Source organism: Tachysurus fulvidraco, chromosome 23 (assembly GCF_022655615.1).
Source record: "Tachysurus fulvidraco isolate hzauxx_2018 chromosome 23, HZAU_PFXX_2.0, whole genome shotgun sequence".
Classification (NCBI taxonomy): domain Eukaryota; kingdom Metazoa; phylum Chordata; class Actinopteri; order Siluriformes; family Bagridae; genus Tachysurus; species Tachysurus fulvidraco.
The window spans coordinates 10,208,165-10,352,343 of NC_062540.1; the positions used below are offsets into that span (position 1 = coordinate 10,208,165).

General features: G+C 38.6%; 6 protein-coding genes, 1 long non-coding RNA gene and 1 pseudogene across 8 annotated transcripts; 1 reads left to right on the forward strand and 7 right to left on the reverse strand.

Annotated features, from left to right (window-relative positions):
• Positions 1-129: 129 nt before the first annotated feature.
• LOC113641941 (kinesin-like protein KIF3B) lies at positions 130-12,990 on the reverse strand. The gene is made up of 9 exons (XM_027145140.2): positions 12,823-12,990; positions 10,358-11,878; positions 10,091-10,192; positions 9,747-9,869; positions 9,338-9,456; positions 8,625-8,741; positions 5,267-5,372; positions 4,167-4,348; positions 130-2,101 (listed from the first exon to the last, which is right to left on the reverse strand). Exons 2-9 carry the CDS (start codon positions 11,783-11,785, stop codon positions 1,996-1,998), a joined length of 2,283 nt encoding a protein of 760 aa, XP_027000941.2. The 5' UTR covers positions 11,786-11,878; positions 12,823-12,990; the 3' UTR covers positions 130-1,995.
• A 12,411-nt stretch (positions 12,991-25,401) lies between these two features.
• LOC113641874 lies at positions 25,402-29,426 on the reverse strand (annotated as a pseudogene).
• A 6,622-nt stretch (positions 29,427-36,048) lies between these two features.
• LOC113641872 (kinesin-like protein KIF3B) lies at positions 36,049-44,104 on the reverse strand. Its single transcript, XM_027144957.2, has 9 exons — positions 43,901-44,104; positions 41,738-43,237; positions 41,468-41,569; positions 41,028-41,150; positions 40,386-40,504; positions 39,782-39,898; positions 39,285-39,390; positions 38,153-38,334; positions 36,049-36,277 (listed from the first exon to the last, which is right to left on the reverse strand). The coding sequence occupies exons 2-9, from the start codon at positions 43,142-43,144 to the stop codon at positions 36,172-36,174; spliced, it is 2,262 nt and encodes a 753-aa protein (XP_027000758.1). The 5' UTR covers positions 43,145-43,237; positions 43,901-44,104; the 3' UTR covers positions 36,049-36,171.
• A 1,481-nt stretch (positions 44,105-45,585) lies between these two features.
• pofut1 (protein O-fucosyltransferase 1) lies at positions 45,586-51,247 on the reverse strand. The gene is made up of 7 exons (XM_027144959.2): positions 51,039-51,247; positions 50,771-50,892; positions 49,499-49,681; positions 48,862-48,974; positions 48,560-48,752; positions 47,344-47,586; positions 45,586-46,336 (listed from the first exon to the last, which is right to left on the reverse strand). Exons 1-7 carry the CDS (start codon positions 51,175-51,177, stop codon positions 46,142-46,144), a joined length of 1,188 nt encoding a protein of 395 aa, XP_027000760.1. The 5' UTR covers positions 51,178-51,247; the 3' UTR covers positions 45,586-46,141.
• A 12,307-nt stretch (positions 51,248-63,554) lies between these two features.
• LOC125140060 lies at positions 63,555-67,958 on the reverse strand. The gene is made up of 2 exons (XR_007139298.1): positions 67,252-67,958; positions 63,555-65,033 (listed from the first exon to the last, which is right to left on the reverse strand). It is a non-coding gene; the product is annotated as an uncharacterized LOC125140060 (long non-coding RNA).
• On the forward strand, positions 66,153-105,765 carry plagl2 (pleiomorphic adenoma gene-like 2). The gene is made up of 4 exons (XM_027144818.2): positions 66,153-66,342; positions 101,083-101,196; positions 101,310-101,741; positions 102,118-105,765. Exons 3-4 carry the CDS (start codon positions 101,446-101,448, stop codon positions 103,571-103,573), a joined length of 1,752 nt encoding a protein of 583 aa, XP_027000619.1. The 5' UTR covers positions 66,153-66,342; positions 101,083-101,196; positions 101,310-101,445; the 3' UTR covers positions 103,574-105,765.
• A 4,429-nt stretch (positions 105,766-110,194) lies between these two features.
• On the reverse strand, positions 110,195-128,745 carry tm9sf4 (transmembrane 9 superfamily protein member 4). Its single transcript, XM_027144816.2, has 18 exons — positions 128,594-128,745; positions 126,863-126,973; positions 125,486-125,585; positions 125,197-125,365; positions 121,130-121,274; positions 118,162-118,285; positions 117,781-117,899; positions 117,590-117,701; positions 116,038-116,108; positions 115,753-115,885; positions 115,569-115,650; positions 115,351-115,426; positions 114,050-114,133; positions 113,777-113,952; positions 113,524-113,587; positions 111,971-112,090; positions 111,602-111,691; positions 110,195-111,022 (listed from the first exon to the last, which is right to left on the reverse strand). The coding sequence occupies exons 1-18, from the start codon at positions 128,624-128,626 to the stop codon at positions 110,873-110,875; spliced, it is 1,959 nt and encodes a 652-aa protein (XP_027000617.1). The 5' UTR covers positions 128,627-128,745; the 3' UTR covers positions 110,195-110,872.
• Positions 128,746-129,868: 1,123 nt separating this feature from the next.
• Positions 129,869-143,652, reverse strand: hck (HCK proto-oncogene, Src family tyrosine kinase). Of its 2 annotated transcripts, none has more exons than XM_027144998.2 (13): positions 143,458-143,652; positions 139,081-139,209; positions 136,433-136,472; positions 135,894-135,990; positions 135,697-135,792; positions 134,917-135,020; positions 134,647-134,796; positions 133,842-133,994; positions 133,574-133,756; positions 133,406-133,482; positions 132,725-132,878; positions 132,421-132,552; positions 129,869-131,201 (listed from the first exon to the last, which is right to left on the reverse strand). In XM_027144998.2, exons 2-13 carry the CDS (start codon positions 139,198-139,200, stop codon positions 130,999-131,001), a joined length of 1,509 nt encoding a protein of 502 aa, XP_027000799.1. In that variant the 5' UTR covers positions 139,201-139,209; positions 143,458-143,652; the 3' UTR covers positions 129,869-130,998. The 2 variants fall into 2 exon arrangements, with proteins under 2 accessions (XP_027000799.1, XP_027000798.1); XM_027144997.2 differs by having other exon boundaries at positions 139,075-139,209.
• Between the last annotated feature and the right edge of the window lie 527 nt (positions 143,653-144,179).

Consider the following 144,179-nt stretch of genomic DNA (forward strand, 5'->3'; position numbering starts at 1 on the left):
TGTTTATGCAAAGCCACTTAATATGTTCTCAGTTAATATTAAAAAAATGTTTATAAATCCAAAATATATCAACATTAAGATTATAATTTCCTAAAAAAAAAAAAAAAAAAAAAAGCCAGCAGGCAAATGTATATAAAATCATTGTATATAATTTTTGGGAAATGGTTTTATGGTCAGGAATGAAATATAAAGTCAAAGCTGGGTTCTGGTTTAAGTATTGGTTTATATGACTGAATTCAACAACCATTACATAGAGGGTGTGCATGTGCTTTTTAAAAAAAAAAAAAAAACCAAAAAAAAAACATTTATTTTCTACATGATTTAAACAAAATGCCTGACGTGTTGATTTTTTTAAATCAAGGTAACAACACAACACAGCTTTGAGAAACTAAACACTGTCACACGTTAAGATTTGAACTTAATTCTGAAGAAGTCACAGGAACAAGTTAACATGAAATAGTCTCTTAAAAATCATTAATGCAAAAATATATTTGTACACAACATTAAATAATACAAATGGAAAAAAAATACATTCTATGCTCATGAACACAAAAGGTAACAGTACGATAAGTTAGTATTGTAAATGTTGCTATATGACTATTAATCACTTTATTGTAACAGTACAGAAGAGAATTATGTACTGACATTTCTACATACACAAACTCCGTACACGGGTTTAATGAAACCCTACAGTAGCAGCAAGCAATTGTGTCACCCTTAGTGGTAGGGCAGAGGTTGGGGAAAAGGAGCATATTACAGTTTTTTAGTGTTACTGAAACAAAAGTCATGTTTAAAGATTCTCCCAAAATCACATATTTATCAGAGTGCTATGTGGATGCTGCCTGCAAAAGCAGAAAAATGTGTTCTTTGTTTCAAATGTTTTAACAACAGTGTTTTTTAAAGGGTGAAGTAACAGGAACTGACCATCTCCAGATGCTTTGAAAGGAAAAGCACAGTGATATTCCAAAACAACTGTGATAGTGCAAACATACACTCCTTGGTCACTGCATGGGTGCTTAAATTTAAATTGAATTTAAAGCTTTCTGTTTATTCCAAGGGACAGTCTGACCAAATGGTTGACTAAATGTCTTCTTTTTCTGTATAAAAAGGGAAGGTAAGGCACCTTGGAACCCTGATTATTCAGTATGTGTTGACCTGGTAACTTCCCCACTCCAGTCCTTCCAACCTGGGTGACTCGAACAGAACAGCATTACAACTCTAATTAATGTCAGTCCAATCCAGACCTACTCTCTGACCCCTCCTCTCCTCACAGCTATGGTTCCTAGTGCTAAAAGGAAAGGAAGGATGGATGCTGGAAACTGGATCTGGAATGTAGTGTGCTCTCTCACTCAGCAAATAACACTACGGTGCATATTTGGAGGCAAACTGAAAAAACGCCTCCGCACACCCAGTGTAATCCTCAAGTGAACCATTCAATTTGTTAAATCTACAATAATAATAAAAAAAATTACATACTTAGCTAGATAGAACCTAACATGTACATGCAATTGATTCCTTGCCAACTGTGGTCCAAATTACTGTCACTGCACTATAGGTACAGTAAGAGGATGCATCGGTTATCAGCAAGACTAGATACTAAAAGCAATTTTTATGTTCTGAATAAGAGAGCAACATGCCTCTGAATATAAATGTCAAAGTCAGCTCACTTATCCTGTTCAGGAAAGCTCATGGGCCTTTTTATATTATATTATTTAATCCCATTTATAATTGCACATGTTTAAAACCAGTCAGCAGCAGAACCAGAGCATTAAAGTAGTACTAAAAATGTTTCCCAGGGGTGGGACAGGAAAACAAAAAAGAAGAGTGAGGAGAGGAAATCTTGGTCTGCTTACCCAATAATACATTTAGGGGTACATTTTATAACCTGGAGATTTTATTAACAACAACCTTCAGCATATCATTTCAGACCATGGGCATAACACACATTCTAGTCTGTCTAGACGGATCTGGATAAAGAATGAGTATTTAGAGGTGTTACTTGGGCACAAGGCCACGAGACTGGGGGTAGAGTGGGGGTCCTGAGCTGGAGAGGCTGTGAGCTGACATGGAGGTGTTCACTTTCTTTCCTGTTTTGGGACGGCTGAGAAAGAAGGAATCAGAACAGGAGAACAAAAACAGACAAGTTTACAATGTGCAATAAAGATATATAGACACATACACCTGTATTGAGGGAGATCAGTAAAGAATAAATTAACTCGCTAACAACTGTGGTGAGCTGACAAGCATATCAAAATCATATTTGGTTGTAGTTTCAAGGGCACAAACACACTGAAGCTAGAAAATGAAAGATTAGAGGGAAAGAAAGAAAAAAGAAAAAATACTTTACTTTAAATGTATGGGTCAATGAGTCTGTACTCTCTGATAGCCTGACAGTCTTTTTTTGTAGTTGACAGGAGTGGAACTTTATGTGGTCGTCTTCTGTAGCACATCTACCTCAAGCTTTCATGAGACTTTTCTGCTCGCCACAATTGTAAACAGTTACTTGAGTTTGAGTTATAAGCTTCCTGCCAGCTCAATCTAGTCAGGCTTGTCGTAATATATCTCTTAAAAAGCAAGGTTTTCTTTCTGCAGAACTGACACTCGTAAGATGTGTTTTTCTTTATTGTACCCATCCGAGTGAGCTCTAAACACCGTTGTGTCTTAAAATCAAAGTATACATTATGTATCTCTCTATCTGCATCTATCTATGTGTACAGTTGCAATCAGAAATATTCAACACCACAAGATTTTAAAAATGAATCAATGACAGTTTTTTCAAAGAGAAATATTCTGCTTTGGATGGATTCTTTATGATTTAAGTGATACATAAAATAAAAACAGAAAACGCACAATGTAAAGCTTTTTGACCATTTTTATGGCCTAAAGTAGAGTTATGTGTGGAACATAATTAAGCCTTTGGGAACTTAGAAATGATCAATCATTTGTTTCAGCTGTGACGCATATATATATATATATATATATATATATATATATATATATATATATATATATATATATATATATATATAAACCCTACCAATGAAGGTATTCAAGGTGAGTTTCAATCATGAGAAAGACAAAGGGGCTTACACAAAAGTTGACGGAGGAGATTATTTCATCACACCTAAAGGGCCTTTTGTATAATATTATTATTATTATTAAGAAGAAGAAGAAGAATCATCATCATCATCATCCAAGATAGACCACTGGGAGCATTATAAGGAAGATTACATATTATGGAAGAGCTGCAAACCTGCCTGGCTGTGGCAGAAAACCCAAATTCAACTAAAGGCCTGTGCCAACTAAGTCAGGACAACTAAGAAAAAACCCTGTGTGACTGCAAGACACTTACAGGATGATCTGATGAAGGCTGGTACAAGTGCTTCAGTGGAATAAGACTGAATAAACAAGTACTTAATGACTTAATGGAAAGACTCTAATACGCACTCCACTCAGGAACATCAACATTTGGTTAAGACAAGACAGTTCTATGGACTGCTTAAATCAGGTCATGATACCAGGCACACCTCCAAGTCAACCAAAGCTTGGTTGAGGAAAAAAAAATCCAGGAACATCCTTGTCAGTCACCAGATTTAAATTTTTGGTGGGATTTAACTTTACAGTTCAAATGAAAAATTTAACTCTCAAGTCAACTTCTGTTGTTAAAATAACAAAAGTCAATAAATACTTTTTGTTATTTAATGAAGTTTTGTCATTTATTGTCATTATCATTCAACATCACAATAATGTCTTTTGAGGTTAATATTTTTGATTGTCATTTGAGAGAGAGAGAGAGAGAGAGAGAGAGAGAGAGAGAGATACTGTCATTGTTTCTTAAGATGAATCATTTGCTAGAGCTCTTATGTTGGTTACTGAATCTGGAATTGAAAACTTTATTATTCCAAGCCTAAGCATTTTTTTGTTAGTCTAATCAGACATTGAAAAGTGACACAAAATGCCTATTGACCCCCTTTAGAGGAACACAGTTGATGTTTCTTATAACTTGCTTGAACTGAGCACAATGGGAATCAGAGTCATCGTGATGTCTGTCAGATACACTCATTGTGTCAGACAGGACTACATAAAGTCACAACTCAGAAACAGGGGGCATTGTAGACAAAGGAAAAAAGTAAAAATGAAAGAATGCACTATGAAGGGGTTCTCACCTTGTTTTTGGTTTCTTGATGAATCCAGCTTGGCCCAAGGTCGAAGCATCTACTTGAATGTCATCCTCTTCCCTCAATGCATCTTCTAATGCAGCTGCCACCTTTGGTGCAATCATGGGTTCCTCATACTCTTTAGTGGTGCGTGTAGGCAAGTCAAGTTCCAGCATCAGGATATTCTCAGCCTAAGAAATAGGGTAGGGGAGTAATTAGAAAGGTTCTGAATAAAAAAAGGAGGTTTCTTATTTATTCCTTATTGAAAAAGAATCTAACAATTAGATGCCAATGTCTCTTTCATCTCAAAAGTATCTCTCTTAATGTTACTACTAGTAAGTAAATTATTGAAGTACAACATTTTCACACATCTGACCTTGCTGTGTGCTTGACCTTGTTTGGATCACTTGCAAAATCTAATAGTTTTATCTGCTGGTTACAATGATAAAGCTACATGCACTGATCAGCCATAGTATTAAAACCACATTAATATTGTGTAGGTCCCAAAATAGCTCTCACCAATGGTACAGCTCAGATGCTCACATGCATTTGTAAGTGCTTTTGACAAAAGACAGGTGGCAGCATGCGCACTCTGACCCATCTATAGATACTTAGATCCATACACCACAAGCTGGGATGCACTGTGTTTGTTTTGACACCTTTCTATCTTAGAACACTTTAACATTTATCAATTTGTGCTAAAGTGACACTTCGGTGGGATCGGAATAGAGAGGCTAGCTTTTGCAGATCAAATGCAACAGTCTTTGGTGCCCATGACCACTTTTGGGAGGTACTAACAACTGCATACTGGGAGATGCTCTGACCAGTTCATCTAGCTCTTAATCGTACCCTCATAAAAGTCACTCAGACCTTAACAATTAATTTGTTATGCATCAAAGTTTATAGTCAAATTACCTTGCTAGCCTATTTACAGCATTTGTCCATAAATAATCCATTATAATCCATAATATTCAACTTTTAATCCATTACATGATTGTTGTCTCAAACATTTATACTGTTGCCTTTTAAAATGATTCATTTGCTATGTTATCCAATTGCGACATTCCTATTGCCAGCACTATTTATGGAGTATACTGGTATAGACGCACCCTATATCTGGGTTCAGGGCGCATCACCATGGCCATGCATGCATGTTGACTCAGCGGCCTCCTGTACCCGACTGCAGACACTGGTCTTCTCATCATCTGCTGGTCACTGATCAATGCATGGACAGATAGATGGGAAGAGAGAAAGAGAGAAATACAGAGAGACAGTTCTTGTCATTACTTGACAACGGCTATTACAATGGCTATTATTGCCATTCAAAATGCTTTTAATGCTCAAGTCAAGTCAAGAAGCTTTTATTTTCATTTCAACCATCTATAGCTGTTGCAGTACACAGTGAAATGAGAAAACGTTTCTTCAGGACCATGGTGCCACATAGAACAAAGACAAGGCTAAGGACTCCTTACTTGCCACCTAGTGCAAATAGTGCAGGACAAGACCAACAAGACAGTGCGAGACAAAAGACAGTACAAACAAAAAATGACAAGACAATACACAAAAGACAATAAACAGAAACAGCACAGTCCTGTGTAAATACTGTATGTTCAGACAATATTACATGCACAGAAATACTGGAATGAACAGTGTTATAGCAGCAGTTATCAGATATTGTAAAGGATTGTGCAAAACAGCAATCAACTGAAATGTCAGACAATGTGCAAACAGAAAAAGTGCATGTAAAAAGATTAATGGATATATATTGGAAGTGTGTTTATTTAGTGTAGGTCTGTGCAGTCCATACAGTTGATGTGCGTGTGTGTGTTGTGCTCAGTACAGTTCAGTTATTAAGGAGTCTAATGGCTTGTGGGACACAGTCTGGCCGTGAGGGCCCGAATGCTTCGGTACCTTTTTCCAGACGGCAGTAGGGTGAAGAGTGTGTGTGAGTGGAGAGAGACTCCAGTGATTTTCTTAGCTGTCCTCACTATCCGCTGCAGGGTCTCGCAATCCGAGATGGTGAAGTTCCCAAACCAAACAGTGATGCAGCTGCTCAGAATGCTCTCAATGGCCCCACTGTTAAAAGTAGTCAGGATGATTGAGGGAGATGTGTCTTTCTGAGCCTTCGTAAGAAGTAGAGACACTGCTGGGCTTTCGTGGTGATGGAGCTGGTGTTGAGTGACCAGGTGAAGTTAGATCCGCTAGACGAACACCAAGAAATTTGGTGCTCCTCTACAGATGATCCGTCGATGTTCAACGGAGAGTTGTCTCTCTGTGCTCTCTGCATGTCAACAACCATCTCTTTGGTTTTATCAATATTCAGAGAAAGTTGTTGGCTCTGCACCAGGTAGTTAGCTGTTGCACCTCCTCTCTGTATTCTGACTCGTCGCTCTTGCTGAGGAGACCCAACACAGTCGTGTTATCTGCGAACTTGATAATATGATTCGAACTGCGCATTGCTGCACAGTTGTGAGTCAGCAAAGTGAACAGCAGTGGACTGAGCACTCAGCCCTGGGGGTCTCCAGTGCTCAGTGTGGTGGTGCTGGAGATGTTCAGTCCCAGCAGTCTCAGCTTCCCAATCAGGTGCTGAGGGATGATAGTATTGAATGCTGAACTAAAGTCTATGGACAGCATTCGTACATAGGTGTCTTTATTTTCCAGGTGGGTGAGGGTTAAATGAAGGGCCGTGGCAATGGCATCATCCGTGGAGCGGTTTGGACGATATGCAAACTGTAGGGGGCCCAGTAAGGGTGGAAATTGGGTCTTGATGTGCCTCATGACAAGTTTCTCGAAGCACTTCATTACGATGGGTGAGTGCGACGGGATGATAGGCATGACACTGTAAGCAGGGTGCTTAGAAAATGCGCAGAAGAGCTAGCGGATGTCTTTACTGATATCTTCAAAATTTCCCTGAACAGCGCCGTTGTTTCTACGTGCCTCAAGACAACCACCATTGTCCAACCACTCATTTCTTTGGGACGGGGACAATGGTGGTTGTCTTGAGGCACGTAGAAACAACGGCGCTGTTCAGGGAAATGTACAAGATGTCAGTAAAGACATCTGCTAGCTGTTCTGCGCATTTTCTAAGCACCCTGCTAGGAATGTTGTCTGGTCCAGCAGCCTTCTGTGGGTTAACTCTGCAGAGTACCTAGTCATCAGGGGGAGGGATGGTCTTCCTTGCTGTTACATTGTTCTGCACCTCAAACCGAGTGTAGAAGTCATTCAGTGCATCTGGGAGGGAGGCATCACAATCACAGGAAGGTGAAGCGGTCTTGTAGTTCGTGATCGCTTGTATGCCCTGCAACATGCGCCGGGTGTCTCCACTGTCCTGGAAGTGGCTATGGATTGTCTGGGCGTGTGCGTGCTTTGCCACTCTGATGGCTCGGGACAGTTTGGCCCTTGCTGTCCCCTGATCTGAAGGCTAGGTCTCTAGTCTTCAGCAGCACACACACTTTAGCAGTTGCCCACGGCTTCTGGTTGAAGTGTGTGGTGATGGACTTGGAGACGGTTATGTCATCAATGCACTTGCCGATGTAGCTGGACACTGATGCCGTGTACTCCTCCAAGTTAATGATGTCGCCGTTGGTTGCAGCCTCGCTGAAGATGTTCCAGTCAATGCACTCAAAGCTGTCCTGAAGAGCAGAGGTGGCTCCTGCTGGCCAGGGTTTCACCTGCTTCAGAACCGGTTTAGAGCGTCTGACGAGTGGTTTGTATGCTGGAATTAGAGATAACAGATGTGGTCTGAGTAGCCGAAGTGGGGGTGGGGCTCCGCACGATACGCGCCGGGAACGTTTGTGTAAACAAGATCCAGCGTGTTTTCACCTCTCGTAGCAAAGTTCCACATGCAGATGAAATTTAGGGAGCTCTGACATGAGATTTGCATAATTGAAAACAAAGACGCAGCAGTTTCTAAACTCTTGCCGTGTAGTGAGTTCTAGTCGAATGTAGTTCAGTTTATTGTCCAGGGAACAAACATTGGAGAGTAGAATGTATGGGAGAGCCGGCCAGCTAGGGTTTGTTTTTAGCGTAGCACGGACACCCGCTCGCTTACCGCGCTTCCATTTCCTCGCACACCACTTTTGGCGTCCCCTCTCCTGGTCTCCGGTATCAGGTGACGCCAGGGACTGGAGGCCTGGTCTCCACAGTATGCCGAGATCGCGAAGCCTTTCCAATACATCATCGCGCAGGTTGGTTGTTGCCCGATTTCCGTATTCTATTAGTTCCTGGTGGTTGTATACATGAACACCGCTGTCTCTGGTGTCCATGCTATAACTATTGCTAATGTGTGTAATTTTATTACATATAGATTTGTTATTCTTAAACCCTATTCTTGAAAACATGCAAATATATGTCTTAAATTGAGAATGAGAACAGTTCTCATGAAAACAACCAAAATGCACAGTAAAATTTAATCAAATAAAGACCTGTCCTAACACAGCTACTGTTCACACACACGCATTTACATACTCTTGAACACGGGTAATGGGTTTCATTTTCCAGATGTCATCCTCCTCATCAAAGGTCGCTCTCGAAATAATCTTATTCTTCTCCTCCAACGGAATGAAATTCTCGATGATCAAATGCCTGGTAAGAACAAACCAGAGGTCAAAGATCAATATGAGCCTTCGGGAACAAGCAGTTCTTAGTGTTAATGAACTAAAATTTAGTTATTTCAAGCTCCTACTTTCAGACAGTCTGCTTCACCACAAAGATATATTAATTCCATAGAACCACCTTCACAATGTTTTCTATGAAATATCCACCTCTAGTTTATACCAAGACATGCACACACATTCAACAACACCATAATAGGGAAGAATATAAGATTCGTAGGTGCTTCCACTCCTGATGCATGCAAGTGGACAAGATGCCCCATGATAAGAGCATAACTGATCAGCAATACATTCTATATTTCACATTTTTAGAACAGAATGAGCAGCTCTGTTTTCTTCTGTCTTGCAAAAAAATAGGCTTGAAAAATAACAGATAAAAATTCCCCTAGAATAATATAAGTCCAAAATTAATGCAAGTTCTACCAGGAGCTAATTTCTGATAGTGTTTCTGATAACATATTTTACTCCTGTAGGTAATAATTAATTAAAATAAGGTTATGCTGTTATATTATTAATTAAAAAGTTATGCTGTAAGGAAGAGACAGAAATATGTAAACGCCTTCATACTTCAGTTTGAGTTCTCTGGTTAATTCGTTCTGTGTCTGCTCCAACTCTTGCCTCTCTTTAATATGTACCTCCTGGACATCATGGATCTCTGCCTTCACAGCTTGTAGCTTTGCAAAGAGCTGAGCAAGATAAAGAATGCGGATCAATTCAAGAACTAAATGTGTGCTTACAGATAAAAATACATTTCTCAGGTTTAGTCATGGATAAAAGTGGAAGCAGAAATGTTTCTGGATACAACTTCCAATTAAATTAATGAATGAAAAATTAATTTGCAATTAAACCTGTACGCAGCATTATCCATGCTGTCAAAATTAGAATCTTAATAGCTGTGCCTCTGATATGTTAGCAGCACGGTTGTGTGTGGCACTGGGATAAGTGTATCAGGGTTTCACGAGATACTGCCTTATACCTTTTTTAGTTTCTTGGTCTTTATATCAACTTCCTGTTGCAGCGAGCTGTATGTCTCCTTCAGCTCAAGGGTCTCTTCATCGCGACACTCCACCTCTTGTTGCATCTCTCGTTCACGCCTTTTCTACTCAAATGTACAAGAAATCCCCCAAAAAATAGGTATACAAATGCCATAAACCAATATGTACTGAATGTTATTTTTTTAGAATCATGGTGTACATACAACTATTGATAGAGAAGAAACTAAGAATTCATTAATTATAATATACAAATAAATATTACTTATATTATACACATATATAAACACAAAGGAAGGTTTATTACAAACATATGGTAGATTTTTACCTGTTCTGCAATTTCCTGCCTTTTCTGGTCCAGAATTCTCTGCTGCTCATTAGTGTGGTCAACAATGTTTTTCCCTCCAACCAACAGCTTGCTTTCCATAGCCTTAGGGTAAGAGTAAAATGAGAGAAAAATGTTACAACTCTAAAACTACAGGTTCTTTAGTGACTGATGCTTCTGCCAAAGAGGCAGAAACGCCTATAGAAAACTCTTATTTTAAGAATTTTATTTTATTTAATATTAGGGCCACGGCTAGCCCTTTGAAGTTACCTTGACTTTGGCTGCAAGCATCTCAGATGCCTCCTTTTCCCGATGGAGATCATTCATCTTCTTCTCCTTCTCCAACAGCAGTCGCTGTTTCTCCTCTGCCACCAGACTATGGTCCTCCATAATGGCTTTCTTCTCCTTTTCTAGGTTCTCCTGCTGCTCCCGCCAATAATCATCTATGTTCTTATCCCCACCCGCCCCTTCCTCCTCCTCCTCATCATCATCCTCATCATCTTCGTCTTTCACATCATCATCCAGTTCCTCTCCTCCCTCCCCAAGTCTCCTCTTCTGCCTTTTCTTCTTTTTCCCTGATCGTTTCTCCAACTGCTGCTTCAGACGAGCGATTTCCTCCTGAAACTCCCTTAGAAGGGCGTCCTTGGGGTCTTCGTTGATGCGGGGTTTGTTTTTGATGTTTTTGGCACGGTTTGAGTAGCGTAGTGTAGTTAGAGTCTCCTCTACATTGTATGAGGCTGGTCCAATGTTAGCCACCATGACAGTGCGGGCATTGCCTCCCAGCGAGTCCTGTAGCAGACGCGTGAGCTTGGAATCTCTGTACGGAATGTGGGAGCTTTTGCCATCCACTAATGCAGAAATGACATTACCCAAAGCAGACAGGGAGAGGTTGATTTTGGTGGCCTCCTTTAGTCTTTCTCCTTGAGCACCTGTTTTTGCCTGCCTTTCACTTCCTGCCAGGTCAACCAAATTGAGTTTTCCAACACGGATGTGGTTCTCCCCATCTAGACCCAACTCACTACACTCAATAGTGATGACAAATATGGCATGAGAACGGGAACTATGCTCATTCATGTTGGTTGAGCCAACTGAACGGTTTTGGTTACCTACATTCATAACATGCTCAATCTCCCGGTCACTTTTAGTGACAAATGAAGAAAGGTCTTTGACATAAACACCTGTGTCAGGTCTCTCTTTCAGCTCCAGGCGACGAGACTGGTCCTTGGCTAGCAGGTCCCTGACCTCCTCTTGGTAAATCTCCAGGTATGATGCCCTGACCAGATATTGCTGGTTCTGTGATCGGGAGATATGTGTAAAAATGTGCTCAAAGGAGTTGGGAATGACTCCTCTTTTTTCTGGGTCACTGCGTACTCCTTCCATTGTATATGTTTTTCCTGTACCTGTTTGTCCATAAGCAAAGATGGTGCCATTGAATCCCAACAACACTGACTCCACCAGTGGTCTGAAAGTCTCATCATAGAGGTCAACCTGCTTTGAATTCCAGTCATAGACCGAGTCAAAAGTAAAAACTTTGGGGTGTTCATGAGTGGACCCACTTCTTGGATTACGCACTACAATCTGACCTAGCTTTACATCTACAGTCACGACTCTCTCAAAGTTTGCAGCACGCTCTTTTTCATTCATCGGGCGACACCGCACAACAACCTTCACAGACTCCGAGCTCTTGCTTCTAGACATAATTGCGCCTACTTTTACCTTCCTGGTGTTGCTGGCATTGATGTATTTGCTTGCAGTATTACTTCACAGTGATGGCACTTTCAGTATCATAACCTGCAATGAGAACAACAATTGCTTGAATACTTATAACATATAATGTATCCTCAAACAAGTTAAAATGCAGCAGGCTACTCACACAGACAACCTTATAGTGAAGACTAGTGTTGCCAAATCCTAAATCTCAAAAAATCTTTATTATATAGATATAGATTTGACTTAAACAACTTTAGAAATGTAGGTTATATAGCATCTTTTTAAAAACACCATAAACTTAAAAATACTGTTAAAAACTGTTTCAAAACCTATTAAAGGTCATGAGGTGTCTAAAAAATCTGACAAAACTGACTAAATTCACCAAATTGGCATCAACACTGATTACATTACGAACCCAGCCTTGACTGAAATCCTACAAATCCTAACAATTAAGCTAATGTGCCTGTAGACCTTTTAGAGACCATTTTAGTTGATTTCATATGAATGATGGCAATATAACGAAATATGGCAATAAACCCTAATATATTTCTGATTCGGTCATAATAACCAGTATGAATGCAAATGTAATATTTTACGTATAAAGCATGTTGCTGTTAATTTTTACTCAATAAACTCAAACTCTCCTATTTATATAGCATATTTAGCTAACATAGCTAGAGCAGGCTTTAGCTCGAGTCTAACACTTTATAAAGGGTTTTCTTGTACTCGCTATGGTTGTTTACATTTCCGAGGTGACGATTAATCACGCACAAGCTGTGCACTTCTTGAGCCAGCTAAAAAAAAAAATTCATAACGGTTTTGCAAATGTAGGTAACTAACAAGCTAGCTAGCTAATGCTAGTTGAATCAGCACACAGTTCCTGGCAACCTCATCCTGTAGCGGCCAAGCAACGGCAAACATTTACTAGCCTACCAAGCTAGCTCCATATTATAAACACAAGCGCTTAGCGTATTGCTGTGTCACAGTTTCGTGTAAAACAACACGTTAATAATAAAGAACTTTACCTGCACACCTAGGCGACACCTCCGTCAGACATTTCTGCATATTCCTGCACGACCGCTACTCTGTGATTGAAAGTGAATGAGGTGTAGGTGTGAATGTATGTGTGCTTGTGTCTAGTGGATACCGTGTGTTTGGATTAGTTTTGTATCATTCGATAGAGAGTCGGCTCTTTGAATCGGCTCCATTGGGTGAACGTTGAGAGCAGACTTGCTACTGAAGATGTAACATTTGTAAACTTTGAGCTTTTTTTGCACTAAATTGAACCAACTTTTGTACTTTTACCATAACATTTTTATTTAAATTGGTTTATTCTACAAAAAGTTTACTGTTACTGTATCTGATGGATTGATTGATAGATATATTGATATATAGATAAAAATGTTTTAAATGTGAGCTCAAATATCAAATACACTGTTAATGCTGTAACAACAGGCAAAACTCTAAGTGACTTTATAGCCTCATTATTTATCATGAGTTTTAACTGTGCTTACAGTTGGAGTTTTACTTGTGATATTTTCATTTTAAGATTTTTTCATGTTAATGCTGCTAACACAGGGTTTTAATCAATCTTAGGTAAGTGTTTTATGCTGGTCAGGATCACAGTGGATACAGAGATATACCAGGAAAACTGGCCACAGTGTCCACACCAAATGTCAGCTAGCTTCTATTTCATAATGTTCTTTATCTTTATCATAATGCTCTTTTATTTATTGTATGTTACTGTTTATGTGAACATAACATACATGCATTGTTTCAGCATCTAAACAGCTACATTAACAGGATTACATTAGCATGAAATGCAGTATCGTGTGAATACTATATACATATACTATTTTTCAATACAGTTATATTCAAGCATGGAATGTTCTTATCTGAGGGGGAAAAAAAAAAGTTTTTTATGCCAAAAATCCCCCAAACTCTTCTGTAAGTTGTTCCCCTGAGATTACTAAAGAATAGAAATTTTCACAGTTCTAAACACTTCAGTGCTTCTAAAGTTCATCTTAATTTTGCTTTTTAATTGGGTTGTCCATTCCAAAGAAGGAAGAGGGCCTGCCATGGATATATATCTCTTTCCCGCTTAATGAAGGCTGAGAACAAAGACACAGTTACTTATAAAATGGTCAGCTTTGCCCAAGATGTACAGGTCAAGGTGACCTACATCTGGATGAACACTGACCACCTTCACCTGCATAAAAAGAAAGCAAAAATTAGGTTGTGAACAGGGTAAAGTAAAGAATGAGCTAAAAAAAACACATTCTCAGGTCTACAAAGATCAATAAAATGTCTTCAACCAAAAAGGATTATAAATCCAAATGACAAAAATTACTAAGAACCTAATTCCCATGATTTTATTTCTGCTGTTAAAGAGTTTTGTAAAACATCACTGAATACTTGATTCGGATTGGTCAGAGTGCGTTCAGAATGAGCATGGCTCAGGAAGTCGTTGCAAATAAGATTCATATTAATGTGTTTGTTTTTATATTACATACAGAGCTTTGATTAACATTTGAGTAACATCAACATTAACATTTCTTATCCTTGTACACCCAGTTGGAAATCAATCACCTTTCCTTTGAAGAGTTTCTCGATATGTCATAAAGTGGGGACTGGCTTCACCTGACTCCAGCAACTTGAAGGCCTTTTGCTAGAGGAGATGAGGAAATTAATCAGACATAGAGAATCTGCTGGTAGTAAATACTAGAGGCCTATAGAATTCAAGTCTACTTTCACATGGCTGTTAGTAGTCATTTGAGATTATAGCCATAACTAGTTCTTAGTGGTATTTAGAAATGGCAAAAGATGTTATAAGTTAGGGTAGTATCAGTTTGAAACTGTACTGAAATACGGGATTAGTTTTTTTTTATGCAATGAATGCATTTATTTATGCATGATACAGATCGTATTTGTGAACAAAGTACATTGCAACATTTTTTTTAAATTCATTCATTCATTCATTCATTCATTCATTCATTCATTTTCTACAGCATATCCGATCTTCTCGGGTCATGGGGAGCCTGTGCCTATCTCAGGCGCCATCGGGCATCGAGGCAGGATACTCCCTGGAGTGCCAACCCATCGCAGGGCACACACACACTCTCATTCACTCACACACACACACACACACACTCTACGGACAATTTGGAAAAGAGAAGAGACAAAAGTGGTGGAAGCCCCACATGACTCAAATAAACCCACATAAACAAATGAATGCAAACCTTAACCCTTTACCACTTTAAGACACAAATGCAGCAGTACTGCAGTTTTAGACACATCCCAACTTACCCAGTTTGATCCAATATGGAGGTGAATCCATACATAAGGTCTGGAAAGCAGTGTGTCGATGTGCTTCTCTCCATCCTGCACCAACGTATCAGCCCACACAACATAGCGCTGCAGGCCCACGTGCTCCTCCAACACAGGAAACTGGGCTGGAGCTCCAGGAAGAGCCAGCACCGGGTGCTCCAGCGGGGGAAGCCTGAGATTATGTATTTATCTGCATTTCTATGATGGCTCACTAAATAACACATTTTGGTAATCAGTCACTCCAGATGAAGTAGTGCAATCAAAATCATGACACATTTCACCTTTTAATCCAATGTGGAATGTAGTAGGAGCTGAAATACAGGCCAACAAATGGGACAGAACGATCAAATTCAACACCAATGTGGTCCCAGAATGGACCAAATGGATTTCCATCCTGTAAAAAAAAGAAAATCAGTAATTAACCTAAAAGGCCAGAAGAGGGCAGAGCTTTATTACTGATGCCAAGAAGAACACTTAAGTTATCTTTTTATTAAAAAGTCACCTTTTATTAAGCCGCAAAATAAAATGACTCAATAACATTTCATATATCTTTAAATTTTAAAGTTGTGTCTTAACAAATATTTGTCTGTTTCTAATCTGTGAATCTTTTCCCAAACAAAGAAATTACGGATATTTCCTACCTATCTGGGGGAAAATATATATTATTGCAATCTGTTATTATTCTTTATCATGCTACAGGTAGGCACATAGAGACCACAGAATAACCAACAAAATTTTCTGCATCCTTATAATCTTGTAATCTTTAATGGATTGATATCATACAAGTCACTGTTTAATACTACCTAAATGTGGCTTGTGAAGTAACAGCATTCTTTATGTACTGTTTTAACATGATGGAGAGTCAGAGCTCATCGTGAAGGTCACCACCCAGAAGCAGCCAACACAGAACTGGGACTGTTAGCCTTTGCTTAGAGTGAAATGGTGTGTGTGCATTACTAACTGAGTGCAAGTTTGTGTACTAGACATTTCCTGACAAATATAGTAGCCCTTCTTTAAGTCCTGATAATGTTTACCGTGCAAGTGCCGTTACTGTTCACACCGAGTGATAGCGCTAATGCTATGCTAGCGTTTTCTGTGCATTCAAGCGATCCGTAATTTTGTTAATCCTGTTTATGCCGTTAGTTTCTTTGTGTATTTATTGCTAGCAGTAAACTGTGAGTTTATTCTCATATGAATTATGTCTGTTTACTGCGTTTGGTGACCGAGCCATATTACTGATGCAGGGTTCTCAAGTTTTGAAGACAGGCAAGAGTGACATCTCCAAGCTGCTGCTTGTTCTGAGCAGGTGTTGTCAGTGAACCTGGGCCCCCTGGCACCATCTCAGGGCTCTCAGTTTGAGAACCACTGGCCTAGACTACTTGTACAACAGATGAGGTACAAGGGCATGATTCTTAGCCCTGTGAGCAATTACACCTGGAGCATTGTGGAGGAGTGGCCATCTAACCTAGGGCCTAGGGCTCCAACATCTCCGACTCAGCCAATGCAGTCCTCACCCTATCATCAACCTAGGGAGGAGGGCACCTCGATCTCAAATTAACATGCATTATTGTTGACAAAAAAAGACGAGGCGAAAATGTTTTGTATAAAGTAAAAACTAAAAAAAAATCTCTCTTCATTTTCGTCTACAATTGTCTCTACTTTTTCATCAGCTGTTACGCCTTTAAAATATTCAGAACGAGTTTGCGGCTTCGCGCTGCTCAAGAAAGAATTCGTCCACACGCCGCTCAATAAATAAATAAATAAATAAATAAATAAATCCTGAGCGCAAGATTAGGCCTAATCTTTTCAGTTTTTCTGAGTATATTTATTTTATTTCTGATTTGAACAGAAACATGAGACACAAGGTGTTATGACTCCGCCTGGACTTTGGCCACGTGCACTTGTTTATGTTCCTCGTCACATGTCTGCCCTGCCCTCGTCTGTTCCTCCCTGTTTCCACACCCGCTCCTAATTGTATCTGATTGTCCTTTGTATATAAGTGTGCCGCGTTGCCGATGGCAGCGCGGAATCTACTGTTGTCATGTCTTGTCTTCAGTCTGTCATGTTTAGTGTTTCCTTTGTTATTAAACCCTGTTTATTTTGGCTATCCTGCGTTTGGGTCCGCTTCCTTGCCCTGCGTCATGACAACCAAAACAGTTTTAAAAACCTTTGTAACTTAAGCTGTCAGTCAGAGTCTGTTGGGCCCCAGCTTTTGAATTGTGTTGGTTAAAATAAAATACCCTTCAGAACAGGTTAATCATTTGTGAATGTGTCTCCTAAATCAGAAATTGAAAACCAGACACGTTTGACATTTGCATTCAACAGAAATCATTCAAGTGTATTTTGTCAGGTAATTATGACATTTAACCAATGTTTGAGATATGTAAAACACTTTTTTTACTGAAATGTTATCAGTACTAATCTCAGTAATAATGTTATTTTTAAAAAAAACTACAATTTTGTGACTAAAACTAGACTAAAATTAAAAGACTTTTAGTCGACTAAAACCTGACTAAGATACCTTGAGTTTTCTTTTGACCAAAACTAGACTAAAATGACGAGACTTTTAGTCGACTAAAACTTGACCAACAAAAAAAGATATGTGAATGACTAAATATGACTGAAACTAACAAGGACATTTTGCACAAGACTAAGACTAAATTAAAAATAGGTGACGAAAATAACACTACACTCCAGTCCTTCCAACTTTGATGACTTAAATAGAACAGCATTACATCCCTAATTAATGTCAGTCCAATGCAGACCTACTCCATGACCCCTCCTTTCTTCGCATATATGGTTCCTAGTGCTAAAAGGAAAGGAAAGATTAGTATAGGATTAAGATAGGGATACAACCCAAAATCAAAAAGTTGGGACAGTATGGAAAACAAAAATAAAAAAGAAAGTAGTGATTTCTAAATTTACTTTGACTTGTATTTCATTACAGACAATACAACAGTACATTATTTAATGTGTTCCTCATGATTTTTATTGGTTTTTTTTTTTGTTTTTTATTTCAAAGAAAACAAAATTCCTATTTTGGTTCTCACAACACATTTCAAAAGATGTTTATGGACACCAAGTGATGAAGTGTTTCAGGTGTAATTTTGTCCCATTCTTACTGCAAACAAGTCTGAAGGTGGGCAACAGTACGGGGTCCTCGTTGTCGCATTTTGCGCTTCAAAATGCACCATACATTCTCTATTGGAGACAGGTCGGGACTGCAGGCAAGCCAGTCAAGTACCTGTAACCTCTTCCTCCACAGCCAGGACTTTGTAATGTGTGCAGAATGTGGTTTTGCATTATCTTGTTGAAATATGCATGGACATCCCCGAAAAAGGGGCCCGGCTGGGCTCAGCACGAAGGAGCGACGTGGGGCCGATCTGTGGGCCCACCACCTGCAGGAGAAACCATAAGGGGCTGGTGCAAAGTGGATTGGGTGGCAGTCGAAGGCGGGAGCCTCGGCGACCCAATCTCCGGACACGGAATCTGACTCTAGGGACATGGAATGTCACCTCACTGGGGGGGAAGTAGCCTGAGCTGGTACGGGAGGTTGAGAGATACCGACTAGAGATAGTTGGGCTCGCCTCCACGCACAGCTTGGGCTCTGGAACCCAACTCCTCGAGAGAGGCTGGACTCTCCACTACTCTGGAGTTGCCCGCGGTGAGAGGCGGCGGGCTGGTGTGGGCTTGCTCATAGCCCCCCAGCTCAGCAGCCATGTGTCAGAGTTCACCCCGGTGAACGAGAGCGTCGTTTCCCTGCTCCTTCGGGTCGGGGAGAGGTCTCTCACTGTTATTTGTGCTTATGGGCCAAATGGCAGTGTAGAGTACCTGACCTTCTTGGCGTCTCTGGGAGGGGTGCTAGAAAGTGCCCCGACTGGGGACTCCGTCGTTCTATTGGGGGACTTCAACGCTCACGTGGGCAGTGACAGTGAAACCTGGAGGGGCGTGATTGGGAGGAACGGCCCCCCCGAACTGAACCCGAGTGGTGTTCTGTTATTGGACTTCTGTGCTAGTCACAGTTTGTCCATAACGAACACCATGGTCAAGCATAAGGGTGTCCATCAGTACACATGGCACCAGGACACCCTAGGTTGGAAGTCGATGAATCGACTTTGTTGTTGTTTCATCTGATCTCCGGCCGTATATCTAGGACACTCGGGTAAAGAGAGGGGCGTAGCTGTCAACTGATCACCACCTGGTGGTGAGTTGGGTCCGATGGCAGGGGAGGAAGTTGGACAGACTTGGCAGACCCAAACGTACTGTGAGGGTCCGCTGGGAGCGTTTGGCAGAGTCTCCTGTCAGAGAGATCTTCAACTCTCACCTCCGGCAGAGCTTCAACCAGATCCCGAGGGAGGTTGGAGACATTGAGTCCGAGTGGACGATGTTCTCCACCTCCATTGTCGATGCAGCCGCACGGAGCTGTGGCCGTAAGGTCTCTGGGTGCCTGTCGTGGCGGCAATCCCCGAACCCGGTGGTGGACCCCGGAAGTAAGGGATGCCGTCAATCTGAAGAAGGAGTCCTATCAAGCCTGGTTGGCTCGGGGGACTCCGGAGGCAGCTGATAGTTACCGGAGGGCCAAGCGAGCTTCAGCCCGGGTGGTTGCAGAGGCAAAAACTCGGGTCTGGGAGGAGTTCGGTGAGGCCATGGAGAAGGACTATCGGTTGGCCTCGAAGAAATTCTGGCAAACTGTCCGGCGCCTCAGGAGGGGGAAGCAGTGCTCTGCTCACACTGTTTACAGTGGGAGTGGGAATCTGCTGACTTTGACTGGGGACATCCTCGGACGGTGGAAGCAGTACTTTGAGGATCTCCTCAACCCCACCAACATGTCTTCCATTGAGGAAGCAGAGGCGGAGGGTTTGGTTGTGGACTCGTCGATCCCCCAAGCTGAGGTCACTGAGATAGTTGAGACGCTCCTCGGTGGCAAGGCACCGGGGGTGGATGAGATCCACCCTGAGTACCTTAAGTCTCTGGATGTTGTGGGGCTGTCTTGGTTGACACGCCTTTGCAACATCGCGTGGCGGTTGGGGACAGTGCCTCTGGACCGGCAGACTGGGGTGGTGGTCCCTTTGTTTAAGAAGGGGGACCGGAGGGTGTGTTCCAACTACAGGGGATCACACTCCTCAGCCTCCCCAGAAAAGTCTATGCCAGGGTACTGGAGAGGAGAATTCGGCCGATAGTCGAACCTTGGATTCAGGAGGAACAATGCGGGTTTCGTCCTGGTCGTGGAACACTGGACCATCTCTATACCCTCACCAGGTTGCTGGAGGGTTCATGGGAGTTTGCCCAACCAGTCCACATGTGTTTTGTGGATCTGGAGAAGGCATTTAACTGTGTCCCTCATGGTGACCTGTGGGGGGTGCTCTGGGAGTATGGGGTTCGGGGCCCTCTGCTAAGGGCTGTCTGGTCCCTATATGACCGGAGCAGGAGTTTGGTTCGCATTGCCGGCAGTAAGTCAGACTTGTTCCCGGTGCATGTTGGACTCCGGCAGGGCTGCCCTTTGTCACCGGTCCTGTTCATTATTTATATGGACAGGATTTCTAGGCGCAGTCGGGGGCCGGAGGGAGTCTGGTTTGGGGACCACAGGATTTCGTCTCTGCTTTTTGCAGATGATGTTGTCCTGTTGGCTTCTTCAAATCAGGACCTTCAGCATGCACTGGGACGGTTTGCAGCCGAATGTGAAGCGGCGGGGATGAGAATCAGCACCTCCAAGTCCGAGGCCATGGTTCTCGGCCGGAAAAGGGTGGCTTGCCCCCTTCAGGTTGGTGGAGAGCTCCTGCCTCAAGTGGAGGAGTTTAAGTATCTTGGGGTCCTGTTCACGAGTGAAGGAAGGATGGAGCAGGAGATCGACAGGCGGATCGGTGTATCTTCTGCAGTGATGCGGTCGATATACCAATCTGTTGTGGTGAAGAAAGAGCCGAGCCGCAAGGCGAAGCTCTCTATTTACCAATTGATCTACGTTCCTACCCTCACCTATGGTCATGAGCTTTGGGTCATGACCGAAAGGACAAGATCCCGGATACAGGCGGCCGAAATGAGTTTCCTCTGCAGAGTGGCTGGGCGCACCCTTAGAGATAGCGTGAGGAGCTCAGTCACTCGGGAGGAGCTCAGAGTAGAGCGGCTGCTCCTCCACATTGAGAAGGGTCAGCTGAGGTGGCTCGGGCATCTGTTTCGGATGCCTCCTGGACATGTCCAACCGGGAGGAGGCCCCGGGGAAGACCTAGGACATGCTGGAAGGACTATGTCTCTCGGCTGGCCCGGGAATGCCTCGGTATTCCCCCAGAAGAGCTGGAGGAAATGTCTGGGGAGAGGGAAGTGCCCCCGCGACCCAGCCCTGGATAAGCGGTAGAAAATGGATGGATGGATGGATGGATGGATGGATCCCTGAAAAAGATGTCTTCTTGAAGACAGCATATTGTGCTCTAAAATCTCTATGTACTTTTCAGCATTAATGGTGCCTTCACAGATGTGCAATTTACCTTTGCCAGGTCAACAACTAACTAAAAACTAAAGCTAATGTTGACAGCTCTGGTTAATAACAAACCACTTCTTTAACCTTCCTATTTTCCTTGGGGCTATTTGACCCGGCTGAAAGGTTTAATGAAAGTTTAATGTGTCATAACTTGGGTTTTCTTCCACATATTTCCCTGAAATTTACCAGGATTGTTCTAAATTATGAACTTTGCAAGTAAAATTAATTTTGTCTATTTTCATTAAACTATGTCTTCAGACGAGTATATACTATGCGTTTTGGATGCTTCTCAGTCATTTTGACCCGGCCACATTTAGTGGGGCAATAGGTCACACTTTTGCCCTTTTCAATTCAATTTTCAATTAAATTTAATCCAAGTTTATTTGTCTAGCGCTTTTTACAATAGACATTGTCTCAAACCAGCTTTACAGAACATAAACATAGAGCAGAAGGTAAACATAATTAATGATAAAGGAAATAACAAATAATAAAAGTAAAATAATTGAATAAAAAATTCTAGATTATTATTAGATATAAATAGTTCACAATCTGTATGTATTTATCCCCCTATGAGCAAGTCTGAGGTGACTCAGGCTGCAGTGGCAAGGAAAAACTCCCTTAAATTGGTAAAGGAAGAAACACTGGGTGACACTGGGGGAGTGATTGTAATAAACAGTCAGATAAATTTTGTATTGGTGTAAGGATCATGGACTTCGGATCTCCTTAGTATCACAGAGTCTAACTGGAGATGTCTCAGGATTTTTAGAGTCAGCCTCGGCTCAGTGGACGTCCAAAGGCTTCGTACCACAGAGGACGTTGGGAGCTGGTACAATGTCTGGATGCCTCGGGATGAGTACAAAGAGAGAAGCAGTGGAAATGGATTAACATATCTGCTGTTCATAAAAATGTGCAGGTCTGATGTACTAGTGCATGATACTATAGGATGTATTATGTGTACGCCTGACTAAAGAGATGAGTTTTTAATCTACATTTAAACTGGGAAAGTGTGTCTGAGCCCCGAACACTATCAGGAAGACTATTCCAAAGTTTGGGAGCTAGATAAGAAAACGCTCTACCACCTTTAGTAGACTTAGATATTCTGGGAACTACCAGAAGTCCTGAGTTTTGTGATCTCAGAGAGCGTGAAGGATTGTAACGTGTTAGAAGACTAGTTAGATACATGGGAGCTAAACCATTAAGAGCCTTGTACGTAAGTAGCAGCAGTTTGTAATCAATTCTAAACTTAACAGGTAGCCAGTGTAGAGATGATAAAATTGGGATTATATGGTCATACTTTCTTGTCCTAGTGAGAACTCTGGCAGCTGCATTTTGGACTAACTGTAACCTATTTATTAAAGATGCAGGACAACCACCTAGTAATGCATTACAATAGTCCAGTCTAGAGGTCATGAATGCATGAACTAGCTTCTCAGCATCAGATACAGACAGGATGTTTCTCAGCTTGGCAATATTTCTAAGGTGGAAGAAGGCTGTTTTGGTAGCACTGTATGGGCAATATGGTTTTTAAAAGACAAGTTGCTGTCTAATATAACACCGAGGTCTTTCACTGTCGAGCTATTAGTAATATTACATCCCTCTAAATGGAAGTTAAGTTGTGAGAGTTTCTGTGCACTGGTTTTTGGACCTACAAGTAGTATTTCTGTCTTATCAGAGTTTAACAGAAAATTGCAGCTCATCCAGTCTTTTATCTCTCTAAGGCATTGAGTTAATTTTGACACTGTGGCTATTTCATCTGGTTTTGATGAGATTTATAACTGTGTATCGTCAGCATAACAATGGAAACTAATCCCATGTCTTCTAATAATGTTCCCTAATGGAAGCATGTATATCGAGAAAAGCAGAGGTCCTAGAACTGATCCTTGAGGGACCCCATAATTAACTGGTAATAAACTGGAGGATTCACCATTTAATTCTAGAAAATGGCATCGATCAGACAGGTAGGATCTAAACCAACTTAAAGCCTGTCCATGAATACCTGTGTAATTTTGTAAATGATCTGGAAGAATGTTGTGGTCTATAGTGTCGAATGCAGCACTAAGGTAAAGTAGAACTAAGGACATACAGTCTTGGTCCGAAGCTAAGAACAAGTCATTTGTAACTTTAACAAGTGCAGTTTCAAGGATGTTGCTCTCCTGTAAGAAGGAGCTCAGTTGGACAGACAACCTTTTCGAGTATTTTAGACATAAACGTAAGGTGTGAGATAGGTCTGTAATTTGATAGTTCATTTAGGTCTAAGTTAGGTTTTTTGTTGAGTTTTTTGTTAATAACTGCCAACTTAAAAGACTTTGGGACGTAACCTAAAGATAATGAGGAGTTAATGATATTAAGAAGAGACTCACCAGCTTTATGTAACACTTCTTTCAGTAGTTTAGTTGGGATGGAGTCTAGTGAACATGTTGTTGATTTAGCTGTAGTAATAAGTTTATCTAACTCTTCCTGTCCTGTATTTGTAAAGCTCTGTAAAGCCTTAGGTGAGATTGTGTCACTAGTTGCTCTCAAATGTTGAGCATCACCTATTTATTCCTGATACTTTCGATTTTATCAGTGAAGAATCTCATAAAATCCTCACTACTGAACTGTGATGGAATAGTGTGCTCAGATTTATGTTTTTTTTTTGTTTAAAAAAAAGCCACTGTGCTAAATAAAAACCTGGGATTGCTCTGGTTATTTTCTATGAGTTTGCTCAAGTGCTCAGCCCTAGCAGCTTTTAGAGCCTGTCTGTAGCTGGACATACTGTCCTTATACGCAATTCTAAAAACCTCTAATTTAGTTTTTCTCCATTTCTGTTCGAGGTTACGGGTCTCCCTCTTGAGGGTATGAGTATAACTATTATACCACGGTGCAAGTGTTTTATCTCTAACCTTCTGTAATCTGACTGGGGCGACGGTGTCTAATGTGCTAGTGAATATAGCGTCTCGTGGTTGTAAATATATCCTGATGATGTAGACTCGTTTAGACTGATGTATTCATTTGGTTTAATCCAAGTTTCGGTGAGGCAGAGTGCAGTAAGGCTATTTTCTGAGATCATTTCATTTACAATAAGTGCTTTGGGTGCAAGCGATCTAATGTTCAGAAGTCCAAACCTTAAGAACTGTTTTTGTTTGTTTCTTTGGCATTTTTCTGGTCTAATTACAGTAAGATTTTTTCGAGAACTTCTCACGTATTTACTTCTTGATCTCACTGCTCGGGGAACAGACACGGTTTCTATAGGGTGAGCTATGTGTGCATTTTTTGTGTCAATGTGCTGAGGTGAAGGATGGCTATTGAGATTTAAATTTAAAAGAGTAGTTTACCAGTCAGAAGGTGTTCAGCGCCCTGGAGATGTGGTTTCAGTGCAATGAACATACATACAAACACAAAAATGCACACATAAAATGTGCAATAACACACGCACCCAAAACACACACTCACACACCACACACACATGCACACACACAAATTGGGCATTGCATTTCATTAGGCCTCCAGGAAAAAAAAAGCCAAACATTTGTAAATATTTCACACTTTTGATATGCATTTGCCTAGCAGAGGTCAAAATATGATCTACCGAAATGATGCTACACACACATGCACACACAAGCATTGGGCATTGCAATTCATTAGGCCTCCAGAAAAAACAAAAGCTACTCATTTGTAAATAAGTATTTCACACTTGTTATATGCATTTGTAAAGCTGGGGCAAAATCTGCTTCATTTTTTCATTTTTTATTTTTGTATAGAAATAAGGTTTATTATACCAAATATATACATTTTTTTTTTGCAAAATATATGTTAATATGTTGGAAACAAGTTTGACAAAAAGGTGAAAAACAAAAGGCTATCATATATACTTCATTTTTTATAAGCAGTCAAAAGAGACAAGGTCAAGTTGACTCTGCGCTCCTAATTTGTATAGGAGGACAATTGGAGGGTTAACTGGATCTTAAATGTACTACATGTGTTCAGGTTTCTGATGTTTATAGGGGTAAAGTTCCACTCAGTAGCAGCTCGAACAGAAAAACAGTTTGACCAAATACACTTTTCCTAAAGGGAATGATACAATCTCCCCTCACTGCACCTCTGGTTCTACTATGATCAGCTGTTCGGATGTTGACAAACTGATGGAGGGGAGGATGATAAACCTTGAATAATTTTATAAACAAGACATAGATTTGAGAATTTTACCATTTTTTCCCAGCTGAGTAATCTATATTTTTGTACTATTGGACAATAATGAGAAATGTTTGATTTCTTATCCAGAATTTTTACAGTTCGTTTGTAAAGTGATTGAAGTGGTTTCAGAGATGTAACACTAGCCTGTGACCAAACAGTAAGAGATATGTGAAAAAAATCATAGAGTGCATGTACATTTTTGCTGCCTGTGTAGACATTTGATGGTGAATGTGTCTAAAGTTACAGAGGTTGAATTTGATTATATTACAGACCGTTTTTATATGTTTTAAAAGACAACTTTGAATCAATTAAAATCCCCAAATATATTTGTACTCTGACACGATCTGCAGCCTTTCAACTGAAACAAAAACATCTGGCCCAACACTGAACATATTGTTAGACTTGGTGGAAAAACATTGCTACTGTTTATGATGTATTTAACTGCAGGGAAGAATGTTTCAACCAAACTGTAATATTAACCATAGAGTTAGTGATTTTCTGAGCTACCTGAGAAATATTACTACCATGAACATAGACTACAATGTCATCAGCATACATTTGCACCGAAACATCTGCACAGACAGGCGGTAGGTCATTTATATAAAGTGAGAACAACAAAGGTCCTAAAATTGATCCTTTAACTGATTTAAATGACTGGACACTGACATGTTGGGAACGGTCAGCGAGGTAAGACTCGATCCATTTAATCCATTTGAGGAAAAATTAAAACTGCATAATTTTGTCAGCAAGACTTTATGATTGACAGTGTCAAAAGCCTTCTTAAGATCGAGGAACACAGCTCCAACCACCTCACCTCAATCCAATAACGCTCTAATATTTTCAGTAAAAAAGCAAGTAGCAGTTTCGGTTGAATAATTGGCTCTAAAGCCAAACTGCATAGGGTGGAGAGCATAGGGTGTAGTATTTAGATGGTTAATAATTTGCTTTGCTATCAGTTTCTGTGCAGTCTAATACACAGTAGGCAAAATGCTGATGGGTCTGTAATTTAACATAGAATAAGGGTCTCCACTTTTAAAAATGGGAACAATAGCCACTGATTTCCACATACTTGGGAACATATTTTGTGAAATTGATAAATTGATAATTTTGGTAATGGGCCATGTGACTGTTGTACTAAGCTCCTTGAGCATCACTGTATCCATACCAAAAATATCTTTACAGCTAGGCGGTCTAAGTCAGTGGTTCCCAAACTGGGGTACGTGTACCCCCGGGGTACACCACGTGACGGAGTGGGTACGCAAACAAAATGCTGAAATTTACTGCTAATGTAATTATACCGCACCTAATATTCAACCAGACGTATTTCTCAGACTAAATATAAAGACATGCCCCCTCTAGTAGCCAGCTAGTGCCATAAAAGGTCAAATTCATGACATCCAATCAAATTACCCCATCTGCAGTCAACAAAAAACTGTATCCACTCAAGTGTCACGCGTAAGTGCACATCTTTACTTATCGCATGTAATTCACAGTTTTACATCGCATCGCTGATATGGCAGAAGACGTTTTAAAACAACTATTGCGATTTATATGCTTTACAAATAGATGAATCGACTGATGTAGCTGGTTTGGCTCAGCTGCTGGCATATGTCCGGTATATTTATGATGATATTATCCAGAGACGTACAATGCAAACAACTGGATTCCCCATTCATTCTCTGCAACCCCACACCACACATGCCCATTTCTGAGCAAGAGAGTCTCGTTGAAATCTCTATGATAGCCTTAGTATGCATGCATAGTATCCTGCCTTAGTAGATCGTGCTTTGAAAACATTACTGCCCTTCTCGACAACATACCTGTGCGAAAGTGGGTTTTCAGCACTTACCAGCAGGTTGGTCAGGGACCTGCAAGCCAAGGACCAGTCTCGCCTCCTGGAGCTGAAAGAGAGACCTGACACGTGTGTTTGTCAAAGACCTTTCTTCATTCGTGACTAAAAGTGTCAGGGAGTTTGAGCATGTTATGATTGATGTTATGATCGACACAAACTCTGCATAGAGAATGATTTAAGACTAAAACTGTCTCCGATACAACCAAGCATCCCAGAGTTATGCAAGTCATTTCAAGCACATCCATCTCATTAAATGGTGAGTCATTAAAAAATTATTTGTATACTAAAATTGTATTTGATCAAATAAGCTATTTTATGAAGGTACATGTGTTTAAAATGCACCTTTTTACAGAGCCTAGATGGGTATTTTTCCCCATGTAGACTAAACTAACTACACTCAATAGTGTTGACAAATATGGCATGAGAACGGGAAAAATGCCCATCAATATTGGTTAAGTCAACTGAACGGTTTTGGTTACCTAGATTCATAACATGCTCAAACTCCCTGACACTTTTAGTCACGAATGAAGAAAGGTCTTTGACAAACACACGTGTCAGGTCTCTCTTTCAGCTCCAGGAGGCGAGACTGGTCCTTGGCTTGCAGGTCCCTGACCTCCTCTTGGTAAATCTTCAGGTATGATGCCCTGGCCAGATTTTGCTGGTTCTGTGATCAGGAGATATGTGTGATAATGTGCTCAAAGGAGTTGGGAATGACTCCTCTTTTTTCTGGGTCACTGAATACTCCTTCCGTTGTACATGGTTTCCCTGTACCTGTTTGTCCATAAGCAAAGATGGTGCCATTGAATCCCAATATGAATCCACTAGTGGCCTGAAAGTCTCATCATAGAGGTCAACCTGCTTTGAGTACCAGTCATAGACTGAGACAAACGTAAAAACTTTGGGGTGTTCATGAGTAGACCAGATTCTCGGATTAGGCACTACAATCTGGCCTAGCTTTACATCTACAGACACCACCCTCTCAAAGTTTTCAGCATGCTCTTCTTCATTCATCGGGTGACAGAAAATCCTTCACAGACTCAGAACTCTTGCTTCTGGACAGAATTGCGCCTACTATTACCTTCCTTGTGTTGCTGGCATTGATGTATTTGCTTGCAGTATTACTTCACAGTGATGGCACTTTTACCATCATAACCTGCAATAAGAAAAAAATATATATAATGCATAATGCAAACAATGCTTTGGGGGTGCTTTTCTGCAAAGGGGACAGGCTGACTGCACCATATGGAGGGGAGGATGGATGGGGCCCATGTATAACAAGACTTTGGGCAACAACCTCCTTCCCTCAATAAATCTAAATCCCCCAAACTCTTCTGTAAACTATTCACCTGAGTTAACTGAAGAATAGAAAGCTTTCACAATTCTGAACACTTCAGTGCTTCTAAAGTTCAATATTTTTTACCTTTTTGATAGGGTACACTATGTGTACTGACTATGTGCGAGCATACTGCATCTTTTTCATATTTGCACGTTTCACCTGGTAGTGAGCATTTTGCACATTTTCACCCGTTGTAAACTGTTCTTAAACTGTTCTTAAAAATAAGATTTCTGTTTAATTACTGTATGTAAATTGTTCTGCAATTTCTGGAGTTCGCTCCCAAGAATTTCACTCACCAAGGCACATGTGCTGTGGTGATGTGACAATAAAAGTGACTTGACTTGACTTGGGTAGTCCATTCCAAAGAAGGAAGAGGGCCTGCCATGGATATCTCTTTAACAAAGGCTGAGAATGACGAGACACAGTTGCTTATAAAATTGTCAGCTTGACCCAAGATGTACAGATCACGTTGAGCTACATCTGGATGAACACTGCCCACCTTAACCTGCATAAAGAGAAGACAAAAATAAGATTGGGGTTAGGGTTAGGGTCAGGACTTTGACTAGGCCACTCCAAAGTCTCCAAAGGAATTGCTGGTGTGTTTTGGATCATTGTCCCGCTGCAGAACCCAAGTTTGCTTCAGCTTGCGGTCACAAACAGATGGCCACACATTGTCCTTCATTTTTTCATGGTTCAATTTATCACAGCAAGTCTTCCAGGTCCTGAAGCAGCAAAACAGCCCTAGACCATCACACTACCACCACCATATTTTACTGTTGGTATGATGTTCTTTTTCTGAAATGTGGTGTTACTTTTACACTAGATGTAATGGGACACACACCTTCCAAAAAGGTAAACTTTTGTCTCGTCAGTCCACAGAGTATTTTCCCAAATGTTTTGGGGATCATCAAGATGTTTTCGGGCAATTCTGAGACAAGCCTTTATGTTCTTTTTGCAAAGCTGCAGTTTTCATCTTGGAACTTTACCCATCCATCCATCCATCTTCTACCCCTTATCTGGGGCCGGGTTGCGGGGGCAGCAGTCTAAGCAGCGACGCCCAGACTCCCCTCTCCCCAGACAGTTCCTCCAGCTCTTCCGGGGGAATACCAAGGCGTTCCCAGGCCAGCCAAGAGACATAGTCCCTCCAGCGTGTCCTAGGTCTTTCCCCGGGGCCTCCTCCCGGTTGGACATACTCGGAACACCTCCCCAGGGAGGCGTCCAGGAGGCATCCGAAACAGATGCCCGAGCCACCTTAGCTGACTCCTCTTGATGTGGAGGAGCAGCGGCTCTACTCTGAGCTCCTCCCGAGTGACTGAGCTCCTCACCCTATCTCTAAGGGAGCGCCCAGCCACCCTGCGGAGGAAACTCATTTATATTTATATCCCTGTATCCGGGATCTTGTCCATTCGGTCATGACCCAAAGCTCATGACCATAGGTGAGGGTAGGAACGTAGATCGACTGGTAAATAGAGAGCTTCACCTTGCAGCTCAGCTCTTTCTTCACTACAACAGACCGATATATTGACCGCATCACTGCAGAAGATACACCGATTCAATTCAATTCAAGTTTATTTGTATAGCGCTTTTTACAATAGACATTGTCTCAAAGCAGCTTTACAGAGCATAAACATAGAGCAGAAGGGGCCGGGTCACGGGGGCAGCAGTCTAAGCAGCGACGCCCAGACTTCCCGATCCACCTGTCGATCTCCCGCTCCATCCTTCCCTCACTCCTGAATGAGACCCCAAGTTAAACTCCTCCACTTGAGGCAGGAGCTGTCCACCAACCTGAAGGGGGCGAGCCACCCTTTTCTGGCTGAGAACCATGGCCTCGGAATTGGAGGTGCTGATTCTCATCCCTGCCGCTTCACACTCGGCTGCAAACCGTCCCAGTGCACGCTGAAGGTCCTGATTTGAGGAAGCCAACAGGACATCATCATCTGCAAAAAGCAGAGACGAAATCCTGTGATCCCCAAACCGGACTCCTTCCGGCCCCAGAGTGTGCCTAGAAATCCTGTCCATATTAATAATGAACAAGACAGGTGACAAAAGGCAGCCCATTGTTCCTCCTGAATCCGAGGTTCGACTATCGGCCGAATTCTCCTCTCCAGTACCCTGGCATAGACTTTTCCGGGGAGGCTGAGGAGTGTGATCCCCCTGTAGTTGGAACACACCCTCCGGTCCCCCTTCTTAAACAGAGGGACCACCACCAGAGTCTGCCAGTCCAGAGGCACTGTCCCCAACCTCCACGCGATGTTGCAGAGGCGTGTCAACCAAGACAGCCCCACAACATCCAGAGACTTGAGGTATTTAGGGCGGATCTCATCCACCTCGATGCCTTGCCACTGAGGAGATTCTCAACTACCTCAGTGACCTCAGCTTGGGGAATTGACGAATACACAACTGAGCCCCCAGCCTCTGCTTCCTCAGTAGAAGACATGTCGGTGGGGTTGAGGAGAACCTCAAAGTACTGCTTCCACCGTCCGAGGATGTCCCCAGTCGAAGTCAGCAGATTTCCACTCCCACTGTAAACAGTGTGGGCAGGGCACTGCTTCCCCCTCCTGAGGCACCAGACAGTTTGCCAGAATTTCTTCAAGGCCAATCGATAGTCCTTCTCCATGGCCTCACCGAACTCCTCCCAGACCAGAGTTTTTGCCTCCGCAACCACCTGGGCTGAAGCTCACTTGGCCCTCCGCTTCCTATCAGCTGTCTCCGGAGTCCCTCGAGCCAACCAGGCTCGATAGGACTCCTTCTTCAGCTTGACGGCATCCCTTACTTCCAGAGACGCCAAGAAGGTCGGCTACTCTACACTGCCATTTGGCCCGTAAGCACAAATAACAGAGAGAGACAGCGGTACAGAGAATTGAAAACGTTTCATCGGATATTAAGAGGCAATTAGAGGCAAAAGCAGTGAAAGAGTTTGACTTTTTTCGTTAGCCTGCGATGAAAGCATGGACGTATCTGACACTGCCCTGTTACTGATTTTTTTGAGAGGAGTGGACAATGAGATGATCGTGAGTGAAGAGCTACTTGACCTCCAGAGCCTAAAGGACAAAACAGGAGGAACATATTTATTTGCTTCTGTTTGTTCTGCTGTAGATGACATGAAACTATCGTGGAATAAAGTCACTGGGATTATTACGGATGGTGCACCTGCCATGGTTGGCGAACAAACTGGACTAGCAACCCTAGTCTGTAACAAAGTCAACAAAGGAGGTAAAGCTATAAACTCCACTGCATTATTCACCAACAAGTTCTCTGTGCTAAACATCTGAAATATGATCATGTTATGAAACCAGTGATAAAGACTATTAATTACATTCACACCAAACCCCTGTGCCACCGCCAGTTTCAACAGTTTCTACTCGACATCCTGGCTGAATGATGTAAGATGGCTCAGTCGGGGGTCTGCACTGCAGCACTTCTACTATCTTAGGAAGGAAATCGGACAATCCTTGGGAAAAAAAGGACAACCAATGCCAGAACTATCTGATCCTGTTTGGCTGGCTGATTTTGGATTTTTAGTTGATATAATACGACATCTGAACGTGCTAAACACGAGCCTTCAGGGGCAAAATGCAGTGATAAGCCAACTTTATTCACACATCAAAGCATTTGGGATCAAGTTGAAAAGCACCTGTTACAAACGCAGCCCAATACCACACATTTCCCAGCACTGCAGGAAATAATGACCAGTTTTCCACAACATCAGCACAGAAATACGGAGGTATGTAGCAGAAATCTCATCCCTGGCTGAGGAGTTCCGACAGCTGTTTCAGGATTTTGCAGCAAATGAAAAGGAGATCAAGTTTCTTTCTTCTACTTTCTCTGTGGACCCTGATGACTGTGTGACATCTTGCGCATCAAAGCCACTTTCTTTAAACCCGACCTGGGCTATTTCCTACAGTCGAGATCTCAGTATCACCCATCACATTAGTGCAGGCAAGTTATTTGTTTAGCCATCTGAGGTGAATAAATTCTAAGATCTCTGTGAATTTATTTTTTTGTGATGATCAAAACCACAGTAATATGCACCTTTTCATCTTTATAATCTGTTGTATAATTATGTTGGCTTTGTAGAAGCCAACATTCTGTTTTCCTATTTAAGCTTAGACAAAAATTTATAAAATTTAATGCGGTCTAGGGCTTTCGAGCCACATGCACCAAATTCGGATATGTTGTAGACCCTAGTCTGAAATTTGTTGCTATTACTTTTCTAAGCGATCCGAGTACCGGTACTTCCGGGAACCAGGTCTCAATGTGGCGTTTTTTCCCCATAGACTCCTATTATAAAATTTGGAGGTTTATAACTCGCCAAGCTTTCGAACTATCTACACCAAACCCGGCCAGCTCCTTTAGGGTGATACTCTGAACAAAGTTTTAAATTGGTGTACCGACTGGCCTTTCGGTTGTGCCATAGCCCCGCCCTCAAAACATGCAAAATCAAAAAACTTTTTACAACAATGACATGTGACATATCAAAACACTCAGAACAATGAGGGGAACTTCCTCACGGGTATTCTGATGACGTCACATGACATCACGTGAAAATCAAAAATTAGCACAGCATGAACATGTGACATATCAAAACTCTCAGCTCAATGAAGGGAACTTCCTCAGGAGTATTCAGATGACGTCACATGCTCGTCTCCACTTGCCTCGAAATGTTTTTGCACCCTATCTTTCTGTCCACTTGCCTCCAAAAGTAACACTGACCCTTATGTCCACTCGCCTCCAAAAAGCACTGGCCTTTGCGAATACTTGCACCATCAAAGCCAACATCGTTTGTCATGACAAACTTTACAAATCTAGTTCATTTTGTTTTTGAAAAGTGAAAGCCTTTTTCAATAAAGAAAATCATTAAATAGTTCATTTGCATTTAATATTAATGTTTCAAAGAATGTCAGGCTGAATGGTCGGCCCCACATATTTTCTCCTCACTAAATCTGGCCCTCTTTGCAAAAAGTTTGGACACCCCTGATATACAGTAGAGTGTGGTAGGCCTCATTGTCATACCAATCTTCCTGCCTACCTTGATGATTATGAGCAGTCCAATTTATGGCAAACACGAGTCAGTCCACCAAGCATGCTGCAGGTGACAGATGAGGTCACGATAAGGGCATAATTCTTGTTATGCAGTTAGGAGGCATTTACTTGCCATCAGGAAGTGTCTCCAGTCCTGTGAGCAAGTATCCGTGAAGCATCGTGGAGTAATGGCCATCAAATGCAGATGAGAGGGTACCATTCCAGCCTAGGGCATTAATGTCTCTGACTCAGCCAGTGCAGTCCTCACTCTATCACCGACTTTGGGAGGAGGGCACCTTGATCTCATCTCCCCAGAACATCTGTCCTACCCCACGTCAGTCTTCTCAGCCGCTTGGAGAGCACATGCTGGTGGATTTCCTGGGTAAGATGCTCATTGAGCTACAGGTGATGAGGAACCACTTACAGGCTTAGCTGCCTGCTCCGCAAGAGCCCCACCACCTACCTGAGCCCACTGATCCTCGTGATTCCTTTGTGATTCCTTTGGTGGTTATCCTGCCAAGTATGCCCCCCCCCCAATCTGCTTTCTTCAGATCAGCTCCACAGACTAATGGAAGTAGTTACACCCCTGAAGCAGGTCGATATGCATGATGGAGTTTTGAGCACGACATGGCAGTTCACCCTTATAGCAGCTACGATTTACAGAGGCCTAAGTCTATGCACATAGCTTCTACCTTGCATCCTGAAGAGAAGCACCTTACAACTAGGGCTCTGGATCCAGCCACTATGTGTCAGTCAGAACACAGGAGATAGGCTAGGGGTATTAGAACCTCCTTAGAATGCAATTCTGACCTCCCGAATTTCCCAAAAACAGTATGTGTTGACCTGTTAACTTCCCTGCTCCAGTTCTTTCAACTTGGATGACGTAAATAGAACAGCATTACATCCCTAATTAATGTCAGTCCAATCCAGAGCTACTCCCTGACCCCTCCTTTCCTTGCATCTATGGTTCCTAGTGCTAAAAGGAAAGGAAGGAAGGATGCAGGTGGAAACTGGAGCTGGAATACAGTGTTCTCTTCTCAGCTGCTTGGAGAGCACATTCCTGGTCAAAATGCTCAGTGAGCTACAAGTGAACCACTTACAAGCGGAGCTGCCTGCTCCGCGAGAGCCTCACCACCTACCTGAGCCCGCTGATCGTCGCGATTCCTTTGGTGCTTGTAATCCTCCCGAGTATGACCCACCTGCTTCCTTCAGATCAGCCCCACAGAGTAAGGGCGGTAGTTACACCCCTGAAGTAAGTCAATATGCATGACTGGGTTTAGAGCATGACAGGGCAGTTCACCTTTATAGCAGCTACGAGTTAGAGAGGCCTAGGTCTACAAAGCCTATGCTTCTGCCTTGCATCCTGAAAGAGAAGCAACTTATTTGCAACTACGGCTATGATCGACCCACCGATTCCAGTCCTTGGAACTAACTTGGCTGACTAAAATAGAACAGCATTACAACTCTAATGTCAGTCCAATCCAGACCTACTCCCTGACCCCACCGCTCATCTATGATTCATAGTTCTAACAGGAAAGGAAGGAATGATGCAGGTGATGCTGGAAACTGGAGATGGAATCTAGTGTGCTCTCTCACTCAGCAGATATGTACTATGGTGCATATTTGGAGGCAAACGGATGGAATGCTTCCACCCACCCAGTGTAATCCTCAAGTAAACCTTTCAATTTCTTAAATCTACAATAATTTTTTTTTAAATTACATACCTAACTAGATAGAACCTAACATATGTACATGAAATTAAATTCTTGCCAACCAAGGTCCAAATTACTGTCACTGCTCTATAAGTACATAAGTATGGATGCATTTTTATGTTCTAAATAAGACAGCAACATGCCTCTGAATACAAAAGTCTGCTTGTTTATCCTTTTCAGGAAAGCGCATGGGATTTTTTATATTATTATATAATCCCATTTGTGAATGCACATGTTTAAAACCAGTCAGGAGCAGAACTTAAAGTACTAAAGTAGTAAAACAAAAACAAAAATAAACATGAACAGTGAGGATAGGAAATCTTGGTCTGCTTACCCAATAATGTATACATTTAATGATACATTTTATAATCTGGAGATTTTATTAACAACAACCTTCAGCGTATAATTTTAGACCATGGGCAAAAAACACATTCTAGTCTATCTAGAAGGATCTGGAGAAGGAATGAGTATTTAGAGGGTTTACTTGGGCACAAGGCCACGAGACTGGGGGTAGAGTGGGGGTCCTGAGCTGGAGAGGCTGTGAGCTGACATGGGAGTGTTCACTTTCTTTCCTGTTTTGGGACAGCTGGGAAAGAAGGAATTAGGGCAGGAGAACAAAAAAGAGATAAGTTTGTAATGTGCTATGTGAAGTTCAAAAAAGTAATATAAATACACACACATACTCGTATGTATGTACGTACAGTGCGTACGTACGTACATACATACATATGACCTGTCTTAATAGATTAAACAAGCTTTTCTTTCTGCAGAACTGACACTCACAAGATTGTTTTTCTTTATTGTGCCCTTCTGAATGAGCTCTAAACACTGTTGTGTGTTAATATGAAAGTATACATTATGTATCTCTCTTTATCTTTACTTGCATTTATCTACATATGTCCAGTTGCAATCAGAAATATTCAAATATAAAATAAAGACAGAAAATGCATAATGTAAAGCTTACTGAGCGTTTTATGGCCTAAAGTGGAGTTATGTGTGGAACATAATTAAGCCTTTGGGAACTTAGTAATGATCAATCATTTGTTTCAGCTGTGATGTATATATAAACCCCACCAATGAAGGTATTCAAGATGAGTTTCAATCATGAGAAAGACAAAAGGGGCTTACACAAATGTTGAGGGAAGAGATTATTTCATCACACCTGAAGGGCCTTATATATATTAAGAAAAATATAATAATAATAATAATAATAATCTAAGATAGACCATTGGGAGCATTATAAGAAGATTACAAATCATGGAAGAGCTGCAAACCTGCCTGGCTGTGGCAGAAAGCCCCAAATTCCATGGGGCCTTTGCCAACTAAGCCAGGACAATGACAACTAAGGAAAAAACCCTGTGTGACTGCAAGACACCTACAGGATGATCTGATGAAGGTTAGTACAAGTGCTTCTGTGCCAGTGACGTAATGGCAGGACTCCAATACGCACTCCACTCTTGACCACAAGGAACATCAAAATTTGACTAAAATATGCCAAGGAGGATTTGGTTAAGACAGCAGAGTTTTGGGAGACAATTCTATGGACTGATAAACTCAAGCTGGAACTGTTCGTACACATGGACTAGCAGAATGTCTGATGATGTGTGGTGTTTTTTCTGCAGCAGAAACTGGCAATCTTGACCATGTACCTGGCATCATGGATTCCCAGAAACACCAGGCCATGATCCCAGGCACACAGAAGGCAGTTGCAGAATGGAAGCCATCAAACATCATTGAGCTAGAGGCTTTTGCACATGAAGAATATGCAAAGATTAGAATCGAGAGGTGTAAGAAGCTTGTCAGCACTTTTGTTAGAAAGCAAACTACTAATTAACAAACGTTTGTTAGAAGCAATAAAAACTAAAGGATGCTCCACTAAGTACTGAAGCTGGGGGTTGAATAATACTGCACGTGTTGACTTAAGAGTTAAATTTTTCATTTGAACTTTAAAGTTAACTGGTGTTAAAATAAAGGAGTCAATAAATATTTTGTTATTTAATGAACTTGCAATTTATTGTCATTATCGGTCATCAACATCACAATATTGTCTTTTGAGGTGAATATTTCTGATTACAACTGGAGAGAGAGAGAAAAAGAGAGATACTCTGTTTCTTATGATGAATGGTTTGCTGGAGCTCTTGCGTTAATTTCTGGATCTGGCATTAAAAACTTTAATATTCCATTCTTTGCAAGCCTCAGCATTTTCTTAGTCTAATCATTAGTCTAATCAAGCATTGAAAAGTGACACAAAATGCCTATTGACCCCCTTTAGAGGAACACAGTTGATGTTTCTTATAACTTGCTTGAACTGAGCACAATGGGAATCAGAGTCATCGTCACGTCAGTCAGATACACTCATTGTGTCAGACAGGACTACATAAAGTCACAGTTCAGAAACAGGGGTATTGTAGACAAAGGAAAAAATTAAAAATGAAAGAATCCACTATGAATTTGTTCTCACCTTGTTTTTGGTTTCTTGATGAATCCAGCTTGGCCCAAGGCCGAAGCATCTACTTGAATGTCACCCTCTTCCCTCAATGCATCTTCTAATGCAGCTGCCACCTTTGGTGCAATCATGGGTTCCTCGTACTCTTTAGTGGTGCGTGTGGGCAAGTCAAGTTCCAGCATCAGGATATTCTCAGCCTAAGAAATAGGGTAGGGGAGTAATTAGAAAGGTTCTGAATAAAAAAAGGAGGTTTCTTATTTATTGCTTATTGAAAAAAATCTAACAATTAGATGCCAATGTCTCTTTCATCTCAAAAGTCTCTCTCAATGTTACTACTAGTAAGTAAATTATTGAAAATTTAAATTATTGACATTTTCACACATCTGACCTTGCTGTGTGCTTGACCTTGTTTGGATCAATTGCAAAATCTAATAGTTTTATCTGGTGGTTACAATGATATAATGATACAATGAAGCTACATGCACTGATCAGCTATAGTATTAAAACCACATTAATATTGTGTAGGTCCCAAAACAGCTCTGACCAATGGTACAGCTCAGATTGACAAAAAACAGGGGGTAGAATGCACAATCTGACCCGTCTATGGATACTTATCTATGGACCCATACACCAGAAGCTGGGATGCACATTGTTCGCATCTTTAAAAGCATTAACATTTATCAATTTGTGCTAAAGTAACACTTTGGTGGGATCGGGATAGAGAGGCTAGCTTTAGCACCTCAATGTCAACACTGACCTTTTGGTGCCCATGACGCAGTTGCTTTGTGTTTGACCACTTTTGGTGGGTACTAACAACTGCATACTGGGAGATGCTCTTACCGGGTCATCTAGCCATCTTAATTGGGCCCTTGTAAAAGGCGCTCAGACCCGAACAATTAATTTGTGAATGATACTGTGTAGACCATTTTGTGCAAAGTTTATAGTCAAATTACCTTGCTAGCCTATTCACAGCATTTGTCCATAAATAATCTATTATAAATTATAATATTCAACTTTTAATTCATTACATGATTGTTGTCTCAATCATTTATACTGTTGCCTTTTAAAATGATTCATTTGCTATGTTATCCAATTGCGACATTCCTATTGCCAGCACTATGTATGGAGTATACTGGTATAGACGCACCCTATATCTGGGTTCAGGGCGCATCATCATGGCCATGCATGCATGTTGACTGAGCGGCCTCCTGTACCCGACTACAGACACTGGTCTTCTCATCATCTGCTGGTCACTAATCAATGGATGGACAGACAGATAGATGGGGGGAGAGATAGAGAGAGAGAGAGAGAGAGAGAGAGAGAGAGAGAGAGAGAGAGAGAGAGAGAGAGAGAGAGAGACAGTGAAAATTAGAATTCTAATCATTCTTGTTGTTACAATAAAACGTCTGCTACAATGGCTATTACTGCCATTTGATATGCTATTAATGCTATAACTATTGATAATATTTGTAATTTTATTACATATAGATTTGTTATTCTTAAACCCTATTCTTGAAAACATGCAAATATATATCTTAAATTGAGAATGAGTTCTCATGAAAACAACCAAAATGCACAGTAAAATTTAATCAAATAAAGACCTGTCCTAACACAGCTACTGTTCACAAACATGCATTTACATACTCTTGAACACTGATAATGGGTTTCATTTTCCAGATGTCATCCTCCTCATCAAAGGTCGCCCTCGAAATAATCTTATTCTTCTCCTCCAACGGAATGAAATTCTCAATGATCAAATGCCTGGTAAGAACAAACCAGAGGTCAAAGATCAATATGTGCCTTCGGGAACAAGCAGTTCTTAGTGTTAATGAACTGAAATTTAGTTATTTCAGGCTCCTACTTTCAGACAGTCTGCTTCACCACAAAGATATATTAATTCCATAGAACCACCTTCACAATGTTTTCTATGAAATATCCACCTCTAGTTTATACCAAGACATGCACACACATTCAACACCACCATAATAGGGAAGAATGTAAGATTCGTAGGTGCTTCCACTCCTAATGCATGCAAGTGGACAAGATGCCCCATGATAAGAGCATAACTGATCAGCAATACATTCTATATTTCACAATTTTAGAACAGAATGAGCAGCTCTGTTTTCTTGTTTTCTGCTGTCTTGCAAAAAATTTTTTACTCCTGTAGGTAAAAATTAATTGCAGAAGGGATTGTGTGACTCCTGTTATGCTGTAAGGAAGAGACAGAAGGATGTAAATGCCTTCATACTTCAGTTTGAGTTCTCTGGTTAATTCGTTCTGTGTCTGCTCCAACTCTTGCCTCTCTTTAATATGTACCTCCTGGACATCATGGATCTCTGCCTTCACGGCTTGTAGCTTTGCGAAGAGCTGAGCAAGATAAAGAATGCGGATCAATTCAAGAACTAAATGTGTGCTTACAGAAAAAAATACATTTTTCAGGTTTAGTCATGGATGAACATAAAAGTGGAAGCAGGAATATTTCTGTATACAACTTCCATTTAAATAAAATGAAAGATGTTTATATTAGAATTAGAATCTTAATAGCTGTGCCTCTGATATGGTAGCAGCACAGTTGTGTGTGGCACTGGGATAAGTGTATCAGGATCATTACATCTACTAATTGTAACAACAAGAGAGCAGTGTAAATTAAAAAAATAACTTTTTTTTTTTAAAAAGCTCAGTACATGAGCACTTTTACCAACATGAGAAGCCCTATAGTGTCAAAGTCACTGCTGTGTGGAAACTCACACTATCCAAAGCAATCTGGTCATCTGTGTGCAGAGTGGAACTTTAACAGAGTATGCAGTGTTAACCTTTAGCACCTTCATTAGGCTGGATATAAATTAGAGATACTTCCAATTCAAACATTTTTTTAAATCACATCTTGTACCTTTTTTAGTTTCTTGGTCTTTATATCAACTTCCTGTTGCAGCGAGCTGTATGTCTCCTTCAGCTCAAGAGTCTCTTCATCGCGACACTCCACCTCTTGTTGCATCTCCCGTTCACACCTTTTCTATTCAAATATACAAGAAATCCAAACAAAGTAGGTATACAATGCCATCAACCAATATGTACTAAATGTTTTTTTTCCAGAATCATGGTGTATGTACAACTTCTACTGATAGATCATAGCTTTTCTTGTAAAACAAAAATAACACCATTTAACATAGACATTTGCTTCAAGTGTAGCCAAAAGAGAAGAAGCCAAGAAGTTACCAATTACAATATACAAATAAATATTACTCACATATTACTCACATTATACACACACACACATTATATATATACACACAAAGGAAGGTTTATTACAAACATATGGTAGATTTTTACCTGTTCTGCAATTTCCTGCCTTTTCTGGTCCAGAATTCTCTGCTGCTCATTAGTGTGGTCAACAATGTTTTTCCCTCCAACCAACAGCTTGCTTTCCATAGCCTTAGGGTAAGAGTAAAAAAGGCCATGAGAGAAAAATGTTACAACTCTAAAACTACAGGTTCTTTAGTGACTGATGCTTCTGCCAAAGTAAATGCAGAAACGCCTATAGAAAACTCTTATTTTAAGAATTTTGTAATATTAGGGCCACAATTAGCCCTTTGAAGTTACCTTGACTTTGGCTGCAAGCATCTCAGATGCCTCCTTTTCCCGATGGAGATCATTCATCTTCTTCTCCTTCTCCAACAGCAGTCGCTGTTTCTCCTCTGCCACCAGACTATGGTCCTCCATAATGGCTTTCTTCTCCTTTTCTAGGTTCTCCTGCTGCTCCCGCCAATAATCATCTATGGTCTTATCCCCACCCGCCCCTTCCTCCTCCTCCTCATTATCATCATCATCCAGTTCCTCTCCTCCCTCCCCAAGTCTCCTCTTCTGCCTTTTCTTCTTCTTTCTCCCTGCTCGTTTCTCCAACTGCTGCTTCAGACGAGCTTTTTCCTCCTGATACTCCCTTAGAAGGGCGTCCTTGGGGTCTTCGTTGATGCAGGGTTTGTTTTTGATGTTTTTGGCACGGTTTGAGTAGCGTAGTGTAGTTAAAGTCTCCTCTACATTGTATGAGGCTGGTCCAATGTTAGCCACCATGACAGTGCGGGCATTGCCTCCCAGCGAGTCCTGTAGCAGACGCGTGAGCTTGGAATCTCTGTACGGAATGTGGGAGCTTTTGCCATCCACTAATGCAGAAATGACATTACCCAAAGCAGACAGGGAGAGGTTGATTTTGGTGGCCTCCTTTAGTCTTTCTCCTTGAGAACCTGTTTTTGCCTGCCTTTCACTTCCTGCCAGGTCAACTAAATTGAGTTTTCCAACACGGATGTGGTTCTCCCCATCTAGACCCAACTCAATACACTCAATAGTGATGATAAGTATGGCATGAGAACGGGAACTATGCTCATTCATGTTGGTTGAGCCAACTGAACGATTTTGGTTACCTACATCCATAACATGCTCAATCGCCTCGACACATCCAGTGTCAAATGAAGAAAGGTCTTTGACATAAACACCTGTGTCAGGTCTCTCTTTCAGCTCCAGGCGACGAGACTGGTCCTTGGCTAGCAGGTCCCTGACCTCCTCTTGGTAAATCTCCAGGTATGATGCCCTGACCAGATATTGCTGGTTCTGTGATCGGGAGATATGTGTAAAAATGTGCTCAAAGGAGTTGGGAATGACTCCTCTTTTTTCTGGGTCACTGCGTACTCCTTCCATTGTATATGTTTTTCCTGTACCTGTTTGTCCATAAGCAAAGATGGTGCCATTGAATCCCAACAACACTGACTCCACCAGTGGTCTGAAAGTCTCATCATAGAGGTCAACCTGCTTTGAATTCCAGTCATAGACCGAGTCAAAAGTAAAAACTTTGGGGTGTTCATGAGTGGACCGGCTTCTTGGATTACGCACTACAATCTGACCTAGATTTACATCTACAGACACCACGCTCTCAAAGTTTGCAGCACGCTCTTTTTCATTCATCGGGCGACACCGCACAACAACCTTCACAGACTCCGAGCTCTTGCTTCTAGACATAATTGCGCCTACTTTTACCTTCCTGGTGTTGCTGGCATTGATGTATTTGCTTGCAGTATTACTTCACAGTGATGGCACTTTCAGTATCATAACCTGCAATGAGAACAACCTTATAGTGAAGACTAGTGTTACCAAACTTTGTGTAGTGGCTTAAATAAATATAGATTTGACTTAAACAACTGAAGAAATGTAGCATTTTTTTTTTAAACACCAAATTAAAAATGAATTAATAAAAATAGCTAAACTGTTTCAAGTCACCTGTTGAGGTGACTAAAAAAGGCAAATCTGACTAAATTCACCAAATTGGCATCAACACTGATTACATTACGAACCCAGCCTTGACTGAAATCCTACAAATCCTAACAATTAAGCTAATGTGCCTGTAGACCTTTTAGAGACCATTTTAGTTGATTTCATATGAATGATGGCAATATAACGAAATATGGCAATAAACCAGATTCTAACTCTGATTCGGTCATAATAACCAGTATGAATGCAAATGTAATATTTTAAGTATAAAGCATGTTGCTGTCTAGATTGCATCACACCCATTTAATTTTTAGTAGAATTACACTTTTGCAAATGTAGGTAACTAACAAGCTAGCTAGCTAATGCTAGTTGAATCAGCACACAGATCCTGGCAACCTCATTCTGTAGCTGCCTAGCAACGGCAAACATTCACTAGCTTAGCAAGCTAGCTCCATATTGCTGTCACAGTTTCGTGTAAAACAACACGTTAATAATAAAGAACTTTACCTGCACACCTAGGCGACACCTCCGTCAGACATTTCTGCATATTCCTGCACGACCGCTACTCTGTGATTGAAAGTGAATGAGGTGTAGGTGTGAATGTATGTGTGCTTGTGTCTAGTGGATACCGTGTGTTTGGATTAGTTTTGTATCATTCCATAGAGAGTCGGCTCTTTGAATCGGCTCTATTGGGTGAACGTTCAGAGCTGACTTGCTTACTGAAGATGTAACATTTGTAAACTTTAAGCTTTTTTTGCCCCAATTGAACCGAAGTTTGTACTTTTACCATAACATTTTTAATTTGTTTAGTCTACAAAAAGTAGTGAAATACCATTTAACACCATAGGATTTCTTACCTAAATAAAAAAAAGGTTCATATTTTACACCCCGTGTGTTTCACTGGTACCTGATCACCAGAGGTGGGTAGTAATGAGTTACATTTACTCCGTTACATTTACTTGAGTATGTTTTTGAAAAAAATATACTTCTAGGAGTAGTCTTAAATCACTATACTTTTTACTTTTACTTGAGTAGATTTGTGAAGAAGAATCTGTACATTTACTCCGCTACATTAGGCTACAATGAGCTCGTTACTTCTCTTATTACCTCTTTGGTATTCTATGCATCAATTTTAATGGTTTTATTTTGACAAAGAGAGAAACTTCCGCTAAGGCTCTACCACGTGACTGTGTTTCACCAATCAAACGTAGTTGTGCAGTCTCGTCATGTTCGTTCTAGTTCTGCCTGGTAAAAAATATAAAGGTTTGGAAATTTGTGTTACTTGTGCGTATTTATTTTTTATTATTTTATTTATTAAGTACTTGAATTTACCTGAATTATTTTAATTTAAGCTATTTTGTAATTAATTCATTTGAATTTATTTTATTGATGGGATGAGCCATAATTTGCCTAAAGATTATTTTGTATTTTTGTGTGCCTGATTGTTGTCTTGTATTAAAAAATAAATGACATTACTCAACAGTTACTCAGTACTTGAGTAGTTTTTTCACCAAGTACTTTTTTACTCTTATTCAAGTTATTCAATTATTTGGATGTCTACTTTTTACTTTTACTTGAGTCATATAATTCTGCAATAACAGTACTTTTACTTTTAACAGTACTATTACTTTTTGGCTACTCTACCCACGTCTGCTGATCACACACCTGCTGATAGGAATGTTACTGTATCTGATGGATGGATTGATATATCAATATATAGATATATCAATCATAGAAAATGTTTTAAATGTGACCTCAAATATCAAATACAGTGTTACTGAATGCTGTAACAACAGGCAAAACTAAGTGACTTTATAGCCTCATTACTCATCATGAGTTTTAACTATGCTAAGATTTTTTCATGTTAATGCCGCTAACACAGGGTTTTAATCAAGCTTAGGTAAGTGTTTTATGCTGGTCAGGATCACAGTGGATACAGAGATATACCAGGAATACAGACTGAATGAGACACTTGTCTGTTGCAGGGCATAGCCAGTCCAGTTACAAGCATATTTTGGAAGGTGGTGGTTACCTGGAAAATCCAAAGGAAACCCAGAAGGATTATAAGAACAAGCACAAATACACCACCCTGATTGTACCTTAGTATGCAATAAACCTTCTGATAGCCAGTGGATCACTACAAGATAAAAGACCACCACATTTTTTTTCTCTATAAGAAAATCTAATGCAGGTTCAAATAAAAAGTAGTTTATTTCCCGAACAGCTTTATAAAAATAAAAACTAGTATGTATATAATCACTTTTAAAGTACCAAACCCTTGTATCCCTTTCTTGTAGGGTGCAGGCTTGTTATTAAGTACAAACCATCTGACTAATTTAGACTCCTCACTCCCACTATAATTAGCATCCAGAGGATCATTTACTGCCCCAGTGGGGGGGGTCACTTTCCAATAAGATGAAACTATTACACACCAAATGTCAGCTATCTTCTAGTTCATAGTGTTCTTTATCCTATTGTATGTTACTGTTTATGTGGACACAATGTACATGCATTGTTTCAGCATCTAAACAGCTACATTAACAGGATTACATTAGCATGAAATGCAGTATCCCATGAATACTATATACATATACTGTTTTTCAATACAGGTATATTCAAGCATGGAATGTTCTATCTGTTTTTGTGCCTTCTAAACTACACCAAAAATCCCCCAAACTCTTCTGTAAATTATTCACCTGAGATTACTAAAGAATAGAAACTTTCACAGTTCTAAACACTTCAGTGCTTCTAAAGTTCATCTTTTTTTTCTTTTTTGATGGGGTAGTCCATGCCAAAGAAGGAAGAGGGCCTGCCATGGATATCTCTTTCCCGCTTAACGAAGGCTGAGAACGATGAGACACAGTTGCCTATAAAATGGTCAGCTTTGCCCAAGATGTACAGGTCAAGTTGAGCTACATCTGGATGAACACTGACCACCTTCACCTGCATAAAAAGAAAGCAAAAATGACGTTGTGGACAGGATAAAGTAAAGAATGAGGTTAAAACACATTAATGTTTATAAACCATTTGATACCATTCTCAGTCTACAAAGATCAATAAAATGTCTTCAATCAAAAGGACTAGAAAGCCAAATGACCTACATTACTAAGAACCTAATTAATGACTTTTGTAAAACATCAGTGAATACTTGATTCTGATTGGTCAGAGGTTGTTCAGAATGATCATGACTTGGTAGTATGAGTTGGTAGTCATTGCAAATTAGATTTATGTTTATGTGTTCGTTTTTATATTACACTTTTGCTCTTATAGTATATATGGACATACATGCATATACAGCACATATATGTATATAAACAAACAAATATGTGCAATTGTTTATATGCTGAAGGTATCAACTAGAGATATTTATATTCCAATGTAAAAACTATAAAAGCGTTCTTTGTCAAAACTTTTCAGGACAGAGGATTGTGTTGCGCAGAAACATATGCTGCAATTGCTGTAGTTTCAAGCAAAAGAAGAAAAGAAAGTGAGGTTGGTGAGGGAATGACTGTTTATAGCTCTTACAACATGAGATATATGTTGTAAGAGCAACATATAAAAACTTGAAAAAAACTTTTTTCATGGTTGTTCTGTTAAATTAAATAACTATAGCTGAATAAAATATTAAAGAATAAGAAATTGTTAGCTTTGACAAGTTGCTAAGGAGTAAGAAGAAATATATACTTTAAAGACATGCTGTTATTGGAAAATAATCCAGTTAGAGAGCTGGTAACGTATAACACCAACCCACTGCTGAGATTTTTTCTTGTAATTTCTTGTAGAAAGACACGGTCACGTTTAATTCTTATTATTACTGTATATGAAATAATTATATGAAATTCTCATATCAAAACACCCAACAATAGCTAAACAATAGATAACAATAGTTTAAAAAGTAGACAGGAGAATGTTTAAAGTGTGCTTAAATAAAGGCATCAAATACAAGTCACCTTTCCTTTGAAGAGTTTCTCGATATCAGAGCTGTGAGACTCCGAGTCAGTGGCAATGTAGACAGACCGAGCTTTGGTCTTTTTCACCCAGAGCTCGACAGCTCGCAGGATTTCTTTCAGATCAGGCAGACACATGGCCATGGTGAGCTGTACTGCTGTCTGCCTGTCATAACCAACACACTGCGGCGAGGCCATAAAGTGGGGACCGGCTTCACCTGACTCCAGCAACTTGCAGGCATTTTGCTAGAGGAGATGAGGAAATGAATTAGACACAGAATCTGCTAGTAGTAAAAACTAGAGGCCTATAGAATTAAAGTCTAGTTTAACATGGCTGTTAGTATTCATTTGAGTTTATAGCCATAACTAGTTCTTAGTGGTATTTAGAAATGTAGAAGTCAGTGTTGTACCAGTTTGAAACTGTACTGTATTTTCTGAAATACTGGATTAGTTTTTTTTAATGCAGTGAATGCATTTATTTATGGCAGACATGATACAGATCTTATTTGTGAACAAAGTACAACTTGCAACATACATGACTCAAATAAACCCACAAACAAATGAATGCAAACCTTAGGGCAGGCGTCTGTAACCTTAAACACACAAAGAGCCATTTGGACCCGTTTCCCACAGAAAAAAAAACACATGGAGCCACAAAACCCTTTTGACATCTAAAATGAAGAGAACACTGCATTTATCGTTTTTTACCTTTATGGAAAGTATTGAAAAAACTGTAGTGCGTTGCATTTATGAAATCAATGAACTGCTACCAAGAAAACGAAATTTTATTTCGGCAGGCAAACAAAAATATTTTGGAACAGTTTGAACTAACCTTAAGAAAAAAGACGCTGGGTTGAAGGTTACTTTCAAATAAAATGTTTAATTATAATTGAGTCCTCTTCATTTTCATGACCAGGTTTTGAAGACAGGCAAGCGTGACATCTCCAACCCCCTAAACTAACTAAAATAAAATAAATTTTACTTTTTAATTTTAAAAAGTGGTGGCTCAACTGGTTAAGGCTCTGGGTTGTTGATCGGAGAATCGGGGTTCAAGACCGAGCAGAGCCAAGCTGCCACTGCTGGACCCTTGAGCAAGGCCCTCAATTCTCCCTGGAATCCTTCTATGCCCCCCGTTCTGTTCTGTTCTTTTAACCCTTTACCACTTTAAGACACAAATGCAGCAGTACTGCAGTTTTAGACACATCCCAACAGCACTTACCCAGTCTGATCCAATGCGGAGGTGAATCCCTACATAAGGTCTGAGAAGCAGTGTGTCGATGTGCTTCTCTCCATCCTGCACCAACGTATCAGCCCACACAACATAGCGCTGCAGGCCCACATGCTCCTCCAACACAGGAAACTGGGCTGGAGCTCCAGGAAGAGCCAGCACCGGGTGCTCCGCCGGGGGAAATCTGAAATTATGTATTTACCTGCACTTCTATGATGGCTCACTAAATAACACATTTTGGTGATCAGTCACTCTAGATGAAGTAGTGCAATCAAAATCATGACACATTTCACCTTTTACTCCAATGTGGAATGTAGTAGGAGCTGAAATACAGGCCAACAAATGGGACAGAATGATCAAATTCAACACCAAGGTGGTCCCAGAATGGACCAAATGGATTTCCGTCCTGTGGAAAAAGAAAAGAAAATCAGTAATTAACCTAAAAGGCCAGTAGAGGGCAGGGCTTTATTACTGATGCAGGGAACTCTTAAGTCATCTATTAAAACGCAAAATAAAATGCCTCAATAACATTTCATACAGGTATCTTTAAATTTTAAAGTTGCATCTTAACAAATTTGTCTGTGAGTCTTTTCCCAAACAAAGAAATTAGGGATATTTCCCACCTATCTGGAAAAAAAGGGCAAAAATGATGCATTAAATGGCTAAATTATTATCATATTCATCATCATATTACTGACTTTTGTTAATATAATTTTTATATTTGACAATCCATGTTGTTATTCTTTATCATGCTACAGGTAGGAGCATAGAGACCAATGAATAAACAACAATATTTTCTGCATCCTTAGAGTATTCTTTAGTGGCTTGAAGTCAGTGTTTAATACTACCTAAGATGTGGCTTGTAAAGCAACAGCAGTTATTCTAAAGCTGTTATGTTCTGAAACATCTTCCCACCAAAACCCATCACACCTTCATAGGGCAGCTCTTCTTATCTGAACTCCGCTGGATGGCCGACTCGAAGCAATAAGCAACTCTCTGGCCTGGTGGCCAGTGTGTAGGAGCCAGATGGTCCATGAAATATTCCAGACTCACCACACGGTGGTACTGCTTCAGAGGCTCTAGCTGGAAATATTCACTGTACGGAACATGCACCTGTTACAGAGGAGTAGAAAGCAAACTGAATATACAGTAAAACAGTGTTTACTGCCATAGAGGCTAGACTGATTTCATTCAGGAAGTTAAACTAACAACGCACAAATTTATAGTGCATAGTCTAGCCAGCTGCCAATGAATTATATTCCTTGATGATGAGTGATAAAATAAGTATTCTTGTGATATACATTTAATCCACTAGTATTACAGAAAAAATCCTTTATCCATGACAGTGTAGTGTTGGTTTGCTAATGGGACTATGGTCCCAGCTCTCTTCAGGTCATTGACCAGGTCCTCCCGTGTAGTTCTAGGCTGATCCCTCACCTTTCTCAGGATCATTGATACCCCACGAGGCGAGATCTTGCATGGAGCCCCAGTCCGAGGGAGATTGACAGTCATCTTGAATGTCTTCCATTTTCTAATAATTGCGCCAACAGTTGTTGCCTTCTCACCAAGCTGTTTGCCTATTGTCCTGTTCCCCATCCCAGCCTTCTGCAGGTCTACAGCATTCTGCAGGTCTAGGTTTTGTCCCTAGTGTCCTTAGACAGTTCTTTGGTCATAAAGTTAAGGAGTTTGAGGAGAGGTTGGGGTCTGATTGATTGAGTGTGTGGATAGGTGTCTTTTGTACAGGGAACGAGTTCAAACAGATGTAATTAATACAGCTAATGAGTGGAGATTAGGAGGGCTTCTTAAAGACAAACTAACAGGTCTGTGAGAGCCAGAATTCTTGCTAGGTGACCAAATACTTATTTCAATGTGATTTTCTAGATTTTCCTTTTTAAATGCTGTCTCTTAACAGTTGAGGTGTATCTACGTTTGCCCCACTGTATATCCAAAGCCCACGTTAATGTTACAAGGCCCTGCTTATAAAAATAAATAAATAAAGTCTTTAATGAGTTGGAAGTCGTACTAGACGCATGATATAGGAAAAGTGGACCTACGTTTGATAAAACGTCACTCTCTTCTGATTTTGCCACAGTATCATAGTTTGGTCTAATTTAATGCGAGTTATTCAATGCTGATGACATACAGAGACGTCCCTATGTGAGCACACAGCATGAGTGAATGGCACAAGAGACTGTAACTCACGTTAGCATACGGAGGCGCGTGATGTCGGTAAACGATCCACGGCGGAACCGCTAAAGTCCGGTTCAGCATTTTGGCAAAAGCCAAAGAGCCAAGAAGATGATCTGCCTGGTTTCCAAAACGACCTGAGATAAAGACAAACTTTGTTTGAGTTAAAGCACCTTTTAACAGCTCTGAGAGAAGATAAGTGCGGTTAGAAATCGACACAAATCCGACACTGATGTTTGTTTTTGTTTAGCATAATTCCTTCTGTCGCAAAATGAACAATTACCCATGCAGGGACAGTAAAGAATGTATCCATTTTCGTCCCAAGTCAAGTCGGTAGCGTTAATGAAGGTATTTAGTGAAATAACTGTTACGTGTATCCAACTTAGATATAAAAGTTTAAACAGACTTGGTTTCGCCGCCATTGTGAATCGACTAGATTCCCACAATGCACCACGAAGAACAGAGAGCAGGATTAACCCTTGCCATGCTGCGAGCCTCAGACACTGAAATGACAGTAAATTAAATCCCAAATGGCGTCTCTGCACTGCTGTTTGTAAATAGACTGCCTGTGTGCCTTTTATTATATTAACCTATTCTGATAACATATTTTAGAATTGGGACAAAATATTTCTGTTCATCTCTTATGATAATAAGCACATGTACATTTATTTATTTGGGATGACGTTTTGTCCTTCACCCAGACTCACAATTCATCTGATCCAAACAGTATTAAGAGCCTTCTCAAAGACCCACTGGTAACAGTTTGGTATTACTGGGATTGGAACTCACAACCTTCCATTCAGTAGTCCTGCACTGCCGCCACCACCCATGTAGACAATAAGGGTTATGCAAACACGCTGTAATTTTTGTTTTCTCTTTGATCCTGAGCTAAAGTGATTGTCTGTGCAAAGTTTGCATGCTCTCCATGTGTTTGTTTGGGGTGTCCTCAATGGTTCTCTGATATCCTTCTCCTGTCCAAAAACATACTAGCAGATTAGCTAGCTACAATAAACTGCCATAGATGTGAAAGTGTGTGTGTGTGTGTGTGTGTGTGTGTGTGTGTGTGTGTGTGTGTGTGTGTGTGTGTGTGTGTGTGTGTGTACATGCTCTGTCTCCTGCAATACACTGGCAACCATTTCTCCGCAGATTCTTCTACCTTGTAACTAATGTTGCAAGTTTTGTCTCTGGAATATCTGTGACCCTGCCAAAGTATGTGTATGGTGTATAAGACAGTATTACTGTTGATTGGTTGTCAAAGGCAATTAAGTTGCTTATGAATAGGTTGTTCGTATATTGTATGTAGAAAAGATATATATTTTTTTTTCTTCAAATCAAGTCAAGTGGCACATTGGAACAAAACATTGTTTAACGAGGAACAATACAGTGGCAGGACTACAAAAAGCTCAGATACATGACAGTGTGAAACGAATGCAAACAATACCATTAATATACAGGACAATATATACACAGGAGAGAGCAAAGTAACTATACAGGACAACTGTCATGATGCTCTGGACAATTCCCTTCCGGAACACCAGGGGGCGTTCTGGTAGGGTTTTATTTTGTCTTGTGCAATGTGCTTTTGTTTGATTTGTGTGTTTGCCCTGCCCGAACCTTGGCCCATTCCTGCCTCTGCACACCTTATCCTTATGTATCACTAATTACCTCCCCTATTTATACCTGTTGTATTGTGTGTTTTGCTGAGTCCTCATTGTTGTGAGTCATTTGTTACCTGGTGGTCTCCGGTTTATGTTTTGTATTTTAGTTGCTCATTTTTTTGTCTTACTATATTCCTGTCTCTTGTATTGTTGATTTATTAATAAGACACCTGTCTGTCTCCTATCCCTGCATTTGGATTCTATTCCCTTGGAGACATCCACCCTTGACATTCTCTCCATTATGTCCATTCAGGTCCAGAAAAAAATTAAAAAAACAAAAATCATCTTTGGTTCTGTTGACATTAGAATAAATAAATTGGTGTCTACTCCATTCTGCATGTTGATTCACCTCCTTCCTCCACACTGACTCTTGGCAATGTAATTCACAACTGTCAATCACTAGCAAGCTTGATATTGTAATTTAAATTGTATTTTACAGGTGTGAGTCAGTGGTATAATCAGCTGTGAGCTGAGCTCACAGCACTGGGGAGTGCTGGTGTTCAGTGTGATTGAGGTAAAGTTGCAGGTACTGATGGACTGGGATGTTCTAGTAAGAATGTCCAGAAGCAGGCTCAGATTTCTATGAAATGGAGTGGAATGATTTGCATTGAATTTTGAACTGAAGTCTTTGAACAGCATTCTCACATAATTGTCATTTGTTCAACTAGGTCAGAGACAAGAAGATGGCAGCAGTTATGGAATCATCTGTTGAGCCAATGAGACCCTAGGCATAATGAAATGGGTCCAAGTGTGAAGACCGCTCTTTATGTTTCATAACTAGTAATGCAAAAGTGTTGCAAAAGGCTGGTAGTTATTGAGGCTGGTCACAGATGAATTCTTTGGCATAGGGATGATGGTGGTTATCTTGAAGCACACTTTGGCTCAAGGAGATGTTCATATCTATTAAGATATCTGCAGGTTGATGAGCACATTGCCTAAGCACATACTCATACTGTCAGGACCAGCTTTCAACTTTCCATTGGACAGAGCTTTCACAATGTACTGTCAACTGTACTTGGTTGGTAAGAGTTGGGGTAGTCTTCCCTACTAGAATGTTGTTCTATACTTCAAAAGATTAATAGAAATTGCTGTGTCTGAGAGTAAGACATCATTATTTCAGACATGTGATGGAGCTTTGTAGTTAGTGATGACCTGAATACCTTGCTACATATGTTATGTGTCCTTGGAGTTTTGGAACTGACTGTGGATTCTTTGTTCATAGTTGCACTTTGCTTCTTCAATGATCTGGGTCTGATTGGCCTTTGCTGTGCACAGGGCTGCCCTGTTGTCTAGACAACTGTCAGTTAACACTTAACTATGTCAACTGTCCACTTTCAGTGAACCTGTGCCCACTGTAGCCTTAAAGTCTTAATCCTGGCTGACAAGACTGGAACTTGATGTGGTATTTTACTGTTCTAGCTCATCTGCCTAAAAATTCAATGTGTACTAGTTACTGTAGACTTCCTGTCAAACCAGTCTGGTCTTTTTTCTTCTGAATTTTTTTCGGGTTTTTTTGCAGACTATACTGCAATTTGTACTCTATACTGTAACACACTATACTATAATGTATGATCATAATACTAATAATGAAATTCTCCCATGCTTATCCTTTAACTGTATAACTCTACCCTTTTGTGAAAAAAATAAGAGGGGGTAGTACAATTTTTGGATGTTTTTTATTATTTAAAATTCACTATATGGCCAAAGGTTTGCGCAGACCTGAACCTCACACCCATATGTGGTTCTTCCCAAAACAGGAAACCATAAAAAGCACACAGTTTTATAGAATGAATTTGTATTTTGTAGCATTACAATTTCCCTTCACTGGAACAAAGGAGCACAAAGCTGTTCCAGAATGACAATGCCCCTGTGCACCAAGCAAGGTCCATGCAGACACGGTTTAAGTGGTGGAATGGAAAACTGTGTGGCTTCACAGAGTCCTGACCTCAATCAAACTGAACACCGTTAGGATGAACTGGAATGCATACTGTACCATAGGCCCTTTTCACCTGATATAAGACTTCACTAATGCTCTTGTGGTTGAATAAGCCAATCCCCACAGCAGTGCTGCTAAATTTAGTGAAAGGCTTCCCAGAAAAGTGGAGGTTATTAATACAACAAATAGGTGGCTAAATCTGAATTGGAACATTCACAATGCACCATATGGATGCAGATGGAGTTAAAAATTATAATTCATGCAATATGATACAGTAGATACAAACACTAATTGCAGTAATGCAGATGTGTAAGTTATAATATTCAAGTAAGAGTTTAATCTAAATAATTGTACTAATGACAGATAATTGCCAACTAATTTCAGATAATGGCAGCACTGCAGAATACAGTATAGTATGGCATGTAATGCTGATGTTTAGTTATTAGGTGAAAACTGACAGTTAATGCTTAGACACTGAGTTCAGAATTAATACATCTGAAGGGGAAAAGCTGGTCTTTTTTGGCAAGTGTGTTCCAATCATGTTTTGTCTTCACTAAATGTAGTGTCTGGTGGTCATACACTGTGCAGATGTTGTACCATATTGTGATTTAGTTAGTAAATATACTTTCACCGATACAGTAATATAAGTTCACTATGATCTGAAAAGCAAGGTAAGCTTTCTTAAGTAATCTTCAGAAAGTTATGGGAAAGGAGGTATTTTTCCAGGAAAGGTGCTAAAAGAGACCAAAGGCACATACATAAAGAAAGGGGAGTGTTTGTGGCTCCTCAATGATGTCTGTTAGTCCACAATCAGTTCTTTTTTCAAAGACTGAGGTTTTTATTGGCAAACCATGTTACCATATAGTGAAAACTTTCCCTTGTCAGGAAAATCACACTATTGCAAACTTCACTACAGTGTTTGAGCTGAGCGTAACTCAGAGGTTGAGAGGGAGCAGATAAGCAGACTTAGCGCACAGCTTATTTTTATTTTGGTGGTGGAGGAGTTGTTTTTGCCTAGTCTAACAGACTGTTCTGTTCCAGATGAGTCAGGTCAGACTGAAGAGATGAGGTAATGGTGTTAGCTAATGCGGTAACTGTTAAGGCGATAGGCATACTGATAGGGATCCAGCCCCTTAAAGTGAAGATGGGGTTAGAGCAACAGAATGGAAGATGTTAAGGGCTGTTGTTGTATACTTTGATACACCTTGGGCAAACATTAAGTTGAATATATCTACGTACACACCGGGTAGCTGCTTTGTACATGTTGCCAGGAATGCCATCGGGGACACCTTGTGTATGTACACCTTGCTCATGGTGGACCACACATCTGTGGTGTAGAAAGAGAGCCCGGTGTCACCAAGTGAAAGCTCAGCTTTGGTAAACGCTGTTGCATTTTTCAAAGCAAGCATAAAACTGTTTGTGTTACTACAGGAAGGATCGGGTTGAGAGAATGATACAGGCTGGCTTGTAGTGTGTCAGAACCTGGATGTCTTTTCATGCATTGAGGGTCAGAGGTGTCAAAGTTATCTGCCACTGCAGCTATCTACAGCTTGTATACATGGTTGGAATCCTCTGAGGTTGGCCTGGATGCAATGTGAGCTTTCTTTAATCTTGAAAGCAGAATATTGTGCCTTCAGTAGTAGATGGACCTCTTTATTCATCCATCATTTTTATTTGGATATATAACTATCTTAAGGGCAATGACACATATGTTATTATGGTGAAGAACTGTGTTATAGCAGGTATAGATGTCAATGTCCATATCATAGCCATGTGTGGAGAGAGCAACACATGTGCTTCAGTCTGTATGCTGGATCACAAAAACGTGGCATTTTAACAGGTACGTGTAGACTTTTTACATCTACTTTTAAAAGTGTAACTTTCTGTATTTCTTTTTTAGATAAGAGGTCTTGTGTAAGGTATAGGAACATGGATAACTGTAATGCAGTTCATTGCTTATTGTTCTATGTGTAACTTTTGTTCCCACTGCTTTCACTATGCAATTGGTCTTTGAGTGAACACTGGCTTCTTTCTCAGGATTGTCCTTATTGTTATCCTAAGAGTGCATTGTGAAATCATCTCTGGACAAGCGTGTCTGATTAGTAGTGGTTTCATGAACTTTTTACCTGCATATTACCAAATCAAATGAACTAACAGGAATGTTTAAGGTTTGCGTTTATAGCTCTGGGTTGTTGTTTTTTCATTTACGTGTTGTTTAATAATGTTTGTAACTATGTAAATAACTATGTAAATAACTATGTAAATACACTGTTGAAGCACCCTTTTATTTTATTGCTCATCTTGACTTCGCGATACTTCTCACTCTTGCAAAAACATTCTAGAGGCACCAAATTGTAAGGGAATCTTCCGTGCATAGCCCAATTCATGTCACTCCACAGATTTTAAATTGGATTCAGGTCTGGGATCTGGCTAGGTCATTCAGAACCATTGATCTTCTTTTGGTTAAGCCATTCCTTTGTTGATTTGGATGCATGCTTTGAGTCATTGTCATGCTGAAATTTGAAATTCCTTTTCATCTTTAGCTTAGTAGCAGACACCTGAAGGCTTTGTACTAGAGGAACTATTCATGATTCCCTGCACCTTGACAAAAGGCCCAGTTCAGCACTGTGGGTATGGTGACCTTTTTTTTGCTTCCAACATTCGTTTTGGATCGATGGATTTATTATAACTTTAGAATTCATCAGACCATGACACCTTTTTCCACATCATTTGTGATTTATTTGAACTTGGTCCGCATTGACACCCTCCCCTATAGCCCAGACATGAGAGATTGTCAAATGCGGAGAGTAATCAATACTTGTCAGGTATTCTTGCAGCTCCTTTAATGTTGCCATAGCTCTTTTGGCAGTAAGATTTTGGTAAGATTTTGTCTTGTCATTTTTTTGAGAGTCATCCTGTTCTCGGTTATTACACTGTTGTACTCTTTGTTGATGATGGTCTTTAAGATGTTCACTTGTACATCCATTGTTTTTGAAATTATGTTATACCTCTTGCTCAATACCTTTCAACAAGTGAAATAAGATACATGATTTGCAGACCACAGCTTTAGCAGTCAGATGAAATAAAAAAGATTTGAAGAAAAACCTTCAGATACAGCTGATCTTTATTTGGGTTAATCTGAATAATTTTATTAATGACAGCTGTATGATATTCACTTTTAAACATGAGATTATATGCAATTGGTTTGTTTTGAACACAGCCACATCCCAATTATAAAAAGGTATGCACACCAGGTATTTGTAACTAACTATAATAACCTAAAATAGTTCTGATTGTTTTTCAATATATTTGTATTTATTATGATTTGACTTTGAGTGTTAAAAAAGTTCTGAAGTGAATTATCGTGGCAAAACCTGCTAATTTAACAGGGGTTTGTAGACTAAATTCTATGTAATGTATGTATGTATGTATGTATGTATGTATGTATGTATGTATGTATGTATGTATGTATGTATACTATGATATCGAGGTAAATTGAAGATTTACATTTCTCATTTAGGAAATAGAGATATGTCTCGACTCTCTCTATGGAATGAATATGTCCTCTGTGTTTTTATGATTGAGCAAAGCTAAATTGGTACATTTTTAAGCTTAATCCAGTATATGGTTAGATAAGTTTTCTAGGCAAACATTTAAACTAACCACCTCTCCCAACCCCCTATTCGATCACCATATCTTTTACCGTTTCCTCTCTCTTTTGTTGTTCCACGCTTTCTTCTGTCTATCACCTTCTTCTTTCTGTCCCTCCTACCCTACATAGTGGCCCATCCCCCACACTGAAATGTTCACTCTCACACACGCACACACATACACACATGCAGACATTCACACAAAGTTTTTCATTCTAGAGATGACGGCAGAGATAAGAATGCAAAGCAAGCCTCGTTTGTCTGCTTCTGTCATACCTGAATTTTGAAAAGTCGGTCGGTTGAGGGAGCGAATCAGACCTTCAAAGGCCATGAGATAGAACTGAAAACAATTGTTTTTCATTGTTTTTCTACATGCAGCTTGCAGTACGTGTTCACTTAGCAAAAGAACAAATGTTTCCTTTTCTGCAAACTACATCAACTATTAGGCACAAAGAATTTTGTTTATAAAGTTTTTGTTTATGAATTTTTAAAAGTAATAGCAATAAACCATTTATTCTTTCAATCCACATACTTGATTCCTTCTGAGAACATGATGTTAACATATGTCATCACATTTCTTGCTAATTTCTTATTTCTTATATGCACCAGTTTAAGGGTGTACAGTAAGCAGTATCTTTATGTAATTGCTTGATTAGAAGTATAAAACTACAAGTTTCAGAGTATATGACGTCATTATCCAGGACATTTCTGGGTCCACCCATGCTCTTTATCAGCTACAGACAGATCCAATACACTGACTATCTAAAAATGATACAGTACCAACCATTCTCTCTCTCTCTCTCTCTCTCTCTCTCTCTCTCTCTCTCTCTCTCTCTCTCTCTCTGTCTGTTTCCCTGTTTTCCATGTTGTTCCAAAATCATACACTTATATCTCTCCACTGTTTATTTCTGCATGCTTAACCCCTCAGGAAACACTATCTAATAATACATGTTACTACATGTTACCTGAAGCTATTTTAAGTCCCTACATGTTCAGAGAACGAAAGAAAAGTGGCACTGTTAATTAATATGTATATATGGTCAATTTAAGTAGTAAACATAACACAGGAAGAATGGAAGAGATTAGAGTGTTTCTAATCATCCTCTCAGATGTATTAAGACTGTGGTTGACTTCATTTGCTCCAACTGTTCCTCCCAGCCAAACAAACATCTGTGGGTTTTTTCTGTGTTCACAAACTTAACATTATCCTTTAACGACATGTATACAACTGCTCATCCAGTGTTGCTGGGGAAAAAAAGAAGGTTAACCACAGTCAACAAATAAAGCAATTGCTTATTTCCTAAGATAGACTTTCCACACATGGATGTAGAGAACTAGTTCATTGGTTTACTATATACAAAGATGTGAATGGGATATTAATATCACTTGAAAGTCACAGGGCATTGGTTCTAAGAGATGAGGCTATAAAAAATTCCCACACTTTGTTGGTGGTTGTGTGGTACATCTACCCTTCATGAGTTGTTTATCACTAACCACCTCACTCTTATACACCTACCATATGTTTTAAACCAAACAGATTAAAAAAAACAAAAAAACACCTCACCCCTATTCAGAGGCAAAAAGAAAGAGAGGCAGTAAAGGAGTCAATTCTATAAGCTGCCTACTCCTCTGGTGAGGAAATGCACTCCAGATGTGTACAAATCGCCCATTCTTTTAATTGCTATTATCATGTTTAGGGTTTGACCACTAGCTATGGACTCATAAATAGCTACAGCTGATTGCCCTATCGACTGACAATAAATATTTTGGCTGTGTGTGTTTGTACAACTTTCTCTTTTTTTGGCTATCATCAAATTTGTGGAGGGGTGAATGAGGAAATTGGCATTTGCATCTTGCATGGTTAATCAGATCCTAATTAGGGGCTGGTTGGGTTGGAGCAGAGGAGTGGTTGAGCCTTTGAAACTCACCCTCCCCTTGTTCTTCTTAATGGCTTCTTTTACAAGCCTGTTTGAGGTGGAAAGAGCAGGGGGGAACTGACAGGGCTGCCAACAGAGCGCATGGCATTTCAAACGGCACTTTAAAATCAATCTGGATCCCCTAAATGACAGGCCACCCCTTGGCTGTAATCACCCTGAACCACAAGCTCAAAAAAATACATGGCTCTTTACATCAGAAAATAAACATAAGATAATGAAAGAAGACCAGCTTAAGTCATAAAATGATGCAACTGCATGTGTGTTCAGCCTCACCTTCGAAGTTAGAGAATGATGAGAATATTTTGCCAAATAATGTGGAATAGGTGATGTTTAAAAGAAATAACAAATGTGTAGGAAAAATAAAATAAAGAAAGATAGAAAGGCATGTGCTACCTAATACAAATACAGGATACAAATATGAATGCAATTCTAGATTGATTCTAGTCTCTTTTAAATCTCACTAGCTATAATTGATTAAAGTTGATCCATCACACACATCTGCAGTCAGGGACACACTATGCCATTTTAACTTGGTCAGCCAGAATGGCATTAAACAAATCCTAAACCTCAGGGGTGCTGCGGTAGCGCCAGCACTCCTTCTTCCTGCATCCTTGTGTAATAATCAAACCCTTAGCGAAGGCTATAGAAAAATATCTTAGTGGTCAACCAGCTTAATGTCACACAAATTAACAATAAGAAATACTTCATATAAAAAATATTTTTTAACAAACCCGCATGAATCACAATGATTGCAACGCCTGCATTTACTTTAGATTCTGTGTTCATTATACATAAAAGTGGAGATTATGTTCTTTCATGTAAACCCATCCTTCTTTTTATATTTTTCTCCAAGCTGACCTTAAGTTTGACCATAAGTATTTTTCATCAAAAAGCTCTGTTTGACCGCAGAACTGTCTTGTCTCACTTGACCACAGAACTGGGCTCCTTCCAAATTTCCAGTGGCATTTAATGAATTCCAAGTGTTTCCATCTGTCAAAGAAAAAAACTTTTCCTTGTCTCACCTTAATATTTTATTGTAATGAAGGTGGTATCTAGTTGCAAATATGACTGATTTATGTTCATTGTGCTTAGTTATGCTATCATCTTCTGTAAATATCCAACCATCATTCTTGCTTCTCTAAGAATCTTGCCTCTCTACTTTAGAGCTTTGTTTGTTTTAAACTTTTTACTGATTGCCCTAACAAAAGATATGAGCATTTATGGTGTATGGCTATTAATAGCCGTTGCTATAAAAATGTGTTTTAAAGCACACTTAAATTTCATTTGTGTCATTTATGCATATTGATTTCGATGAATGACTATGATTATATGTCCTCTGTGTCACCTCATATTGAGGCATTATTTTTCACTTCAACGGCTACTTTTCCCCAGCCACTGAAAAAAAGGCTAAAATTCATCCTGGATGGAATACAAGTGGAATACAAGAGCAAAACTTACCTTCACACACACACACTTTTTTACACCTACAGGTATTCAGGCAATTTAGCATAGGCAATCTGCTTACTTGTACGGTTTTGGACAGTGGGAATTGGAATTGAGAGAATCCAAAGGAAACTTACACGGACAGAGGAACATGTCAAGCTCAGCACATACAGTAACCCGAGCTCAGGTACAGACTGAGGACCCCGAAGCTGTGAAGCGGCATTGCTGCGCCACTGTGCCGCCCACCTCCTATTTATACCCCAAGTGTTCCTAAATACATTCTGAGTTCCTAAACACTTAGATATACATAAAACAGAACATGTGCTATATAGGTAGATGCAGCACAATACTGGAAGTAAGTTTGAAGAATAATATAAGAATATTAAATAATTAAAAATAAAATAATATAAAATATAATACAATTATACATCTTAATATTTAAAAACAACTAACTTAAAGAAGGGTATTCTACATGAAGGTTTATGTCAACCCTCTTATGTTCTTTTTATCAGATATTGTAACAGCTTAACTAGCCACATAATTGAATAAGTGGACTGTTATATAGCCCTATTTGAAATATCAACTTTTTTGAAAATGTGAAAAGTGACACTGCGGTACACTCAAAAACACTTTGGATCACACAGCCTGTAAATGTTTTATACCATTTCTCCACTAGTATACTCTCAAAATTAGGCATCATAAATGTTGAGATAGATGAACCATTTTTTTGGAACTGTTATAAATATTTTGGTTCGATGACAAAACTTTTAGTTTATGATTGCTCAGCTATTGCTCAGTGTTGCCACATTTAGATGAATAATTATTTCCTGCCAAGTTCGTTCCACATAATTGTTAAATTTATAGAAAAATGGATAACAATTGATTGAACAAGTTTATTTATGACAATAATCTAAAGAAAATTAATATTGCATTTATTCAAAAGAATGATCTAAAGTCTTAAAACTGTTTGAGTGTTCTTTGGTTTGTAGATTCTTCTGCAGGGAACAGTTTCAGGATTCTATGTATAACAATGGTGTACAATCTTTAGGAGGCAAAGAAGCCATAACTGTCCAGAAAGTACTCTTAAATAGCTTTTTCCCGAAATCTTAAATCTGTTTTCCCGAAGACTGTATTATAGATTGTAACATTTAATAGACTATGCATCACTGTACAAATTAAACAGCATTTGTGATGCAAACTTTAAGAAGAATCAAGTGACCAGGGAAAACATGCATTAGAATGAACATTTTCAGCATTTTTCTCAGCATTTTCCTCTTCCTATATTCCCAATTCAAACTCTTAACTTAATCTTCTAATTTGAGATATTTGTTTTTATTTAATCTTTCTAATTAACCAGATTAATTCCACTAAAGAGACCCTAAATATACATGGCATAAATAAATATAGCACATGTACATTGACATCAAGACAATAACCAACTAAATATTACAGTTTCTTTTAGTAAAGCCTTTAGATTTAATTGATTTAAATCTTGAGAATTTTTACGCTGATTTTAAATTCAAATTCTTAAAAAACCTGTTTGCAAGATAATGTATAAGTTATAAGTTATGTATAAGTAATAACTTCATTTTATCCATAGGTTCATATTCTCATACTTTGTTATCCATGTTAGTTTTAAATAACTGTGGGAATCTTCATTACCTGCAGTAGGAAGCACTATTAAGAAGTTTCAGTTCATACATTAGTGTCACAGTTAACAGTTAAAAAGTTCACCTTATTTTACATGACAAATATCTTTTGACAAAGTTATGTTTAGCCTCTTACAATAGTTTTAAGGTATAAGAATACCTTTTACGAATGTGATAACCTTTCTTGTATTTTGTGTGATCTGTCTTTGTTTTACCAGCTACCTCTGTGCTGATGAATACACTTCTTACAGATTTACTGATTTTAAAGGTTTGCCGACAATGGTGTTATTATTTCAAACAAAACTAATTTATTTCACATTGAGTAACATTTCTATATACGATTTTCATTCAGGCATTTCTGTAGGAAAAGCTAAAAAATTCTGTATTAAGCAACGATTGTTGTGTTTTTGGCTAGCTACAATTTCACCAAGTTGTCAATGTGTCAGGGTTTTCAAAGAAATAAATATTTTCATTCGTTTAGGCAGACAGCCAACTTTTCAAAAGGAGTGCTCCAAACACATGTGACTGCACAGCATGATGCATTTAATGGGAACATGCTTTGCACCTTATCAGAAACATAACATCATGTATTCATTAGAACTTGTGCAAACCATCTGCCAAAGGATCTACCAAATGATTAAAAGTGCACAAACAAAGCAAGTTAAATAAAACACAATATTACATCAGATTTAAGAGCTATATTTAAAGTTCTATTTTGATGCTTATATAATTAATCTTTACAATTTAAATACAACTTTAAAACAAATAAGCTTGATTCACAATAGGTCTGTAATCAGTACAAAACTGCACAAACAACACACATCTGTATATCTGTATATCTTTTGTGTAATATCATAATTTCTAACAATTTCTAAAAGAAAGTAGACAACTGGTACAAAAAAAACATGAATAAAGAGATTATGTTTAAGAGAATTTTAATTTTGGGAAACATTCTTATGAGACTATAATTTTTTTTTTTATTCCTGTTGCTCATAAAGCAAATTTTTACCTTTAGAGTTAATATTTTAAATTGAAGCATTTTCAGTTATTTTAATTGTCATTTTTAGATCATTTTAATTCATCACCAAATTAGTATGAGACCAATGAGCAGAATGCACAAATTAAAAACGACAAAAATATGTCTTGTAATGTTTTTTCTAGCTATTATTTTGAATTTAGAAATTAATTTAAACCACAGCATCAGTCATTCGTGTACTTTCACCTTAGACCCAAAATGAAAGCGAATATTAAAGTTTAGTCCATGATCTTGACAGGCGCTGGTTTGGAGACGCAGCACATAAACAAACACGCAAAGTTTTTCTCTATTTATTCCCTCCGTCAAATAAAGCGCGCGACACTTCCGTCTAAAAGCTCAGCGTCCGTCCGAATGAGGAAAAGCTCTGGATTGTTTTCTCACCGTCAGTCTCAAAAAATTCCTTAAAAACAAATAAATAACCGTTTTTGAATGTTCAGTACTTCTCCCAGACGCTGCAGTATGGTCTGGGCGACATGGCATCCTGGAGTTAGTCAGCCTGTTTCAAACGTGTTTTCATCGTTAACATGGAGCTTATGGAAGACCCCTAAACCCCCCCCCCCCCCCCACACGCCTCACACTATCACACGTTCACGTGCTCCGTTACCTAGAAAACTGTAGGTTAATCAGTACACTTGCCTCTTTCTAACTACACCCCAGGTTTACTTTAATTGGTGAACTTATATCATGCAATTTACATTTATCAAGCCTAGCGTACTGTAGTGACACACTATTGACGTGCTGTAGTATGCTAGTGCACACACAGACGCACGCACGCACGCACGCACACACACACACACACACACACACACACACACACACACACACACACACACACACACACACACACACACACCCCTCTCTCTGTTCACTCACACATCCATCAGCAGGGTCGCTGGTGTGGAGGGGGGTTGGGGGTTGGAGAGCTGAGGAAATGGGCTCACAGTGCCCTGGAAGTAATTCCTTTTCCCCCTAAAACACACAAGGTAAAATGAGAAGACCGCAAAAAACAAACAATCCCAACCCCCCAAAAACAAAACAGACAGACAGACAGACAGACAGACAGACAGACAGACAGACAGACAGACAGACAGATAGATAGATAGATAGATAGATAGATAGATAGATAGATAGATAGATAGATAAGAAAGAGAAGAATACCACATATGTATTCCCCTTATTATTATTATTATTATTATTATTATTATTATTATTATTATTATTATTATTATTATTATTGTTATTATTATTATTATAGAAGTGTGCATTTAAAAGCAAACAAGAATTCATGTTATACACATTGCATTTATGTATTACAACATTATAAATACAGCATTTGCTAATATTACAACCCCCCCACCCTCCACCACCACCACCATCCCCGAGCTGTTGTTTAACCTGTTGCTTCTCAGGGAGCCTCTGAAACTCAAAGAGCACGAGACAGCGCATGCGTGTAATAACAGGCTCATTCAAATGACTGTTTAGTTTATTGGACCATTCTGATGAAATTATAGCCTAAATGACATGATCAAACTCAGTTCAACACAAAATGCTTATGTTTATTCAATGATTATTATGTTTAAATTATGTTTATTTAATAAAATGCAATGCCAAGGCGAAAATGCGTGTAATGGAAATGGATTTATATAAAAGAAATAAATTGCTAACATGTCTTTTTAATGCATTTATTGAAACTTCTAGAATGAAAAGAAATTTTGGTTACAAGTATTTATGCTTTAATAAAATTATAGGCTATATGAAAAAAGGTTAGTATTGAAATTTAGTATGAAAGAATTTTTGCATGAAAAGAACTTTTGCATGCAAAAATTCTTTCGTAATAAATTTTAGGGATGTTCCCCCAAATATTTGTCGAATCACATAAACATTTTGTCAAGTGTTAATAGCCAGTCAATAACAAATATAAAACGAATAATTCACTAAGATCAAAGATACTATCAGTGACACACACACACACACACACACACACACACACACACACACACACACACACACACACACACACACACACACACACACACACACACACACACACACACACACACTGAGTTTAGAAGCCCCGGTAAAAAAGTTTGTGAAAGTGGCCTGACGTCACACTCCCACAATGCTCGCGCCCCAGAACTCTGGCGCTGCAGCCTGAGGAGAGCGCGAGCCACTCAGGCCCCGAAAAAAAGCCAAAAATTATAGAAAAAAATCTGAAAAATTAATAAAACAACAGATCCAGAGGAGAAACTCCGGGAAAGCTGTCGTGGGATCCCCCGCGGTAAGTTTGCGTCTACTTGGTGACGGAATGTTACCGGGTTTCCTTGTGAAATTGACTAATGCGGTGCTGGAAACTTTTTTTTTTGCTTTTTTTTAACTGCTCGTTTTTTTTTCTCTCCAAGTCTTCAAAATGTGGCTGTGCACGTTCTGTATGCATGCGGGTTGTTTTTTTATTGTTAATGAAACATAATCGAACCCATCGACCGCTGAACGAGTGTTTAATTGAGAACGTTAGCGATGATATTTTCCCTGGGTTCGACGTCATTTATTGTTTTTTTTATTGTTTTTTGATCGTTTTCTCTGAAGCCACCGGAGCGTCGGGTATTTAATTTTTAATGACGCGATCCGCTCGCGCACGCAGAAAGAAACTTGTTCGATAAATACGGTTCCGATGTGAATAATTCAGTCAGTAAACAAAATGCATTCGGTGGCTCGTGTCTTAAGTCGTGCCAGTAGATGTTTGTAGTGACTTTGGGACGAACGGTTGAGTTTTGTGCAATTTCTGAATGTTTATCTGCCTGTGCTCAGCCCTGGAGACCCACGAGTTCCTGTTGGCTCTTAAACTCTGCAAATGCATTTGTTTCTCCGGTCGCACTTTTAATCTGTCTAAAAATCTAAAAAAAAAAAAAAAAAAAAAAGAAATAAAATAAACGACTTTTACACTCAGCTCTTTAGCTCTAATGACTCGTCGTGCACGAGTAAGTTTCAGTCGGATACTATATATATATATATATATATATATATATATATATATATATATATATATATATATATATTGTATACATTTCTGTTTTTTTTTTCTTTGTGTGTGTGTGTGTGTGTGTGTGTGTGGTTCTCGAGGGGTAAATAAGTTATTAGGGATGTCAGATTTTTGGTGGTGGGGGTTGCACCTCCTTATGCAGCAGATTACCTCATTCAGCATTCGGTTGTTTTTCCTCCCTGTTGTTGCACATGTTGTGGCTGTTTTCTGCTTTTGCTTCGTTTTACGTTCAATAACTTCATTGGACTGGAGTTGCACTGCTCAGTTTGTCCAGTTGGTTTGGGATCGATAAGTAAATTCATGGTTGTGCACGACATTTAACTTGAAACGAAAAGACCGAAACGTGTGTTTTAATCTAACAGAACGCTTCATCTGTTGCAAATGAAACGTGTCGGTTCGTTCATGCAGTTTATCTCGAGCTATTAGCCTCTCGCCTGCGGTGATAAGCACGACTTTATTAACCGATAGGACGTTATTACGATTTTATAGTCGTGTAAATTTACAGCACCTGTAGCTCCTTTACGCATGATACACGTTCTAAAAGCATATTCGCATCACACTCATGTCACGTTCACTCCTCCACCCACTTTCCCCAACTGTGAGAAGATGCTCCAGACTTCTTATATCGTTTCATCAGAGTTGATCGACAGAGAAAAGTAAACACTGATGGATCTGTAACGGGGCTCGAGCTCAGTTTCCACTTCCACTGCCTCGAGCTGCAGAATAAGGAAATGGAAGCGAGGCGCGTGACGAGACGCTGCTTTTGTAGACGCTTTTTTTTGGTGCTTGAGATCTATTTTTCCCCCCTTAAACCTGTTTTGTTCTTGTTCATTCATTTCAACTACCCATTATGTACCTTTACAATATCTTTCATTTCTTGAAGTGCCCTGGAAATGTATATGGTTCTGTAGAACACATGTGCTTGTTATTGTCTCTCACTGATTGCATACTGAGTGTTATTTATGAAGGAAAGATAGATTTTGCTAGATTTTCTGTCATTTCTTTCCTCTGGTTGTTGTTGCATGAACGTGCATGATGTTAGAAAAATCTTGTGAATTATGCAAAAATACAAATGTCTAGTTATTTCATACAAAAAAAAAAAAAATCCATAAACCTAAGAGAGAAAGATATGTATATAGAACATCAGCCTATGCTTTGTGAAACTTTTGTGTGTTCAGGCATGAAAACTAGACTCTTGTTATTTGAAGTTAGTTGTGCTGCACTTCCATTTTGAAAAACTGTAACTGTTGCAAATGTTGGAGGATTTCTTCTGCAGAACATCTACCCTGATTTGTGTTCTTAGTAAATGGCACACAGCTTTTAGTAATCAAAACAAGTGTAAATATTTCCCAGACTCACTTTTTCTCAGCGTTTATCGCAGGATAAGGTCATTTTGCGCATTGTTTCTAAATGGTTCTCTATTTGTAAATCGTTCCTTTTTTGTAATTGGTTATTTTGTGCAAATAACGTATGCGGTATAGATGGACATGTGAGCCTTGTAGCTCTACATGTGGGTAGTGCTATTCATTCTAACAAAACTGGCAGAACTTTTCATACTGCATCTGTCCATGTGCTCCCTGAAAAGGCAGCACATTACATGCCTGATTCAGCGTGTATGTGTGTGAGGAGATCGAGAGAGCGTGAGCATGTGTGTCCAAGGGGGGTTTACTCTCCTGAAGGCTTTGCACAATCCTGCCGCACCTCGGCGGGGAAGCAGGCTGATTATCATGAGAAAAGAGCATCAGAGGGGTTAATGGGTGGAACAGGCTCTGAAGCACACAACCGCTAGTTAATAACTGAGCACAAAATTGGGGCAAAAACTCTTCATAAGAGTCCTCAAGTCCTTATTTTATGACTGGAAGGAGGAAACAGGGAGGCTGCTGGCACTTGGAGGGGCAGAGGGATTGCTGGTGTCATTGAAGCACCGGAAATATGTAGTTTTTTTCTGATTTTGTAGAATTTAATCTATTTGAGAAACTGAAGAGAGGTACCGGTGCTCGGCTTTGGTCATATAGATATTGCGTCTTTATTTCTGTGTGGGTTTGTGTATGTGGTCAATGAGAACATGTTATGTATTTCAGATCCTATTCAAACAAGTCAGTGGGGAGTGTTTATTTGGCTTAGTCCAGTGTCACTGTGTTGTGAACAGTAGCAGTGACTGTTGAACCCTGTGGGTGCACTGGGTCACCCCATAAAAGAGAGGAAAAAGGACTGAGGGAGAAGAGAAAGAGATAAAATCAGGCCAAGTTCATAAAGCCAGTGTAACTCTTCATTGTGTCAGGATTTTATGTCTTTTTTTAGAGGAATGAAAATTTCACAAATATTATAAGATTACAGTATGTCCTGTTGTACTATATTTTTTGATCATCCAAAAAAAGAAATGACTATTTCCTTCACAATTTTAGCATGTTTATAAATCAACAATGTCACGCAAATTTAAAGAAGTTTTTAATAGAAACCAGAGGAGTTCTTTGTTTTGTTTTTTTAAACCATGAGTGCAGTATTTATATCCACCGAGTATTTGGAAATCTGTAAAAACCTGTTTTTATTAAGAGTACTGTGTCTCTTTATAACTTTCTGCATATACCCACTTGCAGTATATCAACAAATTAGTCTGTGAAATAATACTCATCAGCAGAGCTGAAGGAAATCAGATTAGCTAATACAAATTGTGGGGAATTGATCTGGACTACATAGCAAACAGAAATACTGGACGTCTGGCATGGTTTTAATGTACATTTAGTATTTAAAGTCTTTGAGTAAGTGGCTTTTTAATTGCCAATATAGTTTTGGATGGCATAGCGAAAGTTATTCAAATTGCCCTTATTCAATTTCTCTCTGTTTCTGTCTCTCTCTCTCTCTCTCTCTCTCTCTCTCTCTCTCTCTCTCTCTCTCTCTCTCTCTCTCTCTTTCTCTCTCTCTCTCTCTTCATCAGTCTGGTGTTATTCTTTGTTTGTATATTCCAGTTTGAACTGATAGAGCTTTTTAGAAATAATTGACCTGTTAGACATCCTCGTTCTCTGTCAGCAGGCTAAATGTAAATAAACAGAAGCTGGAAATGAAAGCGCAATTGAGTAGTCAATTTAGTTGTGTTGAGTGACCGTAGCTGTAGGCTACGATAATGCCACAGAAGAAGTGTGGGAATGTATGTAATATAAAAATGGTACCATAACAAGTGTTTCTAAACATACAGCAAATCATCAAGCTCGTTGGTTACAAAACATACAAACGAAGTGTGTTGTCTATGGCCAAATATTCTAATGAGCACATTTGATTGGCTTCCCACTGTCCATGATAAAACGTCTGCAAAGCCACTCAAGCTGAACTACACACAACAGAACAAGCAGGAGAGCTTGTGATTATTTGACTCAACATTTAAAAACCAACCGAATTATAGAACTGCCAGTTTGATGCGTATGCAAGCTTTTTCTTGACAAGTAACTCAGACTCAAAAAGACCGTTTCTGTGTGAATGCATAGTTTCGGTAAATGCTATGTGGGAGGGACAGGCGACATCAGCCTTGTGATTAGAGAGGATAAAGCTTAATTAAGCCTTACCCAGGAGTAGGACTGCCAGCTTGTATCAATAGGGGTGGAATTCTGGCAAGTAAATGTAGACATTGGAAAGTCACCAATTATTCATACTTTGTACATGCATATTTTTTGCCCACAAGACCAACAGTAAACCTAATTAAAACTCAACCACAGATTTAGCCTTTAAACGCTTCAGTCCCCTGGTAACTTACACTGCTTTTGTAAACAATTCTGAGTGTTATGTTTCTTCAGAATGGCATATTTTTTTACCAGCACAATCTCACCCCATTTATTTGCTACAGCTGAACAGGATTATGCAAACATTTTGAACAATGAGAGAAATTTTCTCTTCAGTGCCATTTACTAAAGCTGGATGCAAATTCACTTGTCCATTTTAAAATTCTACATTTTTTTAAAAACATTTTAAATAACTATACTATATTTCTTGTCATTATATTAAAAACATTTTAATAGAACTCTACAAATCTTAGAGAAATTCTTAGTTAATTGATTTGAGCAACATTTTTAAAATGTGAAAATGAGATGAATTTTTGATTCTGAATTTGTATATTTTTTTCCATGTGTGTACAGATTTAGTTTTAGCCAACATTTATATTAATAAACTGTTATAAGAAAAACATTTTTTTTAAATAAATTATTAAAACAAGTTAATAAATTTAGTCATGCAATGGTGATTCAATGCAATATAATTTGTCAATCATTGAATAATTTTATTAGAAATCTGTCTGCTGGTTAATAATAATAATAATTATTTAAAATGTATTTATTTATTTATATTAAATATTATGTATATACATTGATACTCTAATCACAATTTTTTTTGTCTGGATCTTTATTCAGTTGAATATCCAGATACGTAAATACTTTATAAGTACTACTAAGCAATATTAATTTTAAATCAAACCCTATTTACTTTGTAGATTTAAAACACTAAGACTGAAAGAAAGGCCCTTGTTTTCCATTAATGCTTTAAAGTCCTGATTAGAAACACAGTGTTAGAGAGCCAGCAGAAGTGGTGAGGATCAGAGTTTTTTATGAGGCAGATTGGGCCGTTGCCCCCGGAGAGGTGTTTCAACACTAATGGCCACAACTGCAAACCCGAACCCAATTAACCTCTCTATTATGAGGAGAAAATCCTGGAGTAACATTGCTTGTATTCTGGTAGACTGATAGTAAGTTGAGAAATTGAGAAACTGAGAATTTTACCTACACAACAGTTTTCCTTCTTACCACCTGATTACAAAGTCACATTACCACAACATTTACATTTAGGGAAATCAGATCACACGTTCTCAGCAAGCAAGCATCCGAAGGTCTCATATGCATATTTTGAGATGCCCTGCTTTCTGGACTGGCACACATTCTGACTGCACTTGCAGTATGTGGTGTTCAGAGGTGGTACGAAGACGCTAGATACTTGAAGTGCATGCTTAATTGAAGCCTGCTTTTTGAATACAGCTACCCAGCTGTGGGTTATAACTTAATTCACCATGAAGCATCATGGCAAAGATGAGTCTTACACCTCATGTGCTACATGCAAGGCTGGCTGTGGTTTCAGCCTCAGTTGTAATCCTGTTGCTATAGTCACTGGTTTGATGTCCTTCTAATTATGGAGCTGTGCATTTCAAACCGCTGTTTAAGAAAAAAATCCTGAGCTCCAGAAATTCTGTAAACTCTATGTTTTCTGGTGTTTCATTCCAACTTTTTGAAGTGTTGGGAGCTTGTAACGTGTTGTGCAATATGTTGAGTGCAGTCTAGGATTTCACAGCATTCCATGATACATTTAGGAAGCAGCGCATGCCACAAGGCGAGTTTAAAGGCGAGTTTAAGTTTGGCAGGAAACTCAAACCCAGCAAGGAGATCCGTCAGAAATGTTGCAAGATGTTGTCAGGATGAGATTGTTGCATTAGGGAATTATTGAATTGCTCAGAGTTCATGTGACAGAAAAGTAGGAGAGACCCAGTTCCATATTTCAGCAGACATCGTACCTTAACTTTGCGAAAACAGGTACGAGATGAAATTTGAGCAGGGATAAACTACAAAAGAGCTTAAAACTGTTTTAGCATCTGTTTACCATTCCCACTGGGGGGGGGGGGGGGGTCGTCATCGAACATGCTGCAATAAGAGATCAGAGGATGGGCAATTTTAAAACAAAACCACCCAAAATGAGCAGCTCTGTAGTTACAGGAACAGAGTCATGTGCTGAGAATGCAGGGTGAGTTCTAGTGCCCTTCTTATGAATCATCAAGCAGGTATGGGGCTCATTAGAACCGCAAAGTCAGTTAAAGTCATGAGTCATTCAGATGAGCAGCTATGATTTTTGATGACTTACATTCGGAACTTATTTATTTATTTATTTTATAAACACGGCAGCTCCACCTCACAGCATCACTCCGAATGACTCAGAGAAACCTTTAGGAGATAATTCTCAACATTGCTTTGCATCCTGGATGCTTTTAAATAGAAAACAAAAAACTGTTTCTATGTATATGGTTTTGATTTTATACATTATGAAAAGGAAAACATGTGATGACATTTACATTTAGATTTACAGCATTTGGCAGATGCCCTTATCCAGAGCGACGTACATAAGTTCTTAAATCTCTATCATTGGATACATTAATGCTTTTTCACTAGGTTGCATACTTAAGATACCATGAGTTTAAAACATTGTTCAAAGTTACAATGAAAAAGTTTCAAAGTTTTTTAAGTTTGTTTGTTTGTTTTTTTACACACATTTTTTCAACATGTACAAAATGAATATATATCAAAATGAATTCTGTGTAATGAATAAGCAATTTTTATGAATCAGACGTTAGTCGTTCTTGGGGAATTTAGGTTGTGATTAGGGACAGGAATGTGAAATGTACCATGAGTAACTTTGAAACTGAACACTGAAAGTAAGAGAAAGCAGTTAATAGGGAAGAATACATAGACATCAAGCTACTACATCATGCTACTCTCAGATTGACTGCAGTTTAAACACAAAAGCAAAACCTACGCTCATTGCGTAAGATGTTTTTATACATTTGTCAAGGCTGAGACACCCAGGAATATTATATGCTTGGATATGTACACTCTTAATATATGCTTGTGAATGAGTTCTTATTGTGTGTGTGTCGTTTTAGATGTTTCTTCTGTGTGATTGTGTTGTGTGGGTTCTGGGTTCAAAATGTGTAAGATACACTTGATGTACAGTTTATTTGTGTGTTTGTGTGGGAATAAATTGAAGCTAGGGGATGTGGTAGCTCAGTGGTTAAGGTGTTGGGCTACTGCTCAGAAGGTCATGGGTTCGAACCCCATGTCCACCAAGCTGCCACTGTTGGGCCCCTGAGCAAGGCCCTTAACCCTCAGTTGTAAGTCACTCTGGATAAGGGTGTCTGCTAAATGCTGTAAATGTAAGATATAATATCAATGTTGTAGTAAATTATTATTACAATATATTATATAAATTCTAATTAAAATAATAATTAAATAAGGTAATTAAGTATAAATTATAATTCAAATATTAAACTGTATAAAAATAGAAAGAAAAACACACTGTTTTGTGATACATAAATCATAGAAATGCTTTCCGTTCTATGATATTTTTAGAACTTTACCATCCGTACTTAAATAATTAATTAAATCTGTTTTTCAACTGAAATAAGAGGGGAAAAAATATTTGGTTAAATTAGCTGCCAGTCCGATTTCAGTATATGATTGTGAAATTAAGTTAAAAGAAGCTGCCATTACATTGAATAGATTTCATTATATTATATTAGATTACATTACATTTTATTTTATTAATACAGTTAATAAAAATTCATTACAGTTCATTCGTATATGCAGCTCTGCAGAAATTCTATAAAGCAAAGATGCATTTAAAAATAACAAAATGAAATGTTTTAAGTTTTTTCTAAGTAAAATATATCTTTTTTATAAATTAGTATAATTTCTTTGTAATTTTCTTTAAATCACCAGGCAGAAGATTTTCCTTAAATGGTCATTTAAATAGATTTTAAAAAGAACATACATACACGCACACGCATATATATTTGCACCACACGGTACAACATTGAGACGGTCCTATACTTTTCAATAAAGAACATTCATGCAATGAATTCATGTATCTTTCATGTAATGATACTTGTTGAATTAAAGGTAAGGATAGACCAAAATAATAATTCTGGGCTGAAAATTACAGTGGATTTTTATTTCATCTTTCTGTACGTTCCTAAAAGTCTCAAATGCAAGACTTCTTGAATTAAAGTCTTAAAGAGTCTTGTGCATCATCAGTAAATATGTCTGGGAACCACATACTCTCATGGGAAGAGGTGATTTTAACTGACTTGGCAGATGACCAACCACAAACCTTTTCCTTCAGCCCATCTGCAAACAAGAGATTATCGCACTGCTAAAGCTGCGGTCTTTTATTTCCAATCCAGTGACTGTATCTTGCTCCAAAAAGCTCATTGTCTCAAGCCAGTCAGATTCCACCCTTCAACATTCTGAAGCTTGTGGCTAGAAATGTGTACAAAAACTCAGTAGGCATGTCAGAGGCCTAAACTCACAGCTCAGAGCAATGTCACTCTTAATATATTTTACTAATTAGACACTAATTCATACATTTTATTAATTAGGTTATTGACCATACAACTGTCAGTGCCAGACTTGAAATGAAGTCCACAAGGATGACTGGTTATGTATAATATTGTACTGAGGTTTTACTATAAAAAAACACCAATAATGGCCCTTATACAGTACAGACCAAAAGTTTGGACACACCTTCCAAAAGTTTGGACACACCACCTTTTCAACAGGACAATGACCCCAAACACACCTCCAGGCTGTGTAAGGGCTATTTGACCATGAAGGAGAGTGATGGGGTGCTGCGCCAGATGACCTGGCCTCCACAGTCACCGGACCTGAACCCAATCGAGATGGTTTGGGGTGAGCTGGGCCGCAGAGTGAAGGCAAAAGGGCCAACAAGTGCTAAGCATCTCTGGGAACTCCTTCAAGACTGTTGGAAGACCATTTCAGGTGACTATCTCTTGAAGCTCATCAAGAGAATGCCAAGAGTGTGCAAAGCAGTAATCAAAGCAAAAGGTGGCTACTTTGAAGAACCTAGAATATGACATATTTTCAGTTGTTTCACACTTTTTTGTTATGTATGTATATAATTCCACATGTGTTATTTCATAGTTTTGATTCCTTCAGTGTGAATCTACAATTTTCATAGTCATGAAAATAAAGAAAACTCTTTGAATGAGAAGGTGTGTCCAAACTTCTGGTCTGTACTGTATATGTTTAGAGATTTGTATTACTATAGCATAGTATATAAGAAGTATTTAATGAAGTGAAAGGGAGAAAATGAAACTACTGTATGAAAATACTATGCATATGCACTGCAGCTGTTCAGTAAATTACAGTCAGAAATAAAGGCACAAATACTGTATAATAATAATAATAATAATAATGATAATAATAATAATAATAATAATAATAATAATAATAATAATAATAATAATAACAATAATAATAATACTTTAGAAATGTACAGTGATGTTATTAAATCATATTATATTGTCATTGCCCAGCCCCAATATTAGCTCTTTATATTATATTGCAGTAACAAACAAAGCAAAAACATATATTATAATAACTTTATGGTTAATGAAAATGGAGTTTATTATTTGTCTTTACTGTGGAAAAAACGATATAATGGCAGACAGACGATTTTTCACTCGAACATTTTACTTTTATAAAAATACATTTCTTTTTTTTTTTGGACAAAAGATATTTATAATGTAAAGATACATAAAATTAGTGTGGATGGTACTACTTAGAATCCAGGATAGTTTTGGACTGCAACTGATAAAAAAAATTGTCTTGTGGCAAACAACTTCTAACCAAATTTACTGCATGTTAAAACTAGAATAGATTTCCCGGTTACATACAGTATATCATACCATATAGTACACAGTTATTATTTTTTTCAATTCTTAATATTAAGAATGATTTATATATTTATATGAAGATGGGTTTCCTTTTGAGTCTGTTTCCCTTCAAAGGTTCTTTCTCTGGCTTGCTCATTTGAGATATATTTCCAATTTAAAATGTATATTCTGAATTCATAACTTTGTGTAAGTCTGTTTAAAACTTTTAACAGTGCTATACAAATAAAATTAAATTGAATTGAATAATTAAAAAAAAAGTTAAATAAAAATAATTACTTTACATTTTTAAATAACCATTAAAAAGAGTGGTTAATAGTATTATATCAAGTCAAAATTTGATATGACTCATTTTTATTTTAATGCACCAGCATAATTTTTAGGTAGAATCTGTGAAATTTTAGAAGGAATTTGGCTGCTAAATTTATCTTACAGAATCTGACACAATTTTTTTTTAGGAGACTTGTTTTTGCAGGTACATTAAATAGATTTTTTTGTGTGTGTGTAAACTGGTTTATTATACTACTATGGTATGATACTTTCATTTCTGACAAATATTTTTCTGCAATATGTTGTAAAAGAAATAACTTTTGGAAAACTAATGTTTGTGAACATGTTAACTGACTCAATAATACAGAGTTCAGCTTATTAACTGTCCTACAGAATATGTTTAAATGAATGCAGCTACAAATAGTCATTATTGAAAAATGTTCTGATTATTATTCATTTGGGCTCAGTCTTCAGGAAATCTTTTGTTTCCTTTAACCACATCCTGTTTTCCTTGGGTATAAATATGAGGTTGCACACGTGTAAATGCCTTTTGTCATTATGATGGGAAACCCCCCAAAAGCTTGTGACACAAAGGAGACAGGTTGTCAAGCATGGATATTAAACAACAAGCAATAAACAGTTCAAAATACCATTAAGCACATTTAGGAACAAATGAAAGATTCATGACTGACACAGCTGAGCACACTGTCTTCCACTTAGTTAGGAGGACGGAGTTGAAAAAGGATAGCAAGGAAAAAGCAAGGATTTTAAAATTACACAGTTTATTTGCTTCTTGTGGTTGTAATGCCACTTTCAGAACAGCAGGTCATTTGAAAATAGAAGAAAGAGACCTTTCCTGAGAGAATCTCATGAAATGCAGCATCTTTAGTTTCTCGAATATCAAAAGAACGAAGACGTACGTGTTCAGTTGAGACCAAACAAACTTCTTGTCCATGTGCACCATCAGTCTCATTTCTATTTTGTGGCTTTTGGTGGCAAAGATTGATTTCTGGCAGAATATTTTAGCCTCAAAACCTGGTCGCCTCTTCCAAAAGGTTCTAACTTGACCATAGGTAGAGCTATGAACAAATTGATGAGTCAAATGTACTTCCAAATTATCATAGAAATGAGTAAAGAAACAGTAAATCTTCAGATTTGAGGGTCCAGGCTTCACAAATGGTCCCAAACATTTATGGCTAATATTAAAAACTACAGCTAACTGTTAGTATGGTTAATTAACCTCTTATGCAATGCTTTGAGTGGGTCAGTATCCCATTTTAGGCTCTGCAGATTTCTCTCTTCATCTTTCTGTTGCTCTTAGGGATATACCCACATGGGAGATCTAAAGGGATGTGTCTTAATATTTCCTGATACATAGACATAGAAAATGTAGATCTACCTGAAGATGAGTTATGGAGATTTAAAATGTTAGCACAGCAACAATTAGAACACAAAAAAGGATTTTAAGATCAAGATCTCAGATGAACTGTATCCACATTGGACTACACTAAAAGCAAATTCAGTTATCAGGTTTGAATTATTGGTCAAATCTATGCTTTGGTATGATGCCAGTGTGAAATTGGATATCATTGTGCATCCCAAGCTGCTCTCTTCTTTTCTTTCCTTGTAACAGTTCTAGATTAACCACAGCTCACTCCAGTGGCCGTAGTGCGGAATCATGAAAAGGGAAGATATATGGACACCCCACTGCCCCGCGAGGGAAAAGGGGAGCTGAAAATGGAGGGAGCAGAGGGAAGGAAGAGGATAAGAAAAGATAGGACAAGTCCTAGTGTTAACAAATGGTCTTTTTTTCTTTCTTTCTTCCTCTCCCTCTCTCCATCCCTTTCTTCTTCAAAAAAATCTGGAACAACAACAGGAGGAGGAGGGTGGGGGTTGTGGAGAAGAGGGAGAGAAAGAGAGGGAGTGAGTAATGAAAGTGGAGAGAGGACTGTGGGTCTCTTTCTGTGTGCCCTCCAGTGCCAGTGTGAAGTTTTCAGTTTGATTGAAGGGCCCTTTTCTCTGCTCTGTGGTGTGAAAGCTGTCCTAATTGAATGATAAAGTGGCCTGAGATGGAGTCCGGTGAATAGGCAACAATGCGCAGCCTGTGTGTGGTAGAGCGGTTTTTTGGTCCTTGTCCAGGCTTCTCTCTCTTTTTCTCTCTCCCTCTGCCCACCACTGCAAGAGGGGAGGCCTATTATCATACTCTCGGCTGGATTTGGTCACGTGACTCCCCCCCTGCCATCCCACCATTTCCCTTCCTAATCGGGATGGACCAATCAGAAGGCAGCAGCGTTGGTTCTCACCAACCATGTGGTTCAATGGCCTCATTTAGCAAGTGGCTGACTCGCAGCACATGTCCCGCTCTCACCTAAGCGGTTCAGTGTTGGTGACAGAGAAAAATCTGCGTGCATGCACTTTCAGTAAATGTGCCCATGAAATGCTGTCCGGAATGCTGTGGATGAATTACGATGTGTAAAAGATGATGGAAAGCATATGAAAGAACGAAACTCTGTATAGTATACCTGGCATACACAATATGCCATTAACTGTATCATAAAAAGTGAAAACATGAAACTGCATTAGTACAGAGCATAAGATAATGCAAGCTCTACATTGCTGTAAGTCTATATAACTTCTATAAGAGACTAAAGCACTATTCGGACGGGATTAGTTTTACGTGGGGGTAAAGTAATTATTACCAAAGCTTCTCGGTGATTTTAGTCCCGTCCGAATGTGCCATCTCCGTAAGATTACGGCGACTTTTACCTTCTGTAAAAAGGTCCGGAAAAAATACCTCAGGTAATACTAATACCGTCTGAATAGACCCGCTGTAAATATGTACGGTAAAATTCTGTCATTTCCTGTTTAAAAGTTTTTGCCGCGTTTTGCAAGCATGGAGGCGCTTGAAGAAGCATTCGGTTGCTTTGTAGGTGGTGGGCCAACTCTGTGGCAAACCTCCAGCGTTTTCCGCATACCATTTAAAGCAAAGAGAAGATCGAAACCACTCATTAGAGGCACAAAACCTATCTTATTTTATTTACAAAATATTTTCTTGTAGTTAACATTTGCTCCAGTTTCGCGTTTTTTTTGTTGGCGCCATGTTGTCTGTTTGCGCACGTGATAACAGGAAGCAATGTCATACGCACATGACGACAAGGAGGTTACTGTGGTGCGTAAAGCAAGTTACCCCTCCCACTTCTGTTAGTTTTACTGAGATGTCTTGTCCCGTGCGAATTGTCCAATTAATATTACAGACGTCCTGAGGTAAAATTGCATTACACCACGTCCCCACGTAGAACTAATCCCGTCCGAATAGTGCTTAAGAGACCCAGAACATTTTCTAAAATGTTTTGAAACCTTAAAAGGCACAGAAGACATGGATAGCACTGGAAAGCACAGATGCAGAGTTTGATTACTACATTATCCATAATATACTACATGACCTTTAAAAATGAGCAGTAACCATATACGTGGAAAGTCTGTATAGTGGAAAATATGAATCTGGCAAACAATTGTTTGTTCGTTCGTTTGTTCATTCATTTTGTTCCTTGATTCAGTCAGTAATTCATACTAAAGATTCCCATACACATATACAAAATAAATCGTTTGATTATAAGAAATGAAATAAGGATAAAAGGATGATGGACATTTGGATAGAAATACTACAGTCTTAACAGTCTTCAGATCTCAAATAACCCAAATAAAGCATGTTGGTGCACCCTGTTATAAATTAAGGGAATATCATTGGGTGAATGATTTTTATCCCTTAAGTAAGTTCCAGATCACTTAAGTTCCAGAGACTTGTAGAATCAGTGCCAAGCAGCATACAGGCTGTTTTGGCAGCTCATGGTGGCTCAACACCTTAATCTACACCACTTAATGTTGATATATTTCTTTCTGTAATTTTGTCTGTATCTAATACAATGCTGAAATTAATATTAGATACATTTCAAACATTTAGAAAAGAAGTGACAAGGAAGGAAGAAAGGAAGAGTTTTATATATCACTTTTTTGTGACTAATTATCTACGTTGAACTTTAAACATGACACAAAATCAAGATTGTTGCCAAAACATGCCAACGCTTTTGGGGAAGTTGTAATGCTTTATGATATTAATGATGAACAGCAGAACGCGGGTATAATTGAGGCATTGTACTGCAATACATGCTAAACTCCATGGCCTCATTAAACACTGTCACTGGGCTTTTCACATGCTCATTTATTTTTATAGAATTTAATTTTGGCCACTTAGCAATGCTAGCTAGCATGCCAGAGCTGCAGAGATTACAAATGTAATCATATCAGCAGTTTTGCATATTACAGCATGCTTAAACCCTGTTTTACGAATGGCAATGTTAACACCACTCATCTCCCCTTTCGGAACAACCACAGACTCTGCTTCATCTTTGGGGTTTCTCAGTCATGCATGTTGTGATGTTCCAGGTAAATTCATGTTTAGACCATGCTAATTAACCGTTATGTTCAAGGGTGGAAATAAAAAAAAATCTGTATTCTGGAAACTTGTGAATCTTTATGAATCACAGAATGTTTTTCCTCCATTTTAGCGTTTTACTTTGGCTTGTTTTATCATTCGGTGAGACTTTCACTCCTCGGATATTCGAAAAAGAAAATAATCAACAGCTGCAACTCTATAGGGGTATTATATACACAAGGGTTGTTGGAGTCATGTGAAGGCTGTGAACATTTTGAAACTTTCGTTGCAGGGATATTTTTGTTGAATGATGCAGTAATTCTCTTAACGTCAGTTCTGATTTGTGCATTCAATTGTTAATGATTTTTTCCTGGCAAGTATTTTAGTATTACTTTGTTTATGAATTGTGATGTTTTTTGTTCTTTCATTAATTAATTAATTCATTCATTCATTCATTCATTCATGCTTTATCGTTGTGAGGGTACAAGTGGATCTGGAGCCTATTTTAGGCACTAATACATCTTCGGTAAGATGAAAATCCAGTGTAAGGCAACATATATATATATACACACACAAACACACACACACATTCACACCTAGGGCAATTTAGTGTAGCTATGCAGACACAGAGCGATCACGCAAAGCTCCACACAGACAGTAACCCGAGCTCAGGATTGAAGCAGGGACCTGGAGCTGTGAGCTGGAAACACCACCTTCCATTCACTACGATGGCGGTCTGTTAGGCATTAATTTAGTTTTAGTTTCCTGTCTGTGTTTTTGACTTGCTAGGGTGCCTCAGCTTATATGGGAAAATGATTGATCGCAGTTTACAGGAATAAAATTCTAACTTTGTACAAACTAAAGAAATTCCTGTTTAACTTAATTCTTTTCATTATCATCAGCTAGGTGGCAGTGCTCATCTCATTTAGGATTAGACTGTGTGTGTGTGTGTGTGTGTGTGTGTGTGTGTGTGTGTGTGTGTTTGTGTGTGTGTGTGTGTGTGTGAGAGAGAGAGTACTGATGTATTGATGTCTAAATATTGGTTTACACAGATAATTATATGAATGCGCTGGTTAGAACTGTGTGTGTGTTTGTGTGTTCGAGTGTGTGTGTGTGTGTGTGTGTTTGTGTGTCTGAGTGCATGTGTCTGTAGTGGAGTGTATCTGGCAATCATGGCAATCTGTTAACTATTTCACCCTTCATCTGAAAGCTAAACCTAGCATACATATAAGTACTAGCAACCCCCTCTAGCACACACACACACACACACACACACACACACACACACACACACACACACACACACACACACACACACACACACACACACACACACAATTCTCTCATTTAAAGCCACTCATTCACTTTCTGGTTGTCTTGATTACACATTTCTGTAATCACACTATATAATGTATCTATTGAATTCACACAACTTTAAAGTCCTAGCATCTATCCGTGTGTGTGTGTGTGTGTGTGTGTGTGTGTGTGTGAGAGAGAGAGAGAGAGAGAGAGAGAGCGCCAGAGCTGGTGGACCACCCTGGGTTACTCAGCCCATTGAGCGGCCTGAGTGTGTTTTTATCTCCGGAGACTGAGAGAATGGGGGGAGAGAGCCAAAGCGCTCCAAAGGCGTTAATGAATAACTGCACTGCTACAGGGGCTTTTTCCCCCACAGTCCTCAGGGAGTAACACACACGCACACACGCACGCGCACACACACACACACACACACACACACACACACACACACACACACACACACACACACACACACACACACACACATACATTTGCACATGCTCGGCCATGCATAAAACACTTTGTTTTACTCCATAGGATTTTGTTGGATTTTTAAGCATGAGGTGTGTGTGTGTGTGTGTGTGTGTGTGTGTGTGTGTGTGTGTGTGTGTGTGTGTGTGTGTGTGTGCGAAATGAGTATACCCCTTGTTTGTGTGTGAGCTGGATAGTGTTGAGCAGTAGTGTGTAGCTGATCCCTATCTGACATCAGAGATGTTAGCAGTAGCCGGGGCATTGCTTTTGGGAGAGGCTTTATAACGCTACACTATGGCGAGTCACATAATCACTCGCCTCTGATCAGTAACTCAATATATGCAGCAGCAGAGACGATACAAAGCACCATTTATGTTGTGCATAGATGATACATCTCCTAGACCATACTTGACTTATTTACTCATTGTTGGCCATGTCTGAGCTTTTTACAACTGTACATATTCAGGCACCTGGGACCCTCTCACAATGGACACACACACACACACACACACACACACACACACACACACACACACACACACACACACACACACACACACACACACACACACACACACACACACAAACATGCACTCTCTCACGTACTAGTCGGAAAAGAAGCATAAAGAATGTGTCATGTTTTCACTGCCTTCTTATGCAGGAATGTTATTTTTTCATCTTCCATCTCTCCACCTTACTATGAACAGGTATGGACAGAAGGAAAGAGTAGGTGGGATCCGTTTCACACTGACATTAAACACCAAAATATGAGGGAGGGGGAATCGATTGACCTGAGGGAGGCAGGGTCTGTTCAAACTTGTCAGATTTTTTTTGTAAACAAAGGGGTCATTTCAACAATGTGAGTTGTTTTAAGCGGTGCTGACAATGCTGAACCCAGATTTTGTTTGTTGCTGACCACATTTCAATATGTGTGTGTGTGTGTGTGTGTGTGTGTGTGTGTGTGTGTGTGTGTGTGTGTGTGTGTGTGTCTGTGAAAGACAGAGATAATGCAGAAAGACAGCAGACAAAAAGAGCAGAGCAGATCAGATTCCCTTTGCCTTGATTTTAACAGAATTGTTTTTGACTCAGTGATAAATAAGAAGTAAAATAAATGAATAAATAAATCAAATAAATGTGAAAGTAAATAAATGGAGACCTAGATTCCAAGATTACAAGTGTCGAACAGCACTAGTTACCACACTGGTAAGCCGATGAAGTCCTCATGTGTGGTATTTAATATGTAATAGGTAACATTAAAGAGAAAACTGTTCTGTTGCCATTTCTTTCCGGAGTTGCTGTAAATCAGAATATTTTGTCTGACAGATCACCTTTATACCTTGATGAAACACTTCCATCCTGATATGAGCAGTCTCTTCCAAGATGCTCGCACTGTCTCTCTCACTCATTTTCTACTGCTTTATCCGATCTTCCAAGATGCCACCGTCCCTATTCACAAAGCAGGAAATGGTCACTGAATGGTTTGATGAGTATTAAAGTGTTGTAGCTCACATGCTAAAGTCTTTGCAGCTACCAGATTTTGAACCCAATAAAACAAATTTCAATTCCATCACACGATGACGATGCATAGGAAAGAAAAAAGCTGTGAAATGGTGCATTAAAGCTTTTCTGGCTGTTCTCAGTACACTGAAAAAAGTTTTATTCAAATGTGTCCATTAGTTCCACATGATTGAATGGAATGACATTAACACAAGTTTTTGTATTTTTTGCATGATTTAAGTGTGTATTTTTTAAAGCCATGAATAAAATCTAATACTCAAGCTGAAATTGTTTGACAAAAATCCCATTTCCACTGTGCTATTATATGATTCACACTTTAATTGCCTGAATTTAATACTATAGTTTAGTTCCAATCAGTACTAACATCCTCATGCAATCTAACAATGTAATTGATTTAAGTTAATAAGACCTGTACTGCTGATACCGTACATACAGTATAACTCTATACGTAATTCAATCTAGTAATTAGAAGCGTGTTTAAATAAAGTTTAGCTCAAGCGAAGAAATCAGGTTTTGTTGAAATCTAAGATTTTTAATGGAAACTATACCTAATATATTTTAGATTTTTAATATCTAACTGACCGTATATTCTTTTTTTTACACTGTAGACTGTATCATAGAATGATGCCTTTTCCCCACCAATCTATATGTTGCTATATTATAATAGTCTTGAAAAAACCATCACACTGCTCTTGCTGAATTCTGGCAAACAGCCAAATAAAATTTAAAAACTTTAGAAAAGGTTATGTATATTTGCTTTATTTGAAATGTGTATATGTTCGTGTTTCTCAAGGAAATCTTTTTAAATGTTATCCTTACTTTTACATTTCAAGCTTACATGGTATTCTGACATTTCTATTACATAGGAATATTAAGCAAATCTATAAGAATTGCTATATTGTATAAAAAGGCGTTCTTCTTAGACAGTATAAGTACTGTTTAAAGTGTGAACATAAAATGATTTTGTATCACTTTATTTAAATCTTTATTTAAATCTGTTATGACAAGATAAGTTTGTAATGAAATTACAGCGAAGTAAACGCAAGTAAAACAATTAACAAGCATACAGTATACACACAGCTTTAATCTAAAAGATAACATAAGCTTTAGCATCTGCTACACTTTTAGAAATTGTTATATTTGTCTGATAGTTTTTAATATCATGAACAATTATTTTACATTCTGAGATTTAAAATAATCTGTAAAAGTCTTTTCTGGTCATGAAATGTAAAGGGGTAGGCTAGAAAGTATATGAATTAAACTAGCTAGTTTAAGCTTTTGCCTAGTGAGTCTTTTGCAAAGCCAGGGTGCAGAGCTTTAATTTATGTTTTAAGAATAAAAAAATAAAAAAAAAACAATTTATAGAATTGAGATGCAGGTTTTACTCCATGGCAGCATGAATTGTAATAGCCTTGACTTGTATGAGTGATGAAACTGTCTTAATGAGAATACTAATCATTTGTGTATTGTATCTGTCTGTGATTTATATAAATATTATATATTATACATTTATAATATTGTACTATAATAGTTGTTATATAATATATTATTTTGCAGTTTGGTCTATAAACTAATGTAGACTAAAATGGATATTAGTCCTATGTGGGCTAATATTCATATTAACAGTATACTGCCTTATAATTGGATTTATTTATAATAAGTCAAGTCAAGTCACTTTTACTGTCACATCACCACAGCACATGTGTCTTGGTGAGTGAAATTCTTAGGAGCAAACTCCAGAAATTGCAGAACATTTGTACAGATAAGGATATAGATAATGAGTTGACGTGTGAAAATGTGCAGTATACTCATACATATAGTCAGTACACACAGTGTACTATTGGGCATCCTTACAGTTGCACTACACATTATATGCAGTATGTACTTATATATGTATATGTGTAAATATATGTAAATATATTATATATAAAATACTATAAGGTGCAAAACAGATTGTACAGGTACAGAAGTGACATGGATGTGCATCGGATGGTATCTAGTGGTAACAGATGGATTATGGCATTAAATGCAGTGTGTATGTATAGTCCAGTGTGTCTAGTGCAGTGTGAATGTATAGTCCAGTGTGTCTAGTGCAGTGTGAATATATAGTCCAGTGTGTCTAGTGCAGTGTGAATGTATAGTCCAGTGTGTCTAGTGCAGTGTGAATGTATAGTCCAGTGTGTCTAGTGCAGTGTGAATGTATAGTCCAGTGTGTCTAGTGCAGTGTGAATGTATAGTCCAGTGTGTCTAGTGCAGTGTGAATGTATAGTCCAGTGTGTCTAGTGCAGTGTGAATGTATAGTCCAGTGTGTCTAGTGCAGTGTGAATGTATAGTCCAGTGTGTCTAGTGCAGTGTGAATGTATAGTCCAGTGTGTCTAGTGCAGTGTGAATGTATAGTCCAGTGTGTCTAGTCAGAGTGTATAGTCCAGTGTGTCTAGTCAGAGTGTATAGTCCAGTGTGTCTAGTGAGAGTGTGTAGTCCAGTGTGGATAGTCCGAAGTTAAAGTGCAGTGTGTGGCATACCATATTGTGAAAGTATGCTGTAGGGTGTATTAGTTGTGACTGTTAATTAGTGTGATAGCCTGAGGGTAAAAGCTATCCCTTAGTCGGCTAGTGGCGGATCGGATGATGCGGAGATGTCTTCCTGAGGGATGCAGAGAGAGCAATCTGTGGGACAGGTGGCTGGAGTCACTGATGATCCTCTGGGCTTTTCTTATACACTGCCTTGTGTAGATATCCTGGAGGGAGGGAAGCTCACCTCCAACAATATGGCTGGCAGTTCGCACGACCCTTTTCAGGGCTTTACGGTTGCCAGCGGTGCTGTTTCCAAACCAGGCAGTGATGCAGCCCGTCAGGATGCACTGTATAGTGCAGGTGTAGGATGTTTTGAGGATGCTGGGGCTCATTCCAAACTTCCTCAGCCGTCTCAGGAAGAACTGTGTCAGTGTGTGTGGCCCAGGTGAGATCCTCACTGATGTTAACGCCGAGAAACTTAAAGCTGCTCACCTGCTCCACAGGTGTCTTGTTGATGGTGATGGGTTTGTATTCAATGTTCTGTCTCCTGAAATCCACCACCAGCTCCTTGGTCTTGTCAATGTTGAGTGAGAGGTGGTTCTCCTGACACCATGTAGTCAGGGTGCTCACCTTTTCTCTGTAGGCCGCCTCATCATTGTCGGTGATCAGGCCTATCACCGTTGTGTCGTCAGCGAATTTGATGATGACGTTGGAGCTGTGTGTGGCTGTACAGTATACAGGGAATACAGGAGTGGGCTGAGGACACAGCCCTGAGGAGCACCGGTGTTGAGGATCAGCGGGGATGAAGTAATGTTGCCCATTCTCACCACCTGACTTCTGCCTGTCAGGAAGTCCAGAATCCAGCTGCACAGAGATCTGTTTAGTCCCAGAGTCTGGAGCTTTGCAACAAGTGTGGCAGGCACTATAGTGTTAAATGTTGAGCTGTAGTCCACAAACAGCATTCTCACATAGGTGTTCTTATTTTCCAGGTGGGAGAGAGCAGTGTGTAGGGTGAAAGCGATAGCATCATGTGTGGAACGGTTGCTACGATATGCAAATTGCAGCGGGTCCAATGAGGCAGGCAGCACAGAGTAGATGTAATCTCTGATGAGTAATAATACTACTTTGTGATGTCTTTATAGTAACCTTTTCCCTGGTAATGCATGCAACTAGCCTATCAGCCGATCATAGAGTTACAGGAAAATAGCTTCAGTAAATGTTCAGCATCAAAATGGTGGTCTCATGATTTTACCTTTACGATGTAGTTGGTGTCTGTCTGGCTTGTTTGACTATTTCGGAAGTTGCTAATCTTTTAGGATTTTTATACATGACTGTCATTCTGAGTTAACACAGAATGGTGTGGAAAACAAACGAGCATCCAGTGAGAGATAGTTCTGTAAGCAGAAATGATTTGTTGATGAGAGAGGTCAGAGGAGAAAGGATAGACTGAATCCAGCTGACCAGAAGGCTATGGTAGCTCAAACTGCCACTCTTTATAACCATGATGCACAGAAAAGCATCTCAAATCACATAACACATCAAACCTAAAAGCCCATTGGCTTCAAAAACAGAAAACCACATAGGGTTCCATCTCTGTCAGCCAATAACAGACATCTGAGAATACACTGGGCACCAGTTCACCAAAACTGGAGAGTGGGGAAAATAAGATCTGGTCTAATGATTCTTATGTATTTCAGCTATGACATGAAGAATTTGGCACTGGCTGCATGAATACATGGCCTTGGGGTCAACAGGCTGCTGGTGCTGGTGTAATGGTGTGGGGAATGTTTTCTTGGAATACACTGGCTCCTTTAATAGCAGTTCAGAATTGTTTGAGTTCCACAGTCTATGGATATTGTTGTTGCTGACCATGTGCATCCCTTCATGACCACAATTTACCCATCTTCCAATAACTACTTACTTGTTGCTTACATACTGTAAAAATGCAAAAAAGGTCAGTTTGTCTTAAACCTGTTCCATGAACATTGCAATGAATTCTGTGTACTTCAGAAGCCTCTCCAGGTGTGGTGGAACGGGGGATTTACAGCCTGAAAGTGCACCTGACAAATCTGCATCAATCATATGATGGAAATATCTCATCATAGATTCAAATGTTTCCAACATCTTGTAGAAGTCATGCCATGAAGAACTGAGGCTGTTCTCAGAGCCAAAAGGTTCCTTCTCAGTATTAATCTGTTCGTAAAGTGGCTGGTGAGCTGGAAATAAAATATATGTTGGTTAATGTAGTATCAGCCATGTGGGCTTTGCTGATCTGCTGATTTTTTTTAATCACCTGTACTAAAAGCTCCATTATTAGTTTGAAAATCAGCCATACACAATACTACAACTATTCAGTTCAGTACGGTGGATATTGTCATAAAACAGCCTTACAGAAATATATAAATTTAACATAGAAATATGAAATTTACAAAAGTATCAGTGTATCCCAAATGAGCAAGTCAAATGCAACAGTGACAAGGAAAAGCTCTCTGAGATAAAATGAGGAAGAAACCTTGAGAGAAACCAGACTCAAAACGAAACCCATCCTCATCTGGGTGATACCAGATAATGTGATTATAAATAATTTCCCTTCTATAACGGTGTACTTTATGCTTTATGCAAGTGTAATTATGCTATTATAACTTCTACTAGATTAATATTCTGCAGTGACTACAAGGAGATATCTGTTATAATACCAAATACTGTTAAACAGTATATGCACAATCATAGATTATTATAAGCACAAAAAGCTCCCGTGCTAGACACCTCAATTCTGTACCAGTATCTCATTTGGTTTATACTGAGCTGTGATATCGAGCTGAGCAGTAGACGAAAATGTTGTAGATGTTTGAAGGAACTGATTTTAGCAGATAATAGAACGTTCTTGCAAGTAAAGAAAGAGTCTTAATGTAAGTCTTTATAAACGTATTTATTAAAATAAAAGTCTCGGTCAGTTTGAGAAATTTGTTAGTATGACAGTAGGTCAGTTCAGCCTGGTTGTAAAAGGAGGGCACATATGGCTGCCAAAAAAGGGAGGGATGAATAAGAAAAGGTGAGGAAAAGAAGGTTTATAAATAGAAAGGAGAGGGGTGAAAAAAAGAGAGAAAGAGAGAGTTGGCAGGTTGCCAGTTGGCACAGCGCCACAGCTCCAGAGTTCCGTGTCATAGACAGCACTTGCAGCCAGATGGGGTTCCCCCGATTCACCTCTGCATCACCACACACTCACTCATACGCAAACACATACTTACAGAGTCACACACAAAGACACCTAAACTCAGAAGCAGAGAGTCACACAGATTCCCTTTCAGCTATATTTAATATGATGTACTCATGAGAGCTCGGCCGTTACTGATCCAACACGACGAGGCAATTCTATGACCTCATAATGGCAATATGTTTTAAGACAAGTTGTGCCCTTTATTCATTTTCAAAATGCATGTTTACATCTGCCATTGGATTGAATTAGAAAATATAACAAATCTGATTGGAGGGCACGGTGGCTTATTGGTTAGCACGTTTGCCTCACACCTCCAGGGTTGGGGGGTTCGATTCCCGCTTGCCTCGGGGGTTTTTTCCGGGTAAACCGGTTTCCTTCCCTGGTCCAAAGACATTCATGGTAGGTTGATTGGCATCTCTGGAAAATTTGTCCGTAGTGTGTGAGTGAATGAGAGTATGTGTGTGTGTCCTGCGATGGGTTGGCACTCCGTCCAGGGTGTATCCTGCCTCGATGCCCGATGACGCCTGAGATATGCACAGGCTCCCCGTGACCCGAGAAGTTTGGATAAGCGGTAGAAAATGAATGAATGAATGAACAAATCTGATTCAGAAGTAGAATCCTGCAATGGTCTGGATACGGATACTCAGTAGCTGTCTGTAAAGCTGGATTGATCTCCATATAATATGACATGTTCACCAGATGATTTAGTATGATTGTGTCCAAAGACAAACCAACAAGAAGATCTGACTGTAACAATTTATTGCTATTGCAGCTGCAACATTTGTCTTAAAATCACCAGTCAGTCCCTCCAGGGTTACTCGAATTTGCGATCATAGAAATGAACACAAGCACAAACAAACTCAGAAATATTCTAAGAAACGTGCAATTTATCTTTAAGTACTGATGATTTGGGTCATGCGATGCATTCAGCCAAAGCTCTCTTCGAGTCTAACATGAGAAAGACAATTGCTATCACAGAAAGCAATTATGTATTTGTCTTTAATGATGGGAAATTAAAAGAAGTAATTAATGTAGTTTTCTGCAAACGAAGCACAAAAAACAACATCCAAGTCTGTAGCTCTTGTAATTTTATATTTTTGGCTGCATCAATCACAAAAAAACCTTGTAAAATCTTGTAAGCACGGACCAGTAGGACAGCATACATGAAATTACGTAACATCGGTGTGAAATTTAAACAAAACATGCTAATGGTAAACAGAAAAAAAAAAAAACTTAACTCATAATTGTTTTTGTTAATGTTTTTGTTCTACTTGCATAAGTGATGACTTAAACATAATGTATTAGTTTTCTTTTCTTTACAGGACTTCATTGTACAATCTGACCAGTCGCTCACAGAATTAAAAATTATTATTGTTGTTGTTGTTGTTGATATTATTATGCAGTCTGAAAAGTAATAATAGTCATTTGTTTAATTTAAAACAATTATGTTAAATTAAAATGATAACTCCATCCTTATACTCTTATCGCTGGTCTTCATGGCCAGAAGAACTCACTAGAACTAGAAAACATGCTCATAAAATTTAATGAAACAAATTCCTTTTGGCAACTGAAAGTTTCGCCTCGCAGGTGCACGACTGGCTTTCCGAATGCCTCAAGATGAAGTTGTGTTTTTAGTCGTAAATTATAATAGGGGAAGTCCCAGGCATATGGACAGTGCATCTGGCAACACATATGCACACACATGCACACAGCATTTCCTGTTGAACTGGACTAAGTAAGGTTGCTTTTAAAAGCTGTTGAGACACTTGGTCGATCTCCTCTTGCTTGACTAAACTCTTCTAGTTTCCTCTTTCATTGTTAGCCGATACATGGCGGAAACCACCTCTAACTGACCTTTGTTTGCATAAAATTGATATTTAATTTTTTTTAGTATTTAAATATTTCTCTCTCAAATAGATAAAGTGTAAGAAATAAAGAAGGATAGATGTAAGTTTGATATAAATGAATATATATTTTGATTTATAATAATTCATTCATTCATTCTCTACCACTTATCCGAACTTCTCGGGTCACGGGGAGGAACCCGGAGTACCTGGAGGAAACCCCCGAGGCACGGGGACAACATGCAAACTCCACACACACAAGGCGGGAATCGAACCCCCAACCCTGGAGGTGTGAGGTGAACGTGCTAACCACTAAGCCACCGTGCCCCCCTTATAATAATTTGATATAAAATAATTATTTAGCCCACCAGGCAAGTTAAATCCCCAGTGTGAAAATCAGCCCCATGTTTTGGTGAGCTAGCAGGTTCAATGCATTGGCACCTAATAATAATAATTATTCATTATATTCGTCTTCTATCAAAGTTTTTTATGCAGTGCATTGTATTTGTGACCTAAACAAAAAGTCAGAACGTTATTGGCAAAAGTCTGTTTTCTGAAATCTGTTATTTGTTGTCCATCCATGTATCCAACCATCTTCTGAAGTGCTTATCCTACACATGCAGCCTAGAGCCTGTCTCACAGACTCAGGGCACAAGGCAGGGGATTCCCTGGATGGGGTGCCTGTCCAACACATTGCACAATAACACAAAAAAACACACTACAGACAATTTTAGAGATGCCAGTCAACGTTGGACAGAGAGAAGAGGCAGAAATCAAACCTCTGACTACACCGCTGCAAGGCAAACATGCCAACCACTAAGCCACCATGTTTTCTGTTATCCATTCATACTTATTAATACCACCTAGATGAACTGAGTTGCCACAGTCTGATCATGCCTTCCTGGTGCCACAGGTGTATGTAGTCCCTCACTGGTGTATTGCAGTGTCACAGATGTATGTAGTGTCTCACTGGCGTATGTAGTGTCTCACTGGTGTATGTAGTACCACAGGTATATGTAGTGTCTCACGGGTGTATGTACAGTAGTGTCTCACTGGTGTATGTAGTACCACAGGTATATGTAGTGTCTCACGGGTGTATGTACAGTAGTGTCTCACTGGTGTATGTAGTACCACAGGTGTATGTAATGTCTCACTGCTGTATGTAGTGTCTCACATGTGTATGTAGTGTCACAGGTGTATGTGGTGTCTCACTAGTGTATGTAGTGGAACAGGTGTATGTAGTGTCTCACAGGTGTATGTAGTGTCACAGGTGAATGTAGAGTCTCACTGGTGTATGTAAAGTCTCACTGGTGTATCAAGCCCGTAGGCAGCTAAATGTAAAATCTCACAGCTGTATCAAATCCTCACTGCTAAAGGTCCAGAATTTAAGTCGTTTTTTTTTTGTCATGTGATTATTGTCATCATTGTTTTAATCGATGCTTGTGACTAATTTTCTGGGTTGCTGTTTCAAATGAATATGATACAGTATTGTAGCTGGACGTGAATGTGTGCATTTCAGAGAGCGTTCTCGCAATACACTTTTCAAAGCAACGGGGGAGGTTTATATATATATATATATATATATATATAATAGGTCTTCAGTCCTCTGAGAACTTCAAATCGGACTGCTTGAGGTAAATTATCTGGATTGATTAGTATATTAATTGATTTACGATGCCTACCCAGCTAATCCATAAGTGTCAAGACAAATACAGCAACAAGCAAAGAGGCATTGACAGAGAGTCAATAAATGATGAAAATAATTATTATTAATACTTCAGTAAAGTTCATTAAACATGTTCTGTTGTTAGTGTGGTCCCTAAACTTATGAACTGTGTATGGACTGACAAAGGTGGTACATGAGGAAGCAATTTGACAACAATGCAGTAAATAATTTAGGTGCATCAAAAAGCGTGCTCGTTAAGTTACCAGCAGACAAGCTAATCCAGCACAAATTAGTGCATAAAAGGTCACCAAAAGGAAGTATTGAACCTCATAATTAAATACAAAAGGAGGAGAAAAAACAAAAAGGTCTACTTTTTGAAAAAAGAACCACCCCCCACCCCCCCTAGAAAAAGACTTTGGTAGAAGTGAAAGTCACCTTTTAGAATATTACTCAAGTAAAAGTCTTAAAGTATCTGATATTTACTGTACTTAAGTATCAAAAGTAATTTTCTGATATTTAATGTACTTACGTATTTGAAGTAAAAGTAAAAAGTAAAATTTCAGTGATTTTCAGTAGGCATAAGAGCAGGGGCGGTTCTAGGGTTTCATCTTTAGGGGTTTTAGCTCTCAGTGAGAATTTAAAACAAGAAGAGTTTTATATTATATATTATATGACTACATAGTAAGCCAAAAGTTATGGTATTATTAAATGGCAAAAGTGGAGACCAAATTTTTATGCATGATGTAATGATGCCAGTCGTGAATCAAATCAGTTCATGTATGTGTGCATTCTCTACGAACAGTGTGTCCAATGAATGCAGTTATTAATAAACTAATATTCACAAGACAAAGACCAAATCAATAAATGTTATTTTTATTTAGTATTGATATTGCATTAATATTTTGTTTGTGCTATCAACTCTAGTAATAAGAATAGTGACATTTCACTGCTTTTGGTTGCTTTTGGTTGCCATCGTTATAGATAAATGCCTCCAGCTCTGACTGCGCGTGCACGCTGCGCGTGTCTGTGCTTCTCCGTAGAGCGTGCGGAGCGTAATACAATCTAGGAGCCAAACCTCCCTTATTGCAATCGCACACATTTCTTCTGATTTTATTTTGTAGTAACAAGTAACGAAGATGCTTAGTGGAAATATAACGGAGTAAAAGTATACATTTTAGCTAGGAAATGTAGTGGAGTAAAAGTGAAAGTTGACATAAATTTAAATAGCAAAGTAAAGTACAGATATGTGAAATTTTTACTTAAGTACAGTAACGAAGTATTTTTACTTCGTTACATTACAACACTGGTAGTGTCACACTGGTGTACGCTGTGCCACAGGTGTATGTAGTGTCTGACTGTTGTATGTAGTACCACAGGTGTATGTAGTGTCTCTTTACATTCACATTTACAGAATTTGGTAGATATTTATTTATTTGTTTGTTTGTTTGTTTGTTTGTTTTAAATGTACACATACAGCAAACAGGGGAGAAAGGGCTAGTTTAAGTATTTCATGAAGAATTAGGTTTTTAACCGTCGTTTGAAGATAGCCAGTGACTGAGCTGTCCGGAACCCTGGGGGAAGTTCATTCTGTACTGTAGTTCATCTGTAGTGTCTCACAGGTGCATGTAGAGTTTTACTGGTGTATGTAGTGTCTCACAGGTGTATGCAGTGCCACAGGATTATGTAGTGTCTCACTGGTGTATGTAATACCACAGATGTATGTAGTGTTTTACTGGTGTATGTAGTGTTTCACAGGTGTATGCAGTGCGACAGGAGTTTGTAGATTCTCACATGCATATGTGGTGTCTCACTGGTGTATGTAGTGTCTCACAGGTGTATGTAGTACCAGAGGTATATGCAGTGTCTCACAGGTGTATGTACACCAGTGTCTCACTGGTGTATGTACTACCACAGGTGTATGTAGTGTCTCACAGGTGTATGTACTGTCTCACTGGTGTATATAGTGTCTCACTGGTATATGTAGTGTACTCAGTGGTGTATGCAGTGTCTCACTGGTGTATGTAGTGTCACAGGTGCATGGAGTTTCACTGATGTATGTAGTGCCACTAGTGTATGTAATGTCTCACTGGTGTATGTAGTGTCTCACTGGTGTATGTTGTGTCTCACTAGTGTATGTCATATCTCACTGGTGTATGTAGTGTCACAGGTGCATGTAGTCTCACTGGTGTATGTAGTGTCTCACTGGTGTATTTAGTGCCACTTGTGTATGTAGTGTCTCACTGGTGTATGTATTGTCTAGTGTATGTTATGTCTCACTGGTATATGTAGTGTCTCACTGGTGTAAGTAGTGTCTCACTAATGTATGTAGTATCTCATTGGTGTATGCAGTGTCTCATTGGTATATGTAGTGTCTCACAGGTGTATGTAGTGTCACAGGTGTATTTAGTGTCTCACTTGTGTATGTAGGTAACATCTGTATGTTTTGTACTGATAGAACAGTGAGACGACTCGCTTACAATACGCTCACCAAATGCAGAAATAGCACCAGTAAGATCAGATGAGTAGCAAAACAATGTCTTTTGTAGAGAATGCAGATTGCATCTATAAGTGGAATCACTTTTTTAATCTTTTTATTTAACCTTTATTTTTTGCCATCGATAAAGGCTGTACACAGACACAAACGTATCAAAGCGTATTTCTATTAATGTAGGCTATTTATGTTCTATAAATATTTTATTTACATGCGGTTATATTGTGTAGCTGAAAATTTTCAAACAGGAAAGGAAACCCTGTCTTTGCATCTCAGGTGTGGCATTAAATGGATAAACATTTTGCCCACTTTGTAGAAATTACAGATCACTATAAATTATATATGTTTATATTTATAGTGAGTTAAAATTTTGGTCCATATTGCCTAACCCTAAAAGTCGGTTGTTCGGTTGATTCCCACTTGTCAATAATAGCAGCTGTTGACATAAAGCGGTTAAAGATAATGATCAATAAGGCAGTAATAAGCCACGGCTTCCTGATGCGTAAAACAGCTTAACTAAAGCTGTAACTTTGTGTATGGCTACCCAGAATGCTTTGCACTTCACAACTGATATCCACAGAGGGTTGCTATTAGGTTAGACTTTGATAAGCGGTAGAAGATGGATGGATGGATGGATGGTCTGGTTTATTTAGTTATTAATGTTAATGATCATTTTTTTTATGATCCACCTGGATTTAGCTCCAAAGTAAATGTAGTGAGTATATTTAGTTATATTTTCAATTCAGTTCCATTTTTAATTGTATAGCACTTTTAACTACATAGCAGAGAACACTAGCAAAGCAGCTCTACTGGAATATAAAAATTCAGAGTAAAAATGATAAAGAGTAAAATTTTAATTCATATGTATCCCTCATGAGCATATCCTTTTTGGATTTTGAGGTTAAGGTTAGGGATAGATAAAGATAATTTACAATAATGTCAAAATAATTTAAAAGTGAGCACCAAGTAAAACGTGTATGTCTGTGTGTGACAACTTGAACTAATAAAACATAAACTAATATGCCTTGACATACTAAACTCTCACCCTTTGGTTCTTCAAGACCAGAACAACTGATGAGCAATTCAGAATTCTTTAAGTATGTTCAATCTTTATATCAGGAGGAGTGGATCAAGAACAGTGGTTACCAAATGTCACAATGTGTGTGTGTGTGTGTGTGTGTGTGTGTGTGTGTGTGTGTGTGTGTGTGTGTGTGTGTGTGTGTGTGTGTGTGTGTGTGTGTGTGTGTGTGTGTGTGTGTGTAAGGGTTACAAGCAGCCACATCCCGTGTAGGTAGCCAGGCCTATTAGGGTCTAACTGTCAGGGATGTGAGGATTTGGCAGAGCAAACTCTCTGTGTGTGAGTGTGCATGTGTGAGTGTGTGTGGCATGGGGGCTTTCCACTGCTCACTACTCTTATTGAGGTCCAAACAGACATTCTCAGAGGAACTGAAACTTGTCCAGTATTGCAAATCACACACTTTACAAACATTGGGGTGTGTGGAGTGGGGGGTTTGTTGCCTCATACCCGGTACCTGCCCCTTTCGCCCTTCCTCTGTCTCTGTCAGTTCTTGTCATTGTGGTCAGTAATGGATGACACTTCATTCTCCTTCCTGGTTTGTGAATATCACTGACTAATAGCACCCCCCCCCCCCCTCCCGCATTCTCCCTCTCCTGCTCTCCGTTACCCGTTTCACTGTACTCGCATCTTCTAGCTTTCACCCGCACAGTCTCATGTAGTAAGTCGAACGCAGCAGGGGGCTATTTTGGGCTGTTTGATTTTTTTACGCCATGTCATGTGATCAGCCCTTTTTCCACAGACCTGATCTTAGACCTGATGCCTTACTTGAGGCATTTTATTTTGTGATTGTAACACATTATACCCATGATTAACCTAGCTTTACAATTTTACACAAGTGATTATTTCTCTTTGTGTAGTTTACCATGGGACTTGTGCAAAAATGTGTTGCATTTTACTTTCAAAGGTCAAACTCAGGCAATGTTTTCATGTGTTTTGCATGTTGGAGATAAATGTTGATCTACCATGTCACTTAGGACTATTTCTGTCCACTTGTCCCTCCTACCTGAGGAAGGTGGAACTTAAATGTACTCACTGACCTTAGTGGGCCTCTCTGATTGGAGGACACGAGTCCTCATTTGCATTCTGACTTCTGATTGGAGCTTTTATGATTCAGCATTGAACTTTTTTAGTCCGGCAGTAGACCAGAATGGTTTTGGCCACCAAATGTGTTGTAATCATATAGGGTAGTGATTTCTTTTAAAGAAATTAGTGTCTTGCAACAACAATAACAAAAAAAACTTTACACACATTGCATGCTGGGTGTATGACTGTTATAGTAACCACCCACAAACACAGAATCAGACCCGTGGGCATGTTCCTGATATGATGCACTATTAAAAGAACACCTCTGTTTCCATTTAAGGGTTTTTTTTTCTGGAAAGAATGAAGAAACTTAGTGCTCAGTTTTGAATGGTACAACTCCAGCACTGAATTATTAAATTTATCATTACACTTAAGTATGCCACTTTATTAGGAACACCTGCGTGTTCCCCAAGAGTGTTGGGTGATATTCACATCAACATCAGAATTTAGAAAAAGTGTGATCTCTGTGACTGATTGGGGTATGGATATTGGTACCAGATGGGCTGGTTTCAGTATTTCAGATACAGCTGATCTCCTTTTTTCACACACAACAGTCTCTATAGTTTACAGAGAGTAGTGCAGAAGTCAAAACAACAACAAAAATGAGTAACTAAAATAATTACAACCATAATGAGAAGAGAAGCAGCTTAGCATGCACAAAGCATCAAACCTTGCTTTGGAGCTGGCCATTTTCCTCTGACCTCACTTATCAACAAGGCATTTCCATCCACAGAACTGACACTCATGTTTTTTGCACCATGCTTGTGTGTAAAAAATCCCAGGAGATCAGCAGTTTCTTTTACTCAAATCAGCCCATCTGGCACCAACACCCATGCTATGACCAAGTCACAGAGATCACTTTTTTTATTCTGATGTGAACAGTAACTGAAGCTTATGGCCTGCGTGAGCATGCTTTTTTTTTTTTGCATTATACTGCTGCCATATGATTTAGATTTAGATGTGTTCCTATTAAAGTGGCCAGTAATAATGTATTAAGGCACACTAATATAGCACACAATATATAGTAGTATATAGTATTCTTTATCTAGGATTGTGTGTCTATTATTTTTATCTGTAGCTGGGTTTAATCATTTTACAGAGCATTTTCGCAGTTATTTTAGAGCAGATTTAAAAGGCCGGATGTCTTACCGTGTAGTGCGTGTTGAACATGAACGCGGGAGGTTGACCTTTGACTTCCAGGCCGAAGGAATGTGGAAACCCTTTAATCTCAAAACAAAATGTCAGATGCACTTTTGCAATCTGTGTGCACTTCCAGATCCTCCCCGTGAGGGATCCTCTGTACATGCATAAAACATGTTCTTAACACAAAATTTAAGTCAAACGGTAAACAGCTGAGTAATGTGGATGCACATAAGCTTATTATTATGAAGAACTATGTGCATCAAATCTTTATACAGATATACACAACGTAAAAGATATACAAAACAGATATACAGATATACAAAAGGTAAACAAACTTCATGATTGCTTAGACGGTAATGGTTTCATTTAAACAGGAGTAAAGAATGCAGGTTTTATTTTTGCAGATTTCTCAGGATTGATTTTTGACTTTATCAATGGAGTTTGGCGAGAAACATGTTGTCATGGTGTAAATTTAGAACATAGTTTATAGAATATAAAATATTTCCTCGTGTGTATTTGTGTTTGTCTGCATGGTTGGGGGTTGGGGATTGGCAGGATGATGAGTAGAAACTGCAAGCATGATGGATTGGTTGTGCGTCTCTGTGTGTATGTTTGCATGTGTGCGGAATGTGTGTGATGAAGAGGCATGACAATGAGACAAAGCATCCTGGAGGGTCTCAAAAGGAAAAGTGTCAGCCACTTGCACCCTCCCTGCCGGGTGATGGCTATGGTCCTGCAACACAGCTGTCAGTTACCCATACATACATACACACATGCTGACAATAAACCAGTTTGTATGCTATTTTACACAATATGTTAACATTGAGATTTCCTGCTTATGAATTTTTGCACAGGATTTTTGCACAGGTCAGTTTTTGCAGGTTATGAGACTCTGTTCTCAACAAAGGCCTGGACATCCAATGAATTAATTTTTCTAACATATTTGCAGCAGTTTAACACCTTTATAAACAAGATCTTGCAGAAATGCTTTGGAGAAGAGAATCTATATTTTAGCTTGTATTTGTGTTGTGTGCTTGTTGATTGCTTAAATAAAGGAACAACAATCGCATGTAGCTGCAAGACTGTTCTTTTTAGGTTCTTATCCACTGCTTTATTTATGGTGCCTTACAAATAACGCTAGTAAGAGAATCAGGTTTCAATTTTGTTAATATAGTATAGGAAAAACAAGAATTTTCATTGCTAGAATGTAGTTTAAGTAAAAACAACAATTTGTTAAATTGGATATTAAGAAATAAGATATTTTAGAAATAGAAATAAGATTTTAAACTATGCAGTTCATATACTTTTCATAGTCATATTCTGGTACGATAACAACCTGTTCTACAACATACACAAGCCATATACAGAACAACATGGATATAATTTCGGATGAGCAGATTTCAAGTAACTTCACGATGTAATATACAGTACATGCCCTAATGTTCCTCTTTGATTTTATTTCCCCGCAGAACAATCAAAATGGGCAATATTAATATCTACTGGACCCCACCCATGTCAGTTGGGACTGGGTGAAAGAAACAGAGACATTGCTATTCTTCCAAAGGTTCTGAACCTGAACGAGGGTAAGTGATAAAGTGCTAAGCGTAAGACAATCATGTAGTTAGAAATAAAGAACTTTTATTTTTTAATCATTACAATTATATGGAAGAAGAGCTTTGCATTTTGTCCATTGCAGATTTTTTTTTAAAGAAGAGACTGTATAATTCCTAGAGACTGCCCTTCAAACTCCACCCCAGGCAGAATCCAAACAGAGCCTGGAAGGTAGGGCAGCCACGGCTGGGGTTCAATGGCAACGGCACCATAGGGCTGCCATGGCAGCAGCTGCCGCTGATGCCCCACACCACATAACCACACTGACGCCGGAGGACGAGGATCAGCGAGCTGCCCCCAAACTGTTTGGAGGTCCAGCTCAAGTGAGGACGGAGAGTGAGAGAGAGAAGGAGACAGGGAAGGAGGAAAGCGGCAACGAGTGTTTGGTGTGTGGCACCCTCTTCAGCTCACAGGATAAGCTTCAAATCCACACTTTTAGTCACACAGGGGAGAAACCTTTTCACTGTACCCAGCCATACTGCCACAAGGCCTTCAGCTCCAAATATAAGCTCTACAGGTAGGTCAGTCTGAAAAACTTTATCCAAGTAGATCAGCCTTAGGTACGTGTCTCAGAATCACATCTAGGGAGAATTCCTTGACATGCATAAAGCATCAGTCACATTGCCTGCGACTTTTTAATTAGTCTTGATAGCAGCTTTTGTGATTGTTCTCAGGAAGTTGCTTGTATATTTACACCAGAGTTTGGCAAAATGAGTCTATCATGGATGTTCTCTCAATACTGGAATCTCAATACTGGAATACCTGTGAAAGCTCATAATCACTTTATCAGACTACATTATTCATATTAATAGTTTGTATAATAATGTAAATTATAGTTTATAGTACTCACTGTTCTTACAGATTTTTTAAACCCATCTTTACCTTCACTGTAGGCATATGGCCACACACTCCCCACAGAAGACCCACCAGTGCTCATTCTGTGAAAAGATGTTCCACCGTAAAGATCATCTGAAAAATCACCTGCAGACCCATGACCCCAACAAGGAAGCTTTTAAGTGTGAGGAGTGTGGCAAGCACTATAACACAAAGCTAGGCTACAAGCGCCATGTGGCCATGCACTCTGCCACAGCAGGAGACCTGACATGCAAGGTATGTTTGCAGAGCTATGAGAGCACTCCTGCTCTCTTGGATCACCTCAAGAGCCATTCCGGCAAGTCTTCAGGTGGCACCAAGGAAAAGAAACACCCATGCGATCACTGTGACCGTCGCTTCTACACCCGCAAGGATGTTCGCAGACACATGGTAGTTCACACAGGTCGCAAAGATTTTCTTTGCCAGTACTGTGCCCAGCGCTTCGGAAGAAAGGACCACCTCACGCGACATGTGAAGAAGAGCCATTCACAGGAGCTGCTGAAGATCAAAACAGAACCACCAGATATGCTAGCTCTGCTTGGTTCTGGCTCTCCGACTTGTGCTGTGAAGGAAGAGCTCAGTCCTATGATGTGTAGCATGGGCCCCAACAAGGACTCCATGATGACCAAACCTTTCCGCAGTGGCACCCCTTTTCCCATGGGCATGTACAACCAACACCATCTACAGGCCATGTCCAGCCCTGGAATGGGCCACCATCACTCCTTGGTTCCTGGGTCACTGTCTGCTGCTATGGGTATGGGCTGCTCTATGGAGCCTCCTTCAGCCTTACACCACCATCATCCACATCATCACCACCACCCACACCATCCCTCTCCACCGCCAACACACCAGCAACAAACTCCACTGCAACCTCAACCCCAGCAGCAGCATTCCCAACCTCCCAAGTACCAGCTTGGAGCTACCTCATACTTGCTAGATAAGCCCCTAAAGGTGGAGATGGAGAGTTACCTGATGGATCTGCAGAGTGGCTTGCCAGTCCCTCCCCCACCTTCAGCTGATCCCCATTCAGCTGCTTCACCTAATAAAGATGGTCTGGAGCCTCCTCCTGGCTTAACAGATGAGCTATGTGGGGATCCCCTCCTATCTAAAAGCCCTGCCATCATTGCTGAATCTCTGTGTGCTGCTAACATGGACTTCTCCCATTTACTGGGCTTCTTTCCGCTAAACTTGCCGCCCTATAGCACTCCCATGGGTTCGGGAGGCCTGGTGATGGGCTACTCCACCTCCACTGCCTCTTCTTCTTCCTCATCGTCGTCAGCATCTTCACATGCTGCCGACTCTCATGCTGCCACAGCAACCGCCTCAGTGCCTCTTACCTCTTTGCAACCTCAACCTCAGGAGCAACCGGGCTCCAGTGGAGGTCTTGGCCTCGGGCCCCTGCATCCACTCCCACCAGTGTTTAGCTCCAGCCTTAGCACGACCACCTTGCCTCGCTTCCATCAGGCCTTTCAATGAGGCTCCCACCCCACCCTGATCTACCACAGACTGATAACTGTGGTGGCCCAGGGTAGGGGAGCTTCAGGGCTCCCTCTAGGGGTGGGAGAATAAAACACTTGAGCACATAGAAGCCTTAACTAAAGCGCACAAATGCTTTTAAATGAGCCTGGAGAAACCAATTTATTTTCTGAAAGGAAGTAGAACATAGGAAATAAGAAAACCATGGAGCTTTTGTTTAGGCTTTTCCATCAATATTTTAGTTAAACCTTTCCTTCAACCCTTGACTCACCAATTCCTAGTTAGGATGCAGCATCAGCAGGCCTTTAAGGCATGGTACCGCATACTTTATAAAGTAATAATATGAGTTGGAGAAAGGATGTTTAAAATGTTTTTTAAGAGAATAGTTTGAAGTTATTAAGCTTTTTTTTTTGTTGTTTATTCAAACATGAGACTTAATTTATATTGTCTCTGTTCTATTAAAGTCAGGTATCATTTAATCGCCCTTAAACTAAAACTGCCTTGGCAGCTGGGAGAGGAAAAATTACTGGAGGAATGAAGTTGTGATGTTGCATAAATCTCTCCTCTTTCATAGCCAAAAAAGCAAATTCATTATAAAATTATACAAAAATATTTTCCCCATAAAATGTATTAATTCCAGTTGTTCCTTCCCCCAGTATATTATATTCATCAACATAAACACACTTTAGTATTGTCAAATTTCCTCATATAAGTGCACACTGTTCTTCTAAAAGGTATTGTGTGCAAGAATTATGTAGGCAAGGGAAGATTCCATAAAAGAAAGAAGGCAAAAAAAAAAAAAGGCAGCAAATGAGCTGTAACATTTTACAATCCTACTTTCATACACTGACCATTCAGAACAAAGGACAGATCAAAGGATAATGTTAAAAAAAAAAAAAAAACGTACAGTTTTTGTTAGTCAAAGGAAGCACTTTGTTTACAGCAGAAGGCACTTGACCTTTTTTGGGTTCCCATGGTGACCCGCTGACCCTCAGTTCCCTACTTCCTGCACAAATTTACCTTTTCCTTCCTAGCCAAGCATTTTACACACAGCAACATCATGTGTATTCAAAATATTCTCTAGTATTTAAATAATTCAAGTGTTTCATAATGGTTTCCTCCTTCCTCCCAGCACTAATTTCCATGGCAAACGTTTTATTACCTCCAGTTCCTGCCCACCTCATTCTAATACGCATGTTAGAAAACACAAAGATATTAGGCAGGATAATAGAGTTAATAGTCAAATGGTAATAATCACCCTGACATATGTGAATAGAAAAGGAATGACAAGAACGGGGGGAGGGGGAGGGGGTTCTACAAGAGTATATTTGCAGTGTACGAAATACCACATCAAAAAGAAATATATAATTGCTTTTATTTTAGTAAAATGTATTTTAGATAGATGTATTAAAAATTGCTGATGGGATTTTTACAAAAACAAAAAAAGTCAGGTTTACATAATGATGTAACCTTGTTCAAAAAATGGATGAAGTAATTGCTTTTTATTATAGTCTTCCCTGTATTATTTGTTCTTTTTTTTCTTGTATGTGGGTCAACAGATGGTATTTTGACCCATGTGTAATAGGCTTTTAGTAGAATTATCAAGTAGAATGAACTACTCTTTAATTTTTAGTGTTGCATAGAGAGGCCCGTAATGTGACCCAAGTTTCAGAATTATTCTCTTTCAGTATTGGAACAGAGCTGACAGACGTCTTTGATGTGGCTCGCATCCTGTGGCCCCTAAACAATTCTACTTTATCAATTAACTTTAATCGTCACGTCAAGGAGAATTTCTAAAGCATGTCAAATTAATATCACTATAAAGTGATACCGATGACATGGTGGTGTTTCCTGCACCAAAATACCTTGAAGAAATGTCCTTTAATGGCCAGAATTTAAAATTTTGCTCATCCCTAGCCTTGTAGTCAATGTGAAAGACAAGAATAAAATTGCTCAAATGCGAGGCCACCAGCCAAAATGAATTTGAAAAAGTTATGATGCTGCTTTAGCGCTATGGTTGGTAACAGTCATAGACCACTTCTGCAGAAATCCTTCTGCAGAGATCTTTAAAACTGAACGAATGAACCGTTTGTCCATTTCTGTTCTCCTTTTACAGCTGCTTCGTCCATTAAAATGAAAATTTTTATCAAAGGGTCTGAAGAAAGACAAAATACCCAGAACAAATAAGTCACCAGACTGGTCTTTGACATTCAAAGCATGGGACAGTTGATTGGGATATTGCCTAGTCGTTTGTTGTCATATATTATTTTCTGTTTGTTGAAACAGGACCTCAAAACAACACAACACATCACCTCATTTAATTTTATTATACATTTTTTTTTTCATACCAAAAACCTGGGGAGAAGAAACTTCTTTTTTTGCACAATTGCTAACTAAAGAGCTAATGTTGAGTTAATATTTTTGCATATACTGTAAGAATTACTACAACTGGTAGGTTCTGACTGAAAATAAGAAGAAAGCCAAATATGCATTTGAATTTTTTTCTCACATTCCTTTATATTCAATTGGATTGTGTGAAATCTTATTTCAAAGTTAAACAACTTTTGGTTTGGTGTTTGGATTACATAAATAAAAAAGGGTAGATTTAAGCATTTATTCCCCTTTCAATCTTATTTTATTGGTGGGGGGGGGGGAGAGCAACATTTATTTGACAGGCACTTTGAAATGTAAAGGTGTTTAAATTTAAATGTCACATTAATATGTGGGGAAAAGTACAACAGGAAACAATCCTAAACAGATCTAAAACTGCTTAAGCAGTATAAGTCATAAAGGTAAGCAAAGCTATGCAGTTTTCTTAAAAAAGAAAGAAAAACATTATTTTAATTAAACATGAGAAAAATATTCAACAAGAAGCTATTGGCAACTTCTGAGTTTGTCCTCCCCGGGTTTTCTGTAAGCTGATCTGAATTCTAGCACTTTTAAACCTTTGAAAAGAGTATTTTTTTTTCTTGAAATTTCAGCCTTATATGTTGTATGTTTTTTTTTTCTTTCTTTCTAATTTTGTATTTGATCTTGTACATGTATGTGCCATTAGTTAAATGTGTAGAATTTATTAATCTATATGTATGTTTTTTCCCTCCTCTTCGAAAGGAGTAACAGTATTTTTTTGATAGACTTTCACTAATATTTGCCATGTTTTGCCCCAACTCTTCTTGCTTTGAGCATTTTAGGACTTGAGAAACAACAAATGTGCTCATTTTTAGCTTATCTTTAAACCCCTTGCTGCAAGTGTCACAATTCACAGCTATTTCTTCATTTTCAACTTGCTATTTCAAAGTTATAGCGCTGACAGGTTTAACATGTATACGGACTTGAGTGACACCCCCTTTCATTTGTTTTGTTTTGGATCAAGTTTTATATAATAAGCACATGACAGGGTAGAGCTCAGATTTTGGTAAAGATGAGTAGGAGTAGTTGACTTTCTGGCTGAGGCGTCCAACCAGTGCAGCATTTGTATGTCATTGCCAGTTTTTCTCTAGATTGAGAGGGGACATTAAATGATTTTCAGGCTTCTATCAGTCCTGCTTCTGGGCCCTTTCAAAAAGATCCTCTCACCCACCAAGAGAATAACAACAAAAAAGAAAGAACCCTCAAGGAGCTCCCCTTCTTCTGAACTCGGCGCGTTCAAAATCCATTGGAAGAAAGGAAAAACATTTCAGTTGTGTGTTGTGCTAAAGGGAAAGTTGATTAGATGTCTAATTTGATACCCTACCTATAATCATGTATCCCATCTTTCTTTTATGATCGATTTAAAAAAAAAAAAAAATCTCCAATGCACCTACCAGGGATGCACTTATCTTATTTCTCCCAAAATGTGTAGGATTCTAACTAAACTATTAAAAAGAAATGATTAAAATATCATTGATCTAAGGAGAAAGGAAATTATAATTTGATTTAAGGAGGGATTGCCTTTCTATTTTAAAGAGAAAAAACAGTGCTGTCTGTGGAAAAAGACATCAAATTGTAGTTTCATTTATTTTAGCTTAATGTAAGTCTTGCATTCCAAGCTCTTTATGTATCTTGTTTAGCAACATAGTCCTCTTATTTTTAGTACTTGCTTATTACTGCCACCCCGAGAAAGAAAAAAAAAGAGGGAAAGAACAAAAATTCATTCATCCTTACACTGTTTTATATAGCATGGGATTTTATCAGCTACAGGGAGAATTGTATAAAATTATATGACAACCAGTCCACTATCTATCACCTACAATCAGTTGCTGCAATGTAAAGAGACATATGTATATTGGTTGATCCAAAGAGATGACATTACAACAAAACCTATTTACTTATTGTACAGAGCATTGTACCTTTTGACTTGTAATGTATGATGTTAAAATCATTAAAAAAAAAAAAAAAAAGACAAACCCATGGGTTTATACCTTTGTCTAGACCCCCCACCCCTGTCCTTTCCTTCACTCCTTCCTGGGGTGATTTCCTGCTGGCTGTGGTGGGAGAGGGTGCTAGAATAAGCAACATAGGTTATGGCTGAAAACTGCCATTCGCATACCATACAGCCAAGGCAGGAAACCACACCACTGCTCACAAACAAAATGGAGAAGAAAAAAAAATGAAATATGAAGGCAAGGTTCCAAGTGATAAAAAAGCAGAGCTTGGCTTTAAGGCAGGCCTAATTATACCACAATACCTCAAGCCTATACTTACAGGTCCCGAGGCTCTGTTTAAGCCCAAAATTCACTCAAATGCGAATAAAACTGGAACAAAAAAGCATGGCATCATTTCTTATGTTAAACGGCTCGAATTTGGAGAAATCAGTCTTACTATGGAGCTTGCTGGTGAACAGACTCATCGACTGCTGAGGAAAAACTGGCAAAACCGCCAACAGCAGAGTTGCAGTTTTTTGAAAGTCAGACTGGAAGTTTTCCAGTTTACAAACAAACGTTTCGATGGACTGGATTTCAAAACGTTTCAATTGTTTCCGGATTTTTATTTTTTCATACATAATAGAACTGGACATTCGTTTTGAGTAAGGAGGGCCATAAGAGGTTTTTTGTTTCGTCGTTTTTTTGTTGTTTTTTTTATATATATATATATATAAAAAATGAAACATGCTTTCACTGTAAAACAAGAACATGACCTGTACATACAGAGCTTCACAATGCAACAATACAAAGCTGTGTATTTACATCCACTGTAGATGTACGCAATAACGCGCACGCTCAACAGGAAAGAAAAAGTACATCTGTAGAAAATATTTTTGTAATAACCCTTGAAACCTTTTTTCAGACAGATAATATTCTCTAAGAAATGAGCGCTTAAAAGCAGCTCTGCAGATTAATACAGAATGCGGAGATGGATGGGAATTCATAGTGGAAGTGGAAAACTATAAATGGACTACTTGTAATCATGGCTACTTTTTTTTTTTTTAACTCATTGCCATTAATTATTAATGTTGGTGGATCTCCAGAGGTAATGCAATCTGCTTCAATCCCTTCACCACGTAGTGGCGTACTTTATACCAATACTTCTCACTGTGATTAACTTCAGCCTAAAGATAATGACATGGAGGTCACGCAGTAGAGCATAACAAGCAGTTTGAATTTAATCTGGACTAAACATTTGTTATTTATTTTTTCCTAATAATATTTTCACAACCTGAAGGCAAATTTTAGAATTAAATAGATCACGATCACAAAAAGAACCAAAATTAATATACTGACAAAAGTGCTAAAAAGTGTTAAAAACTGCTACCTCTGAGAACCCAATGGACTTCCTGCACTTCCGCTAGCCGTAGCACACACTTCTGTTAGATGTCGAGTTAGACAATTATGTGAAGAATGTGCTTTCTGAATACAGACAGCTTCAGGATTATTGGCACCATTGATGTGTTTAAGAGGAAAAAAATATGTTAATGAGGTGTGTGCTTTATCCGTCTCACACTGAAATTATGAACAAAATAAAATATATAACCATTAATCCATCATATATACAAACATAAGCGATTATTATTGACTAAGAAATAAGGGAAATTTAAAATACTTAAATTTTGTACTTGTACTTAACCTCACAAACATGTCAAGAAGGATAGGGAGGGGGGAAAAAAATAAAAATCAGAGATGATGCCAGAAGAAGCAGTAACTATAAGCCACTAGAAAAGCTTTTCATTCAACTGTCACAAACATAATAGATATTACTTGGAACTTTGACAGTTCTGAGGATAGATGAGACAAAAATAAGCAATTTTCACCCCCCAATATATGATATAATGATGGTGGAGGATGTGATGCAGCTGTAAAATAAAATAGAATATAAAAATAAATAAAAATTGATTATGTCTTATTAAACCACAGAAATATAATACAGTCCAAGTTCTAGTAGCATCTAGTGAACCTGTGGTGTTTATAGTTTGATAAATCTAGTACATTATCTATAGATTATACAGCGTTTCTATCATATTTCCATTCTGATTTAACTAGACATAATTATTCACAACCTGTTTGCCCAACTTTGCCAATATCTCTGAAGCTGCCTAGGATTACTTAAAAAAAGAGAAAAGTTTAGATTCTTTATAAAAGTAAGTTAATATTGACTGGGACTTGTTAATATGCCCATAATCGTAATGGTACAGGGAAAACACCAGTATGAAGAAGTTGTTATTTTAATCTCATTTTCTCAGTGCCACAATATTTTAGCATCAGTTCACACTCCTTCTGCCTCCAGCATGCTGTACACACACTTACTCTTTCTCTCACACACCCACACACGTATGTACAAAGGTTGAGTGTTTGAACCAAGTATTTAGGAGCAGGTTCAAATGACATTATTAAGAATATTTTTAAAATGACTATGGTTTGTAAAAGGATACACTATTAATCATGTTAGCAATCTTTACTGTCTCACCCTTATTCCAATGACAAACCCCCCCCCCTGAAAAAACAGACAAGTAAATATCACATACTTTGGCCCATGTGATGTGTGCAACAAGAAAGTCAGAATTAAATAATAATAATAATAATTAAAAAAAAAAGAAGACAATTCCGGAATTTATAACGATGAAATCTCTGTTTCTGCGGAGGAGCCACTGATCGATCGGCTGACTTTTCTGTGCACAAAACACCTGTTTTCTCTTCCAGTCCACAGGGGGCAGAGTTGCACACAACCCGCTTAAAGAAACGGTCACAAACACACACTCACATCTGTTTCAGTGCTTGCTTGCCAAACCAGAAGTTTAAAAAAAAAAAAAAGAAGAAGAAAAAAGAAAAGAAAACAAAAACAAAACAAAAACAAACCAAAGGTAACAAAATGAACTAGGACTGCAGCTCAGTCGATTTTGACGGCGGCATATATTTTGCGTATGAACATGTAGGCTGCGTAAAAGCCGATTGTTCCAGTCAGGAGCCAGAAGGATAAAACCATCAGGGCTGTGTAGCCGAAATACAGCAAGGAGGGAATGAACTCCACAATGTCCAGCTGGAAGAGAGGGAATGTTAATTAATCATCTAATTCAATCAAAGTCTCTAGCATTTGGTTCAAATTTCACTACTATTTCTTCTGTTAATCAGAGCCAGTGCAATACAACAAACCAGAAATCTATTTTCACTTTCTTTAGAACTGAAGTCTTGTAAATAAACATATGGTTTTGTTTAAGCAATTAACATTAAACACACAAAGAGAGTGAGGGTGTGTGTGTGTGTGTGTGTGTGTGTGTGTGTGTGTGTGTGAGTGAGGGTGCAAGAGAGAGAAGGAGAGTGAGCGAGAGAGACAGACTAATTTTCCCTATGGGTTAAATTGAATTACATCACTGTTATAAACCTGGCTGCGTAACAAAACATAAAACATATAAATAATATATATATGAATATACGTATTTTTGTTTTATTTGGTTGTTGTTTATCTCTCACAGACGAGGGCTCTTTTACATTCTGAAGTATACACAACACTGGTCTATTAGTACAAATTAAGGCAGAAAATCGCACCCAAGGGAAGAAATGCAAAACATGTTGGAAAAACATAAAACTGTGTCTAAGAGCATTAGATTACTGGGTTTACCTTATTCCCAAAGTAGAAAATGGCGTAGATGAGCACGTAAAAAGCAGAACCTCCTGACACTATGAAGGTCCTCCACCACCAGCGGTAGTCCTGGTGAAAGTAAGGGGTGGTAGAAACATATCTAAGCATTAGATCTACTGAAAAGATCAACTGACAATTTACATCTCATTACGTCTTTACTTGGATACATCAGTGATGTTATGTATTTAAATTGCTAACATTGTGGCAAATCAGCATGCTGATATAATCCAAATGCACATCCAACAGATTACATTTTTATACTTATAAATATTATGTAGGCATTTATAAATAAGAATAATAAGATTAATAATAATAATAATAATTCACCCCACCACACAAATAACACACCTCTGCACAGAGCTGGAAGTAGACCATGACGATACTGATCTGGGAACAGGACACCACCAAAATGATGAAGACCAGGAAGAGGAAGCCAAACAGGTAGTAAAACTGGTTCTCCCAGATAGCCTGGTTGGGAACAGAAAAAAATCTCACTGTAGAGTAGACACCCAACGTAGACAGACTAAATCAGCCTTAAGGTTGATTGTTCCTGAATGTCATTCTGAAAGGCCAGTTGTCTTGTATTGCTGATATACAGGTTATATCACACCAACTAGACGAGGTGTGGAGCCCAAAAACAAGCTGGTTTTCTTAGGTGTTGTTCCGATCTTAACTTGTGAAGGTGAGAGAAGAATAAAGTCCAAATAACTCCATTCAAACCACACAACTACATTCTATAAGCTGTAAAAATCATAACATACAGTACAATAATGTTATGAGTGCAGCGTGTAGCTATACAGAAATGTGTACATTAATTATACTCATCACAAACACAAGTAGAAGCACATTATTTTAAGTAAACCGTGTGGCAACTACAGCTGACCCAACTTCATCTGCCCCACACATGAAGTACTCTGTTGTGTCTATAGCACACAGGGACGGCAAAGCGAAGAAAATTGGACTGAAGTTCACTTCACTCAAAAAGTGATTGATGAAAACTCTATATAATAAAAAGACAGTTAAACAACACGCATTCATAAATCTAAACCGCGTGTGTGTGACTATCTTCGATATCTCCGCGTATTCCTGTTTTTGTGAGCAGTCAAATCCAAAAATCTATGATCACAAAAATACAGAGAAGACATTCGCTTTGTTTTTAAAAGTACGACTGCAAAATCTATTGAATGGTTTAGTTTAAACACAGGCAAAATCTCGTTTTAGAATTGAAATTTGTCTACGAGTAAAACTAGTCTACGAATCAAAATTATGGATGGATGGATGGCTGTTGAAATTATTTTGAACGGTCACTGGTATTAACACACGAGTGAACGATGAAGACACTCGGCCTAGTTTAACATTTTACCTGTAGGGCAACCTAGTTTTATGGTATCAACTGACCAAGTAGAAAATGACTATGCACTCTTTGTAAAGAAGTCACTTTGTACATTCTTGTAGATAAAAAAAAAAAGTACTGAAAAAGATTGTTATAATGTTATCCTGTTGGATAAAATGTTCTTCTGAGCATTTTAGGTCTAGGTCTCTATGATAGAGCTAGTAACAAGCTGGCAGTCAATAGCAGAGGCAGCATTGTAAAGTATTTACAACAGAGAGTTAAAAGATTAAAGGAGGAACTATAAGATTGACATGGCAGTCCATGTCCCCTGACATACACGAGTCTGCTTTAGTAGGATTTTTATTATGGTATTTTGAAAAACTGTGAGGCAGACATTCAAGCGAACACTGAAACTGGAATAGCCCTAATCTTCACTATGAGGTAAGCTGTTGAACTGAAGAAATCTGTGACAAATAGATAAATCTGTTACAAGATATTACAGAAATAGAAATGCAAAATTCACATAAAAGCATGCAGATGCCTATCCGCATATGCAAGCCAGACTTACACTGAAGATGAAGAAGAGCTCAATAAACATTGCACCGAAGGGGAGAATGCCAGCCATCAGGATCCTAGATAAAAGACAACAGATAATAGCATCGATATAACATCAAGCTTGCTAGCTTCGGGGCCCTTTGCAATTCAAAATAATTTTTTAATGTTATTCAGGTTAGCATTAAGCAGCTCTCATTATCAAGTATGACTAAGCTCTATTTCTTATTCCTTGCCATTTTTGTTTTGAATAGAAAGGCCAAACTTACCCTACAAACTTGTTCATATACCAGCGCTGCTCTGGAACTTGCCGTGGGATCTGATTGGTGCGCACAGGGTTGTCGTAGGGCTGTTTGCGAAAGCCGAAGTAGTAGCCCAAATAGACCAGAGGCATTGAGATACCGAACCACATACACAACAGAGCCAGCATTGTGGTAAACGGTACCTGAGACAGGAGCACAAACGTACTGGCTGTTTAACATTTGTGAAATGAGTGTGTAAATTAGTGTGAGGTGTGAGAGGCAGCTTGAACATATACTCACAGCCCCTGAGGAGTGCTCTCCCCAGATAAAACAGTTCAGCACAAAACAGATTCCAAACACTACTGCAGGGTACAGGGTCGCAGTCTACAGGAAGCACAAAAACAACATCTGACATAAATTAGCTAGTCGCTTAAAAAGCAGAACAGGCCACAGCAGGCTATTTAAATAAAATCAGCTTAAAGGCAGCTTCTTTTGTTTCTGTGTATAAAGATTTGAAGTGATGTACAATCAAATATAGTCCCATAATATGAAAGGGCAAACACGAGTAGTTTGGGTTTTCCCTGCAGTATACTTTACTTTCATTAAGCATACGTGTGTTGCAATCAGCATTGCTCACATACCCGACAGCATATCTTGTGTAAATCTGGGAGATTTTGGCCACTAGATGAAATGGAGTCTAAAGACTGACAAGCAGCTCTATTTCTACTTATAGCTCTGTTTGACTTTAAAACCTTCTGCTGTGGGTGAGACTGCTGTCATGAACTGTGTTGCACATCGATACCCCTCACATTACATTCACTAATCTAAACAATCCAAAAGACCAGAAAAAAATAACAGATCTATTGGTAGGAGCCTTTAAAATTCAAACACCAACTATAATAGTTATTATAGCCGTATATTAACAGCGAGTATAAATAAGCCTTAATTGTTTTTTTTTTTTTTTTTTTTCTTAAATTTATTATATCCAGGATTAACCAGTAGAGTTAACAACCAGAGAAAACAAATGATCTGTATTTCCTACCGACTGTCTGGCAAAAAAACAGATTCCATTTTTAACCGTGTTTAAATGTAGCCTGTTGTTACATGCTTCAGACCCCTGACCTCAAACCCACTGAACACCTTTGGGCTGAATTAGAATATACCACCAGACATTAGTGCCTGATATCACTAATGCTCTGGTGGCTGAAAGAGCAAATCCCCCACAGCTGCTCCCTACACATCCTAGTGTGTTGGTCTGGCGTTTACAAAATGTTTGTTCATATAATGTATACCAGCTGATGTGAATATAGAATATAGTTAAGTAGTGTATTTATTTCTGATGTGACACTGTGAATTCTTTCAAGGTTGAATAAAAAAAAAAAATTGTAACCAGAGAGGATGACGAAATATCGCATGTATCTAGCTCACTAGTTTCCACGTGTCCAAATGGCCGTTTATGAATAAATATATGATTTGTAGAATAGTTGCGAGATTCAAACGTTCACCTACAATCTTAACAGTAGCAGGGGTAAACCTGTGGAAAATTTGTTTCTGCTAATCGATTTGTCAATTAAAAATTGTGTTAAAGTAGAATTACTCACACAGAAAGCTCCTTTCTTCCATCTGTGACCTTTCAGAGTGCGATATAGACGGCCAGCAAAATAGCCACCAAACACGCTGGAGAAGCCAAAAAACAACACCCACACACATTAAACCAGCTAGAGAGTCCTTTAAATTCTCAAAAGAATTATTTCATGCACAGGTGTGTACATACACAAGCAGACAAACATACACACACATAGTTACAAACACATCTTACCCCATAAACATAAAGAGGAAGCAGGCAGTGGTCATCAGAGCCCCCCGACTAGATGGAGACAACATGCCTAGCATGGCCACGACTTTATCACACACACACATAACACATCAGTTTCAGTAGGGCTTCTCTCTCTGGAAATCTTTTTATGATGCTTCACATGTATCTTCATGAATGTATTACTCACAGATGACGATGAGGATCATACAAAAGAGCTGAATCCCAGAACCTAGCAAAGAGCTCAGAATCATGGGATACTGAGGTGGCCGGAAAACATCTCCATGGACATTTTTCCAGCCTGATTCTTCCATGGTGTCCTCCTGAGAGAGAGAGTGTGTGTGAGTGTGTGTGTGTGTGTGTGTGTGAGAGAGAGAGAGAGAGAGAGAGAGAGAGAGAGAGAGAGAAAGATTAGTAAATGTAAAATGAGAAGCCAATATTAAGACAAGCACAGGGGCAGACATGATTCACTTACAATGTCATCCTCTCTGTTGTAGTTTGCTATGTCTTTTCTCAGGGTCCTGATGATTATCATACTCAGGATGCCTGTAAACATGCAAACACATTAAGTGATGAACACGTGTGCTGCTGTAAACAAGAAAATCTAGCCTTGTGGTATTCCAAAATGATATTCCTCTTATTATTGCTAGCCTTTCTGTAAGCAGCACCTGTGGATATGCTGCATTAGAAATAGAACGATCAAAAGTGATTCTGAAGCAACTATTGCTGGGTTTCCAAGTGCCTATAAAATAAATGGCCAGTCTAGATTTAAACGCTTAAAATGAAGTCTAATGTAAATGCACAAGTCTGCAGATTTATTCCTTTCATTTTTTATTTTTTTTGGGGTGGGGGGGTGGGGGGGGGGGTTAGGTTGTGATTATAGCTGTGTGGCTATGATCGTGCACATATGAAACCTTACAAGTAATCAGAGACCCGTTTCTCTGTTTCTTTTTACAGTAGCAGAGAGGTGAAATGCTGCTTTAATTTCTTAACACTTCTCACACCTCACACCTCCCACACAGTCTAAAATTCCCCTCCACTTGCTCAGATGGCTCAGTACCGCTTGATCAACAGCGTGCTCTTTACGATATGCTAGGTTTAAGAAATGGCAAAATTTCTAATATTATTCCCAAATTATTTTCTTTATGCCAGTGAATAATCCAGGTATGCTTTAATTCTAAAAGTTCCACATGCATTTCACCATGTGGTGTTTTTTTTTTGTCTTTTGTTTGTATAGTCATAGACCTGTTTTTAATGGTATATATCTCAACCGGCTGTTGATAGAAATAAAACAATCGGATATCAAATATTCTTTTTCAGTAATTGTCTTGTTGTCAACATACGTTTAACAAGAGGCTAGCTGGACATCTGTTAAAATAATCAATTTAAATCCTCTGAATAAATTCTGAAAGTATTCTGACATGTATTCTAAAAACAGGAACAGTCATCTACAAACGTCAAATGCCACGCCACAAAAATAGTTTCTTCAACTGGGTTCAACAATGATATCCAGGACCCAGCATGGTCTTTTATTCGCCACCTTGGACATTAACAAACAACCCCACCCACTCTTCATATGCATTACATTAACACTCACTACACTGACTGTTATAATGTACCTTCCTACCACAAACTCCACTAGTCCGCTTTTGTATATCCTGCGCTAATGTACAGTTGCGATGTGAACAATGTGGTTTTTAATGGAACACTTGCACTGGCCACTTTGCACATCCTGCATAAATGTACAATTAGTGTTGCTATTTTTATTTCCCCTTAAATTTCTTAGAAATTTTTTGTAAATCTTTATATTTATACACATTTTATACTATTTATCTTTTTATTTACCTCATTTAAACCTTGGTTGGCTTCGTTATTACTACTATGCACCAACACACCAAGACAAATTCCTGTGCATGTAAACCCTAATAATAATAATAATAATAATAATAATAATAATAATAATAATAATAATAAGAGTCTACATGAAACCTGAAGAAAAATTCCAATTTCAAGTAAGGTATTTGTACCTGACAAGAAGAATACGACCACCACCGAGTTTACAATGGAGAACCAGTGAATCTGTACATCGCTCATGGTGAGGTATGTGTCCCAGCGAGACGCCCATTTCACCTGACTCTCCTACACACCAGCAGAAGACACACATTAGGAAAGTACAGGAAACATGGACATTGTGCAAAAAAGGTAGCTGATGTCTCACCTCCCAGTGCACAGAGTAGGTGAAGAGCACACTGTTCTCTTTCAAAGGATCAATCTCCTGAGGAGCAGAACCACTCGCCTCCGGTAACGTACACGCACCATTCGAATCAGTCTTCAGGTCTAAGAGAGATTTACTTTTTAGCTTTAACACACTTCTTAGTTGTAGTGAAAGAGTGTAGACACAATAAAGGAAGAGAGAGAGAGAGAGAGAGAGAGAGAGAGAGAGAGAGAGAGAGCGAGAGAGAGGGAAATAGGTAGAGGAAGACAGAGAGAGACAGACAAAGAGAGAGAAAGACAGAAGATAAATGAACATTTATGCACTCTTGTTTTTAAAGCAGCTCATTCGACTGTTTTTCTTAGACAGTTTGGGTGAAGACGTTACCTTCTAGCTTGATGCTCTGTGGCACCACCTCAAAGCGTACAACGCGGAAATTATGCTCCTCTTCCTCCTCAACCTTCTCTTTGTGGTAGTACAGAATGAAGGACAAGTGGTTGTGTAAGTAGTACTGCAGGAAGCAGAAAACATGTTCATTTACTAAAGGTTAGAGGCCACAGAAACACCACAACCACAACACGCACAGTACACTAGCATGACTGTGACACTCTAAAGATCTAAAAGCTGGGATATAGCAAGAGTTTAACTAGAAACAACACGAGTTAAACAGGTTTGTGTTTTACAATGCCCTGAGTTTTGGCCTTAATGGAAAGCAGCACATTTTGCAAAGATAAGCAAAACCAACACTTAGTAAATTGTCTGTTTTATGCATTTGGGGGGAATTTCTTACTTAGGAGCGACAATGGGGAAATGACTTAGTACTTTCATGAAAATACTTGTCATTACTAGTAGTGGAAAAGCAGAGCAGGATATGTTATCTTCTGCACGCTCACCAAATATTTGGAAATCCAACTCTGAATGTACAGGATCAATAGATGCTTCATTTTTTCCCCTGTTGTTTAAATACACTCTCATTTACTCACTGAGATTTACGAGATATATTCACTCGGTTTATATATGTCCATTTATTGCTGCTGTTGCACCCATACGATGTTTCTATATTGCACTAACTGCTCATGCTATTATCTCTATATTGCATTTCCAATGTAAACACTTGAGAAGAGAAAGAAATGCGATTTCATATATATATTTCGATTCCTCTGTATGTCTGCACATATGGTGGCATTGACAAAGAACCTTGAACCTTGAAATACCAGCTAATCCAGGAATTTGCACTTTTTGGTCAGAGAAATCATTTTTCAAAATACACCCTTATCCAGAGTGACGTACAGATCAACTCATTTGAGCAATTGAGGGTTAAGGGCCTTGCTCAAGGGAATAGCAGAGATTTTGTGGACCTCGGATTCAAACTCTTGATTTTCTGATCTGTGGTTCAATGCTATAACCACTAAGCTACCACATCCCACTAACCCATTATGCATTCAGCCACAGCTCTTTTTTTATTCTTTTTTTATTTAAATTCATGTGCATCAAACAGTGCTGCTATTATAGAAAGTACTTACATACATGTCACCAGTATTCATTTAAAACAAGAGTCCTGTGCATGCAATTCATTCAATTCTAGTAGCGTGCGCGCGCACACACACACACACACACACACACACACACACACACACACACACACACACACACACACACAAAAGAATACATAAAAATAACACAAAACTCCACAAAAAGAAATTTGAAAATGACCAGATTTCCTAAACTGTTTTTTTTTCTTTAAATGTATTTCAAAGCCTACAGACAGACAATCACAAGTCCCACTGAAGCAAGTCATCTGCTTATATAAAAAGAGCACTGAGGTCATTTATACACTTGTGGTATTGCTTCATCTCCAAATGATTCTCTGATCACTGTTTGCTCTTAAACGTAAAAAGGTAGAAAAATAATCACTGTTTAATTCTGCAAGTTTACTATATTGTTGAAATCGGTGAAACAGTATATTGTGAAATATTAAGTGTTTGCATGCACTGCAACAGACATCACTAAACACAGAGGGCAGCTGCGTCTCTTTAAAACCGGTCACTGTCATCATGCCAGTTGTCATGAGTTGTGTCTCAAATTAAAAAATAAGAGTGGGACAATAAACAGACATTTCGGTGAGACTGACGTATCCATGGGTGAAATCCAACACAAAATAGAAATGGAAATATGGTTAAGGCTGGTTGCTCAAGTTCTACAAGAGCACATGCATGTGCAATCTGAGATAATGTTTGTTTACTCAGATATTATATTATATCCCACCAGCTCTCAGGTTAAGTAGAAAGTATACAGCAAGAGTCTTTTCTGTTCTGGCACAAAGATGGTGGAATGAACTTATGCAAAGTGTTAGAGCAGCTGAGTCACTTCAAATGATGTGTGAAGACCAGTCACTTCCTGAAACACTTAAACTAGCTCTTACTTTCACCGCTTGTTTTACTTAAAAGCACTGACTTACAAGCACTTTTGTAAGTCGCTCTGGATAAAAGCGTCTGCCAAATGCTGTAAACGTATCTATTTAAAAATAATAATAATTATGCTATAATTCCTTCCAACAGAATTTTTAGGCAGATGGTATCCTAAAGCACTATTAGGACGGGATTAGTTCTACGTGGGGACGTGGGGGTAAAGTAATTATTACCAGAGCTTCTCTGTGATTTTAGTCCTGTCCGAATGTGCCATCTCGGTAATCATTACGGACAATGTCAGTAAAGATTACGCCGACTTTTACCTTCTGTAAAAAGGTCCGGAAAAATTCTCTCAGGTAATACTAATCCTGTCCGAAAAGACCCGCTGTAAATATGTACGGTAAAATTCCGTCATTTCCTGCATAAAAGTAGTTTTTGCCGTGTTTTGCAAGCATGGAGGCGCTTGAAACAGGAAGCAACATCATACACACATGACGACAAGGAGGTTACTGTGGTGCGTAAAGCGAGTTACCCCTTCCACTTCTGCTAGTTTTACTGAGATGTCTTGTCCCGTGCGAATTAGCCAATTAATATTACAGACATCCTGAGGTAAAATTGCATTACTCCACGTCCCCACGTAAAACTAGTCCCGTCCGAATAGTGCTTAAGTCTGTGACCTAGTGAACCAGTATTAATGTATTCATTGATAGACTTTAAAGCACTTTTGTACATCACTCTGGATAAGAGCATAATGCCATACATGTAAATGTATATTATTCGCACATGTGTATTTAAAAAAAAAAAAAGAAAGAAAAGAAAGAAAAATACTAAAAAATACATTTCGGTCAAAATCTCAAAATATTTGACTTTTAAGTCATAGTAATAGCTAACAGTTTTCTCAGACCACCACATAATAAATAAGATTAATGGATAGAGGCAGCACTTACCTTGTTATTATCAGAGAAGCCCAATCTGTAGCCATGTTCAAACTGGACATCTTTTACCATGTCTTTCTTCTGTTCCTCATCAGTTCCTGCCTCTCTGTTTGGGTAAAACTCCAGCCTGGTGGCCACAGGAAGATTGTCTGCAATTCTGTTAATACATATTAGCTGGTCAGAAGTATCGGGGTTAATTACGGAAAAAACCTACAATGCCGGCAATACAAATGTTCGAATGATATTCAATATTCTTTGGAAAATAAATGTTTTTGCAAAAATATCATTCTTAAAATCAGAGAATGAAAATATTGTAGTTCAAAGGTCCACTGACAAGAAAGGCTTCAACATATATATATATATATATATAAACAAAATATAAAGAAACCTCTTAGTGATATTTCACTCTTATTGACATTTTTATACAGTGGCTAGTCAGCATTGGATAACTAGCTAATATTACTTTTCTGTCTTGTGCTCCCTACACTGATCCACTACAGGCAGGTTAACCTAAATATTTCTTTAAAAATAGCAACTCAAATCTATAGAAACAGCAACTTTCATGCAGCAAGACACTGAGCCCCTCCAGGGACCTTTTTTGTTGTGACACCGCACACATTAATAGCAGGATTGACATACTGTATTTGCTGTCAGATGGGAATGAACTCACCCACAGTAAGACATTAAAATCTTATTTATTTGCCATGAGCATCTATACAGCGCAATGTTATTCTCACCACTGAAATGCCCAGCAGACAAAATAACTATTACTTCTCGAGAGCTGAACACAACATTAACATTCTTTCTTGTGTTTGTTCCTGCAACAAAGCCTAACAGTATAAAGCATAAGCTGTGCTATCTCACTTGCTTCTGCGTTTTTCACCCTATACGTGTTAGAATGTTTTCTACTATTCAGCTCACATTTCAGTAGGCTTCAATAAGACCTCTGTTTAAACCCAGTGTGGAGAAAAAAACGGCTTTGCGTTCACAAAGCTTTTTGTGCTAGAGTACAGACATGAAGCTGTAGGTGATTCAGTCAGTTCTGCGATTGTGTGTAACAATATTAAATTAGACTAAAGACTAGAGCTCCAATTTAGAAGTATTCTTTTTTTTCTCCACAGTGTGGGACATTGAAGTAGTTTCAATTGACAATCTGCACTGAAGCATATTAGTTCTGAGTCCTATACAACACCTCCAGCAATACAAAGGAAACCTATAAGAGCTTTTCACACTGAGCTTAACCCCAGGCTATTGTTGCTCTAAACCCTGCTTTTAACCAACCAGAGGAACTTATCACACGGGTAATTCAGAAGCAACGCTAGAACTGCATTTTAAACAGAGTTATGAAACCCTACTCCAAAGCACATAGCTCAGATCGCATGCTTTGTACAGTCACAAGAACGTAGTGTAAACTTTTTTCCTGCTTCTGTACATCTCAGGAATCTTAAAATTGCTAAGGAGGATTTTACATGGAGAAATTGATCCTCGCTGATGGGATAGCATGAGACGAGCTGTTATTTAAGGTGGTTGCAAATGTGCAAATATTTGGTTACAAATATGCAAACCAAAAGTTATTATGAATTGTTATTGTGTTAATATGAAACATTCATGTGACAAACCAGGATTATTTGTGGACCAGGGTTTAACTTGACCCCGAGTTAACAGTTTCAAGTGTGAAAAGCCCTAAAGGAAACTAGAAAAGCTAAATCAGAAACTAATTATGTCCATCCACGCACATCCGGTTTGTAACTAGAATTAGATTTCTTGTCTGCATCCCTCTAAACTCACACCACCACCTGAGCTCTAAAACTATGGCCCTAGTAGCAGATGATTCCTTAGAGAAAACCACTACTTAATTCTACACCATGCACTTAAGGAAAGATTACTTTTATTAATGTTCAATTTAAATATTTTCATTAATATTCGAAATGATCCAAAGTAATAAAAAACTGCAATGATGGTTTTGTTTTTTATTCAGGAAATTGGTTGGAGTTACAGCTTTAAAAGCAAGAGTGACTAGTGTGTGTAGCTACAGTGAGTTAGCTTTAATATAATACTTAAATATGAATGGTCAGAAGAGTTTTTCTGTAAAACAAAAGGTGCTTGTGGACATAAAAAGTAACGTATACCATAAACATACCACATTGTACGTAACAATTATAAACTGTTTATCAACTGTTCATTCATAAACTTCCACATATGGGAGTGAGTTTTTTACATTATATTGCATTGATTATTTTCCTTTAACAGCAGACCCCGTCATGTTTTGCTTAGAGGAGCGCACTGAAAAACCTAAAACAATCAGTTCATGTGTCTATACTTTTGACCTTCTTAAAAGTGCATGAAGTAAGGTTTGTGGGGGGAAAAGGTCACTAAGGGTTAAACTGGTGAAGCTGAATAAGGTGGTCATGGGATCACTTTCCAGTGCAGACATTCAACTGCTTGAAAGCCAAGATATGATTCTATAAACAGGCAAAATTATAATGATTTATGCGAAGTATTATCATTATTTATGGTATTTATATATTATTATGGACATTTATCTAATTTGTACAGCTGAGCAACTGAGGATTAATGGCCTTTCTCAGATGTCCAGGGGTGGCAGCTTGGTGGCTGTGGGATTCACCTTAACCATTGAGCTACCACTTCCCCATGATGTGAAGGATGCAAAAGCTATGGGGGATCATTGTATGTACAATGATCAACAAGAGACCAAGCCAAATATTTTAAACCAGAAAGCATTTTTCCAAACAGTCTTTTCCCCACAGGTAAATAATTCTTAATCTGATGCTACAGTTACACATGCAGCAACAATATAACTGATCTCCAATGAAAGCTGATGACTTCTGTTTACAACAACTTCTAAGATGTTTATATGTGGGCGTGTCCAGTGATGTAACAAAGTTGAGAAAAGTCTAACTTTATTTTGGTATGGAACGACTAGTGCCCCTTGGTATGGACTCTAATTTAGAACCAGTTCTATCTTTTTCGACCGCCAAAGCACCGGCTCTGAACCAGGAAAAGTGGTTTTAAGTGGCACCAAAACGTTGCTGGTCTAGACTTGAGAACAGCTTGTGTCAGGGGCTGTGGGCAGGGATACTGTTAACGGCTTTGATAATATACCTTAAGTATACTAATGTTTAATACACTTTTACTTTACCGCGATATGATCAGTTATCATCACACATGACAGTAGGTAGCTACATGCTAAGGCTAACATTTTTCTGTGTTAATAAAATAATGTTATGTACTTGCTGTTATGTACTTGCTTAATGTTATGTACCTCCGTTTATACAAATTACATTGAGCTGCATGTACATGTTAGATTCGCCACGTTTGGATGTCAATGTAGGTTCACAAAGCCATGAGCATTAACATTAAAGCAACATCCGCCGTTGTTGATGTATTTGTGTATGCCGTTGCTGCGCTAAAGTTGCTGTGTAACGTGACACGTATACAGTGATGTCAGACTCGGCTCTGTGGTGGCTCTCTAACCGATGGAAAGACAAACCGGTTCTTAGAAGGTTCGCCAGTGGAACCAACTTTGAACCAGCATCAGTGCTAGCTCTGAACCAGCACCGGTTCTTTTTGGTGGAAAAGGGGTATAGAACAACTACTGTACCAACGAGAGCAAACACAGTAGAGCGAATGTGATCCGTCCACTCACTGCCTCTCATTCATCTCACATATGATAAGATGCATATAAAGTGGCGAATTTTAAATACAAGCACTGTTCTGTCAGGTTTCATTTTAGAAGCAAGAAAAGTAATTTGTTGTTAACTGGAATGCGAGCTGCACCATCCACAGAGAAAGGTTAATACTCTGGAAGACAGTAGTAGGAACACCTACTGGCAACTTCACAGTACAGCGAATGGTAAATTTAGGAATTTAGATAAACACCTAAATTGAGAAAATGGTTTACAACAATTTTTTGATAATTCTGCATAATTTTTTACACACTTTTATAGAGACAAATATTGACCGTTGCACCTTTAAGGTATAGGAAATGTTATGGTCTTCTCAGTTGAGTAAAAGCCCTATTGATCAGTGGGTGAATAAATAATATTAGAGTAACTTACAGGTGAACATAGTACTCCTCTTGGATGCGCTCAGCGAACAGCTTGCTGTCGGTCACGCTGAGTTTAATGGGCTGTCCTGGTTTTGAACACACCAGCTCGCACTTCTTGTCCTGGTTCATCTTCACCTGGTATGCTGTGTTCACGATACGATCGCCGCGTAGAACCTCGCCTGATCACCAGTCACCAACGAGAGAGGCAAAAAAAAAGGCAGTTTCATTAGCATCAATCGAACTACGGAGCACGTTCATTTCTTACACAGCCATGTTTGTTTTTTCCCACTGTAACTTACCCAAATTCTCAGCTTTGTACACAACGCTTGTGGGTCGACAGAAGGGAAGCGAGTAGTACTCATAGGGTAGCTGAGTTCTGGAACTGGTGAGCTTTACTGCCTACATATGACAAAACAAGTACACAACATGCATTTTCACATCAATGGAGCAGCCACAGGAAAGATCTGCAGTGTGAAAACCTTTACTACTTCTGCAGAAAAACATACTTTGACTCAAGCTGATTATAGTGAATTCTAAATGGAATAAGTTATTTTATTTCACGCTAGCGATATATATCACGGAATAATATTTTTTCAGGTAAATCAACAAAAGGAACGTGCTTAATGTATTAAATACCACTTTAACACTTTAAAAATAGAGAATACGATTTCTCGTCTTATTTTATTGGCTTTTTTATTGGATTTTATTTACTGTTGGCTTTCGTTGTATTCTTTGACATGCTTCATTTTTATATGATAAAACAAGTTACTCATGCTAGCATGGCTAAATGATACATTCGTGTGACAGTTTGCAAATCACATTTGTCTGCTCTTTGTCAGCCTTTGTAAACCCGAACCACGTCCATACCACTGATGTCGTGCCTCGTTTCACAACAAGTTCCTCCTCCTGCTCGGGATTGGTTTGTGGGATTTCTTTATCAGCATGCATGTCTTTCTCCATGTTTTTCTTCTTATCTACGCTTATGTGCCGCTTCTCAATCTTTCTCAGATTCAGGCGTGCTACAAGTGAGGTTAACCACACCCACCAATTTAAATTTCACGGTATGTACGGAATAGAAAAACCTGTAACGTTAGACATTTTATTGAGCGGAAACGGAATATACAATCATACCGCCCAGCCCTAGCGCCCGGGTAGCCCCACCCATGTCTTACTATTAAACAAAGCTGCAAATGTTGTCCAACATTCCATACTACATTTTTTTTTTTGGTTAAATAAATCATCCAGGTTATTGAAGTGCACTTCTCACTGCCAGAACTTTCAGTGTGAACACACTATATACAATACACAACAAAAATGGCACAGAATAAAGCACAAGCATGTAGCTTTGGGACGCACCAATATTTCAGCAACCTGTAGATTCATATTCATATTTCTGTTCGTTGGATTAAACTATCGAGAAAACTCATATAGACTGTCCAAGATGGTTATTATAGTTACTTATATTTGCTTTTCTGACACGCCTCATTTAAATAGTGAAGACATTATGCAGTGCTCAAACAGTACTTCAAAGACTAATCTGTGGACAAAGGTTAGCAAACAATGCAATGCAGCCTAGTTTAAAAGTAAGCATATTTGTAGCTGTGTATTGTCAGTGTGTATTATAGCATAGCACAGTATAGCTCCTTTTACAAAGCTGAACAGACTGTCACGCACACCTTGATCTCAACGTTGTCATTCTGATGGAAATCAATTGGTGCAACACCAGGCACATAGAACGGCATGACCACAGGCAGCAGAGACAGGAGCAGCAGCATGATCCACGACTCCTACAGAACAAACACAAAGGCACATCACATTAGCATCCCATTATTTTTCTCTCTCCTTTATCAAGCAGAGCATTCTTCTTATAAACATGAATCAGAGAGGGCTTTGGTTGAACGTATTTTGTGATAAAGTCACACAACATGTCTTGGCCCAAATTTGAAGAAACTCTCTAGTTAAAACTGAAGAACTGAAATCTTGTCTGATACCGTTGCACTCACTTGATTTTGCATTCATTTCTGCATTTGCAAAACCTTTGAGGAACAAGATTAGCTCCAAACTGACAACGTAGCATTAAACATTCATACAGTGGCATATCTGACTTCTGAAACTTTTTTAAACTGATTTCTTGTTGAAGTTCAGATTTCTTGCCTTTAACTGGCCATTAACTGCATTTGACATAAATAGAGAATAATGAAAACATGTAAAGATGACATATTTGGTGACTGTAAAGAATCCTCACTCAGTGAGTGCTGTATATATTATATACATTATTATATATATATTATGCTTTTCGTACAACATACAGCAGCAGTAGTGTGTGTAATATATACAGATGATGTGATGACTGACAGTCCTGATAATGCAGTACTTATAGGTATGAAGCAGGGAATATAATTATGGTGAGTTGTTGATCGGAGTGATGAGGGGTCTGGGGAAAGAAACTGTTCCTGTGTCTGGCAGTTTCAGTAAGCAAAGTTCTGTAGTGCCTGCCAGAAGGGAGAACCTGAAAGAGGTTGTGTTCAGGGTGTGAAGGGTCAGTGGTGATTTTTCCAGCCCGGTTTCTGGTTCTTGTGTCGTACAAGTCCTGGGGAGTGGGCAGGGGGGCACCACTTATTTATCTACAGCTACACATAATCAATCATTAGCTTGGGTCATATACATGATATTACGCAAAAGTGATAAAAGCCAGAATAGTTTTATATTCCGTTTTAAATAGATTTTGTGATTTTATTCCATGACTGCTCAATTCTGTACAAATACCTCAGAAGTATCGACTCGGTAGCTGTGTACAGTTTAACAATAACAGCGATAACATCTTTAAATGTTGTTATTATTTATGTGCTCGTGCAAACTATTGATTTATTTCTACAAGAAAGCTCGCGCACAGCACAAAGTTATCGAGTCCTGAGTCACTTGTCACTGTGAATCATTTTGATTCAGTCTGAATTAAATCGCCTCCAAAACAGCTTTAGACTAGTGAGCGGAGTCAAAACGCACACAAATGGCCAAATACTGTCAAAAAAATGTTAACTCTCAAAATGCATCCCGTCACAACAGCCGTATGAGCAAATTATTATTATTTAAACAGTGTGTCATTTCCAAAAAAACATCTCAAATTCGTTAGACACGTCGACAAGACGCTTTCTCAAGGTTCACTGTACAAATTAATTGACTATCCGGTTTAGCCAGCTAATCTAGAGGAATGGAAAGCTAACTAGCTAATGATCTAGCTTGCTAAGCAGAGAGCTAAATGCCGTGTCTGATTCCAAGAAAACACGTATTTTAAAACGTATAAAAACAACTTAACTGTATACTTAGTCGCTTATTCTAAAATACAACGCACCCGAATCCACACAGACGAGTATTATTTTTCAAAACAAGGAGGTATCGTATCAACTCACCATAGCGGCCGCCATCTTGAATACACGTGTCATTCGTGACCTCACCGGAAACTTGTGGTATGAAATTATGACGTGTTTGGTTAAGGCTGCATCGAGAGGCTCGTTTGTTTACTTTTTTAGATTCCACGTCGTCTTAGCATTGGTTAGCATTGTTGTAGCGTGTAAACATAAATGATCTACATTGAACTCCACAGTCGCTAGTATATGTTATTTCGTTTGGCTGTTGATTTTGTTTATTTTACTAACAAGTGGTATGTCAAAGCTAGAGAAAGTTTATGTTGAAAACCGGCGTGTTTATCTGCATTTTGATGGATACCTGACAACCTCAGCCGTATATTGGCGTCCTCCAAACTCACAAGTTGGAGGCAGACATTAGTATAGAATGTATGATGTAGAATTTAAGATTTCCCTTCACCAGCATTAAGGAGCTGTTCTAGAATGACAGTGTTCTTGTGTACAAACTGATGTCATCAGTATGATCCTTGACCTCAAACTCACTGAACACCTTTGGAGACTGATGCCAGCTGCATGCCAGGCTTCACAACATCACTGCCCTAACCTCACTTATGCTCTTGTGATAGAATGAGCACAGCCATGTTCCAAAGGCCTTACCAGAAGACTGGAGGCTGTAATATATATTTATACTTTCTATGGTAATAAAAATGTACAGAATTATATACACAATTGTAATATTCAGTACTTACTAGGCATGTGTAAAGAACTGCACCTTTGTATATAATTTATATTTGTATCTTTTTTTTCTCCTTTTAGTCTAGTCTAGTGTGTGTGTGTGTGTGTGTTTATGTATACACTCCTTTAACCACAACAAATTCCTTGTGTGTGTGTGTGTGTGTGTGCACACTTGGCGAATAATTCTGATTCTGATTATAGCTAACTCCATATTGCTTTAATACTTTAATACTTAAAAGTCACTTTCCAGTTTATAATGATTGCATTCTGTTCTGCTACTAAGGTTAACCTAATTACACGTCATGCTACTATATGTAACATTGCACATCATATTTGATATAGATTTCTTATTTTTTATTAAAAAAAATTTTATATTCACAGTCTAAGTCTTTTGCAGTGGATGGTATATACCATGCACATAAGTGTATTAGGTTTCCTCCAATCAAAGTGCAAGACTTTCTGCACCATGATCGTTTTAATTCCGGTGAAGACATGGTCCAGAATCCCTCGATCAGCAATACAAACATATAATAACATGACTGTCAAGACAAATGTGGAGAACTCACTTAAATAACAACTCCTGTATTGTGTGCCAGCAATGTTAAACAGTTTTATTTGTTTGTAGCTGTTTTAAAAAACTGCTAAAAAAAACTTAAAATCTATTATAATAAATAGAAAAAGGATAATTGTTAAATCAGTTCACACATATAACATTGGCAATGAAAGGAAAACCTAAAATAAAAATCACACGAGTGATTAATTTAATAAGCTTATAGAAAAGGTATAAACACATACAAAATCTAAAGATAGAGCCTTTAATTGTTTTGGATAATTCAATATCTATCTTATCTCTTTGATTCTGATTTGAAGTTAAATTAGAAATGAGATGCAGAATTAACCAAAAAAATTACAAATATTTAGAACAAAAGACATTTAGGTAATATATCAGGTTAATATGTTTAAATGAATTTGAGAAAGATTTATATAATAAATTGCTCTTATTGCACAGGTGTTTGAATAAAGAAGCATTGAATAAAATGGTACGGGTAGATGGGATCAGAAGGAGTATGAATTCATAGGTGTATGGTAAAACAGGACAGTCATATAATTATGGAAATAGTTAATTTCATATAAAAGAATGCAGTAATATGATGAAGAGTTACATACCAAACAAGTTCATTTCAGGCAGTTTCAACCTAATATAGGTTGCAATTTTGAAATATTTTATGTAAACCTTTCAAACAAACTGCAAATTCACAATTCACACAATGCAATTGGGATGAAAAGTCAGCGGGTGGGACTGTGATTAAAATATCATTTATATAAACACTAAAACAAGACAAATTGAACTGCATAACTTGAACTAATTCAAATTCATAATGTTCAGGATCTTTTAATGAATCAGTTTGATTAAGCATGTCAAACCATGGAACTTAACCTTCTGAAATTCGCAGTTAAACCCGTAGAATAATAAGAGCCAGAAGAACAGCTTAAAAATATCAGAAGACACTAATCCTCAACAATTCCATACATAAATTATGACTTTGTACAATTTTGTGCAATCACATGCTACACTCTAAATTAGATAAAAGGCTTTGCAGGATTAAATTAAGATTGCATTCTATTTTAATTCATTGTCATTCACTCACTGAACATTGGATACTTATGCAGGTGCACTTGCTGTATGTGCCTGGCCTAACTGTGTGTGAGTTATCTCAGGGTTGCTGTTGATACTGGCTCTCCGTGGCTGTGTAGAAATCCTCCAGCACGCTCTGAAGATACTCAAAGGTTGGCCTGTCTTCTGGCTTGTTCTTCCAGCACTCTAGCATAATGTCATACAGCTCCTGAGGACATGAGTCCGTGCGCTGCATGCGATACCCTCTCTCCAGAGAACGAATCACCTCTGGGTTCGTCATGCCTGGAAGATACACAGAATCACACAGATTGTGAGACAGTGGAAATTAAAAGGTTTGCACAATATAAACACAGTGGAACATCTCTTGATCATACACTGTTCTGTTTTGTCCGAGCCCATGACTATAAAAACTTCCTATTGTGAATCTACAACCTGTGCAGTAGGAATTTGTACGTATTTATTGAGCAGCCACAGATGAACAAGTAATATACGATTGCCTATGAGTACACGGATCTACTGGGTTCAATTACCTCTACATGAAGAGGCTTTCTGCATAAGCAAACCATCATGTTTTAGAAACCTCAAATTGTATGTCTTTTTCCGCAAAACAGATTACTAAGCACCTAAAATGAAAGTTTAGTTCATTTGTTAATTGCTTGCAGTACTGAATATTTCAACACTGTACATGCACAAACTTATACATGCTGAAAAGTACAGTGTGCTGAAGCATCTTCCAAAATAAATACCTCAAAAGTGAATATAAAATGACCTAATAGCTCCAAAGTTTTATTAAAATTATCTTAAAAATGATTTTAAAAAGTACTGTTTAAGTGGACTGCAGGTTAAAACTGCTTCAGGCAAATAGTGCTTGATTTATATTGGATATGCTTGGCGTTAAAAATAGTATTGCTACTAGCCACCAGAGGTCAGTAGAGACATTGTGACTTCACTGTAATCAAAATACAACCGCTTCTGTCATGCTACTGAATCAATAGTTAGATTGACTGATCACCTCCATCTTAATGGGAGTGGTTTGTTCCATAAAGATTCATTGAATGATTTGATGTTGATATGAGAATAGTCTGTGGAGATCACCACAGTTCAACAGTTTGATTTGAAGTTTTTTGGAGCTTTCTAGCATCGTCTTCATAATACCGATTGACGGAATATCCTTTACTAAGATGCTGTTCCATACATTTGACATCTGCATATACAAAGACTTTTTTCCCAACATAACTATGTACTAGGCTCATTGTCTTTATGATTAAAATAAAAACATTATTTTGAGTCAATAGTACAGAACATGATGGCTAAGCTTCTACCTCAAAGTTACTGCACTAACAGCAGATATTCTGTGATTAAGTTCATCATGATGGTTGTAAATTCGGTCTATATGTTTAACTTAATTAAAAATTGTTGTTCCTTCCAACACTGTGGATATTGTACATTGAACATACCCCTCAGTAAACTTTAAATTAATATTTGGAGTGGCAGTGCTTACCTGGGTAAGGTGTTCTGCCATAACTGATAATCTCAGTGAGCAGAATACCGAAGGACCACACGTCTGATTTGATGGTGAAGGAGCCGTAGTTAATAGCTTCTGGCGCAGTCCACTTAATGGGGAATTTGGCACCTTTAACAGAATATATGCAAGATCAGTGGTTAGATGTTAGATGGTTAGAAGTCTCATTATGTAATCAGTTAAGTAACACTAGTTTAGCAAAATTCAGTATCTAAAGGTGAACGTGTATATGCAAATAGCAAAAAAGCAGATATGCTGATTTTAGAACTATGAAATTACTTACCCTCTCTGGCAGTATATTCATTATCTTCTATGATACGTGCCAGACCAAAGTCAGCAATTTTGCACACCAGACTCTTATTAACCAGAATGTTGGCAGCCCGAAGGTCTCTGTGAATGTAGTTCCTTCGTTCAATGTAGGCCATGCCTTCTGCTGTCTGGGTAGGCAGAGACAGGTAGAATAGACAATCTCATATACGGTCTACAGTAAGAGTCGTTTATCAATATACAACAACATGCCATGAATCTGTCACAGACTGCCTCTGCAGTAATACTTTCAGATTAGAATGTTACATGCTTTGTTTTTCATCTATGAAACCCTGTGATTATAAGGATCACGATATGTGGTTTTATTTTTAGAACCCTTTGATTTCTGTACCCTTTTGGAACCCTTTGATTTTAACCCTTTGTGCGTGTGTCTGTGAGCCTAAATACATTAGAAATGGACATGAACACAGACACGCACACATGAAGCCTGATACACCGGGGCACAGTGTAAATGCACCTTTACACACACAGTGTTGCTTATCAGATTTGAATATTAAAATTCAACCACTAACAGGACAAACCTGCTTTGTACATCAGAGGCAAATATACAGTGGTACATTCAGTTCCACACCAAAAAAAGCTCTGCAGGAACTATAGAATGAGGGCAGAATGGAAAGACAGACTCAGACAGACTCACCTGTGCAGAGAAGTCTATCAGTTTGGGTAACTGGAGACGATTTCCTTCATCACTCTTGAGGAAGTCCAATAAACTGCCTTTAAAATGCACACACAGACAGTTTAAAATGGGTTCTCTTTAGCTTGTATACAGAAAATCTTATATTTGCTCACACACACCCACACACACCTTTCTCCATAAACTCTGTGATGATGTAGATGGGCTCTTCCTTGGTAACTACAGCATTGAGACGGACCAGCTTGTCATGTTGGAGGCTCTTCATAAGGTTTGCTTCCATCAGGAATGCCTCCACAGACATGCTGCCCGGCTTCATAGTCTTCACAGCCACCTTGGTGTGTTTGTTGTATGTTGCTGAAAATGAGAAGCCACAATGTTCAAAACGCCATAACATAAGCTATAACATTTTATTATGATTAAATGGTTGTTTGACACATACCCATCCAAACTTCTCCAAATTGTCCAGCTCCCAGCTTTTTGTCCAGCTTGAGGGATTCTCGTGGGATTTCCCAGGCATCCTTTTCCCACGGCTTCTGGGGTTTGGCACTGATACAGGCGGTAGTGAGTGCCTGACACAGTCCATCTCCTTGCTCTGTGACAGAAATACATCTTGCTTATGAAGCTGCTTCTGTATGTCGTGCAAAGGACACTGTCCTGTTCTAATGCAAAAACCTGATATACTAGCAGGAAAAGGCTGCTTTCCACTAGTGACTGTGACAGTGCAGACTGGGTTTCTTGCAGTATGTGTTTTTTTAAGTTCTTTATTTTTGCAATGTAGGTCAAAATGAGAACACTAAAAAAGTTATTAACTTGAGGCTAGTGACATTTTTTGCCTTACATCTGAGTGTATGTTATTATAGACCACAGTGCATAACACAAAGTGTTCAGAGTGATTGCTTATGAAAAAGCACATGTGAGTAAGAAGGCTACTTTACTTAATGCTGAGATGAACTTCTGTGAAAACAACTCACAGTGTCAAGACATTGTCTAATAGCTGATGAATAAACTGTTTTCACACTGTGATCAACCCTTGCATCCTATTATATTATATAATTTTCTCGCTAATTAATTTTTTAAATCATGTGAAATATGCCTTGTATCCATGCAGCATAACATAAACTAATAAAACATTAGAAAGTTTCTTTGTTAAATAAAAAAAGATAACAGCTACAGTACAGTTAAATAAAACTTTTCAACAATATACGGTGTGGTGTAAAGATCACATGACTCGATCTGACTCTTACTCTTGTAATGATTGACAAGCTCTTGCAGGGTGATAAAGGTGATACGAGGTGAAATGTAGAAGCCTCCGCTGTCTAGCGTACGAATCTTGTAATGCTTCACTGTGTCACCCGTTTGAGGGTCATAGTCCCTTACTGACAGTGAGTAGCTTCCTGTAAATAGAAGAATAATTTATATGACAAGAATAAATATATTTTAGGCAGTAAAATATAAGTAATTATTTGAGTAGATTCAGTTGAATTTATGTTTGATTGCCTGTATGTTTAAATCACCTTTGGTGGTCTCACTGTCTCTGATCATATAAGAGCCCACTTTATTTCCAGAGACCAGAAGCTGTCTCTCTGCATCTTTCCTGCTCACTCCTGTGAAGAACCAGCTGAAAGACACACATAACGTACAGCAGTTCAGAGCATTGGCTTAGAGGTGTGAGTTAAAACTAGGAACTAAATGAGTGACTGGAAGAAAAAAATTGCTTGCGTGAGCATCAATTCGACATAAAGCACGAAGGACAAAGTGAGATTTCTTTCCAATAACATTCTAATAACAGGTAATTTTCTCCTTTAGGCAATTTAGGAGCATTTAAAAACAACCTAGCTGCAATTTACTCTCAAATAAAGTAAATATGCTATACAGTATAAAAACATATTGGCTTAAATTATTCCAATTACTTTATGTCTTTAACCTCTACCAAGAGATATAAAGTATATTGTATATTTGGAATGTGAATATTTTAGAAAATGCAACCAACAAGGTTCCTCTCAATGCATTTTGGATCACCTTAGGAAACGTTTCAAATATCATGTAAAAATGGAATTTAAGGCCATTTTACTGCTGCCAAACGTCAACTGCTGCCATCACATACAGTAGATCACAGAATACATGAAACTCAGTGAGCAAATGCTGTTTGTTTAAATATGTTCAAATCTAGCTCTATTTACCTCTAAATAATTTAATTCCAAACCTGGATTATCTGATTATGTGTTGCACTCATACATTTGGCACACTGTATAACGTGTCTGTGTTGTATAATATTGTGTAGGTTATACACTCACTCTTCAGTTTGAAGTGTGTCTTTAGCTACGTAGTTACTGGGGATGTAGCCCTCCTGGCCAGTGCTTATCAACATTGCTTTCCACCATTCACCTGACCTACAGAGAGACAAATCATGAAATGAATATTACTCATGTACAGAAGTACATCTAGTTACTGTACCCACTTTTTAAAAAGCTTATGTCAAGATTCCACTTACTCTTCTAATATTTTTAACTTGTCGCCTTTTTTAAAGCCCAGGTCTCCATCGTGCAACCCTTCATAGTCAAAGAGCGCTATCGCAGTTTTCTCAAAATCTAAGAAGCATGAACAGACTATTAGATTCAGAGTTAGTTAGTTCTAATGACATTATAAAAATGCATAAATCTTGAAGCTTGCACAGGAAGGGCTGAGAATCTGTATCTATCGTACTATAACTAGAGTATTAGTCAAGCAGCAAACAGGAAATCCAAAAATCTAACACAAATTATGGCTTGTTTGTGCAACTTCTTTGCAAATGAACAGTGTTGGCAAAGTGCTGTATTAATAGCTCAACTCTAAAAAAAGTGTCAAAAGTGACTTCCTCTTTAGTGTGTACTAAATGTTTTAAAAACCATTTCTCTGCCTCAATATGACTGAAATGATTTCTAGCATTAACCGGGTTATAAAGCAGTAAATCCACACACCTGCTTTTTAACGGATCGTTTTAGCAATAAACGTATGTATCAACTCTTTAATAAAGCAAAACATATCACTCACCATCTGCGCTTGAGGAAGGAGGAATAGGGCTGGATTTGTTCTGTTAAAAAAATTAAAAAGTATTTTTATTGACGCATGCTTCGTTTGATCATTTGATTTCCCCAAGTGTTTTTATATGCTTATAAACCTGAACCTTAATAACAGAAATTAAATGTTTTACAGGAGCTTAGTTCAATTGTACAGTATGTGTGGTTTGTACCAAATAATATGTACCTAGCTGTGTGCAACAAATATAAATGAATCATTTTCATGCTTTTGATCTGAAAATAAATGCTTTAATTCATACTTAAACAAATGCTGATTACTGCTGCTGATTATTGCTGTATTCATAAATTCCAGGATTCTCCTTCATAATATGCTCATACTGAACATCCTTTCAACACACTCTTTATTTTAATTTACTTTCAATTACTCTTTGACTTTAAACTATCGTTGTAGAGAAGGACTGGATTATAATCGCACTGGTATCTGGTATCACCCAGAAGAGGTTGGGTTCCCTTTTGAGTCTGGTTCCTCTTTCCTTGCCACTGGCGGCTCTCGCTTGGCGGCTCTCGCTTAAACAGTGTCAAGCTGATTTTGTGACGATGTCACGGTGTTCGTTTCGATTGAACCGAACTGATATTATTAGCAATCATTTTTGACTTGTGTTTCGGGCTTAAGAAGAATTAAAATGATTCACAAAGTATATAGTCTGCATTCACATGAAGAGGCAGAGCGACGAAGTGCTTAGTTCACATCCTGGATGAAATAACATAAGCTTTGTACAGTCGCCACAAATCCCTGGTTTTAATTAGAGAACAACAAAACACAAAAGTCACTAAAGGCACAAACAGAAAGTGTATGTAAAACATGATCGCATTTTGGTCATTATTAAAATAAGAGAACTGTACATCACATTAAGATAAGATAAGGTTACCGTACACTGGAACAGACTGAAATCTGCTGTGTCTGTATAATTACAATCTATATTTAAGCACAACATTAGGGATTAATTATTTTAGCACCTGTCTTGACATTACATAATGCTAACAGTAATGAAGAAAGGAGTTTCATTGCTTGTAGAAATAAAAATAAACCTGCATTCGAGGAGTGGATGTTTCTTCAAGACATAGAAAAGTGTTCTCTAAAGCAGTAGTTGGGGTACCTCAGTGCGTCCATGAGGCATAACCATGGTATCCGTCATTTTTATTTGATTTCATTAAAAATAAATCTTACAGTAATGGAAATCAACTTATCATGATTAAACCTAGCTATTATTACAAATATGCTCTGAAAGTTGACTGCTTGACTAGTCATTTGATTTGATTTGATTTACTCAAAACCTCAATAAGTCAAAAAACAGATACAGATAATAAATACTGGCTACAGATGATGTCAACTAATAAAACCTAGTCTGTGTGTAGACATCTCTGTTATACAAAATCTTTTTTTTTTTTTTTTTTTTTCATTATACATATTTCAGTTTGAAATCTTTGGACAATTAAGTCTCATAATAATGTACAATTATTGTCCACCTGCACATTTGTGCAGTTATTTAATCAGCCATTTGTGTGGCAGCATTGCAATGTATAAAGTCAATAATGTATAAAGTCAGGTAATGTTCACTTCAAACATCAGAATGAAGAAAAATTGTGATCTCTGTCATTTTGACCGTAGCAGGGTTGTTGGTACACTGATTCACTGAAACTGGACAGCTGAAGATTAGAAAAGTTGAAGATGATTCTGCAACTGGCCTGTTTCATGCGTATGTTTCGTGTTTCTGTTCCACCTTAGATTCTGGTTCTTTGCTGAGGTGAGTGTAAGTCAATGTGATCATTGTTGTAACCCATACACCTAGGTTCTATGTTTTGTGCATTCGGTGAGTTTTTTCTGCTCACCACAGAAAAACAGTCCCTATTCGAGTTTAAATAGACTTCCTGTCAGCTCAAAGCATTCTGGTCATTCTCCACTAATCTCTCTCCTCAACGAGGTGTTTCAGCCTGCAGACCTTCTGCACAAGGAATGTTTGCTTTTTCAAACCGTAAAAAGAAGATCAGTAGTGTGTGAAATATTCAAACCAGTAGATCTGTCACAAACCAACGTGCCACTGTTCGATGTGATCATTAACTACAGCTCTTGACCTCTTTCTGTCAAATGATTAGTTAACTGTATAAATGTGCAGGTGTTCCTTATAAAGTGGATAACAAACGTATACTGTACACATCATGTGTTAGTACCTTATTCTAGACAACAAATTCTGTTCTCATCACAGTCATTAGCTGTGTCTAAAACGATGCCAGATTCTCTTTAAACAAACTTAGTGTGTGAGATTCAGCCTATGCCTACATCAATTGATAAAAGTGTACTAGAAATGGTGTAATAGGTAGGGGATAGTGTGTGGTTTCTGAAAGACTGCCAATGTGACATTTCGGCTTATTTTAGTGTAATATCTTTGGAGAGAAATAGTCTGCTGTGCCATTACCCGATGAAGTACGTCCAAGATAGCTGAATATAATAAAATATTCCATGCCGATGACCTAGCGAAACACAGCCAGCACAATAATGTGCAATCGTCAACGTTTTAGCTGAAACACTTCTTCTTTCCATTAAGCCTCTAGGTTTTTGTGCTCAACCCAACTTAAACCCTGGTGTAGAGCACTTACACTTACAGCCTTGCTCCCTGTCGTAGGGTCTTTGACATAGTGCGCCGTCTGATTGCGGTTGCCCATGTCGTTTCCCACAGTTTTGCCACCTGAATCCTGGTCTGGTTTGGTGCCAACGCAGCCCATGATAAAAACCTACACATAGAAAGTGAGTATAGAATGAGTACAGAAACATGAGACATTGCTGCATAGCAGTGACAAAACTTGTAATAACTTTGCTTCATGCTGCCTGTGACCTGACCATATTTATTAGTAGTAGATCGAGAGAGAATTTGGATTTGGCCTTTTTTGAATACAGAAAATGCAGAGATGGTGGTCCTGTGGTGTGTGTGTGTGTGTTTGTATGTGTGTGTTTGTGTGTGTGTGTGTGTGTGTGTGTGTGTGTGTGTGTGTGTGTGTGTGTGTGTGTGTGTGTGTGCGTGCGTGCGTGCGTGTGTGTGTGAGTGCGTGCGTGTGAGAGAGAGCGAGAGAGAGAGAACCAATGATTAGAAAGTTAGATATCAAAATATATCAAAAGGAAGAAGCCAGGGGAAGCTCTGAGACACCTCACCAGCACACATCCTCCACCCACCCCCACACACACACACACCCCCACACATCACAGCTGCATATAGTACAGATTAAGCTAACAGTACAACCATAAAAATGTTCCTTTTTTTTTTTTTTTTTTTTGAGGAAATCAAAGTTTCTTGTCGGTGGGAAAGTCGTGTTTTGCGTGTATACATCAATGGTTCTAGCCTGTAATAATCTCTCTCTCCCTCTCCTTCATTTGATATTAAAGCTTGATGGCAAGGAAAAAAGACAGATAAAATTATGCTGTAATTCATTCTGTAGTGGTAAATAAGTAGAAAAGGCATAGTAGATGTTTAGAGGAAAACAAACGCAGCTCATGTATAACATATAAAGCATAAATAATGCTTTCATTTCTATTTCTTTAATTTCATTTCTTCTTATTTCTCATCACATCACCAATATTGTAACCTGCATTTTGAGAGGTTGTGTTAATTTGGCCATACATGATAAAAAACAAATAAAACGATTAAATAACAAACAAACAAACAAACAAACAAACAAACAAACAAACACACACAATATCAGATGAACGGGTGATAATCCCCCCCCCAACCCCCCACCCCAAAAAAAACAAAAACAAAAAAAACTTTACACCACATCAGAGTCTCTGCACTTTTTTATACTGGTTTCTTATTAAACAGTGACAACAGGAAGCGCTATAAAAAGCGTTTTTCAGTCTTCTTCGTTATTTATAACCTGATTCTGCAGCACACAGGTAGCTGATCCATAAACATCCTTTGTGACGGAAAGAAACTCCCTGCTAAGCTCTGCAGGAGAGTTTTTATACTGCAGCATTAATACAGTATGCTGTAGTTTATAGGTGGGATGAAGCAGAGATTGCAAAGTAGTGGGGGTTTCCTGTAGATAAACACATGCACTGTATACTGGTATAAAAAGAGGTCATATCTCTGTACAAACAAGTTCTCTGAGTCAACTACTGTGCATGTAGAAATCATTGGCAGAATCAATTGCATGGTTTATTGCACCACTTTATACCACCACTTTATTATTATGTATGTATGTGTGTGTTTATATATATATATATATATATATATGATGTGATAAAAGATACAAAAATAAAAGCATTGCTCTCACCTTTGGACAAGACAGGCATTGTGAGAGAATGGCGGTCCAAAGTGAAAAGCAAGACACAAAGCTACTAAACTGCTGTGTCCTACCGAGTAGATAAGTATATATAGTGCATGCCGAGTCCAGGACACAAACAGTATTCAAACAGCATATTCAAAGTGATTTAAACAGAAGAGCAGGAAGGCAGAGTCCAGTTATGAGAAAACACCCTACAATCACTTCCTCAATCAATTAAAAAAAAAAGACCAGAGAAGGTATGGAATGGAATGGAAAAATATTATAAATAATTCATTTCAATGAAACATCATGTGCTTGTATGTCACTGGAATATCATTTTATACAATGAGATTAAGCGAGATTAAGGTTTTTTTTTGGCATGAAAATACCGAGCTGAAATAAACATGGAAACATTCATCTCGCATACAAAATCTCACTCAGAACATGGATACTAAAATGTATTTTAGTACGTTACTTTTATTGTATCTTTCACCTGGAAATGTGTGAATAGTTTAGCTGTGAAAAGAAAAACTTTACACTAAATATACATTATATATGCTATATATTATACACTATCATTCTATTTCAATTTCAATGATTTGTATAGCACTTTTAACAATTGACATTGTCTCAAAGCAGGTTTTCATAAGTATAGAAACCGAATAAAAATGTTAAAGTTTTAAAATTATGTTACTAAATATCTCTAACATCTATCCCTAATGAGTAAGCCTGAGGTTACGGTATAATTCCAGGTAAAGGGTACATACTAAAGGCACAAAAGGTTTACACCTATGGATACCAACCCATTGACAAGGAATGGAACAGATTAATTAAAAAAAACATTATTAATTAAAAAAAAAAATCCTGTAGATTTTTCTCAAGCATTAGTTGCAATATACAATGAACCGTGTCTTGGTTGTTTCTATATACAAATAATGTTTACATGTATGTATAAATATCAATACCAAAAAAGACGGTCTGATTCAAAGGGTCGGAATCTCTAGTTTACCATAAGGGTTTAGTGGGGTAGGAGATTACAGCTGATTGGCACTGTTGTAGTCAAACATATGCAAACACACACACACACACTCTCTTTCTCTCTCGCTCTCTCTGACGATACCCAATGTAGATGTAAGGCACTGAAGAAGAATGAAGGCAAACTGAAAATTTGCTTCCTCATTCCGCTCTCACTGGTTCCTCTTTTGCTCTATTCTTATTACTGTGCACCTATATCTGTCTCATTCTTACTACTGCTTTTTGTTACTGAAGCTGGAACTTTATATATATTCAGCTGTTTTTTTTTTCTCTTCATGCTAAAGTGTATTTTTTCCTGGCAGGTCTTAACAGTTTTCGGGGTATACCACCATCCATTCAATTTGAGATCTATGTTTAAGCAAGGTACCTTCACCTCTTCATCTACGTAAGACGTCTGTAATCAATAATACTGTAATCAAATAATGTCTGGGAAAAAATCCACACAAAGGGTTTCATGTACTCTCGTTAGCCATACAGAACAGAGAAATGCCCAGATTTCTGTTATAGACTAAAGGCATGTTCAGAACACTGACCTCAGAGCAAGGGGGAAGTCAGCTGTAGGCCTTTGCCAACAGGAAGTATGGTATTTGAAGGTGGTAACTAATGTGAAAAAGGGAGCATTTAAAGCTTAACTTTTTTTTTTTTTGAAAGAAACAACTACGACCTCCAGTGCAGTGCATGACAAAGGTGCAGCCTTTAGTATTTTGCCATTCCGGTGTTTTTGACCCTATGTTTTGCTGTGCTGTTAGCTGTTGTTCTGCATGATTTGCCTTGTGTGTGAATATGTGTATATTTTTCAGTTTGCACACTTGAAATGTAAAGATCGTGTCAGTCTTTTAGAGTGTCTACGCTGTGAAGTTTATCGCACTCTGGCCTAGTGCTTTCTCTCACTGCTCACGATCTCACACTTATTTGTGGTCAGTTAGTGGAAACTTGTGTTGTGTGTTGCTGGTATTTTTGTCACTTTTTTTTTTAAACAGTTTCACATGAAAGGCTAAAAGGAGCTGGTAAACAGTATCATTTATTAATCCTTAGTTTAGTGCTTTAAAGCCTGAAAAGCTTTAAGCATTGTAACATATTGGATTGTCAGATTGGGCACGCCTCTTAGTAGTTAAACCAATCAGATGCTCACTTATTGTGAAGTTGAAATCTTAAAATAAAAACATTTTATTCCTCTGTGACCACCATCGGTTGTGCGAAAGATCGCATTATTAATGTAAAAGTTTTCATCTTCAATAAGTCAAAATGTTCTTATCATTTGAGGAACATAAAGTTAAGCACAGAACTTAAGATGACTAACAGGACACACTGATATATTTCATTACTACATAAATAACATTAGAGACTGACAAAACCTTGATTAGTTTGTTTGTTTGTTTGTTTGGTTGGTTGCTTGTTTGGTTTATATAATTCTTCTGCTAATCGTGTTGGATTGTTTAGTAAAAGGAAATGGATAACACACAATCTGAGTAGCTCAGTCTAGCTAGAACCAGTTTAAAATCGCAGAAATAACCTGCTAATATGTTATATAAAGGTTCCACATTCATAACTTTACCATTTAAAATCCCCAAAGAAATCTATATAACAAGTGACAACGTTATTTCTGATCCGTAGGGTGCTAAAGTTCTTGATGCTACTGAAATAAACAAATAATAAATAAATAAAGTAAAAAAAATAAAAAATCCTTACCCGGGTCAAAGTTAATTTAATCCACGAACGCCTTTCAAGATGTTGATCATCAGATAAGTTTTCTTTGACCCACTAAAGCACTTTCTATGCCGGTTCCTTCATCTCGTCTAGCAAGTGAAGATGTACAGTACAGTATGTGAATGAGGAGGAAGTTCAACCTCCTACTGAGTAAAAACTGTGTCCGAACGCGCGCGCAGAGTCATAGGCTGCGTTCCAAACCACACACCAACCTACTTAATAGTGTCGAGCTCTACGTGAGGCGCTACGTCATCAAGGGCAAGAGAATGTACATAGCGATTTACATGAAGCATGCAGGTACATGAAGCTCACGAACGGTTGGTTTTGGGGATGTCACTCTGTAACGGTCTGGATCAGAAATCACTCCGGTTAACCATAATCATCACTCCACCATGCAGCTCTATTATTGCTCTATCTGGCAACCCTGGGGAGGCCAAACTGTGGCAGTCTGCTGTTATTTATTATAAGTAATAAAATAAAACAATAAAAAAATATTATATTGTACTTTTTAACCCTTATATACTCAAAGTGTTTGCTGAAGCATGCTTGCTGAAATAGAATACAACTCTAGCATGAAATACACACACACACACACACACACACACACACACACACACACACACACACACACACACACACACACACACACACACTCACTCACACACAAACATTATTGTTGGTGTTAATTGTTGTTGTTGTTGTTG

Bases quoted from the DNA above. Each gene is read 5' to 3' on its own strand.
- LOC113641941 (XM_027145140.2), bottom strand. From the start codon at position 11,785: ATGTCTAGAAGCAAGAGCTCGGAGTCTGTGAAGGTTGTTGTGCGGTGT. The intron at 8,742-9,337 runs GTATGAAGGCGT...TGTTCTTACCAG, and splicing joins ACCAGAGAACTCAAACTGAA to GCATTTGATCATCGAGAATT. The intron at 2,102-4,166 runs GTGAGAACCCCT...CTTCTTTCTCAG, and splicing joins ATCAAGAAACCAAAAACAAG to CCGTCCCAAAACAGGAAAGA.
- LOC113641872 (XM_027144957.2), bottom strand. From the start codon at position 43,144: ATGTCTAGAAGCAAGAGCTCGGAGTCTGTGAAGGTTGTTGTGCGGTGT. The intron at 40,505-41,027 runs GTACAAGATGTG...TATCTTGCTCAG, and splicing joins AGACCAAGAAACTAAAAAAG to CTCTTCGCAAAGCTACAAGC. The intron at 38,335-39,284 runs GTGCGTCTATAC...CCTATTTCTTAG, and splicing joins GCCCTGAACCCAGATATAGG to GCTGAGAATATCCTGATGCT.
- pofut1 (XM_027144959.2), bottom strand. From the start codon at position 51,177: ATGGCGGCGAAACCAAGTCTGTTTAAACTTTTATATCTAAGTTGGATA. The intron at 48,975-49,498 runs GTGTGATGGGTT...CTTTTTCCACAG, and splicing joins AGAAGAGCTGCCCTATGAAG to GACGGAAATCCATTTGGTCC. The intron at 46,337-47,343 runs GTGACTTGTATT...CTTTTTATGCAG, and splicing joins AGAAACTCTTCAAAGGAAAG to GTGAAGGTGGTCAGTGTTCA.
- plagl2 (XM_027144818.2), top strand. From the start codon at position 101,446: ATGGCAGCAGCTGCCGCTGATGCCCCACACCACATAACCACACTGACG. The intron at 101,742-102,117 runs GTAGGTCAGTCT...CCTTCACTGTAG, and splicing joins TCCAAATATAAGCTCTACAG to GCATATGGCCACACACTCCC.
- tm9sf4 (XM_027144816.2), bottom strand. From the start codon at position 128,626: ATGACACGTGTATTCAAGATGGCGGCCGCTATG. The intron at 113,588-113,776 runs GTAAGTTTGGCC...TCTTTTATCTAG, and splicing joins TATATGAACAAGTTTGTAGG to GATCCTGATGGCTGGCATTC. The intron at 111,692-111,970 runs GTGTGTTATTTG...TACTTTCACCAG, and splicing joins ACTTCCAGCTCTGTGCAGAG to GACTACCGCTGGTGGTGGAG.
- hck (XM_027144997.2), bottom strand. From the start codon at position 139,200: ATGGGCTGCGTTGGCACCAAACCAGACCAGGATTCAGGTGGCAAAACT. The intron at 135,793-135,893 runs GTAAGTGGAATC...GTCTCTCTGTAG, and splicing joins AAGTTAAAAATATTAGAAGA to GTCAGGTGAATGGTGGAAAG. The intron at 133,757-133,841 runs GTATGTGTCAAA...TCTCATTTTCAG, and splicing joins ATTTGGAGAAGTTTGGATGG to CAACATACAACAAACACACC.